This window comes from Haliotis rufescens, unplaced genomic scaffold (genome assembly GCF_023055435.1).
Source record: "Haliotis rufescens isolate VD_foot unplaced genomic scaffold, xgHalRufe1.0.p SCAF_14, whole genome shotgun sequence".
In the NCBI taxonomy this organism is placed as follows: Eukaryota; Metazoa; Mollusca; class Gastropoda; order Lepetellida; family Haliotidae; genus Haliotis; species Haliotis rufescens.
Window position 1 is genome coordinate 33,954,786 of NW_025963824.1, and position 118,426 is coordinate 34,073,211.

General features: G+C 42.2%; 4 protein-coding genes across 5 annotated transcripts in view; 3 read left to right on the plus strand and 1 right to left on the minus strand.

Annotated features, from left to right (window-relative positions):
• Positions 1-26,202: 26,202 nt before the first annotated feature.
• Positions 26,203-68,621, minus strand: LOC124122553. Of its 2 annotated transcripts, none has more exons than XM_048395317.1 (3): positions 68,525-68,621; positions 57,620-57,679; positions 26,203-27,998 (listed from the first exon to the last, which is right to left on the minus strand). In XM_048395317.1, the coding sequence occupies exons 2-3, from the start codon at positions 57,643-57,645 to the stop codon at positions 27,566-27,568; spliced, it is 459 nt and encodes a 152-aa protein (XP_048251274.1). In that variant the 5' UTR covers positions 57,646-57,679; positions 68,525-68,621; the 3' UTR covers positions 26,203-27,565. The 2 variants fall into 2 exon arrangements, with proteins under 2 accessions (XP_048251274.1, XP_048251275.1); XM_048395318.1 differs by having other exon boundaries at positions 68,521-68,599.
• Positions 68,622-68,812: 191 nt separating this feature from the next.
• Positions 68,813-73,008, plus strand: LOC125379234 (protein PRRC2C-like). The gene is made up of 2 exons (XM_048395482.1): positions 68,813-68,878; positions 69,502-73,008. Exons 1-2 carry the CDS (start codon positions 68,813-68,815, stop codon positions 73,006-73,008), a joined length of 3,573 nt encoding a protein of 1,190 aa, XP_048251439.1.
• A 2,130-nt stretch (positions 73,009-75,138) lies between these two features.
• Positions 75,139-97,492, plus strand: LOC124121952 (inversin-like). The gene is made up of 22 exons (XM_048395319.1): positions 75,139-76,175; positions 80,801-80,963; positions 81,229-81,254; positions 82,599-82,647; positions 83,261-83,295; positions 83,649-83,697; positions 83,844-83,878; positions 84,687-84,735; positions 84,944-84,981; positions 85,144-85,192; positions 85,883-85,917; positions 86,615-86,663; positions 86,881-86,915; positions 87,280-87,307; positions 87,635-87,669; positions 90,372-90,432; positions 90,628-90,662; positions 91,306-91,366; positions 91,771-91,796; positions 92,072-92,123; positions 93,872-93,955; positions 96,348-97,492. The coding sequence occupies exons 2-22, from the start codon at positions 80,813-80,815 to the stop codon at positions 97,346-97,348; spliced, it is 1,983 nt and encodes a 660-aa protein (XP_048251276.1). The 5' UTR covers positions 75,139-76,175; positions 80,801-80,812; the 3' UTR covers positions 97,349-97,492.
• Positions 97,493-114,946: 17,454 nt separating this feature from the next.
• The window catches only part of LOC124121961 (myosin-3-like), a 13,205-nt gene continuing 9,725 nt past the window's right edge, over positions 114,947-118,426 (plus strand). Inside the window, exon 1 of the mRNA XM_048395321.1 lies at positions 114,947-115,281. The gene's annotated coding sequence lies outside the window, so the exon portion shown is untranslated. The remainder of the gene's footprint in view (positions 115,282-118,426) is intronic.

Genomic DNA, 118,426 nt, shown 5'->3' on the forward strand with positions numbered 1-118,426 from the left:
GCTGTATGCATGGTACAATGGTATACTGTATCCCTGTACCGATGTATGCATGGTACAATGGCATACTGTATCCTTGTACCGCTGTATGCATGGTACAATGGTATACTGTATCCCTGTACCGCTGTTTGCATGGTACAATGGTATACTATATCCCTGTACCGCTGTATGCATGTTACAATGGTATACTGTATCCCTGTACCGATGTATGCATGGTACAATGGCATACTGTATCCTTGTACCGATGTATGCATGGTACAATGGTATACTGTATCACTGTACCGCTGTTTACATGGTACAATGGTATACTGTATCGCTGTACCGATGTATGCATGGTACAATAGTATACTGTAGCCCTCTACCGCTGTACGCATGGTACAATGGTATACTGTATCCTTGTACCGCTGTATGCATGGTACAATGGTATACTGTATACTTGTACCGCTGTATGCATGTTACAATGGTATACTGTATCCCTGTACCGCTGTATGCATGGTACAATGGTATACTGTATCCCTGTACCGCTGTATGGTGTACAATGGTATACTGTATCCCTGTACCGCTGTATACATGGTACAATGGTATACTGTAGCCCTGTACCGCTGTATGCATGGTACAATGGTATAATGTATCCTTGTACCGCTGTATGGTGTACAATGGTATACTGTATCCTTGTACCGCTGTATGCATGGTACAATGGTATACTGTATCCCTGTACCGATGTATGCATGGTCCAATGGCATACTGTATCCTTGTACCGCTGTATGCATGGTACAATGGTATACTGTATCCCTGTACCGCTGTTTGCATGGTACAATGGTATACTATATCCCTGTACCGATGTATGCATGGTACAATGGCATACTGTATCCTTGTACCGCTGTATGCATGGTACAATGGTATACTGTATCCCTGTACCGCTGTATGCATGGTACAATGGTATACTGTATCGCTGTAACGCTGTATACATGGTACAATGGTATACTGTATCCTTGTACCGCTGTATGCATGGTACAATGGTATACTGTATCCCTGTACCGCTGTATACATGGTACAATAGTATACTGTAGCCCTCTACCGCTGTATGCATGGTACAATGGTATACTGTATCCTTGTACCGCTGTATGCATGGTACAATGGTATACTGTATCCTTGTACCGCTTTATGCATGTTACCATGGTATACTGTATCCCTGTACCGCTGTATGCATGGTACAATGGTATACTGTATCCTTGTAACGCTGTATGGTGTACAATGGTATACTGTATCCCTGTACCGCTGTATACATGGTACAATGGTATACCGTATCCCTGTACCGCTGTATGCACGGTACAATGGTATACTGTATCCCTGTACCGATGTATGCATGGTACAATGGTATACTGTATCCCTGTACCGATGTTTGCATGGTACAATGGTATACTGTATCCTTGTACCGCTGTTTGCATGGTACAATGGTAAACTGTATTCTTGTACCGCTGTATGCATGTTACAATGGTATACTGTATCCCTGTACCGCTGTATGCATGGTACAATGGTATACTGTATCCTTGTACCGCTGTATGGTGTACAATGGTATACTGTATCCCTGTACCGCTGTATACATGGTACAATGGTATACTGTATCCCTGTACCGCTGTTTGCATGGTACACTGGTATACTGTATCCCTGTACCGATGTACCATGGTGTGGCGACATTGTCTGTGTGTTTCATGTTGTGGAGACATTGTCTGTATGTTTCATGTTGTGGTGACATTGTCTGTGTGTTTCATGGTGTGGTGACATTGTCTGTATGTTTCATGTTGTGGCAACATTGTCTGTGTGTTTCATGGTGTGGCGACATTGTCTGTGTGTTTCACAGTGTGGCGACATTGTCTGTATGTTTCATGTTGTGGCGACATTGTCTGTATGTTTCAAGGTGTGGCGACATTGTCTGTGTGTTTCAAGGTGTGGCGACATTGTCTGTGTGTTTCAAGGTGTGGCGACATTATCTGTGTGTTTCATGGTGTGGCGACATTGTCTGTGTGTTTCAAGGTGTGGCGACATTGTCTGTGTGTTTCATGGTGTGGCGACATTCTCTGTGTGTTTCATGATGTGGCGACATTGTCTGTGTGTTTCAAGGTGTGGCGACATTGTCTGTATGTTTCATGTTGTGGCAACATTGTCTGTATGTTTCAAGGTGTGGCGACATTGTCTGTGTGTTTCAAGGTGTGGCGACATTGTCTGTGTGTTTCATGGTGTGGCGACATTCTCTGTGTGTTTCATGATGTGGTGACTTTGTCTGTATGTTTCATGGTGTGGCGACATTGTCTGTATGTTTCAAGGTGTGGCGACATGGTCTGTGTGTTTCATGGTGTGGCGACATTCTCTGTATGTTTCATGATGTGGTGACTTTGTCTGTGTGTTTCATAGTGTGGCGACATTGTCTGTATGTTTCATGGTGTGGTGACATTGTCTGTGTGTTTCATGGTGTGGTGACATTATCTGTGTGTTTCATGGTGTGGCGACATTGTCTGTGTGTTTCATGGTGTTGTGACATTATCTGTATGTTTCATGGTGTGGCGGCATTGTCTGTATGTTTCATGGTGTGGCAACATTGTCTGTGTGTTTCATGGTGTGGTGACATTATCTGTGTGTTTCATGGTGTGGCAACATTGTCTGTGTGTTTCATGGTGTGGCAACATTGTCTGTATGTTTCATGGTGTGGTGACATTATCTGTGTGTTTCACAGTGTGGCAACATTGTCTGTGTGTTTCATGGTGTGGTGACATTATCTGTGTGTTTCATGGTGTGGCAACATTGTCTGTGTGTTTCATGGTGTGGTGACATTGTCTGTGTGTTTCATGGTGTGGCGACATTATCTGTGTGTTTCATGGTGTGGCAACATTGTCTGTGTGTTTCATAGTGTGGCGACATTGTCTGTATGTTTCATGGTGTGGCAACACTGTCTGTGTGTTTCATGGTGTGGCGACATTGTCTGTGTGTTTCAGGGTGTGGTGACATTGTCTGTGTGTTTCATGGTGTGGTGACATTATCTGTGTGTTTCATGGTGTGGTGACATTGTCTGTGTGTTTCATGGTGTGGTGACACTGTCTGTGTGTTTCATGGTGTGGCGACATCGTCTGTATGTTTTATGATGTGGCAACATTGTCTGTATGTTTCATGGTGTGGCGACATTGTCTGTGTGTTTCATGGTGTGGCGACATTGTCTGTGTGTTTCATAGTGTGGCGACGTCGTCTGTGTGTTTCATGAAGAGGCGACATTGACTGTGTGTTTCATAATGTGACGACATCGTTTGTGTGTTTCGGGAAGAGGCGACATTTTCTGTGTGTTTCATAATGTGGCGACATTGTCTGTGTGTTTCATTTCGTAGCGACATCGTCTGTATCTTTGATAATGCATCGACACTGTCTGTGTGTTTCATGATGTGACGACATTGTCTGTGCATTTCATGGTGTGGTGACATATTCTGAGTGTTTCATATTGTGGCAACATTGTCGGTGTGTTTCGTGATGTGGTGACATATTCTGATTGTTTCATATTGTAGCGACATTGTCTGTGTGTTTCATGTGTGTTTCATGATGTGGCGACATTGTCTGTGTGTTTCATGGTGTGGCGACATTGTCTGTGTGTTTCATGGTGTGGCGACATTGTCTGTGTGTTTCATGATGTGGTGACTTTGTCTGTATGTTTCATGGTGTGGCGGCATTGTCTGTGTGTTTCATGGTGTGCCGACATTGTCTGTGTGTTTCATGATGTGGCAACATTGTCTGTGTGTTTCATGTTGTGGCGACATTGTCTGTATGTTTCAAGGTGTGGCGAAATTGTCTGTGTGTTTCAAGGTGTGGCGACATTGTCTGTGTGTTTCATGATGTGGTGACTTTGTCTGTATGTTTCATGGTGTGGTGACATTGTCTGTATGTTTCATTCTGTGGCAACATTGTCTGTGTGTTTCATGGTGTGGCGACATTGTCTGTGTGTTTCATGGTGTGGCGACATTGTCTGTGTGTTTCATGATGTGGTGACATTGTCTGTGTGTTTCATGGTGTGGTGACATTATCTGCGTGTTTCATGTTGTGGCGACATTGTGTGTGTGTTTCATAGTGTGGCGACGTCGTCTGTGTGTTTCATGGTGTGGCGACATTGACTGTGTGTTTCATAATGTGACGACATCGTTTGTGTGTTTCGGGAAGAGGCGATATTTTCTGTGTGTTTCATAATGTGGCGACATTGTCTGTGTGTGTCATGATGTGGCGACATGGTCTGTGTGTTTCATTTCGTAGCGACATCGTCTGTATCTTTCATAATGCATCGACACTGTCTGTGTGTTTCATGATGTGACGACATTGTCTGTGCATTTCATGGTGTGGTGACATATTCTGAGTGTTTCATATTGTGGCAACATTGTCGGTGTGTTTCGTGATGTGGTGACATATTCTGATTGTTTCATATTGTAGCGACATTGTCTGTGTGTTTCATGTGTGTTTCATGATGTGGCGACATTGTCTGTGTGTTTCATGGTGTGGCGACATTGTCTGTATCTTTCATGGTGTTGTGACATTGTCTGTATGTTTCATGGTGTGGCGGCATTGTCTGTGTGTTTCATGGTGTGGCGACATTGTCTGTGTGTTTCATGATGTGGCAACATTGTCTGTGTGTTTCATGTTGTGGCGACATTGTCTGTATGTTTCAAGGTGTGGCGACATTGTCTGTGTGTTTCAAGGTGTGGCGACATTGTCTGTGTGTTTCATGGTGTGGCGACATTGTCTGTGTGTTTCATGATGTGGTGACTTTGTCTGTATGTTTCATGGTGTGGCGGCATTGTCTGTGTGTTTCATGGTGTGGCGACATTGTCTGTATGTTTCATGTTGTGGTGACATTGTCTGTATGTTTCATTGTGTGGCAACATTGTCTGTGTGTTTCATGGTGTGGCGACATTGTCTGTGTGTTTCATGGTGTGGCGACATTGTCTGTGTGTTTCATGATCTGGTGACATTGTCTGTGTGTTTCATGGTGTGGTGACATTATCTGCGTGTTTCATGGTGTGGTGACATTGTCTGTGTGTTTCATGGTGTGGTGACACTGTCTGTGTGTTTCATGGTGTGGCGACATCGTCTCTATGTTTTATGATGTGGTGACATTGTCTGTATGTTTCATGGTGTGGCGACATTGTCTGTGTGTTTCATGTTGTGGCGACATTGTGTGTGTGTTTCATAGTGTGGCGACGTCGTCTGTGTGTTTCATGGTGTGGCGACATTGACTGTGTGTTTCATAATGTGACGACATCGTTTGTGTGTTTCGGGAAGAGGCGATATTTTCTGTGTGTTTCATAATGTGGCGACATTGTCTGTGTGTGTCATGATGTGGCGACATGGTCTGTGTGTTTCATTTCGTAGCGACATCGTCTGTATCTTTGATAATGCATCGACACTGTCTGTGTGTTTCATGATGTGACGACATTGTCTGTGCATTTCATGGTGTGGTGACATATTCTGAGTGTTTATATTGTGGCAACATTGTCGGTGTGTTTCGTGATGTGGTGACATATTCTGATTGTTTCATATTGTAGCGACATTGTCTATGTGTTTCATGTGTGTTTTATGATGTGGCGACATTGTCTGTGTGTTTCATGGTGTGGCGACATTGTCTGTGTGTTTCATGGTGTGGCGACATTGTCTGTGTGTTTCATGATGTGGTGACTTTGTCTGTATGTTTCATGGTGTGGCGGCATTGTCTGTGTGTTTCATGGTGTGGTGACATTGTCTGTGTTTCATGATGTGGCGGCATTGTCTGTGTGTTTTATGATGGTAGGCGACATTGTTTGTGTGTTCATGGTGTGGCGGCATTGTCTGTGTGTTTCATGTTGTGGTGACATTATCTGTATGTTTCATGGTGTGGCAACATTGTCTGTGTGTTTCATGGTGTGGCGACATTGACTGTGTGTTTCATGTTGTGGCAACATTGTCTGTGTGTTTCATGGTGTGGCGACATTGTTTGTGTGTTTCATGGTGTGGCGGCATTGTCTGTGTGTTTCATGGTGTGGTGACATTGTCTGTGTTTCATGATGTGGCGGCATTGTCTGTGTGTTTTATGATGGTAGGCGACATTGTTTGTGTGTTGCATGGTGTGGCAACATTGTCTGTGTGTTTCATGATGTGGTGACTTTGTCTGTGTGTTTCATGGTGTGGCGGCATTGTCTGTATGTTTCAAGGTGTGGCGACATTATCTGTGTGTTTCATGGTGTGGTGACATTATCTGTGTGTTTCATGGTGTGGTGACTTTGTCTGTATGTTTCATGGTGTGGCGGCATTGTCTGTATGTTTCATGGTGTGGTGACATTATCTGTGTGTTTCATGGTGTGGTGACACTGTCTGTGTGTTTCATGGTGTGGCAACATTGTCTGTGTATTTCATGGTGTGGCAACATTGTCTGTGTGTTTCATTGTGTGGCGACATTGTCTGTGTGTTTCATTGTGTGGCAACATTGTCTGTGTGTTTCATGGTGTGGCGACATTGTCTGTGTGTTTCATGATGTGGTGACTTTGTCTGTATGTTTCATGGTGTGGCGGCATTGTCTGTGTGTTTCATGGTGTGGTGACAATGTCTGTGTTTCATGATGTGGCGGCATTGTCTGTGTGTTTTATGATGGTAGGCGACATTGTTTGTGTGTTCATGGTGTGGCGGCATTGTCTGTGTGTTTCATGTTGTGGTGACATTATCTGTGTGTTTCATGGTGTGGCGACATTGTCTGTGTGTTTCATGGTGTGGCAACATTGTCTGTGTGTTTCATGTTGTGGCGACATTGTCTGTGTGTTTCATGGTGTGGTGACATTGTCTGTGTGTTTCATGGTGTGGTGACACTGTCTGTGTGTTTCATGGTGTGGCGACATTGTCTGTGTGTTTCATGGTGTGGTGACACTGTCTGTGTGTTTCATGGTGTGGCGACATTGTCTGTATGTTTCATGGTGTGGTTACATTGTCTGTGTGTTTCATGGTGTGGCAACATTGTCTGTGTGTTTCATGGTGTGGTGACATTGTCTGTGTGTTTCATGGTGTGGCGACATTGTCTGTGTGTTTCATGGTGTGGTGACATTGTCTGTGTGTTTCATGGTGTGGCAACATTGTCTGTGTGTTTCATGGTGTGGTGACATTGTCTGTGTGTTTCATGTTGTGGTGACACTGTCTGTGTGTTTCATGGTGTGGCGACATTGTCTGTGTGTTTCATGGTGTGGTGACACTGTCTGTGTGTTTCATGGTGTGGCGACATTGTCTGTATGTTTCATGGTGTGGTTACATTGTCTGTGTGTTTCATGGTGTGGCAACATTGTCTGTGTGTTTCATGGTGTGGCAACATTGTCTGTGTGTTTCAAGGTGTGGTGACATTGTCTGTATGTTTCATGGTGTGGCAACTTTGTCTGTGTGTTTCATGGTGTTGTGACATTGTCTGTATGTTTTATGGTGTGGCAACATTGTCTGTGTGTTTCATGGTGTGGCGACATTGTCTGTGTGTTTCATGGTGTGGTGACATTGTCTGTGTGTTTCATGGTGTGGTGACATTGTCTGTGTGTTTCATGGTGTGGCGACATTGTCTGTGTGTTTCATGGTGTGGCAACATTGTCTGTGTGTTTCATGGTGTGGTGACATTGTCTGTGTGTTTCATGGTGTGGCAACATTGTCTGTGTGTTTCATGGTGTGGCGACATTGTCTGTGTGTTTCAAGGTGTGGTGACATTGTCTGTATGTTTCATGGTGTGGCAACATTGTCTGTGTGTTTCATGGTGTGGTGACATTGTCTGTGTGTTTCATGGTGTGGTGACATTGTCTGTGTGTTTCATGGTGTGGCAACATTGTCTGTGTGTTTCATGTTGTGGCAACATTGTCTGTGTGTTTCATGGTGTGGTGACATTGTCTGTGTGTTTCAAGGTGTGGTGACATTGTCTGAGTGTTTCATGGTGTGGTGACATTGTCTGTGTATTTCATGGTGTGGTGACATTATCTGTGTGTTTCATGGTGTGGCAACATTGTCTGTGTGTTTCATGGTGTGGCGACATTGTCTGTGTGTTTCAAGGTGTGGTGACATTGTCTGTGTGTTTCATGGTGTGGCAACATTGTCTGTGTGTTTCATGGTGTGGCAACATTGTCTGTGTGTTTCATGGTGTGGTGACATTGTCTGTGTGTTTCATGGTGTGGCAACATTGTCTGTGTGTTTCATGGTGTGGCGACATTGTCTGTGTGTTTCAAGGTGTGGTGACATTGTCTGTATGTTTCATGGTGTGGCAACATTGTCTGTGTGTTTCATGGTGTGGTGACATTGTCTGTGTGTTTCATGGTGTGGTGACATTGTCTGTGTGTTTCATGGTGTGGCAACATTGTCTGTGTGTTTCATGTTGTGGCAACATTGTGTGTGTGTTTCATGGTGTGGTGACATTGTCTGTATGTTTCATGGTGTGGTGACATTGTCTGTGTGTTTCATGGTGTGGTGACACTGTCTGTGTGTTTCATGTTGTGGTGACATTGTCTGTGTGTTTCAAGGTGTGGTGACATTGTCTGAGTGTTTCATGGTGTGGTGACATTGTCTGTGTATTTCATGGTGTGGTGACATTATCTGTGTGTTTCATGGTGTGGCAACATTGTCTGTGTGTTTCATGGTGTGGCGACATTGTCTGTGTGTTTCAAGGTGTGGTGACATTGTCTGTATGTTTCATGGTGTGGCAACATTGTCTGAGTGTTTCATGGTGTGGTGACATTGTCTGTGTGTTTCAAGGTGTGGTGACATTATCTGTGTGTTTCATGGTGTGGCAACATTGTCTGTGTGTTTAATGGTGTGGTGACATTGTCTGTGTGTTTCATGGTGTGGTGACATTATCTGTGTGTTTCATGGTGTGGCAACATTGTCTGTGTGTTTCATGGTGTGGTGACATTGTCTGTGTGTTTCATGGTGTGGTGACATTGTCTGTGTGTTTCATGGTGTGGCAACATTGTCTGTGTGTTTCATGGTGTGGTGACATTGTCTGTGTGTTTCATGGTGTGGTGACACTGTCTGTGTGTTTCATGGTGTGGTGACATTGTCTGTGTGTTTCATGGTGTGGTGACATTGTCTGTGTATTTCATGGTGTGGCGACATTGTCTGTGTGTTTCATAGTGTGGCGACATTGTGTGTGTGTTTCATAGTGTGGCGACGTCGTCTGTTTGTTACATGAAGAGGCGACATTGACTGTGTGTTTCATAATGTGACGACATAGTTTGTGTGTTTCGGGAAGAGGCGACATTTTCTGTGTGTTTCATAATGTGGCGACATTGTCTGTGTGTGTCATGATGTGGCGACATGGTCTGTGTGTTTCATTTCGTAGCGACATCGTCTGTATCTTTCATAATGCATCGACACTGTCTGTGTGTTTCATGATGTGACGACATTGTCTGTGCATTTCATGGTGTGGTGACATATTCTGAGTGTTTCATATTGTGGCAACATTGTCGGTGTGTTTTGTGATGTGGTGACATATTCTGATTGTTTCATATTGTAGCGACATTGTCTATGTGTTTCATGTGTGTTTCATGATGTGGCGACATTGTCTGTGTGTTTCATGGTGTGGCGACATTGTCTGTGTGTTTCATGGTGTGGCGCAATGTCTGTGTGTTTCATGGTGTGGTGACTTTGTCTGTATGTTTCATGGTGTGGCGGCATTGTCTGTGTGTTTCATGGTGTGGTGACATATTCTGATTGTTTCATATTGTAGCGACATTGTCTATGTGTTTCATGTGTGTTTCATGATGTGGCGACATTGTCTGTGTGTTTCATGGTAAGTCGACATTGTCTGTGTGTTTTATGATGTGGCAACATTGTCTATGTGTTTCATGTTGTAGCATTTGAGACGAGGGGTGAGAATTATGACACGGAGTGAGAATTGAGACACGGAGTGAGAACTGAGACACGGAGTGAGAACTGAGACACGGAGTGAGAACTGAGACAAGGAGTGAGAACTGAGACACGGAGTGAGAACTGAGACACGGAGTGAGAACTGAGACACGGAGTGAGAACTGAGACAAGGAGTGAGAACTGAGACACGGAGTGAGAACTGAGACACGGAGTGGGAACTGAGACAAGGAGTGAGACCTGAGACAAGGAGTGAGAACTGAGACACGGAGTGAGAACTGAGACACGGAGTGAGAACTGAGACAAGGAGTGAGAACTGAGACACGGAGTGAGAACTGAGACACGGAGTGAGAACTGAGACACGGAGTGAGAACTGAGACACGGATTGAGAACTGAGACACGGATTGAGAACTGAGACACGGAGTGAGAACTGAGAGACGGAGTGAGAACTGAGACAAGGAGTGAGAACTGAGACACGGAGTGAGAACTGAGACACAGAGTGAGAACTGAGACACGGAGTGAGAACTGAGACACGGAGTGAGAACTGAGACAAGGAGTGAGAACTGAGACAAGGAGTGAGAACTGAGACACGGAGTGAGAACTGAGACACGGAGTGAGAACTGAGACAAGGAGTGAGAACTGAGACACGGAGTGAGAACTGAGACACGGAGTGAGAACTGAGACACGGAGTGAGAACTGAGACACGGAGTGGGAACTGAGACAAGGAGTGAGAACTGAGACAAGGAGTGAGAACTGAGACACGGAGTGAGAACTGAGACACGGAGTGAGAACTGAGACACGGATTGAGAACTGAGACGGTATCCGAGATTCATGGGGAAGGGGGTTGGCACTCTCCTGAATCAACTCAAGGTCAAGGTGACTTGGATGAAGCTCCAGTGACGTTGTTGACACTCAGGGTGTGACGTAATTGTCGTGGTATTGTTCTCAACAATACAAAACAAGTCTATTCCCGGACTCGCCGCCGCCCATGGACAACACTACAAAACCTCTCCCCGGCTACAAATAACTTCTACCACGTTTCACAGCTAGACTTTCACAGATGCCGTGTGACTAGTTCAGTTATTACGAACCCAGTGTAACACGGAAATCGATATTTAGTTCTGCAGTTGCTTTTGTAATTTCATCAGTCGGCGATCATCGGTTGTGATAATTCGCGCGCTTATGCACGAACGTCCCTTCCAATTGTAGTGTATCAGTTAGATGAGGGAACGAGGACAGAATCGCCGCCGGCTCAGGTCAGCGCCAAGCCAGAATGATCGCCAAAAGTTTAAACCTGCAGAAAAAATTCTTTATTTCAAATTAAATAGTCGTCCACCTATAAGGGATAAAGGAGTTTGGGCATTTATCTCAATGAACTGGGTTTTATGCCGCTTTGACCAATACAACAGTCTGATGGCTGATCACGGCGGGGCACACATGGGTGTACCTGGACAGAAGGGGGCGGGTCTTGACCATGCTTTCACAAGTGGGGCCACCATTGTCTCGACTCGTGTAACATTGTATGCCGTACTAATGAACGCGATCTGGACACGTCGTTTTACCTTCGCGGCACAGAGTCGGGCTTCACTTAGATCAACATCCTGTATTTTCACTGTCGTGCAAGGTTACCTGTAGCTCAAACCGAACGCTCAGGTAGTTCATTCTACCGTCACTTAACAAAACGTGAACAGCAAATATATTATTTGTTCGTTTGTTTGTTGTTTACCCCCTGGATGCAGAGGTTTTCCGACGCACATTTTCCTAAGATCTGAAAAGAGAAGGTTGCGCGAGAATTGCGCTCATGCGGGACAGGATCTGCCTCCGGCAATAAAATTACGCAGATATGTAGTCTATTAGATTTCCTATCTGATGGTGTAAATTTAACTGCAAATATTAAATCGGTTTGAAAATAAGACTTGGCTAAGTGTTGTCCGATAATTTATTCTGCGTTGAAAAGCAGCAATTTTCTCCATTTTTTTATCGTACACCGGTAGAAGTACTGTGCGACGTTTTTTTTTAATTTAGCAGTTGTACGGAAAATTTGGGAGAACACAATACTGCCTTATATCTGAACGACATAAATATTTATCGAATGGAGTTATAAGCTCAGTATAACGTTTTACATTCAATACAAAAATGCTTTAAATGACGATAACTGATTTTCCTCTGTGGCGTCAAAAGGCGACAGAGAGGTTATATACATGTACAAAGAAAAGGGGCATAACTCCGATATATTAATATGTGTATATATTAATATGTATATCTCCTGATTTTCGTTCATGGTATGGAAAATGTCTATGTGTAAAACGGAATTTGATGCTTTTTCGACACAACATAAAATGACTGCCTTCACCAAATAAATAATGTCATGAATATGTAAACAATTAGATAGTTTACCGTATATCTTAATTGGACAAGACACGCACCTGTTTGGCATCAATTTTAAAACAGTTTAATATCTTGTGATCACAATAGTTAAGAAAGGGCGAACCCAGTGATTATATATTACAAAAGGAGAGGAATGATTCTTAAATTGTTTGTGACTAACGCGCACCTGGCGAGTCGTTAGGCGTCACCTTTCTGTATTTCAATAACGACATAAAAACAAGACAAGATAATTCTTCTGAAAATGTGTGTATGTATTTTAACAAATAATATTATCTATTTTGCTAGAGTAATATATTCAGTTACAGTTTTAAAATAATATGAAACGGCTGTTCATAACCTGTTTATATGAAGTTACAATATTGACTATTACACTCCAATGAAATACGTACATGTTGCAGGTACATGATCATTCGTCTTCTAACACTTGTCTGAAGGAAAACAATATCGTATGTGACACTATAAACTTATCAATTTCTAATGTAAACAATGTTAAAAAACAGGAGACAATAATAATTTGTGTATGATGTGGCACATGCGTTATTGATAAATATCCATAGTGAAATTAAATCTACATCATAATTGTAACTGTAAACATCAGGATACAATGAACGTGTGTATTTTCACTAAAGGACGTTCACCTCATAGAAATTACAATGTACAAAAATGTTGACGTATGACATTATGACAAAATATTACTACATTTTACAAAATGGCGTGTTCGCAGAGAACGGTACGCGGAATTTTACGAGGGGAATTTCGCTGATTCGGGGATCGTATATACACTCTTCAAAAAAAGAAACGCACAGGTAGATTTTTAGTAAATTTATTGAACCCAAAAAAGTCGATATATTTAATTTAAAATCATATATTCAAATATGAAATTTTGGAGCTCAATAGTCATTGTACAAAGGCAAGTTGTGGGGATGTCTGCGGCGTGTCCTGACGTTGACGTACACGTCGATCAAGTTCACCCAAGAGGTGATCGAATTGGTTGATATCTGGTGACGGCCAGGGCAAGACGTTGATGTTGGCATTATGAAGGTAGTCTACCGTGACACGAGCTGTGTGCGTTGGAGTGCTGTCCTGTTGAAACAGCTCGCTCTGGCGGTCAATGGTTGGAAGAAGGTGAGGTTGAAGAATTTGATTCATGATGCGATTTGCTGTCAAATGTCCCTGAACAACAACCAAGTCAGATCTCGTGGTGAAGGATATGACCCCCCACACCATGACACTACCGCCTCCGAAATTGTCGATTTCACGTACACAATGTAGGGCAAAATGCTAATTTCAACGACGATAAACACGTTGTCTTCCATCTCGCCGGTGAAGAAGAAATCACACTCGTCCCAAGTTTCTCAAATTCTAAGGCTGTATGGTATGGCACCAACGCAGCGTTCTGTTGCAAAGCAATATCCAGCCTCGCGAAGATGGTTCCTGACAGTTTGGTCCGATATCCTCCTCAAACCAGGGATGGGTCCGGCAGTCTCCGGAGCTGTGACATTGCGATTACGTGGGCGGAACAGTCGAAAGTAGCGATCTGGTTCAGGGGTGGTAACTCTTGGTCGGCCGGTTCTCGGACGGTCTGCAGTTGAATTGAACTGTGTGTATCGGTCCCAAAGTCGGCAAATGGAGCTGTGGTGGACGTTGAAGTGGCGTGCAACAGAAGACTGCGATTCTCCCTCTTTGGATACGTGCTTTGGCGACGTTCCGATCGGCAGCGCCGAGTCTCGGTATTTTCGAACTTGAAATATGTTGACAATTGAATGACAAATTATTGGCTAAGGCTTGCCTTTTTATAGCCACTACCACGAGCTACGAATGTCATAACTTGCACGTGCATATTGCTTTACTGTTTTCCTCCATGACATTTTTGAACAAGTGTGAAAACAATGCCATCTAAGACATTGCAAATCGACAATGGCTGCGTTTTGATGCACCGTTTGTCGAATATCAGGCCACTAACATTTTCCAATAACATATATCCAATTTATATACCGGATCTTTTGTGGAGTCAGGTTAAATGAACTACATACTACCTATGCGCTTCTATTTTAAGAGTCTATATAAATGTGACATGTACGTAATCAGAAACATTCTGACAATCTGTATCCTGTTATTTGTATTTTTCACTGAAACCAAGAGAAATAGTTTCGGTGTAGGTTCGAACACTTTAACAAGCAAACGACGCTCCTCATTGTAATTCGTTCATCCCTATATCATCCTTACTATCCAATATCAAATACGGCAGACAGGTCACTTCTGCGTTCGTTTTTTTGCGCATTTTCCGAAACATTCTGATAGATTCCAGGGTTATCGGCGACGTTTGGGGTTGATCCTTGGTGATTTCATCACAGACAGATACCCGTGATCACTTATATGCTAATTTTGAAATTCATTTCTCCGAATAAATATCCGATATTTAAACTTCAAAACATGCATGATGTAATTAACGCCGTGAATAGAGATTAAAAATATGCAAAAAAATGCAGCAAACATTGTCAGGGTTATCCTGTGCGTTTCCTTTAATGAAGAGTATGACTTTACACAGCAGCGTGATCATATCACCGAAGAACTTCGACGACACCACGTGGGGGATAAATACACCAATGGTAATAGTTTGTCACGGGTTAAGGTATTTTCTCAATGATAGTAATGTTTATCTAATTGTGCAGATTCGTCCTAAAGTGACGGGCTCCATACGACCGAGGCATGTTTATATTTAAGTCTCGGCTTCGATAAACACTGGCTTCTTATCTAATCACACTGGCAAGTAGTGTTGTGTAACTTCTCCATACAAAAACAACACTCAAGCTCTCCCTTTAATTTGCCTCCAATAAAAACATTAATGAAGCAGAGCTTGCGTTGACAGATTCGCTGTGAGAAGCTCTGTTGTGTCGGTTTGAGAATTAGATCGGGCATGTGACGTCACACTAAAAAATTATTTCATGCAAGATTTGAAAACACACATAACCGTCGAGTACTGTCCCTTTAAATAGGTTTACGAATCAATACACATATCCGTCGAGTACTGTCCCTTTAAATAGGTTCACGAATCAATACACATTACTGCAAGGTAATCACAATGTCAGAACACAAGAGAGCGGCAGTACAATGACAATGGGTGTACAATGACAATGGGTGTACAATGACAATTGAAGTACAATGACAATGGGTGTACAATGACAATGGATGTACAATGACAATGGGTGTACAATGACAATGGAAGTACAATGACAATGGGTATACAATGACAATGGATGTACAATGACAATGGGAGTACAATGACAATGGGAGTACAATGAGAATGGTACTACAATGACAATTGGAGTACAATGACAATTTGAATACAATAAAATGAGGGTTTAATGACAATGGTAGTACAATGACAATTGGAATACAGTGACAATTTGAGTACAATGACAATGACAGTACAATAACAATGGGAGTACAATGACAATGGGAGAACAATAACAATGGGAGTACAATGGCAATGGGAGTACAATGACAATTTGAATACAATAAAATGAGGGTTTAATGACAATGGTAGTACAATGACAATTGGAATACAATGACAATTGGAGTGCAATGACAATGAGAGTACAATAACAATGGGAGTACAATAACAATGGAAGTACAATAACAATGGGAGTACAATGACAATGGGAGTACAATAACAATGGGAGTATAATGACAATGGGCTTACAATGACAATGGGAGAACAATAACAATGGGAGTACAATGGCAATCGTAGTACAATGACAATTGGATTACAATGACAACTGGAATACAATGACAATGAGAGTACAATGACAATGGGAGTACAATGACAATGAGAGTAGAATGACAATGGGAATACAATTGCAATAGGGATACACTGACAATGGGAGTACAATGACAATAGGAGTACAATGATATTTGGAGTACAATGACAATGGGAGTACAATGACAATGGGAGTACAATGACAATAGGAAAACAATGACAATGGGAGTACAATGACAATGGGTGTACAATGACAATGGGCTTGCAATGACAAAGGAAGTACAATGACAATGTGAGTACAATGACAATGAGAGTACAATGACAATGGGTGTACAATGACAATAGGAGTACAATGACAATGGGCTTACAATGACAATGGGAGTACAATGACAATGAGAGACAAATGACAATGGGAGTACAATGACAATGGGTGTACAATGACAATGGGCTTGCAATGACAAAGGGAGTACAATGACAATGTGAGTACAATGACAATGAGAGTACAATGACAATGGGTGTACAATGACAATAGGAGTACAATGACAATGGGCTTACAATGACAATGGGAGTACAATGACAATGAGAGACAAATGACAATGGGAGTACAATGACAATGAGAAACAAATGACAATGGGAGTACAATGACAATGGGAGTACAATGACAATGACAGTGGTAATAGCAATAAAGTCAGAGATGATACTTCTCCCTTAGCAGCGCTAACCTTCCACAATAGGCCTAGGCTGGATATCCAGGGTGAAACCACTGGTCTTGATGTAATGTTAGATGAGAGAGTCATGTTCTTTCCCGTCTGTAGAGTCTGAATACCTTCTAGAAAGTTCCATATCATGTTGAATTAGTCTATAGTCGTTCTAAAAAAATTCCAGATCATATATACTTGAATCCAAAAGCATCAAAATAGTGTAACTTCCACACCACTGCTTACATTAGATATTAATACATTCCTGACAACTACTTATTATTGAAACAAAATGTTATGAACTTCAACTGAATCTTAACGGAAACGATGTAACAGAATTACAACATTGTTCAACAATACACGCCATTGCCAGTGCTACAGACACGTCAAAGTCATTCAGTCCGATGCCGGCTCCATTCTCGTCTCGTGTTGCCATGATGACAAATAATTACCCTTGGTGGTATTTTAACCCATGATGTCTTGTTGAAAGGGCAATATGGTAAATAAACACATTCACCGAACGCGACTCTATATCACATACACCATTAGACGCCATGTAATTATGTTCTCCCATAGGCAGGCCGGGAAGAGCGATCGTCGGAGGTAATATTTCAAATCAGTTGAAATGACGAACAAAGTTATATACTCCAGATAAATCATAAAAAGCTGTTTCGTCAGAACGTTGAGACGTTTCCTGGTTTTGTTTGTTATTTAACACTTAAAAATATTCCAGGTATATGACGGCGGTCAGTAAATGATGAAGGCTTGACAAGACAATCCAGTGATTGACATCATGAGCATCAATACGATGACATGCATCAACCAAGTCAGCGAGCCTGACCACCCGATCCCGTAAGCGGCCTGTTACGACAAGCATGGGTTGCTGAAGACCTATTCCACCCCGGATCTTCACGGGTAGACCTTTCCGGAGAAGACGCGAACCCAGATATAACTAATGTGACTTCAGCAGACAACCGCGAGGGTCGGGCCCCGGATGGCGTGTTGACAGCTATTGTAAATTAGGATTCACCCAGAAATGTCGCAGTGTCTGATTTCGACGGGACATTGTAATGAGTCGTTGTATATTGCTTTCATGTCTTTGTGTGTGAGACCGGTTCTGCAATCGTATGTCTTTCTCATTAACAATCATCACTCTGTACCATACACAACCGTATCACTATACTATACACAACCACATGTCTGTACTATACACAACCATCTGTCTGTACTATACACAACCACCTGTCTGTACTATACACAACCACCTGTCTGTACTTTACACAACCACCTGTCTGTACTATACACAACCACCTCTCTGTACTATACACAACCACCTCTCTGTACTATACACAACCACCTGTCTGTACTTTACACAACCACCTGTCTGTACTATACACAACCACCTCTCTGTACTACAGTGTATACACAACCACCTCTCTGTACTATACACAACCACCTGTCTGTACTATACACAACCACCTGTCTGTACTATACATAACCATCTCTCTGTACTATACACAACCATCTCTCTGTACTATACACAACCATCTCTCTGTACTATACTAAACTGGGCGGCAGAAGAAAGTATAGGTCGAGTTCCATGATCGATAAAAAAATAACAAGAAGAGGTTTTGTTGTGAATTATAATATAATCTAGGGAGGGGTGATTGATCAACCACAGTTTGAATGTAATTGTGCAATCACAGGTAATGTAAGCTCAAGGTAAACAATGGTGGGGTAAGAAATTTCATTTTCAAAAGTGTCACCAAACAATTGTCAGACACACTACAAGTTCATTGTCGACACAGTTGCCTTCATTTACGTGTTTAACCTCCAGCTGCCTCAATGCATGCTGTGATACGCCACCTCATCGATGACGTCAGTCTTCTGATGACGTGGACTGGAATCCGTTACCACTCGTCTCTCAGGCCCTGCTGCAATTCTTGTCTGTTGACGGGAGGCTGATGGCGTGCTCTAATCTGTCTGTCAAGATGGTCCCACAGATGTTCAATAGGATTCATATCGGGTGAGTGGGCAGGCCAGGGCAAAACGTCAACGTTCTGCTGGTTTAGAAAGTTCCGAGTCAGTCTTGCAGTATGGGGCCTGGCATTGTCGTGTTGAAACAATGTCCCCTGCTGTTGGTTTTGTAAGAACGGAAGCACAACTGGCTGCAACACTTGGTCTCTGTACTGCACAGCGTTCAGGTTTCCCTGTATAATCACCCAATTAGTCCCCCGCCGAATGGATGGACCTCTCGAATACACGCCGGAGCCAAACGTTCCCCTCTGCGTCGATAAACTCGTTCTCTGCCGTCATTTCGAAACAAGTTTAACCGACTTTCACCAGTAAACAGCACTCGACGCCAATTTCTCACTTGCCAGCGTCGAACCTGCCTCGCCCATCGCAGGCTCAGGCGTCGATGTTGAGCAGTCAGTACCATTCCTCGGAAAGGACGATATGCTCGGATTCCAGCAGCACGAAGTCGTCGTAGTACTGTACGTTGGCTAATGGGATGTCCCAACGCTGTTGCTGCCGTAGCCGTCGCCGTTACGAGTCTGTTTCGCAGGTGAATGAGCCGTATCTGACCGTCTTCCAGTGGTATTGTCACTCGGGGTCGTCCGGTTCTAGGCCTGTCCTGCGTCCTCCCTGTCTGCCTGCACCATTGAATCAGCCTGGCTACTGTCAATGGTGTACAACCAAACCTTCTGGCATTTTGGACCTGTGTTGCCCCCATTTCGGCCATACCGATGGCTCCCTCTCTCTGCTCCTGTGACATTCGTGGCATTTCTTTTGTGTGCTTGCATCACGTGTGGTTATACCCTGCAGACGAACGAATTTATACAGCTAACATGCGCGTGCAGTTTATGCCATAGGCGGGAAACCTGTTTCACCATTTTGTGTCACCGCACGAGCGACGTCAAATGTGGCGCGTTCGGGTGAGGTGTTTTTTTTGTACCTGTTCCTGGGCAGTCATATTCCCAAACCCCACTTTCCACCAGTTATCGCTGTTTTTAGGAAGATTACAAATTGCCAACCTATACTTTCTTTTGCCGCTTAGTTTATAAATCAATCATAAATCAAGTTTATATGATATTTACGTTCATTAATCTTACGACTCTGTCGCCCTGTTTGATTTACGACGCATTACGACGAATAGCGACCGTGACAGTTACATGTCCAGTGGTGGTATGGCAGAGGTTGTGGAAGCAAATACAACATTAAACACTCAGCTCCCAGGGCTTGGCAACTATCCACGAAACGTGATGTCAATGGAACATAGATATGTAAGAATTGACTTTAATGAATTAGTTTATTGAGGTATTTGCACACTGGGGTGGTGAAAAAATGGAGTGCACACTTTGTGTAAATCCGCAACAAAAGTTGAAGTCAATTCTTATGAATAAATTAGTCAACAATAATAACTTCACAGCTTTTTTAACCATTTAGTGGGCGTGGTCCAATTGTTTTAGGCTAATGGAAATGCAAACGTAAACAAAACTATTGCTTGGTCAGCCAATTAAATGCCACAGAATCTCTTGCAATTTATTTCCAAGTGCCCTTTGACATCATTATATATCTACACGAGTCGATAAATGTGTTAAAACTCTGAGGATTGCCGATCAGTTTTAAACTTTTATCGACGAGTGGTGATATATTTGATATCAAAAGTCACAAGGGTGAGATGCTATTTATCGTCAAACACCATTCTTCCAACTTTTTCAGTTTGTAGACAGTAAAAAGCAGTGTCTTAAGTGTCAAAAGTTCTGCTAACAGCAGCAGTAGCAGAGCCATTAGTGATGTCATTTGATTGTGACTTCATGGTAACCAATGACGTCACAATGGTCTGCAAAACAATGTGATGCAATTTCATAACAACAATGTAGACATCGCTTCATCTCCCCCATGCGATATCTCCTGTAAGAGCCAGTTTGGGATGATAAATAGTGTTTGACGTTCTAACATTATGTTTTAAGCAACACACATAGTTTTAAATCAGCTTCATACAGATGGTTGTGAGGTTTTAAAGCGTTCATCGTTTTTAGTATTTAGTAATTTATTTGCACATTCTCCGGGATGTTTACTGACGATGCTGTACATGTTTCACTACATTCAATGATGGGGAAACCAGTGATGTACATGCTGACGTCGATTAAAATAAACCTGTAATATATCAGAAATACTTACAAAGGTCACAAGTTATAAGTAACACAATAAGGGCCGTACACAAGTGATCTCGTGATATATGCTCATTTGAATTTGAAGGTTTTTGAGTTTTCAAACAATGACCATCTGTGACCATGTACACACAGTTATTTAACATGGCTTTGTATTCAAGAGTTCCATCGTTCCCTGCGAACATTGTGACAAGGCCACAATATGTGCGGCCTAGTTCACATTTTAGCGCCGTTACACCGCGGCCACACAGATAGCTGCATCACGGACATCACTTAGTCCGTGACTGTATTGATAAATGAAAATACATATTATTAACAATATTTTTGCATGGTCGATATTCAAGCGTATTTATCACAATGAAATAGAGATTTTGTTCGCTGATGATATTTCTGCAACACCTCATGTATGCTGAGTGTGCTAAATACAAATATGGTAAAAATATTGAAATTAGTAACTGGTTGGCAAATGCATTTCTCTTGAATACTTTGTCTGCACTTAGACTTCAATTGACTGGTAACCATTGTACTGTAATGAAAATTTGTTATTTTTTTATCTTATCTTATCAGAAAATGACTTGCAGGACTAGCGCCAGGATCGTTCAATGCGACGGTAAGATGGAGTCCAGCTGCAGGAAGCCCGTTAAACGAACTAAGCTTTTAAATCGCGGCTTGTACCGGCTCCAAGCCAGACGCAAGTAGGCGATGCGCATCGAGGGCAGGGAACCAGCTTAGTGACGTCATCGCATCAGTATGACGTCACTGCATCAGTATGACGTCACTGCATCAGTATGACGGTACAGCACTCGCATGACTTCTTCAATGGGAGCTATATTTATTTATTTTCTATTGTTTGTTCACGAGATAAATATACTGCGTTTTCAATGTAGAGCAGCGTTAAACGTTAGGTTTTAAATGTTACATTTAGCGCGGTTACATCTCTAGTTAACCTAGCTCTGCATTACATACACAGACTGTTTATCTCCATTCTACCGTAACTAAATAAAACGTGAACTCTTTGGTGGTAGCAAATGTATTGAATGAAGCGGAATGGGTTGAGTCCAGTGTTTTGAGTGGGTTGTCGATCAGAATTTATGGAATCACCCCACAACAGCTTCCTATGGCGCTGTGCATGCTCAATCAGTTTGTTTACATGGCAATACTTCACACAAACTTATGACAGACACTCAAAGCATGTTTGTTTGTTTTGTTTGTTTGTTGTTAACGCCGCACTCAGCAATATTCCAGCTATATGACGGCGGTCTGTAAATAATCGAGTCTGGACCAGACAAACCAGTGATTTACATCATGAGCATTGATCCACGCAATTGGGATCGATGACATGCATCAACCAAGTCAGCGAGCCTGACCACCCGATCCCGTTAGTCGCCTTTACCCCCTGGATGCCACAGGGACATATATGTCCCTCCTCTACAACCCCCACTTTGAAGTCGAATACAATTAAAAATACATCAGCCACACAAATACACATCACAGTTTTGACTAAGGTGGGAAATTTCCTGTTCTGTGATATCATCCACTAGCATTTTAGGCCAAGCAAAAGTACTGAAAATGACCTCTGAAAATTAGGTACAACGTAATTGTCGCCATGTTTTAGTCATTGCTAAATCACTACTCACGGCGTTGTTTACAGCATGTTTTGGAATCTAAATTTCGGATATACTCGGAGAAATGAATTTCAAAAGTAGAATATTAGTAATCAATCTGTATTTTATGAAATCACCAATGATCATTCCAAAACGTCTCCGATAACCCTACAATCGTTTCGAATGTTTTGGAAAATACGCAAACACGAACGCCGATGTGAACTTTCCGCCATATTGGCAAATTATTGGATAGTGTTTACAAAATCACGTTTCAGGTACACCGGTTATGAGGCGCCTGTAACATCACGTATGTTTCAAACTTAGCCGCGATACATACATTCTTGAATTCCTCATACATTTTAGAATCAAATAACCAATGGTCTTTGTCACCAATACAAAGTGCCTAGATGAAATCAAGCAAAATAAGTTAGGTGTGAAAACGAACGCTGTGCTCGAAAAACTGCACTTGTTTGAAATGTAAACAAAGCAAAATTCAGATTTTACACAGTGTAGCATTTTCTCCTATTTTGATCTATCCATTCGTCTATTCTTTCAAGATATTGGCTCAACATTTTCAGAATATGCATGGAAAGAGAATCGTAGGAAGAATTAGGGAATTTAAAATAGATACATTGCAATGATTTGATATTTTCAACAGAAATTGTCCTGTGTGACGCCATGACTGACGCAAAATCACGCACAACGACAACGGTATTTATCGAAATTTCTGACTATTTCCGTTGGTTTCAATAAAATATATAACAACAAATAACAGTACATAGATTGTCAGAATGTTTCTGATTACTTACATGTCACATTTATGTATATACGATCCCTGAATCAAAGAAAGTCCCCTCGTAAAATCCCGCCTACTGATGACAGTGAACACGCCATTTTGTAAAAGTCGGTCACAGGTAGTGATGTCATACGTTAACACTGTTGAACATATTAGGTAATTTCTTTGAGGTGAAGGTCCTTGAATGAGTGTGCACACGATCACTGTATCATGCTGTTTACAGTTTCAGTTATGATGTCGATTTTGCATATCTTTTATACATTTTTTCACACAAATAAGTTCACTTTGGATTTTTGTCAATGTTCAAGACGATATCATACGTAAATATAGGCCACAGCACGTATGAACGAACCTTTGATAATCTCCTGTTTGTTTGAACATTGTTTACATAGGAATTGATAAATTTATAGTGTCAAATACTATATTTCTTTCCTTTGGACAAGTGTTACAAGATGAAGTGTAAATGTAACTGCAGCATGTACGTATTTCTTGGGATGTGTAATAGTCACTATTATAAGTTCATATAACCAATATCCATGAATAGCTGTTTCATTTTATTTTATAACTAAAACTGAATACATTACTTTAACAAAATGGATAATATTTTTCGTTAAAATATATGCACACATCTCTGAAAGAATTGACTTGGTCTTGGAATTGTTTTTTTTATGTCGTTTGATACACAGAACAGTGATATCTAACGATTCGCCAGGTGCGCGTTAGTCACAAACAATTTACGAATTATTCCTCTCGTTTTGCATTATATATAATCAATTGGTTCATTCTTTTTTTCAATATTGTGATCACAGGAAATTAAACTGTTTACTTTATTTCTCGAAAGAATTGTACAAAGTATAAAAACAAAACCCATACCAGTACCCCCGTTGGTTCAACCTTATACGATTATCATGATAATTATATACCAATAGAGCTTGCTTCGCATCTTTTATTGTGTAATTCTGAGACAAGATGAAGAGAAATAATAACATAATAATGAACAAATATATGTCCAATATTGAAGATAATTTTGGTTGTTTTGAAATTTTCTTTTGGGTGTTTAATTACGTAAATTGACGCTAAACAGGTGCGTGCCTTGTTCAATTAAGATACACGATAAACTATCTAATTGTTTACATATTGAAGACATTATTTACTTGGTGAAAGCAGTCATTTTATGTTGTGTCGAAAAAGCGTCAAATTCCGTTTTACACATCGAGATCTTCCATACCATGAACGAAAATTAGGGGAGATATATATTAATCAAAATACCAGTGTCGTCTTTCTCCGACGTTATCAAAGACATAAAACCAGCCATGACGTCAAAAGGAATGGTGTTATTTTGGGGGTATTTCATTACATTTGATGATAAGGCTAGTGCTCCATTAATAATGGTGCAACATTAGTCAAATTACACTTACACAATCAGGAGAATGTTGGAATGTAAGGACTAAGTTATAGGTTAGATAGGGCCATCCATTTCTCTATTACCTCTTTTTTATGAAGTACGATTTCATCATTTCTTTTGGGGTTTTTTAATAACTAAACATATACACTTTCAATATCGATATTTGTGTTGGAATAGTTTGGTTCCTCTTGAACAAAACACCACGAAAACATATTGTCCTTACCCACAGCTAATTCTCACCAATTGACCTGAGTTACAATAAACTAGTGCTAAGTATAGCGGAGTTATGCCCCCTTTTCTTTGTATGTGTGTAATATCTCTGTCGCCTTGTGACGTCATAGAGAAAAATCAGTTTTCGTCATTTACGGCATGCTATTTTTGGCATTGAATGTATGTCGTTATACATACGCACATAACTCCATTTGATATGTAGTTATGATGTTCAGATATTAGGCAGTCTTTTGTTCGCTGACAGTTTCCGTAAAGCTCCTAAATAAATAAAAATTGTCGCACAGTACTTTTATCCGTGTACGATAAAAAGCGGAGACATTTACTGTTTATCAACGCAGAATAAATTCTCTGACAACACTTAGAAATGGCTTTTTATAAAACCGGTTTAATATTTGCAGTTAAATTTACACCATCAAATAGGGAATTTAATGTTCTCCATCTCTGCGTAATTTTATAGCCAGAGGTAGATCCAGTGCCGTGTGAGCGCAATTCTCGCACAACCTTCACTTTTCCGATCTTAGGAAAATGTGCGTCAGAAAAAAACCTCGGCATCCAGAGGGTTAACGACAAGCATAGTCGCCTTTTACGGCAAGCCTGGGTTGCTGAAGACCTATTCCACCCCGGAATCTTCACGGGTCCTCAAAGCATGTAGCACGGGAACTTCGTGACCTAACATACTAGCGTTTAAACGTCATGCTAATGATGTAACTTCATACATGTGCTGTGACGTCATGCTAGTGACGTAACGTCATACTTGTGCTGTGACGTCATGCTAGTGATGTAACGTCAAACTTCTGCTGTGACGTTATGCTAGTGATGTAACGTCATGCTTGTGTGCTGTGACTTCATACTAATGATATAACGTCAATTGTAAACCTATAGAAAGTGTGTTCTGTGTTGTGATTGGCTAATTTGGGTCACATGACCAAATGTCAAAGGGTGAAAATATGATTTGCATTCCCCGAAGGAAGCGAAAGCAAAGGGTGAGTAAGTACGGGGTGTTAAAAAGTGCGCATGTTTTTTTCTAAATAAAACAATTGGTTTACAATATCGATAAATACTATGTGTATGTCTATTTCCGGGATTTTATGGAGTATTTGCATCTTGGAAATTCATCTAGAGACCCGAAAGCGTTAGCTTGAGAGGCTCGAATGAAAATTAGTATTTATCTTCTAATTGTTTTTGTTTTTTATGGATCGCCCATCTCATACTTCAGGCGCTGTCTTACATACCGACACCGCCTCACAAACGAGTAAATAACAACAAAATCAGAAATAATATTACAGCTCTTTAATGAATAGCAATAGCATTCTTAGTTGTATGTACACGGAACGAATTCATATCTGAAATTAAAATTTACCAAGTCTGGTGATATATCGCTTCCTTTGATTACCGCGGTGAGATAATGGAGTCTGTAAGTAGGCGACACAGAATTCCTCCATTGTCGACAGACATCACCGAGCAATCTGACACTTCCACCTGATATAATTTAATTTAGCTGATGTGAGTTTGCACGACAAAGCCAGACGGCTAGCGTATCGGCGCCTCACTGTATCATCACACTTAATTTTAAAGATTTAAATACACGCCTGTTCAAGTGTCAACACAATCTGCGCCGCATGACAGCAATCAGAGTCCACCATTACAAAGCCCAATGTTTTGTTTTTCGTTTTTGGTTTTCAACAAAATCGAGGCGGTTATAGATCCTTTCCATAGTGTTATATACGTAAGTCCACATACCGTCAACACAGGTTCAATTTCATGATTGAATGTTGATAGTTACCCGCCGTGTCGTCTCGATAATGTTCGACATACATTAGGTTGGATTGACTGAGTATGGTTTTACGTCGTTATTAGTATAATCCAGCAATGTCACTGAAGGGGACTCCAGAAATGGGCTTCACACATTGTACCAATGTGGGGAATCGAACCCGGGTCTTCGGAGTGACGAGGGAACGCTTTAACCACGAGGCTACCCGACCGCCCCACTTTAGGTTGGAACAGTGTACGTACGCAGATAACTGTGTATCGCTTCAGGGCAGAGGTATTGCACTGATTGGTTTTTTTAATCTGAGACAACTGAGAACTCTGACCACATTATGTCACAGAAAGGGTTGCACTTTTCTCTTGGCAAACGGACCGATAATTAATTATTTATTTTTATCACCTTCATATTTTTTCCCTATTTTGCAGGGGAAAAACTTATGAAAGTATCACGTGTTTGACAAGGGTTTGAATAAGTGTTAGAATAGAATCTGATCACGTGTTTTACCTGTTTTCTCCAACAAAGAAATCCATTGAAAACCAGACATTTTTTATTCAAACCAGTAGCTTCCAGTAGGGTAACCATGTATATGTCAAGTATATGTACACCGTTAAGGCACTCTTTGGTGTTTCGCATTGCCTAAATTTCGCACCTTTCTGAATTCAAATGTCGATATTTTTGCACTAGCCCAAGCTCTAAATATAAGAATAAACATGATCTAAATACATCAACTGAAGGATCTCTGTTAACGCTGTCCCAATCTTCAATACCAAAAACGCCTGGAGGACAGCCTTATTTATTACAAAAGATACGAAACAACGGATTCAGAAAAAGGCGCAAATAAGGATACGAAACTACGGCACGGGGCTCAGACTACTGATACGGGGGTGGGGACGTGTTGCCGTCCCATACCATCAACTCCTCAGCGGGCTGGGGGGCGGAGGCCTGGGTCTGCATATGAGCCCGGGTATAGTTGGGAATATAATGGATTGTCTGCCCTTGTAAAGCCACGCCGGAAGACGGCGCTGCTCCATAATCACGTGCGTGTTTGACAGCGTCGTACTCGTGTAGGATCCTGAAGAACTCGCCGTCCTGGCTCTGCAGGAGGACAATGCCTGGCTCCAGTTCCATGGCGTACATCGTCTTGGTGTCGATCCGCTGGGACGCCGGACTCAGGCGCTGTTGTTCCTGGTCCTTTTTCCGTTTGCAGGAACAGTCCCACAACAGGTAGACGACGAAGGCGAATACTGCTGTGGCTACGAAGGCCGCGATCAGATGGCTGAGCGAGAACCCTCCAACCCTGTAGCTGCAGTAGAGACAAATATAGAATTATTACATGGGGAAATAGGGGCATAGAGTTATCCCCACTTAGACTGTGAGGCACAAGCTCCTTCCCAGCGCGTGACATCTTCGTTACACCCTCGGTAACATCGCTGCCACCGGTGTGGGAGCGGCCATTACAAGAATCTTGAAATTTGCCCTCTTACCCCAAATGTAGTAACGTTTATACTTTTGTTTATGTTTTTGGCAACGCAATCATATTTAATTTTGAAAAGGTTTACGAGTGACCATGTTTCTCAAGATTAATTTACTTTGTTGTTTGTATAATCAGATTGGTTCGAGATTGCAGACAAACGGAAAGTCAACCAACTTCTCCCTTACGTTCTTACTATAATTGACCAGAAAAAAAGGTAATTTAACAGCGGTATTCGGCGTCACGACAGTCGTCATTTGTTTGTAAACATAACTGCCATTCGGTTGCGAGTTCAACTCCAAGCATGGTTGGGGCTACCTATCACAGTGGGGAGTTTTGACTGGTGGCAGCGATAGTATAGAGAGCTCCGCGAACGGGCTATCGCTGTGGGGAGCTTGTGTGATTTCCATGGATCTGCGACTGTGTTGTTGAGTTATCTCCCCTTAGACTGTAGGACAACTTTGTTGTAGGTCAATAGAGACACATGTTTTAAATCGTCGACTGACATGAATTTTTTGATAGGTATGACTTAGAAGTTGACGGATGCCAAGTAGACACAATTTATGGATACCAACTTCGTTATATAAGGGTCTATACCCAACGTCGCCTTTATAGTAACTAATAGTTACTGTAAAGAGGACGTTTCGTCGATATAGACTCTTAAACCGTTATCAGCCTTACTTGATAATGTTGGAGGTAAACCAGAGACCCGCAATGTATGTGTGAGATTGTTCACCAGAGACACGAAATGAATGTGTGAGATTGTTCACCAGAAACCCCGAATGTATGTGTGAGATTGTTCACCAGAGACCCGCAATGTATGTGTGAGATTGTTCACCAGAGACACGAAATGTAGGTGTGACATTGTTCACCAGAAACCCGCAATGTATATATGAGATTGTTCATCAGAGGCCCGCATTGTATCTGTGAGATTCTTCACCAGCGACCCGCAATGTATGTGTGACATTGTTCACAAGAAACCCGCAATGTATGTGTGACATTGTTCACCAGAAACCCGCAATGTACGTGTGACATTGTTCACAAGAAACCCGCAATGTATGTGTGAAGTGGTTCACCAGAGACCCGCAATGTATCTGTGAGATTGTTCACCAGAGACCCGCAATGTATGTGTGAGATTGTTCAGCAGAGACCCGAAATGTGTGTGTGATATTGTTCACCAGAGACACGAAATAAATGTGTGAGATTGTTCACCAGAAACCCGCAATGTGTGTGTGATATTGTTCACCAGAGACACGAAATGAATGTGTGAGATTGTTCACCAGAAACCCCGAATGTATGTGTGAGATTGTTCACCAGAAACCCGCAATGTATGTGTGAAGTGGTTCACCAGAGACCCGCAATGTATGTGTGAGATTGTTCACCAGAGACCCGCAATGTATGTGTGAGATTGTACACCAGAGACCCGCAATGTATGTGTGAGATTGTTCACCAGAGACACAAAATGTATGTGTGAGATTGTTCACCAGAGACCTGCAATGTATGTGTGAGATTGTTCACCAGAGACCCGCAATGTATGTGTGAGATTGTTCACCAGAGACACAAAATGTATGTGTGAGATTGTTCACCAGAGACCTGCAATGTATGTGTGAGATTGTTCACCAGAAACCCCGAATGTATGTGTGAGATTGTTCACCAGAAACCCGCAATGTATGTGTGAAGTGGTTCACCAGAGACCCGCAATGTATGTGTGAGATTGTTCACCAGAAACCCGCAATGTATGTGTGAGATTGTTCACAAGAGGCCCGCATTGTATACGTGAGATTGTTCATCAGAGACCCGCAATATATGTGTGAGATTGTTCACAAGAGACACGTAATGTATGTGTGAAATTGTTCAACAGAAACCCGCAATGTATGTGTGAGATTGTTCACCAGAAACCCGCAATGTATGTGTGAGATTGTTCACCAGAGACCCGCAATGTATGTGTGAGATTGTTCACCAGAGACCTGCAATGTATGTGTGAGATTGTTCACCAGAGGCCCGCATTGTATGTGTGAGATTGTTCACCCGAGACCCGCAATGTATGTGTGAGATTCTTCAACAGAAACCCGCAATGTATGTGTGACATTGTTCACCAGAGACCCGAATTGTATCTGTGAGATTCTTCATCAGAGACCCGCATTGTATCTGTGAGATTCTTCATCAGAGACCCGCGATGTATGTGTGAGATTGTTCACCAGAGACCCGCAATGTATGTGTGAGATTGGTCCCCAGAGACCCGCAATGTATGTGTAAGATTGGTCCCCAGAAACCCGCAATGTATGTGTGAGATTGTTCACCAGAAACCGGCAATGTATGTGTCAGATTGTTCACCAGAGACCCTCATTGTATGTGTGAAGTGGTTCACCAGAGACCCGCAATGTATGTGTGAGATTGTTCACCAGAGACCTGCAATGTATGTGTGAGATTGTTCACCAGAGACCTGCAATGTATGTGTGAGATTGTTCACCAGAGACCCGCATTGTATACGTGAGATTGGTCCCCAGAAACCCGCAATGTATGTGTGAGATTGTTCACCAGAGACCCGCAATGTATGTGTGAAGTGGTTCACCAGAGACCCGCAATGTATGTGTGAGATTGTTCACCAGAGACCTGCAATGTATGTGTGAGATTGGTCCCCAGAAACCCGCAATGTATGTGTGAGATTGTTCACCAGAAACCCGCAATGTATGTGTGAGATTGTTCACCAGAGACCCTCATTGTATGTGTGAAGTGGTTCACCAGAAACCCGCAATGTATGTGTGAGATTGTTCACCAGAGACCTGCAATGTATGTGTGAGATTGTTCACCAGAGACCTGCAATGTATGTGTGAGATTGTTCACCAGAGACCTGCAATGTATGTGTGAGATTGTTCACCAGAGACCCGCAATGTATGTGTGAGATTGTTCACCAGAAACCCGCAATGTATGTGTGACATTGTTCACCAGAGACCCGAATTCTATCTGTGAGATTGTTCACCAGAGACCCGCATTGTATGTGTGAGATTGTTCACCAGAAACCCCGAATGTATGTGTGAGATTGTTCACCAGAAACCCGCAATGTATGTGTGAGTTTGTTCACCAGAGACCCGCAATATATGAGTGAGATTGTTCACAAGAGACACGTAATGTATGTGTGAAATTGTTCAACAGAAACCCCGAATGTATGTGTGAGATTGTTCACCAGAGACCCGCAATGTATGTGTGACATTGTTCACCAGAAACCCGCAATGTATGTGTGAGATTGTTCACCAGAAACCCGCAATGTATATATGAGATTGTTCATTAGAGACCCGCATTGTATCTGTGAGATTCTTCACCAGAGACCCGCAATGTATGTGTGAGATTGTTCACCAGAAACCCGCAATGTATGTGTGACATTGATCACAAGAAACCCGCAATGTATGTGTGAAGTGGTTCACCAGAGACCCGCAATGTATGTGTGAGTTTGTTCACCAGAGACCCGAAATGTATGTGTGAGATTGTTCACAAGAGACACGTAATGTATGTGTGAAATTGTTCACCAGAGACCCGCATTGTATGTGTGAGATTGTTCACCAGAGACCCGCATTGTATACGTGAGATACATCATCAGAGACCCGCGATGTATGTGTGAGATTGTTCACCAGAGACCCGCAATGTATGTGTGAGATTGTTCACCAGAGACCCGCGATGTATGTGTGAGATTGTTCACCAGAGACCCGCAATGTATGTGTGAGATTGTTCACCAGAGACCCGCAATGTATGTGTGAGATTGTTCAAAAGAGACCTGCAATGTATGTGTGAGATTGTTCACCAGAGACCCGCAATGTATGTGTGAGATTGTTCACCAGAGACCTGCAATGTATGTGTGAGATTGGTCCCCAGAAACCCGCAATGTATGTGTGAGATTGTTCACCAGAGACCCGCAATGTATGTTTGAAGTGGTTCACCAGAGACCCGCAATGTATGTGTGAAGTGGTTCACCCGAGACCCGCAATGTATGTATGAGATTCTTAACCAGAGACCCGCATTGTATACGTGAGATTGTTCACCAGAGACCTGCAATGTATGTGTGAGATTGTTCACCAGAGGCCCGCATTGTATGTGTGAGATTGTTCACCCGAGACCCGCAATGTATGTGTGAGATTCTTCAACAGAAACCCGCAATGTATGTGTGACATTGTTCACCAGAGACCCGAATTGTATCTGTGAGATTCTTCATCAGAGACCCGCATTGTATCTGTGAGATTCTTCATCAGAGACCCGCGATGTATGTGTGAGATTGTTCACCAGAGACCCGCAATGTATGTGTGAGATTGGTCCCCAGAGACCCGCAATGTATGTGTAAGATTGGTCCCCAGAAACCCGCAATGTATGTGTGAGATTGTTCACCAGAAACCGGCAATGTATGTGTCAGATTGTTCACCAGAGACCCTCATTGTATGTGTGAAGTGGTTCACCAGAGACCCGCAATGTATGTGTGAGATTGTTCACCAGAGACCTGCAATGTATGTGTGAGATTGTTCACCAGAGACCTGCAATGTATGTGTGAGATTGTTCACCAGAGACCCGCATTGTATACGTGAGATTGGTCCCCAGAAACCCGCAATGTATGTGTGAGATTGTTCACCAGAGACCCGCAATGTATGTGTGAAGTGGTTCACCAGAGACCCGCAATGTATGTGTGAGATTGTTCACCAGAGACCTGCAATGTATGTGTGAGATTGGTCCCCAGAAACCCGCAATGTATGTGTGAGATTGTTCACCAGAAACCCGCAATGTATGTGTGAGATTGTTCACCAGAGACCCTCATTGTATGTGTGAAGTGGTTCACCAGAAACCCGCAATGTATGTGTGAGATTGTTCACCAGAGACCTGCAATGTATGTGTGAGATTGTTCACCAGAGACCTGCAATGTATGTGTGAGATTGTTCACCAGAGACCTGCAATGTATGTGTGAGATTGTTCACCAGAGACCCGCAATGTATGTGTGAGATTGTTCACCAGAAACCCGCAATGTATGTGTGACATTGTTCACCAGAGACCCGAATTCTATCTGTGAGATTGTTCACCAGAGACCCGCATTGTATGTGTGAGATTGTTCACCAGAAACCCCGAATGTATGTGTGAGATTGTTCACCAGAAACCCGCAATGTATGTGTGAGTTTGTTCACCAGAGACCCGCAATATATGAGTGAGATTGTTCACAAGAGACACGTAATGTATGTGTGAAATTGTTCAACAGAAACCCCGAATGTATGTGTGAGATTGTTCACCAGAGACCCGCAATGTATGTGTGACATTGTTCACCAGAAACCCGCAATGTATGTGTGAGATTGTTCACCAGAAACCCGCAATGTATATATGAGATTGTTCATTAGAGACCCGCATTGTATCTGTGAGATTCTTCACCAGAGACCCGCAATGTATGTGTGAGATTGTTCACCAGAAACCCGCAATGTATGTGTGACATTGATCACAAGAAACCCGCAATGTATGTGTGAAGTGGTTCACCAGAGACCCGCAATGTATGTGTGAGTTTGTTCACCAGAGACCCGAAATGTATGTGTGAGATTGTTCACAAGAGACACGTAATGTATGTGTGAAATTGTTCACCAGAGACCCGCATTGTATGTGTGAGATTGTTCACCAGAGACCCGCATTGTATACGTGAGATACATCATCAGAGACCCGCGATGTATGTGTGAGATTGTTCACCAGAGACCCGCAATGTATGTGTGAGATTGTTCACCAGAGACCCGCGATGTATGTGTGAGATTGTTCACCAGAGACCCGCAATGTATGTGTGAGATTGTTCACCAGAGACCCGCAATGTATGTGTGAGATTGTTCAAAAGAGACCTGCAATGTATGTGTGAGATTGTTCACCAGAGACCCGCAATGTATGTGTGAGATTGTTCACCAGAGACCTGCAATGTATGTGTGAGATTGGTCCCCAGAAACCCGCAATGTATGTGTGAGATTGTTCACCAGAGACCCGCAATGTATGTTTGAAGTGGTTCACCAGAGACCCGCAATGTATGTGTGAAGTGGTTCACCCGAGACCCGCAATGTATGTATGAGATTCTTCACCAGAGACCCGCATTGTATACGTGAGATTGTTCACCAGAGACCCGCAATGTATGTGTGAGATTGTTCACCAGAAACCCGCAATGTATGTGTGACATTGTTCACCAGAGACCCGAATTGTATCTGTGAGATTCTTCATCAGAGACCCGCGATCTATGTGTGAGATTGTTCACCAGAGACCCGCATTGTATCTGTGAGATTGTTCACCAGAGACCCGCATTGTATCTGTGAGATTCTTCATCAGAGACCCGCGATGTATGTGTGAGATTGTTCACCAGAGACCCGCATTGTATACGTGAGATTGTAAATCAGAGACCCGCAATGTATGTGTGAGATTGTTCACCAGAGACCCGCATTGTATCTGTGAGATTCTTCATCAGAGAACCGCGATGTATGTGTGAGATTGTTCACCAGAGACCCGCATTGTATACGTGAGATTGTTAATCAGAGACCCGCGATGTATGTGTGAGATTGTTCACCAGAGACCCGCATTGTATACGTGAGATTGTTAATCAGAGACCCGCGATGTATGTGTGAGATTGTTCACCAGAGACCGCATTGTATACGTGAGATTGTTCACCAGAGACCCGCATTGTATACGTGAGATTGTTCACCAGAGACCCGCAATGTATGTGTGAGATTCTTCACCAGAGACCCGCAATGTATGTGTGAGATTGTTCACCAGAGACCCGCGATGTATGTGTGAGATTGTTCACCAGAGACCCGCAATGTATGTGTGAGATTGTTCCCCAGAAACCCGCAATGTATGTGTGAGATTGTTCACCAGAGACCCGCAATGTATGTGTGAGATTCTTCACCAGAGACCCGCATTGTATCTGTGAGATTCTTCATCAGAGACCCGCGATCTATGTGTGAGATAGTTCACCAGAAACCCGCAATGTATGTGTGAAGTGGTTCACCAGAGACCCGCAATGTATGTGTGAAGTGGTTCACCCGAGACCCGCAATGTATGTGTGAGATTCTTCACCAGAGACCCGCATTGTATACGTGAGATTGTTCACCAGAGACCCGCAATGTATGTGTGAGATTGTTCACCAGAGACCTGCAATGTATGTGTGAAGTGGTTCACCAGGGACCCGCAATGTATGTGTGAAGTGGTTCACCAGAGACCCGCAATGTATGTGTGAGATTGTTCACCAGAAACCCGCAATGTATGTGTGACATTGTTCACCAGAGACCCGAATTGTATCTGTGAGATTCTTCATCAGAGACCCGCATTGTATCTGTGAGATTGTTCATCAGAGACCCGCGATGTATGTGTGAGATTGTTCACCAGAGACCCGCATTGTATACGTGAGATTGTTAATCAGAGACCCGCAATGTATGTGTGAGATTGTTCACCAGAAACCCGCAATGTATGTGTGAGATTGGTCCCCAGAAACCCGCAATGTATGTGTGAGATTGTTCACCAGAGACCCTCATTGTATGTGTGAAGTGGTTCACCAGAGACCCGCAATGTATGTGTGAGATTGTTCACCAGAGACCTGCAATGTATGTGTGAGATTGTTCACCAGAGACCTGCAATGTATGTGTGAGATTGTTCACCAGAGACCCGCAATGTATGTGTGAGATTGTTCACCAGAAACCCGCAATGTATGTGTGACATTGTTCACCAGAAACCCGCAATGTATGTGTGAGATTGTTCACCAGAGACCCGCAATGTATGTGTGAGATTCTTCACCAGAGACCCGCATTGTATCTGTGAGATTCTTCATCAGAGACCCGCGATGTATGTGTGAGATTGTTCACCAGAAACCCGCATTGTATACGTGAGATTGTTCACCAGAGACCCGCATTGTATACGTGAGATTTTTCACCAGAGACCCGCAATGTATGTGTGAGATTCTTCACCAGAGACCCGCAATGTATGTGTGAGATTGTTCACCAGAGACCCGCAATGTATGTGTGAGATTCTTCACCAGAGACCCGCAATGTATGTGTGAGATTTTTCACCAGAGACCCGCAATGTATGTGTGAGATTCTTCACCAGAGACCCGCATTGTATGTGTGAGATTGTTCACCAGAGACCCGCAATGTATGTGTGAGATTGTTCCCCAGAAACCCGCAATGTATGTGTGAGATTGTTCACCAGAGACCCGCGATGTATGTGTGAGATTCTTCACCAGAGACCCGCATTGTATCTGTGAGATTCTTCATCAGAGACCCGCGATCTATGTGTGAGATTGTTCACCCGAGACCCGCAATGTATCTGTGAGATTCTTCACCAGAGACCCGCATTGTATACGTGAGATTGTTCACCAGAGACCCGCAATGTATGTGTGAGATTGTTCACCAGAGACCTGCAATGTATGTGTGAAGTGGTTCACCAGGGACCCGCAATGTATGTGTGAAGTGGTTCACCAGAGACCCGCAATGTATGTGTGAGATTGTTCACCAGAAACCCGCAATGTATGTGTGACATTGTTCACCAGAGACCCGAATTGTATCTGTGAGATTCTTCATCAGAGACCCGCATTGTATCTGTGAGATTGTTCATCAGAGACCCGCGATGTATGTGTGAGATTGTTCACCAGAGACCCGCATTGTATACGTGAGATTGTTAATCAGAGACCCGCAATGTATGTGTGAGATTGTTCACCAGAAACCCGCAATGTATGTGTGAGATTGGTCCCCAGAAACCCGCAATGTATGTGTGAGATTGTTCACCAGAGACCCTCATTGTATGTGTGAAGTGGTTCACCAGAGACCCGCAATGTATGTGTGACATTGTTCACCAGAGACCTGCAATGTATGTGTGAGATTGTTCACCAGAGACCTGCAATGTATGTGTGAGATTGTTCACCAGAGACCCGCAATGTATGTGTGAGATTGTTCACCAGAAACCCGCAATGTATGTGTGACATTGTTCACCAGAAACCCGCAATGTATGTGTGAGATTGTTCACCAGAGACCCGCAATGTATGTGTGAGATTCTTCACCAGAGACCCGCATTGTATCTGTGAGATTGTTCATCAGAGACCCGCGATGTATGTGTGAGATTGTTCACCAGAAACCCGCATTGTATACGTGAGATTGTTCACCAGAGACCCGCAATGTATGTGTGAGATTGATCACCAGAGACCCGCAATGTATGTGTGAGATTGTTCACCAGAGACCCTCATTGTATGTGTGAAGTGGTTCACCAGAGACCCGCAATGTATGTGTGAGATTGTTCACCAGAGACCTGCAATGTATGTGTGAGATTGTTCACCAGAGACCTGCAATGTATGTGTGAGATTGTTCACCAGAGACCCGCAATGTATGTATGAGATTGTTCACCAGAGACCTGCAATGTATGTGTGAGATTGTTCACCAGAGACACAAAATGTATGTGTGAAGTGGTTCACCAGAGACCCGCAATGTATGTGTGAGATTGTTCACCCGAGACCCGCATTGTATGTGTGAAGTGGTTCACCCGAGACCCGCATTGTATGTGTGAAGTGGTTCACCCGAGACCCGCAATGTATGTGTGAAGTGGTTCACCCGAGACCCGCATTGTATGTGTGAAGTGGTTCACGAGAGACCTGCAATGTATGTGTGAAGTGGTTCACCAGAGACCCGCATTGTATGTGTGAAGTGGTTCACCAGAGACCCGCATTGTATGTGTGAGATTGATCACCAGAGACCCGCAATGTATGTATGAGATTGTTCACCAGAGACCTGCAATGTATGTGTGAGATTGTTCACCAGAGACCCGCAATGTATGTGTGAGATTGATCACCAGAGACCCGCAATGTATGTATGAGATTGTTCACCAGAGACCTGCAATGTATGTGTGAGATTGTTCACCAGAGACCCGCAATGTATGTGTGAAGTGGTTCACCAGAGACCCGCAATGTATGTGTGAGATTGTTCAACAGAGACCCGCATTGTATGTGTGAAGTGGTTCACCCGAGACCCGCATTGTATGTGTGAAGTGGTTCACCCGAGACCTGCAATGTATGTGTGTAGTGGTTCACCAGAGACCCGCATTGTATGTGTGAAGTGGTTCACCCGAGACCTGCAATGTATGTGTGAAGTGGTTCACCAGAGACCCGCAATGTATGTGTGAAGTGGTTCACCAGAGACCTGCAATGTATGTGTGAAGTGGTTCACCAGAGACCCGCAATGTATGTGTGAAGTGGTTCACCAGAGACACGCATTGTATGTGTGAAGTGGTTCACCAGAGACCTGCAATGTATGTGTGAGATTGTTCACCAGAGACACAAAATGTATGTGTGAAGTGGTTCACCAGAGACCCGCAATGTATGTGTGAGATTGTTCACCCGAGACCCGCATTGTATGTGTGAAGTGGTTCACCCGAGACCCGCATTGTATGTGTGAAGTGGTTCACCCGAGACCCGCATTGTATGTGTGAAGTGGTTCACGAGAGACCTGCAATGTATGTGTGAAGTGGTTCACCAGAGACCCGCATTGTATGTGTGAAGTGGTTCACCAGAGACCCGCATTGTATGTGTGAGATTGATCACCAGAGACCCGCAATGTATGTATGAGATTGTTCACCAGAGACCTGCAATGTATGTGTGAGATTGTTCACCAGAGACCCGCAATGTATGTGTGAGATTGATCACCAGAGACCCGCAATGTATGTATGAGATTGTTCACCAGAGACCTGCAATGTATGTGTGAGATTGTTCACCAGAGACCTGCAATGTATGTGTGAAGTGGTTCACCAGAGACCCGCAATGTATGTGTGAGATTGTTCACCAGAGACCCGCATTGTATGTGTGAAGTGGTTCACCCGAGACCCGCATTGTATGTGTGAAGTGGTTCACCCGAGACCTGCAATGTATGTGTGAAGTGGTTCACCAGAGACCCGCATTGTATGTGTGAAGTGGTTCACCCGAGACCTGCAATGTATGTGTGAAGTGGTTCACCAGAGACCCGCAATGTATGTGTGAAGTGGTTCACCAGAGACCTGCAATGTATGTGTGAAGTGGTTCACCAGAGACCCGCAATGTATGTGTGAAGTGGTTCACCAGAGACACGCATTGTATGTGTGAAGTGGTTCACCAGAGACCCGCAATGTATGTGTGAAGTGGTTCACCAGAGACCCGCATTGTATGTGTGAAGTGGTTCACCAGAGACCTGCAATGTATGTGTGAGATTGTTCACCAGAGACCCGCAATGTATGTGTGAGATTGTTCACCAGAGACCCGCATTGTATGTGTGAAGTGGTTCACCCGAGACCCGCAGTGTATGTGTGAGATTGTTCACCAGAAACCCGCAATGTATGTATGAGATTGTTCACCAGAAACCCGCAATGTATGTGTGAGATTGTTCACCAGAGACCCGCCATGTATGTGTGAGATTCTTCATCAGAGACCCGCATTGTATCTGTAACATTCTTCATCAGAGACCCGCGATGTATGTGTGAGATTGTTCACCAGAGACCCGCATTGCATACGTGAGATTGTTCACCAGAGACCCGCGATGTATGTGTGAGATTGTTCACCAGAGACCCACAATGTATGTGTGAGATTGTTCACCAGAAACCCGCAATGTATGTATGAGATTGTTCACCAGAGACCTGCAATGTATGTGTGAGATTGTTCACCAGAGACCTGCAATGTATGTGTGAAGTGGTTCACCCGAGACCCGCAATGTATGTATGAGATTGTTCACCAGAGACCCGCAATGTATGTGTGAGATTGTTCACCAGAAACCCGCAATGTATGTGTGAAGTGGTTCACCCGAGGCCCGCAATGTATGTGTGAGATTGTTCACCAGAGACCCGCATTGTATGTGTGAGATTGTTCACCAGAGACCTGCAATGTATGTGTGAAGTGGTTCACCCGAAACCCGCATTGTATACGTGAGATTGTTCACCCGAGACCCGCATTGTATGTGTGAGATTGTTCACCACAGACCTGCAATGTATGTGTGAAGTGGTTCACCCGAGACCCGCATTGTATGTGTGAAGTGGTTCACCAGAGACCCGCAATGTATGTGTGAAGTGGTTCACCAGAGACCCGCAATGTATGTGTGAGATTGTTCACCAGAGACCCGCATTGTATGTGTGAAGAGGTTCACCAGAGACCCGCATTGTATGTGTGAAGTGGTTCACCAGAGACCCGCAATGTATGTGTGAAGTGGTTCACCAGAGACCCGCATTGTATGTGTGAAGTGGTTCACCCGAGACCCGCAATGTATGTGTGAAGTGGTTCACCCGAGACCCGCATTGTATGTGTGAAGTGGTTCACCAGAAACCCGCATTGTATGTGTGAAGTGGTTCACCCGAGACCCGCAATGTATGTGTGAAGTGGTTCACCCGAGACCCGCAATGTATGTGTGAAGTGGTTCACCAGAAACCCGCATTGTATGTGTGAAGTGGTTCACCAGAGACCCGCAGTGTATGTGTGAGATTGTTCACCAGAGACCCGCATTGCATGTGTGAGATTGTTCACCAGAGACCTGCAATGTATGTGTGAGTTTGTTCACCAGAGACCTGCAATGTATGTGTGAGATTGTTCACCAGAGACCTGCAATGTATGTGTGAGATTGTTCACCAGAGACCCGCAATGTATGTGTGAGATTGTTCACCAGAGACCCGCAGTGTATGTGTGAGAATGTTCACCAGAGACCCGCAATGTATGTTTGAGATTGTTCACCAGAGACCTGCAATGTATGTGTGAGATTGTTCACCAGAGACCCGCAATGTATGTGTGAGATTGTTCACCAGAGACCTGCAATGTATGTGTGAGATTGTTCACCAGAGACCCGCAATGTATGTGTGAGATTGTTCACCAGAGACCCGTATTGTATACGTGAGATTGTTCACCCGAGACCCGCAATGTATGTGTGAGATTGTTCACCAGAGACCCGCATTGTATGTGTGAGATTGTTCACCAGAGACCTGCAATGTGTGTGTGAGATTGTTCATCAGAGACCTGCAATGTATGTATGAGATTGTTCACCAGAGACCTGCAATGTATGTGTGAGATTGTTCACCAGAGACCCGCAATGTATGTATGAAATTGTTCACCAGAGACCTGCAATGTATGTGTGAGATTGTTCACCAGAGACCCGCAATGTATGTGTGAGATTGTTCACCAGAAACCCGCAATGTATGTGTGAGATTGTTCACCAGAGACCTGCAATGTATGTGTGAGATTGTTCACCAGAGACCTGCAATGTATGTGTGAGATTGTTCACCAGAGACCCGCAATGTATGTGTGAGATTGTTCACCAGAGACCCGCAATGTATGTGTGAGATTGTTCACCAGAGACCCGCAATGTATGTGTGAAGTGGTTCACCAGAGACCTGCAATGTATGTGTGAAGTGGTTCACCAGAGACCTGCAATGTATGTGTGAAGTGGTTCACCAGAGACCTGCAATGTATGTGTGAAGTGGTTCACCAGAGACCCGCATTGTATGTGTGAAGTGGTTCACCAGAGACCCGCAATGTATGTGTGAAGTGGTTCACCAGAGACACGCATTGTATGTGTGAAGTGGTTCACCAGAGACCTGCAATGTATGTGTGAGATTGTTCACCAGAGACCCGCAATGTATGTGTGAGATTGTTCACCAGAGACCCGCATTGTATGTGTGAAGTGGTTCACCAGATACCCGCAATGTATGTGTGAGATTGTTCACCAGAGACCCGCAATGTATGTGTGAGATTGTTCACCAGAGACCCGCATTGTATGTGTGAAGTGGTTCACCCGAGACCCGCAGTGTATGTGTGAGATTGTTCACCAGAAACCCGCAATGTATGTATGAGATTGTTCACCAGAAACCCGCAATGTATGTGTGAGATTGTTCACCAGAGACCCGCCATGTATGTGTGAGATTCTTCATCAGAGACCCGCATTGTATCTGTAAGATTCTTCATCAGAGACCCGCGATGTATGTGTGAGATTGTTCACCAGAGACCCGCATTGTATACGTGAGATTGTTCACCAGAGACCCGCGATGTATGTGTGAGATTGTTCACCAGAGACCCACAATGTATGTGTGAGATTGTTCACCAGAAACCCGCAATGTATGTGGGAGATTGTTCACCAGAGACCCGCATTGTATACGTGAGATTGTTCACCCGAGACCCGCATTGTATGTGTGAGATTGTTCACCACAGACCTGCAATGTATGTGTGAAGTGGTTCACCCGAGACCCGCATTGTATGTGTGAAGTGGTTCACCAGAGACCCGCAATGTATGTGTGAAGTGGTTCACCAGAGACCCGCAATGTATGTGTGAGATTGTTCACCAGAGACCCGCATTGTATGTGTGAAGTGGTTCACCAGAGACCCGCATTGTATGTGTGAAGTGGTTCACCAGAGACCCGCATTGTATGTGTGAAGTGGTTCACCCAGACCCGCAATGTATGTGTGAAGTGGTTCACCCGAGACCCGCAATGTATGTATGAGATTGTTCACCAGAGACCCGCAATGTATGTGTGAGATTGTTCACCAGAAACCCGCAATGTATGTGTGAAGTGGTTCACCCGAGGCCCGCAATGTATGTGTGAGATTGTTCACCAGAGACCCGCATTGTATGTGTGAGATTGTTCACCAGAGACCTGCAATGTATGTGTGAAGTGGTTCACCCGAAACCCGCATTGTATACGTGAGATTGTTCACCCGAGACCCGCATTGTATGTGTGAGATTGTTCACCACAGACCTGCAATGTATGTGTGAAGTGGTTCACCCGAGACCCGCATTGTATGTGTGAAGTGGTTCACCAGAGACCCGCAATGTATGTGTGAAGTGGTTCACCAGAGACCTGCAATGTATGTGTGAGATTGTTCACCAGAGACCCGCATTGTATGTGTGAAGTGGTTCACCAGAGACCCGCATTGTATGTGTGAAGTGGTTCACCAGAGACCCGCATTGTATGTGTGAAGTGGTTCACCAGAGACCCGCAATGTATGTGTGAAGTGGTTCACCAGAGACCCGCAATGTATGTGTGAAGTGGTTCACCCGAGACCCGCAATGTATGTGTGAAGTGGTTCACCCGAGACCCGCATTGTATGTGTGAAGTGGTTCACCAGAAACCCGCATTGTATGTGTGAAGTGGTTCACCAGAGACCCGCAATGTATGTGTGAAGTGGTTCACCCGAGACCCGCAATGTATGTGTGAAGTGGTTCACCAGAAACCCGCATTGTATGTGTGAAGTGGTTCACCCGAGACCCGCAGTGTATGTGTGAGATTGTTGACCAGAGACCCGCATTGCATGTGTGAGATTGTTCACCAGAGACCTGCAATGTATGTGTGAGTTTGTTCACCAGAGACCTGCAATGTATGTGTGAGATTGTTCACCAGAGACCTGCAATGTATGTGTGAGATTGTTCACCAGAGACCCGCAATGTATGTGTGAGATTGTTCACCCGAGACCCGCAGTGTATGTGTGAGATTGTTCACCAGAGACCCGCAATGTATGTTTGAGATTGTTCACCAGAGACCTGCAATGTATGTGTGAGATTGTTCACCAGAGACCCGCAATGTATGTGTGAGATTGTTCACCAGAGACCTGCAATGTATGTGTGAGATTGTTCACCAGAGACCCGCAATGTATGTGTGAGATTGTTCACCAGAGACCCGCATTGTATACGTGAGATTGTTCACCCGAGACCCGCAATGTATGTGTGAGATTGTTCACCAGAGACCTGCAATGTGTGTGTGAGATTGTTCATCAGAGACCTGCAATGTATGTATGAGATTGTTCACCAGAGACCTGCAATGTATGTGTGAGATTGTTCACCAGAGACCCGCAATGTATGTATGAAATTGTTCACCAGAGACCTGCAATGTATGTGTGAGATTGTTCACCAGAGACCCGCAATGTATGTGTGAGATTGTTCACCAGAAACCCGCAATGTATGTATGAGATTGTTCACCAGAGACCTGCAATGTATGTGTGAGATTGTTCACCAGAGACCTGCAATGTATGTGTGAGATTGTTCACCAGAGACCCGCAATGTATGTGTGAGATTGTTCACCAGAGACCCGCAATGTATGTGTGAGATTGTTCACCAGAGACCCGCAATATATGTGTGAAGTGGTTCACCAGAGACCTGCAATGTATGTGTGAAGTGGTTCACCAGAGACCTGCAATGTATGTGTGAGATTGTTCACCAGAGACCTGAAATGTATGTGTGAGATTGTTCACCAGAGACCCGCAATGTATGTGTGAGATTGTTCACCAGAGACCTGCAATGTATGTGTTAGATTGTTCACCAGAGACCCGCAATGTATGTGTGAGATTGTTCACCAGAGACCCGCAATGTATGTGTGAGATTGTTCACCCGAGACCCGCAATGTATGTGTGAAGTGGTTCACCCGAGACCCGCAATGTATGTGTGAGATTGTTCACCCGAGACCCGCAATGTATGTGTGAAGTGGTTCACCAGAGACCCGCAATGTATGTGTGAGATTGTTCACCCGAGACCCGCAATGTATGTGTGAGATTGTACACCCGAGACCCGCAATGTATGTGTGAAGTGGTTCACCAGAGACCCGCAATGTATGTGTGAGATTGTTCACCCGAGACCCGCAATGTATGTGTGAAGTGGTTCACCAGAGACCCGCAATGTATGTGTGAGATTGTTCACCCGAGACCCGCAATGTATGTGTGAGATTGTTCACCAGAGACCTGCAATGTATGTGTGAAGTGGTTCACCAGAGACCTGCAATGTATGTGTGAGATTGTTCACCAGAGACCTGAAATGTATGTGTGAGATTGTTCACCAGAGACCCGCAATGTATGTGTGAGATTGTTCACCAGAGACCTGCAATGTATGTGTTAGATTGTTCACCAGAGACCCGCAATGTATGTGTGAGATTGTTCACCAGAGACCCGCAATGTATGTCTGAGATTGTTCACCCGAGACCCGCAATGTATGTGTGAAGTGGTTCACCCGAGACCCGCAATGTATGTGTGAGATTGTTCACCCGAGACCCGCAATGTATGTGTGAAGTGGTTCACCAGAGACCCGCAATGTATGTGTGAGATTGTTCACCCGAGACCCGCAATGTATGTGTGAGATTGTACACCCGAGACCCGCAATGTATGTGTGAAGTGGTTCACCAGAGACCCGCAATGTATGTGTGAGATTGTTCACCCGAGACCCGCAATGTATGTGTGAAGTGGTTCACCAGAGACCCGCAATGTATGTGTGAGATTGTTCACCCGAGACCCGCAATGTATGTGTGAGATTGTTCACCAGAGACACGCAATGTATGTGTGAGATTGTTCACAGAGACCCGCAATGTATGTGTGAGATTGTTCACAAGAGACCCGCAATGTATGTTTGAGATTGTTCACCCGAGACCCGCAATGTATGTGTGAGATTGTTCACCCGAGACCCGCAATGTATGTGTGAGATTGTTCACCAGAGACCCGCAATGTATTTGTGAGATTGTTCACCAGAGACCTGCAATGTGTGTGTGAGATTGTTCACCAGAGACCTGCAATGTGTGTGTGAGATTGTTCACCAGAGACCCGCAATGTATGTGTGAGATTGTTCACCAGAGACCCGCAATGTATGTGTGAGATTGTTCACCAGAGACCTGCAATGTGTGTGTGAGATTGTTCACCAGAGACCTGTAATGTGTGTGTGAGATTGTTCACCAGAGACCTGCAATGTATGTGTGAGATTGTTCACCAGAGACCTGCAATGTATGTGTGAGATTGTTCACCAGAGACCCGCATTGTATGTGTGAGATTGTTCACCAGAGACCTGCAATGTATGTGTGAGATTGTTCACCAGAGACCTGCAATGTGTGTGTGAGATTGTTCACCAGAGACCCGAATGTATGTGTGAGATTGTTCACCAGAGACCTGCAATGTATGTGTGAGATTGTTCACCAGAGACCCGCAATGTATGGGGAAGGCGTTGAATCCATAAAGACTTACATGGCTGTCTGTCGGCAGTACTAGATGCTGCTGACGGGGAGTGTCGCCTCAGACACAGAAGTGTTGTGTTGTTTTGAACGGCATCTCGGTGTTGATATAGGAGCAAGGATATAAAGCGTTTACGTATAAACATAGAACTGTCAAGTCGTTTCGTGATCCGTTGACATTTTAAGATTTTCAGACTCAATTTATTAAACATGTATGTAATTTCAGTCACTTTCATTGCATTTGACGTCACAAGACCTCAACCCCTGGTGTCTCCCTGGTGAACTTTCTTATCTTCCGATGCTGCCATTATGTGGCGCTACATACCTTCACGCCTTCTTCTAACCGTCTCGCATCTACCTTCGCTCCCTATCTTCGACATTGTCACGGCTAAAGCCACGATGATACTGAGACCTACACATCCTACCATGTGCACTTCCAAGCCTGAATGTTCTGTCACACACAGGTACATGACTACAATTATTGTCACACACAGGAACGTGCCTACAATTATTGTCACACACAGGAACGTGCCTACAATTATTGTCACACACAGGAACGTGCCTACAATTATTATCACACACAGGAACGTGCCTACAATTATTGTCACACACAGGAACGTGCCTACAATTATTGTCACACACAGGCTCATGCCTACAATTATTGTCACACACAGAAACGTGCTTACAATTATTGTCACACACAGGAACATGCCTAAAATTATTGTCACACAGGAACGCGCCTACAATTATTTTCACACACAGGAACGTGCCTACAATTATTGTCACACACAAGTACGTGAAAACAATTAGTGTCACACACAAGTACATGAATACAATTATTGTCACACACAGGCTCATGCCTACAATTATTGTCACACACAGAAACGTGCTTACAATTATTGTCACACACAAGAACATGCCTAAAATTATTGTCACACAGGAACAAGCCTACAATTATTTTCACACACAGGAACGTGCCTACAATTATTGTCACACACAAGTACGTGAATACAATTAGTGTCACACACAAGTACATGAATACAATTATTGTCACACACAGGCACACGCCAACATATATTGTCACACACAGGAACGTGCCTACAATTATTGTCACACAAAGGAACGTGCCAACAATGATTGTCACACACAGACACATGCCAACAATTATTGTCACAAACAGTAACGTGCCTACAATTATTGTCACACACAAGTACATTAATACCTATCTATCATTATAGTTTCCTCTCAACAGGATACCTATATATCATTATAGTTTCCGGTTAACAAGATACCTATCTATCATTATAGTTTCCTCTCAACAGGATACCTATCTATCATTATAGTTTCCTCTCAACAGGATACCTATCTATCATTATAGCTCCCTGTCCACAAGATACCTATATATCATCATAGTTTCCTCTCAACAAGATACATATATATCATTATAGATTCAAGTCGACGGGATACCTATCTATCATCATAGTTTCCTCTCAACAAGATACATATATATCATTATAGATTCAAGTCGACGGGATACTATCTGTCGTCTTAGTTTCCGGTCCACAGGATACCTATCTATTATTATAGTTTCCTGTCCACAAGATACCTATCTATCATTATAGTTTCCCCTCCACAAGATACCTATCTATCATTATAGTTTCCGGTCCACAGGATACCTATCTATCATTATAGTTTCCGGTTAACAAGATACCTATCTATCATTATAGTTTCCGGTCCACAAGATACCTATCTATCATTATAGTTTCCGGTTAACAAGATACCTATCTATCATTATAGTTTCCTCTCAACAGGATACCTATCTATCATTATAGCTCCCTGTCCACAAGATACGTATCTATCATTATAGTTTCCTCTCAACAAGATACCTATCTATTATTATAGTTCCCTGTCCACAAGATACCTATATATCATCATAGTTTCCTCTCAACAAGATACATATATATCATTATAGATTCAAGTCGACGGGATACCTATCTATCATCATAGTTTCCTCTCAACAAGATACATATATATCATTATAGATTCAAGTCGACGGGATACTATCTGTCGTCTTAGTTTCCTGTCCACAAGATACCTATCTATCATCATAGTTTCCTCTCAACAAGATACATATATATCATTATAGATTCAAGTCGACGGGATACTATCTGTCGTCTTAGTTTCCTGTCCACAGGATACCTATCTATCATTATAGTTTCCTGTCCACAAGATACCTATCTATCATTATAGTTTCCGGTCCACAGGATACCTATCTATCATTATAGTTTCCGGTTAACAAGATACCTATCTATCATTATAGTTTCCGGTCCACAAGATACCTATCTATCATTATAGTTTCCGGTTAACAAGATACCTATCTATCATTATAGTTTCCGGTTAACAAGATACCCATCTATCATTATAGTTTCCGGTCCACAAGATACCTATCTATCATTATAGTTTCCTGTCCACAGGATACCTATCTATCATTATAGTTTCTTCTCCACAGGATACCTATCTATCATTATAGTTTCTTCTCCACAAGATACCTATCTATCATTATAGTTTCTTCTCCACAGGATACCTATCTATCATTATAGTTTCTTCTCCACAAGATACCTATCTATCATTATAGTTTCTTCTCCACAGGATACCTATCTATCATTATAGTTTCTTCTCCACAAGATACCTATCTATCATTATAGTTTCTTCTCCACAAGATACCTATCTATCATTATAGTTTCCCCTCCACAGGATACCTATCTATTATTATAGTTTCCGGTCCACAAGATACCTATCTATCATTATAGTTTCTTCTCCACAAGATACCTATCTATCATTATAGTTTCCTGTCCACAGGATACCTATCTATCATTATAGTTTCTTCTCCACAGGATACCTATCTATCATTATAGTTTCCTGTCCACAGGATACCTATCTATCATTATAGTTTCCTGTCCACAAGATACCTATCTATCATTATAGTTTCCCCTCCACAGGATACCTATCTATTATTATAGTTTCCGGTCCACAAGATACCTATCTATCATTATAGTTTCTTCTCCACAAGATACCTATCTATCATTATAGTTTCCTGTCCACAGGATACCTATCTATCATTATAGTTTCTTCTCCACAGGATACCTATCTATCATTATAGTTTCCTGTCCACAGGATACCTATCTATCATTATAGTTTCCTGTCCACAAGATACCTATCTATCATTATAGTTTCCTGTCCACAAGATACCTATCTATCATTATAGTGTCCTGTCCACAAGATACCTATCTATCATTATAGTTTCCTGTCCACAAGATACCTATCTATCATTATAGTTTCCGGTCCACAGGATACCTATCTATCATTATAGATTCCTGTCCACAAGATACGTATCTATCATTATAGTTTCCGGTTAACAAGATACCTATCTATCATTATAGTTTCCTGTCCACAAGATACCTATCTATCATTATAGTTTCCTGTCCACAAGATACCTATCTATCATTATAGTTTCCGGTTAACAAGATACATATCTATCATTATAGTTTCCGGTCCACAAGATACGTATCTATCATTATAGTTTCCTGTCCACAAGATACCTATCTATCATTATAGTTTCCTGTCCACAAGATACGTATCTATCATTATAGTTTCCTGTCCACAAGATACCTATCTATCATTATAGTTTCCTGTCCACAAGATACCTATCTATCATTATAGTTTCCTGTCCACAAGATACCTATCTATCATTATAGTTTCCGGTTAACAAGATACATATCTATCATTATAGTTTCCGGTCCACAAGATACGTATCTATCATTATAGTTTCCTGTCCACAAGATACCTATCTATCATTATAGTTTCCTGTCCACAAGATACGTATCTATCATTATAGTTTCTTCTCCACAGGATACCTATCTATCATTATAGTTTCCTGTCCACAAGATACCTATCTATCATTATAGTTTCCTGTCCACAAGATACCTATCTATCATTATAGTTTCCTGTCCACAAGATACCTATCTATCATTATAGTTTCTTCTCCACAAGATACCTATCTATCATTATAGTTTCCTGTCCACAAGATACATATCTATCATTATAGTTTCCTGTCCACAAGATACATATCTATCATTATAGTTTCCTGTCCACAAGATACCTATCTATCATTATAGTTTCCTGTCCACAAGATACCTATCTATCATTATAGTTTCCTGTCCACAAGATACCTATCTATCATTATAGTTTCCTGTCCACAAGATACCTATCTATCATTATAGTTTCCCCTCCACAGGATACCTATCTATCATTATAGTTTCTTCTCCACAAGATACATATCTATCATTATAGTTTCCTGTCCACAAGATACCTATCTATCATTATAGTTTCCTGTCCACAAGATACCTATCTATCATTATAGTTTCCTGTCCACAAGATACCTATCTATCATTATAGTTTCCTGTCCACAAGATACCTATCTATCATTATAGTTTCCTGTCCACAAGATACATATCTATCATTATAGTTTCCTGTCCACAAGATACCTATCTATCATTATAGTTTCCTGTCCACAAGATACCTATCTATCATTATAGTTTCCTGTCCACAAGATACCTATCTATCATTATAGTTTCCTGTCCACAAGATACCTATCTATCATTATAGTTTCCGGTCCACAGGATACCTATCTATCATTATAGTTTCCTGTCCACAAGATACCTATCTATCATTATAGTTTCCTGTCCACAAGATACCTATCTATCATTATAGTTTCCTGTCCACAGGATACCTATCTATCATTATAGTTTCTTCTCCACAAGATACCTATCTATCATTATAGTTTCCCCTCCACAAGATACCTATCTATCATTATAGTTTCCGGTCCACAAGATACCTATCTATCATTATAGTTTCCGGTCCACAAGATACCTATCTATCATTATAGTTTCCCCTCCACAAGATACCTATCTATCATTATAGTTTCTTCTCCACAGGATACGTATCTATCATTATAGTTTCCGGTCCACAAGATACATATCTATCATTATAGTTTCCGGTCCACAAGATACCTATCTATCATTATAGTTTCCTGTCCACAAGATACCTATCTATCATTATAGTTTCCCCTCCACAAGATACCTATCTATCATTATAGTTTCCGGTCCACAGGATACCTATCTATCATTATAGTTTCCGGTTAACAAGATACCTATCTATCATTATAGTTTCCCCTCCACAAGATACCTATCTATCATTATAGTTTACGGTCCACAGGATACCTATCTATCATTATAGTTTCCGGTTAACAAGATACCTATCTATCATTATAGTTTCCCCTCCACAAGATACCTATCTATCATTAAAGTTTCCTCTCAACAAGATACATATATATCATTATAGATTCAAGTCGACGGGATACTATCTGTCGTCTTAGTTTCCTGTCCACAGGATACCTATCTATCATTATAGTTTCCGGTCCACAAGATACCTATCTATCATTATAGTTTCCTCTCAACAAGATACCTATCTATCATTATAGTTTCCTGTCCACAAGATACCTATCTATCATTTTAGTTTCCTGTCCATAAGATACCTATCTATCATTATAGTTTCCGGTCCACAAGATACCTATCTATCATTATAGTTTCCTCTCAACAAGATACCTATCTATCATTATAGTTTCCGGTCCACAAGATACGTATCTATCATTATAGTTTCCTGTCCACAAGATACCTATCTATCATTATAGTTTCCGGTCCACAAGATACCTATCTATCATTATAGTTTCCCCTCCACAAGATACATATCTATCATTATAGTTTCCGGTCCACAGGATACCTATCTATCATTATAGTTTCCGGTCCACAAGATACCTATCTATCATTATAGTTTCCGGTCCACAGGATACCTATCTATCATTATAGTTTCCCCTCCACAAGATACGTATCTATCATTATAGTTTCCTGTCCACAGGATACCTATCTATCATTATAGTTTCCGGTCCACAGGATACCTATCTATCATTATAGTTTCCGGTCCACAAGATACCTATCTATCATTATAGTTTCCGGTCCACAGGATACCTATCTATCATTATAGTTTCCGGTTCACAAGATACCTATCTATCATTATAGTTTCCGGTCCACAGGATACCTATCTATCATTATAGTTTCCGGTCCACAGGATACCTATCTATCATTATAGTTTCCGGTCCACAGGATACCTATCTATCATTATAGTTTCCTGTCCACAAGATACGTATCTATCATTATAGTTCCCTGTCCACAAGATACCTATCTATCATTATAGTTTCCGGTCCACAGGATACCTATCTATCATTATAGTTTCCCCTCCACAAGATACCTATCTATCATTATAGTTTCTTCTCCACAGGATACGTATCTATCATTATAGTTTCTTCTCCACAGGATACGTATCTATCATTATAGTTTCCGCTCCACAGGATACCTATCTATTATTATAGTTCCCTGTCCACAAGATACCTATCTATCATTATAGTTTCCGGTCCACAGGATACCTATCTATCATTATAGTTTCCGGTTAACAAGATACCTATCTATCATTATAGTTTCCGGTTCACAAGATACCTATCTATCATTATAGTTTCCGGTCCACAGGATACCTATCTATCATTATAGTTTCCGGTCCACAAGATACCTATCTATCATTATAGTTTCCTCTCAACAAGATACGTATCTATCATTATAGTTTCTTCTCCACAGGATACGTATCTATCATTATAGTTCCCTGTCCACAAGATACCTATCTATCATTATAGTTTCCTCTCAACAAGATACGTATCTATCATTATAGTTTCTTCTCCACAGGATACGTATCTATCATTATAGTTCCCTGTCCACAAGATACCTATCTATCATTATAGTTTCCGGTCCACAAGATACCTATCTATCATTATAGTTTCCCCTCCACAAGATACCTATCTATCATTATAGTTTCTTCTCCACAGGATACGTATCTATCATTATAGTTTCTTCTCCACAGGATACGTATCTATCATTATAGTTTCCTCTCAACAAGATACGTATCTATCATTATAGTTTCTTCTCCACAGGATACGTATCTATCATTATAGTTCCCTGTCCACAAGATACCTATCTATCATTATAGTTTCCTCTCAACAAGATACGTATCTATCATTATAGTTTCTTCTCCACAGGATACGTATCTATCATTATAGTTCCCTGTCCACAAGATACCTATCTATCATTATAGTTTCCGGTCCACAAGATACCTATCTATCATTATAGTTTCCCCTCCACAAGATACCTATCTATCATTATAGTTTCTTCTCCACAGGATACGTATCTATCATTATAGTTTCTTCTCCACAGGATACGTATCTATCATTATAGTTTCCGCTCCACAGGATACCTATCTATCATTATAGTTTCCGGTCCACAAGATACCTATCTATCATTATAGTTTCCGGTCCACATGATACATTTATATCATTATAGATTCAAGTCGACAGGATACTATCTGTTGTCTTAGTGTCCTGTCCACAGGATACGTATCTATCATTGTAGTTTCCGGTCCACAAGATACCTATCTATCATTATAGTTTCCCCTCCACAGGATACCTATCTATCATTATAGTTTCCTGTCCACAAGATACCTATCTATCATTATAGTTTCCTGTCCACAGGATACCTATCTATCATTATAGTTTCCGGTCCACAGGATACCTATCTATTATTATAGTTTCCTGTCCACAAGATACCTATCTATCATTATAGTTTCCCCTCCACAGGATACCTATCTATCATTATAGTTTCCTGTCCACAAGATACCTATCTATCATTATAGTTTCCTGTCCACAGGATACCTATCTATCATTATAGTTTCCGGTCCACAGGATACCTATCTATCATTATAGTTTCCTGTCCACAGGATACCTATCTATCATTATAGTTTCCGGTCCACAGGATACCTATCTATTATTATAGTTTCCGGTCCACAAGATACCTATCTATCATTATAGTTTCCCCTCCACAGGATACCTATCTATCATTATAGTTTCCTGTCCACAAGATACCTATCTATCATTATAGTTTCCGGTCCACAGGATACCTATCTATCATTATAGTTTCCTGTCCACAAGATACATATCTATCATTATAGTTTCCTGTCCACAAGATACGTATCTATCATTATAGTTTCCGGTCCACAGGATACCTATCTATCATTATAGTTTCCTGTCCACAAGATACCTATCTATCATTATAGTTTCCGGTCCACAGGATACCTATCTATTATTATAGTTTCCGGTCCACAAGATACCTATCTATCATTATAGTTTCCCCTCCACAGGATACCTATCTATCATTATAGTTTCCTGTCCACAAGATACCTATCTATCATTATAGTTTCCGGTTAACAAGATACCTATCTATCATTATAGTTTCTTCTCCACAGGATACGTATCTATCATTATAGTTTCCGGTCCACAGGATACCTATCTATCATTATAGTTTCCTGTCCACAAGATACCTATCTATCATTATAGTTTCCCCTCCACAGGATACCTATCTATCATTATAGTTTCCTGTCCACAAGATACCTATCTATCATTATAGTTTCCGGTCCACAGGATACCTATCTATTATTATAGTTTCCGGTCCACAAGATACCTATCTATCATTATAGTTTCCCCTCCACAGGATACCTATCTATCATTATAGTTTCCTGTCCACAAGATACCTATCTATCATTATAGTTTCCGGTTAACAAGATACCTATCTATCATTATAGTTTCCTGTCCACAAGATACCTATCTATCATTATAGTTTCTTCTCCACAGGATACATATCTATCATTATAGTTTCCTGTCCACAAGATACATATCTATCATTATAGTTTCCTGTCCACAAGATACCTATCTATCATTATAGTTTCCGGTTCACAAGATACCTATCTATCATTATAGTTTCCTGTCCACAAGATACATATCTATCATTATAGTTTCCTGTCCACAAGATACCTATCTATCATTATAGTTTCCCCTCCACAAGATACATATCTATCATTATAGTTTCCTGTCCACAGGATACATATCTATCATTATAGTTTCCTGTCCACAAGATACATATCTATCATTATAGTTTCCTGTCCACAAGATACCTATCTATCATTATAGTTTCCTGTCCACAAGATACCTATCTATCATTATAGTTTCTTCTCCACAGGATACCTATCTATCATTATAGTTTCCTGTCCACAAGATACGTATCTATCATTATAGTTTCCTGTCCACAAGATACCTATCTATCATTATAGTTTCCTGTCCACAAGATACCTATCTATCATTATAGTTTCTTCTCCACAGGATACCTATCTATCATTATAGTTTCCTGTCCACAAGATACGTATCTATCATTATAGTTTCCTCTCAACAGGATACCTATCTATCATTATAGTTTCCTGTCCACAAGATACCTATCTATCATTATAGTTTCCTGTCCACAAGATACATATCTATCATTATAGTTTCCTGTCCACAAGATACCTATCTATCATTATAGTTTCCCCTCCACAAGATACATATCTATCATTATAGTTTCCTGTCCACAGGATACATATCTATCATTATAGTTTCCTGTCCACAAGATACATATCTATCATTATAGTTTCCTGTCCACAAGATACATATCTATCATTATAGTTTCCTGTCCACAAGATACCTATCTATCATTATAGTTTCCGGTTAACAAGATACCCATCTATCATTATAGTTTCCTCTCAACAGGATACCTATCTATCATTATAGTTTCCTGTCCACAAGATACCTATCTATCATTATAGTTTCCTGTCCACAAGATACCTATCTATCATTATAGTTTCCGGTTAACAAGATACCTATCTATCATTATAGTTTCCTGTCCACAAGATACCTATCTATCATTATAGTTTCCTGTCCACAAGATACCTATCTATCATTATAGTTTCCTGTCCACAAGATACCTATCTATCATTATAGTTTCCTCTCAACAAGATACATATCTATCATTATAGATTCCTGTCCACAAGATACGTATCTATCATTATAGTTTCTTCTCCACAGGATACGTATCTATCATTATAGTTTCCTGTCCACAAGATACCTATCTATCATTATAGTTTCCTGTCCACAAGATACCTATCTATCATTATAGTTTCCTGTCCACAAGATACCTATCTATCATTATAGTTTCCTGTCCACAAGATACATATCTATCATTATAGTTTCCGGTCCACAAGATACCTATCTATCATTATAGTTTCCTCTCAACAGGATACCTATCTATCATTATAGTTTCCTGTCCACAAGATACCTATCTATCATTATAGTTTCCTGTCCACAAGATACCTATCTATCATTATAGTTTCCTGTCCACAAGATACCTATCTATCATTATAGTTTCCTGTCCACAAGATACCTATCTATCATTATAGTTTCCTGTCCACAAGATACCTATCTATCATTATAGTTTCCTGTCCACAAGATACCTATCTATCATTATAGTTTCCTGTCCACAAGATACCTATCTATCATTATAGTTTCCTGTCCACAAGATACCTATCTATCATTATAGTTTCCGGTCCACAAGATACCTATCTATCATTATAGTTTCCTGTCCACAAGATACGTATCTATCATTATAGTTTCCTGTCCACAGGATACCTATCTATCATTATAGTTTCCTGTCCACAAGATACCTATCTATCATTATAGTTTCCTGTCCACAAGATACCTATCTATCATTATAGTTTCCTGTCCACAAGATACGTATCTATCATTATAGTTTCCTGTCCACAAGATACCTATCTATCATTATAGTTTCCCCTCCACAAGATACCTATCTATCATTATAGTTTCCTGTCCACAAGATACCTATCTATCATTATAGTTTCCTGTCCACAAGATACCTATCTATCATTATAGTTTCCTGTCCACAAGATACCTATCTATCATTATAGTTTCCCCTCCACAAGATACCTATCTATCATTATAGTTTCCTGTCCACAGGATACCTATCTATCATTATAGTTTCCTGTCCACAAGATACCTATCTATCATTATAGTTTCCTGTCCACAAGATACCTATCTATCATTATAGTTTCCTGTCCACAAGATACCTATCTATCATTATAGTTTCCTGTCCACAAGATACCTATCTATCATTATAGTTTCCGGTCCACAGGATACCTATCTATCATTATAGTTTCCTGTCCACAAGATACCTATCTATCATTATAGTTTCCTGTCCACAAGATACCTATCTATCATTATAGTTTCCTGTCCACAAGATACCTATCTATCATTATAGTTTCCTGTCCACAAGATACCTATCTATCATTATAGTTTCCGGTCCACAAGATACCTATCTATCATTATAGTTTCCTGTCCACAAGATACATATATTTATCATTATAGTTTCCTCTCCACAAGATACATATGTATGATTGTCGTCATCAGCTGGGGACTGTTTGCCTACCTGTCGTCATAGTCTCCTGGATCCATGACAACGTCTCAAGGATTCACTCTACGCACGTCACTGAAACAAGCAACAGAATCATCTAAGGTTGGAGTTTATTGGAGCCATCACAGCAGGCGCAGTACCTCAGAGTTCCAACAGTTGAACAATGCTCAGACCTGACTGCGATACTTTAACCATACAGAACCAGGACTGCGATAGTTTAACCATACAGAACCAGGACTGCGATAGTTTAACCATACTGCAGTATGACTGTAATAGTTAAACTATACTGAGATATAACTGCAATAGTTCAACCACACTGAGGTATGACTGCAATAGTTTAACCACACTGCAGTATGGCTATAATTGTTAAACCACACAGAGGTTTGACTGCAATAGTTAAACCATAATGCAGAATGACCGGGCAAAAGAAACGTATCACATTGTTCAGTAGCTCCATAAAACGAAACAAAGACAGGTGTTAACCATATGATGATTATGTAATGAACAGAATTATTTTTCGAGGTCCGTACAAAATTGCAATGCCATATCGATTGTGCACTTGCCATAAGGCCGAGCGAAAGAGACATGCGGTCAAAATAACAATTACATTAACACGAGTCAAACAGAGTACACTCAAAAGGCGCTCATAAAGTCAAATCATGCGACAAGACATGTCCTTAGTACCGTGTATGACCACCCCCTGCATCAATGCACGCCAAAATACGTCTCCTCGTGGCTGTCGTCAGTCACTTATCCTATAAAACCTGTTCAAGCTGCTGTCTGTTTGCCGGAGGAGGTACGCGGTGTCTTAGCTGTCGATAAAGATGATCCCAGTGATGCTTTATAGGATTCATGCTTTGCTTGCCAAGGCAATATGTTAACGTTAACGTTGTGCCGATATTGGCGGCGGCATGAGGTGCATTGTCCTGCTGCAAAAGAGAAACCCCTTGTCTGTGCACGTAAGAATGGCACTACAACAGGTCGCAAAACTTCATCTCTGTATCAGATTCCCACGGATGATGACACACCTTGTTGTCCATGGACCACAAATAACGCCCCATACCATGACGCCGCCTCCACCATAAGGGTGCACATCTTGGATGCAGTTATCAGCCAGTCGCTCTCCCCTACGTCGATAACCACGGACTCGGCCATCACTTCGGAACAAGGTAAAGCGACTTTCATCACCCTTTCCCAATCACGCCGCTCCCAACGATGTACAGTTCGTGCCCACTGTAATCTGCGTTGACGGTGTAGAGGGGTCAAGGCCATTCCACGGAAGGGGCGGTAGGCTCTGATACCAGCCATGCGGGGTCGTCGTAATGGGGTGTCCCCTTGCCGTCGAGGCCATGGACGTTGCCGTCACGTATCGGTTCTGCAGGTGGCTTCTCCGGATGTAGCGGTCATCACAGGGCGTTGAGACCCCTGGTCTTCCCGTGCTTGGACGGTCTTGTGTCTGGCCTGTTTGCTGATAACGGCTCAACAAGTTGCTGATACTGGTTTGACTGCAGTCAAAGGTTCTTGCAATGTGGCTTTGAGAGGCCACAATATCGGCCATACCAATAGCTCTGTCACGTTCCTCTTGTGTGAGTCTCGGCATCACCAGCACGTATGTAGAGTAAGCATCACTACGCAACACCAGCATGTGTGTAGAGTAAGCATCGCCAAGCCACACCAGCACGTGTGTAGAGTAAGCATCACCAAGGCACACCAGCACGTGTGTAGAGAAAGCATCACAACACCACACCAGCACGTGTGTAGAGTAAGCATCACCAAGGCACACCAGCACGTGTGTAGAGTAAGTATCACTACGCCACACCAGCACGTGTGTAGAGTAAGCATCACCAAGCCGCACCAGCACGTGTGTAGAGTACACCAGCACGTGTGTAGAGAAAGCATCACCAAGCCACACTAGCACGTGTATAGACTAAGCATCACAACGCCACAACAGCACGTGTGTAGAGTAAGCATCACCAAGCCGCATCAGCACGTGTGTAGAGAAAGCATCACCACGCTACACCAGCACGTGTATAGACTAAGCATCACAACGCCACAACAGCACGTGTGTAGAGTAAGCATCACCAAGCCGCATCAGCACGTGTGTAGAGAAAGCATCACCACGCTACACCAGCACGTGTGTAGAGAAAGCATCACCACGCCACACCAGCACGTGTGTAGAGTAAGCATCACCAAGCCGCATCAGCACGTGTGTAGAGTAAGCATCACCACGCCGCACCAGCACGTGTGTAGAGAAAGCATCACCACGCCACACCAGCACGTGTGTAGAGTAAGCATCACCACGCCACACCAGCACGTGTGTAGAGAAAGCATCACCACGCCACGCCAGCACGTGTGTACAGTAAGCATCACCAATCGACACCAGCACGTGTGTAGAGTAAGCATCACCAATCGACACCAGCACATGTGTAGAGCAAATATCACCAGCACGTGTGTCTGATATGTTCGGTAATCTGGTCAGACGTATCTGGGGATATGTCCGATAATCTGGTCAGACGTATGTAGGGATATGTCCGGTAATCTGGTCAGACGTATGTAGGGATATGTCCGGTAATCTGGTCAGACGTATGTGGGGATATGTCCGGTAATCTGGTCAGACGTATGTAGGGATATGTCCGGTAATCTGGTCAGACGTATGTAGGGATATGTCCGGTAATCTGGTCAGACGTATGTAGGGATATGTCCGGTAATCTGGTCAGACGTATGTGGGGATATGTCCGGTAATCTGGTCAGACGTATGTAGGGATATGTCCGGTAATCTGGTCAGACGTATGTAGGGATATGTCCGGTAATCTGGTCAGACGTATGTAGGGATATGTCCGGTAATCTGGTCAGACGTATGTAGGGATATGTCCGGTAATCTGGTCAGACGTATGTAGGGATATGTCCGGTAATCTGGTCAGACGTATGTGGGGATATGTCCGGTAATCTGGTCAGACGTATGTAGGGATATGTCCGGTAATCTGGTCAGACGTATGTGGGGATATGTCCGGTAATCTGGTCAGACGTATGTAGGGATATGTCCGGTAATCTGGTCAGACGTATGTAGGGATATGTCCGGTTATCTGGTCAGACGTATGTGGAGATATGTTCGGTAATCTGGTCAGACGTATGTGGAGATATGTCCGGTAATCTGGTCAGACGTATGTGGGGATATGTCCGGTAATCTGGTCAGACGTATGTGGGGATATGTCCGGTAATCTGGTCAGACGTATGTGGGGATATGTCCGGTAATCTGGTCAGACGTATGTGGGGATATGTCCGGTAATCTGGTCAGACGTATGTGGGGATATGTCCGGTAATCTGGTCAGACGTATGTGGGGATATGTCCGGTAATCTGGTCAGACGTATGTGGGGATGCGTCCCCTCTGACTGAGTATATTCATATCGTGCACGTTCATAATATCGTTATTTTATGTGTGCTTCGGTTGGTTTTGCGGATATTTTCTTTGCGAGAACAACTAAATGCTGTAGTCTATATATAGTATAGTCAAGGGCTATACAAGAGGATAAGAGATGGTTGGTGGGGGGAGGGGGGAGAGGGAGGGTGGCACCCGACATTGGCTTCAAACGCTGGGCAACCAAACCCAGGCCTGACGAGCGGGCCGCCGCTCTGCTTCTTCAGGAGAGAAGTTATAAATAGGTGAAGAAACATTCGGACTGATAATGGGGCGTGACGATATTTAAGATCACTCTCTTTCCACACAGTAGTAGCACAGTATATGGAATATTATTGATTACTCAGGTTTACAAACTTCGACAAATAGAAGATGTTGATCTGAGCTACATTATGTACTCGCCCACCTCACACACCCTCTCATCCCCTCACCCCCTAACAGACTTACACCACCCTCTCACACCCCCTCAAACACTCCACCACCCTCACACACCACTCCTCACCCCTCACCCCCTAACATACTTTCAACACCCTCTCACACCCCCTCAAACACTCCACCACCCTCACACACCCTCTCATCCCCTCACCCCTAACAGACTTACACCACCCTCTCACAACCCGCCAAACACTCCATCACCCTCACACCACCCTCTCACACACCCTCAAACACTCCTCGACCCTCACACCCCGACAGACTTACACCACCCTCACACCCCATCAAACACTCCACCACCCTCACACCACCCTCTCACCCCCCCCCCCCCCCCTCAAACACTCCACCACCCTCACACACCACTCCTCACCCCTCACACCCCAACACACTTGCACCACCCTCTCACACCCCCGAAACACTACACCACCCTCTCACAACCCCTCAAACACCCAACAGTCTTACACCACCCTCTCATACCCCAACAGACTTACACCACCCTCTCACAGCCCAACAGACTTACACCACCTTCTCACACACCCTTAAACATTCCGCCACCCTCACACACCCTCACACAAACCCAACACCCTCACTACAACCTAACACACCCTCGAACAACCCCCAACCCCTCACACAAACCCTTCACTACAACCTCGCAGACCCTCACACCACACCACACCCACTCACACCCCCTTACACGCCGACAGAAAAGGGCAGGGTTAACAGCAGAAAGCGATAGTCTGGACGGCAGAGGGTGGTAGGGTATCCTGTAAAGAGTGATAGTCTGGACGGCAGAGGGTGGTAGGGTATCCTGTAAAGAGTGATAGTCTGGACGGCAGAGGGTGGTAGGGTATCCTGTAAAGAGCGATAGTCTGGACGGCAGAGGGTGGTAGGGTGTCCTGTAAAGAGTGATAGTCTGGACGGCAGAGGGCGGTAGGGTATCCTGTAAAGAGCGATAGTCTGGACGGCAGAGGGTGGTAGGGTGTCCTGTAAAGAGTGATAGTCTGGACGGCAGAGGGTGGTAGGGTATCCTGTAAAGAGTGATAGTCTGGACGGCAGAGGGTGGTAGGGTATCCTGTAAAGAGCGATAGTCTGGACGGCAGAGTGTGGTAGGGTATCCTGTAAAGAGCGATAGTCTGGACGGCAGAGGGCGGTAGGGTATCCTGTAAAGAGTGATAGTCTGGACGGCAGAGGGTGGTAGGGTAACCTGTAAAGAGTGATAGTCTGGACGGCAGAGGGTGGTAGGGTAACCTGTAAAGAGCGATAGTCTGGACGGCAGAGGGTGGTAGGGTAACCTGTGAAGAGCGATAGTCTGGACGGCAGAGGGCGGTAGGGTATCCTGTAAAGAGTGATAGTCTGGACGGCAGAGGGCGGTAGGGTATCCTGTAAAGAGTGATAGTCTGGACGGCAGAGGGTGGTAGGGTATCCTGTAAAGAGTGATAGTCTGGACGGCAGAGGGTGGTAGGGTATCCTGTAAAGAGCGATAGTCTGGACGGCAGAGGGTGGTAGGGTATCCTGTAAAGAGCGATAGTCTGGACGGCAGAGGGTGGTAGGGTATCCTGTAAAGAGCGATAGTCTGGACGGCAGAAGGCGGTAGGGTATCCTGTAAAGAGTGATAGTCTGGACGGCAGAGGGTGGTAGGGTATCCTGTTAAGAGTGATAGTCTGGACGGCAGAGGGTGGTAGGGTATCCTGTAAAGAGCGATAGTCTGGACGGCAGAGGGTGGTAGGGTATCCTGTTAAGAGCGATAGTCTGGACGGCAGAGGGTGGTAGGGTATCCTGTAAAGAGTGATAGTCTGGACGGCAGAGGGCGGTAGGGTATCCTGTAAAGAGTGATAGTCTGGACGGCAGAGGGTGGTAGGGTGTCCTGTAAAGAGCGATAGTCTGGACGGCAGAGGGTGGTAGGGTGTCCTGTAAAGAGTGATAGTCTGGACGGCAGAGGGTGGTAGGGTGTCCTGTAAAGAGCGATAGTCTGGACGGCAGAGGGTGGTAGGGTATCCTGTAAAGAGTGATAGTCTGGACGGCAGAGGGTGGTAGGGTGTCCTGTAAAGAGCGATAGTCTGGACGGCAGAAGGCGGTAGGGTGTCCTGTAAAGAGTGATAGTCTGGACGGCAGAGTGTGGTAGGGTATCCTGTAAAGAGCGATAGTCTGGACGGCAGAGTGTGGTAGGGTATCCTGTAAAGAGCGATAGTCTGGACGGCAGAGTGTGGTAGGGTATCCTGTAAAGAGCGATAGTCTGGACGGCAGAGGGCGGTAGGGTATCCTGTAAAGAGTGATAGTCTGGACGGCAGAGGGTGGTAGGGTAACCTGTAAAGAGCGATAGTCTGGACGGCAGAGGGTGGTAGGGTAACCTGTAAAGAGCGATAGTCTGGACGGCAGAGGGTGGTAGGGTAACCTGTAAAGAGTGATAGTCTGGACGGCAGAGGGTGGTAGGGTAACCTGTAAAGAGCGATAGTCTGGACGGCAGAGGGTGGTAGGGTAACCTGTAAAGAGTGATAGTCTGGACGGCAGAGGGTGGTAGGGTATCCTGTAAAGAGTGATAGTCTGGACGGCAGAGTGTGGTAGGGTATCCTGTAAAGAGCGATAGTCTGGACGGCAGAGGGCGGTAGGGTATCCTGTAAAGAGTGATAGTCTGGACGGCAGAGGGTGGTAGGGTAACCTGTAAAGAGCGATAGTCTGGACGGCAGAAGGCGGTAGGGTATCCTGTAAAGAGTGATAGTCTGGACGGCAGAGGGTGGTAGGGTGTCCTGTAAAGAGCGATAGTCTGGACGGCAGAGGGTGGTAGGGTGTCCTGTAAAGAGCGATAGTCTGGACGGCAGAGGGCGGTAGGGTGTCCTGTAAAGAGTGATAGTCTGGACGGCAGAGGGTGGTAGGGTATCCTGTAAAGAGCGATAGTCTGGACGGCAGAAGGCGGTAGGGTGTCCTGTAAAGAGCGATAGTCTGGACGGCAGAGGGTGGTAGGGTATCCTGTAAAGAGCGATAGTCTGGACGGCAGAGGGTGGTAGGGTAACCTGTAAAGAGTGATAGTCTGGACGGCAGAGGGTGGTAGGGTATCCTGTAAAGAGCGATAGTCTGGACGGCAGAAGGCGGTAGGGTGTCCTGTAAAGAGCGATAGTCTGGACGGCAGAGGGTGGTAGGGTATCCTGTAAAGAGCGATAGTCTGGACGGCAGAGGGTGGTAGGGTAACCTGTAAAGAGTGATAGTCTGGACGGCAGAGGGTGGTAGGGTATCCTGTAAAGAGTGATAGTCTGGACGGCAGAGGGTGGTAGGGTATCCTGTAAAGAGTGATAGTCTGGACGGCAGAGGGTGGTAGGGTGTCCTGTAAAGAGTGATAGTCTGGACGGCAGAGGGTGGTAGGGTAACCTGTAAAGAGTGATAGTCTGGACGGCAGAGGGTGGTAGGGTATCCTGTAAAGAGCGATAGTCTGGACGGCAGAAGGCGGTAGGGTGTCCTGTAAAGAGCGATAGTCTGGACGGCAGAAGGCGGTAGGGTGTCCTGTAAAGAGCGATAGTCTGGACGGCAGAAGGCGGTAGGGTGTCCTGTAAAGAGCGATAGTCTGGACGGCAGAAGGCGGTAGGGTGTCCTGTAAAGAGCGATAGTCTGGACGGCAGAAGGCGGTAGGGTATCCTGTAAAGAGCGATAGTCTGGACGGCAGAAGGCGGTAGGGTGTCCTGTAAAGAGCGATAGTCTGGACGGCAGAAGGCGGTAGGGTATCCTGTAAAGAGCGATAGTCTGGACGGCAGAAGGCGGTAGGGTGTCCTGTAAAGAGCGATAGTCTGGACGGCAGAGGGCGGTAGGGTATCCTGTAAAGAGTGATAGTCTGGACGGCAGAGGGTGGTAGGGTATCCTGTAAAGAGCGATAGTCTGGACGGCAGAGGGTGGTAGGGTATCCTGTAAAGAGTGATAGTCTGGACGGCAGAGGGTGGTAGGGTATCCTGTAAAGAGCGATAGTCTGGACGGCAGAAGGCGGTAGGGTGTCCTGTAAAGAGCGATAGTCTGGACGGCAGAGGGTGGTAGGGTATCCTGTAAAGAGCGATAGTCTGGACGGCAGAGGGTGGTAGGGTAACCTGTAAAGAGTGATAGTCTGGACGGCAGAGGGTGGTAGGGTATCCTGTAAAGAGCGATAGTCTGGACGGCAGAAGGCGGTAGGGTGTCCTGTAAAGAGCGATAGTCTGGACGGCAGAGGGCGGTAGGGTATCCTGTAAAGAGTGATAGTCTGGACGGCAGAAGGCGGTAGGGTATCCTGTAAAGAGCGATAGTCTGGACGGCAGAGGGTGGTAGGGTATCCTGTAAAGAGTGATAGTCTGGACGGCAGAGGGTGGTAGGGTATCCTGTAAAGAGTGATAGTCTGGACGGCAGAAGGCGGTAGGGTATCCTGTAAAGAGCGATAGTCTGGACGGCAGAGGGCGGTAGGGTATCCTGTAAAGAGCGATAGTCTGGACGGCAGAGGGTGGTAGGGTGTCCTGTAAAGAGCGATAGTCTGGACGGCAGAAGGCGGTAGGGTGTCCTGTTAAGAGCGATAGTCTGGACGGCAGAGGGTGGTAGGGTGTCCTGTAAAGAGCGATAGTCTGGACGGCAGAGGGTGGTAGGGTGTCCTGTTAAGAGCGATAGTCTGGACGGCAGAAGGCGGTAGGGTGTCCTGTTAAGAGCGATAGTCTGGACGGCAGAGGGCGGTAGGGTATCCTGTAAAGAGCGATAGTCTGGACGGCAGAGGGTGGTAGGGTATCCTGTTAAGAGCGATAGTCTGGACGGCAGAAGGCGGTAGGGTGTCCTGTAAAGAGCGATAGTCTGGACGGCAGAGGGTGGTAGGGTATCCTGTAAAGAGTGATAGTCTGGACGGCAGAGGGTGGTAGGGTATCCTGTTAAGAGCGATAGTCTGGACGGCAGAAGGCGGTAGGGTATCCTGTAAAGAGTGATAGTCTGGACGGCAGAGGGTGGTAGGGTGTCCTGTAAAGAGCGATAGTCTGGACGGCAGAGGGTGGTAGGGTGTCCTGTAAAGAGTGATAGTCTGGACGGCAGAAGGCGGTAGGGTGTCCTGTAAAGAGCGATAGTCTGGACGGCAGAGGGCGGTAGGGTATCCTGTGAAGAGCGATAGTCTGGACGGCAGAGGGTGGTAGGGTATCCTGTGAAGAGCGATAGTCTGGACGGCAGAGTGTGGTAGGGTATCCTGTAAAGAGCGATAGTCTCGATGGCAGAGGGTGGTAGGGTATCCTGTAAAGAGTGATAGTCTGGACGGCAGAGGGTGGTAGGGTATCCTGTAAAGAGCGATAGTTTGGACGGCAGAAGGCGGTAGGGTATCCTGTAAAGAGCGGTAGTAACCGAGGATTGACGACTAATTGCATAATTGGCTGAGATGATGTGAGGCCCCTTCGACGCACGTGACCCCGGATCAGCTGGCGCGGCACAAACCTCGCCATTACCATTTCACTCACTCAGAGCTGTATTGATATTGACCGCGAGGCGACGACGCCAACAGATTGACGTGGGCGCTGCACACCTGAAGAACATTTCTCTATAAACGAAATAACAACAATAACAATAATAATAACAATAAGTCAAGACTCATGATGATGAAAACAAGGCATTCCACAGTTTTCTTTAACGAGACATAATCTCAATGGTTCTGTTCTGCTGGACGGTACAGAAATGAGTGTCAACCAAGCGAAGTACCATATCAAATCGGCCCAGACTCAGTTTTTCAAGGAGAGGCTATCTGAACGACCACTGCATCGAGTTTATGTGCAGTGAGTTGAGAGGGTAGGCAACCCTGCAGAGTCCTTCGCTTGGATGAAGTCGGCTGGCCTGAAAAGTGACACAGATTGCTTTCTGTTTGCTGCTCAGGACCAGTCACTTCCCACTCGAAACCGTCAATGTGTGATTTTGCATCAAAATTTTTATATGAAATGTAGATTATGTAATGAATTTAATGCGACAGTCCAACACATTGTCAGAGGATGCCCAGCTTTGGCACAAACACAGTATCTTAAGCGACATGATGGGGTGGCTCGATCATTTTATTCCCGTCTTCGCCATGCTTGTGGTTTTGACACAGGTCCACCCATGGTACGACCCGAAATATGTAGAGGGCGTCATGGAAAATGATCAATACAAAATTCTTTGGAATAGGCCCATTCACAGACTTAGGCGTATCCAGGCCAACAAACCTGATCTTGTCCTTTTTGATAAACCCAATGAAATCATTTATATCATTGAATTTTCTGTCCCCTTTGACCGTAATGTGATTGACAAGATTTAGGAAAAACATGGCAAATATGCGGACCTCGCTTTCAATGTCAAGCTTGCATCCAAAGTACTAAGTTGTCCGACTCCCCATTGTTCTCGGTGCCTTAGGTTTGGTACCTCCCATTCTGTTGACTGACATTGGGAGAGTACCCGTGTTTGCTACCGGGAATACAGCCCTTCTGACAATCTGGGTAATGCAGAAGGCTGCAGTGTTGGGGAGTCTCCACATTCTCCGAAAAGTTCTTGGTACGTTTGACTAGGCAGCGCTTTCTGAGAGAAGTCCCATTCGCTGTCTGGGCTGCGTGTAGAGGGGGCAAGGGCCCTGAGCTGATGATGAGCCTAACCAGCCTGACTGTGCCAGGATCACACAAACCCTCTTTGCTGCATTTTTTAAATTTTAATCTGTAAATAATAATAATAACAACAATAATCATAATAATAATGATGATGATGATGACGATGACGATGACGACGACGACAACAACAACAACAACATCATCATCATCATCATCATCATAATAATAACAATGGCTGGAGGACGTCCGTGCGTCAACCGAGGCGGCTCCTCTATATGCTTCAAGAATGAATGAATGAATGAATGAATGAATGAATGAATGAATGAATGACTGACTTAAACAGTAATAAGAACAGTTGCGTGCGCGAGTTATGGCTCATCTTCCGAATCAATATTTAACAGCAACTTGTGACGCAGTATGTTAACAATTCAGCCAAGCTTGACACTGAGGCCACAGTCATGTACGTCACAGCGAGATGATCATCAACAAGTTATAATTAAAGTAGAACAAGTACTCATTACAATAAACTTACTTACATATATCGGGGCGACGTTCATTATCACAGTTGCCAGTTGAATAGGACGTTGGGCGCATGCGCTGTGACGTGAACGATGTGGAACAGCTGTTGCAATTGATTTCAATAAGTTGCAGTATCCAGCTGCACGTGGCTTCATCCAGGTAGTGGCGTGACGGGGTCGATACGTCAACAGCAGCCCACTGTATGTGATGGGATGTCGTCGCATCGTATCAAAATGATGGCAGCCGACCAGACAAAGTAACACAGCCTCACCCATGCGCAGCAGGGGACAAAAGACCCAAGCATGATGGCTAACTTCCCTATGCGGTCTGACTTCCAGGAGAACAGTATCCATGGCCAGGCCCCTACCCCAGTACAGTAGGGACAAGGGGTGAGACCAAGATGCTGTCTGGGTCCAGAGCCTGCTGCTCCACAGGACACTAGTTGAACACTTGCAGGGAGTTGACCGACCCATTGTACCAAGTTCTCAATTGGAGTGAGTGAGTATGGTTTTACGCCGCTTTTAGCAATATTCCAGCAATATCACGGCGGGGGGCACCAGAAATGGGCTTCACACATTGTACCCATGTCGGGAATCGAACCCGGGTCTTTGGCGTGACGAGAGAACGCTTTGACCACTAGGCTACCCGATCGCCCCTCTCAATTGGATGAAAGAAGGGGCACGGGTGGCCCAGTCGTCTAAGGCGCCGTTATTGGCTGTGCGGAGTTGCGTCCCTTAGGCAGGCCAGAAATTGTGATTGTGGGTTCGAATACCCGATCATGTTTCTAGGTTTATCAGCACCATGCCCGTCCTCGTGGGTTTCACTGAAGTGGTAAACGACTGACACCTGTTTCACTTCGGGCTTTCCTCCAAAATTAAGCTGACACGCCGTGGTATAAATGGAATACTGTTAAAAGTGGCGTTAAACCCAACTCACTCACTCACTCCCTGGGTGAAAGAAGGGAACAGATGCTCAAAGTGTGCCTGTAACCAAGGACGGCAGACTGTCCACACAGGAAAGTGTGCCTGTATCCACGGACGCCAGACTGTCCACACAGGAAAGTGTGCCTGTATCCACGGACGCCAGACTGTCCACACAGGAAAGTGTGCCTGTATCCACGGACGCCAGACTGTCCACACAGGAAAGTGTGTCTGTATCCACGGACGCCAGACTGTCCACACAGGAAAGTGTGTCTGTATCCACGGACGGCAGACTGTCCACACAGGAAAGTGTGTCTGTATCCACGGACGCCAGACTGTCCACACAGGAAAGTGTGTCTGTATCCACGGACGCCAGACTGTCCACACAGGAAAGTGTGTCTGTATCCACGGACGGCAGACTGTCCACACAGGAAAGTGTGTCTGTATCCACGGACGCCAGACTGTCCACACAGGAAAGTGTGTCTGTATCCACGGACGCCAGACTGTCCACACAGGAAAGTGTGTCTGTATCCACGGACGGCAGACTGTCCACACAGGAAAGTGTGTCTGTATCCACGGACGGCAGACTGTCCACACAGGAAAGTGTGCCTGTATCCACGGACGCCAGACTGTCCACACAGGAAAGTGTGTCTGTATCCACGGACGGCAGACTGTCCACACAGGAAAGTGTGCCTGTATCCACGGACGCCAGACTGTCCACACAGGAAAGTGTGCCTGTATCCACGGACGCCAGACTGTCCACACAGGAAAGTGTGTCTGTATCCACGGACGCCAGACTGTCCACACAGGAAAGTGTGTCTGTATCCACGGACGCCAGACTGTCCACACAGGAAAGTGTGCCTGTATCCACGGACGGCAGACTGTCCACACAGGAAAGTGTGCCTGTATCCACGGACGCCAGACTGTCCACACAGGAAAGTGTGTCTGTATCCACGGACGACAGCCTGTCCACACAGGAAAGTGTGCCTGTATCCACGGACGCCAGACTGTCCACACAGGAAAGTGTGCCTGTATCCACGGACGCCAGACTGTCCACACAGGAAAGTGTGCCTGTATCCACGGACGCCAGACTGTCCACACAGGAAAGTGTGCCTGTATCCACGGACGGCAGACTGTCCACACAGGAAAGTGTGTCTGTATCCACGGACGCCAGACTGTCCACACAGGAAAGTGTGTCTGTATCCACGGACGCCAGCCTGTCCACACAGGAAAGTGTGCCTGTATCCACGGACGCCAGACTGTCCACACAGGAAAGTGTGCCTGTATCCACGGACGGCAGACTGTCCACACAGGAAAGTGTGCCTGTATCCACGGACGCCAGACTGTCCACACAGGAAAGTGTGCCTGTATCCACGGACGGCAGACTGTCCACACAGGAAAGTGTGTCTGTATCCACGGACGCCAGACTGTCCACACAGGGAAGTGTGCCTGTATCTACGGACGGCAGACTGTCCACACAGGAAAGTGTGCCTGTATCCACGGACGGCAGACTGTCCACACAGGAAAGTGTGTCTGTATCCACGGACGCCAGACTGTCCACACAGGAAAGTGTGTCTGTATCCACGGACGCCAGACTGTCCACACAGGAAAGTGTGTCTGTATCCACGGACGGCAGACTGTCCACACAGGAAAGTGTGTCTGTATCCACGGACGCCAGACTGTCCACACAGGAAAGTGTGTCTGTATCCACGGACGCCAGACTGTCCACACAGGAAAGTGTGTCTGTATCCACGGACGGCAGACTGTCCACACAGGAAAGTGTGTCTGTATCCACGGACGGCAGACTGTCCACACAGGAAAGTGTGCCTGTATCCACGGACGCCAGACTGTCCACACAGGAAAGTGTGTCTGTATCCACGGACGGCAGACTGTCCACACAGGAAAGTGTGCCTGTATCCACGGACGGCAGACTGTCCACACAGGAAAGTGTGCCTGTATCCACGGACGCCAGACTGTCCACACAGGAAAGTGTGTCTGTATCCACGGACGCCAGACTGTCCACACAGGAAAGTGTGTCTGTATCCACGGACGCCAGACTGTCCACACAGGAAAGTGTGCCTGTATCCACGGACGGCAGACTGTCCACACAGGAAAGTGTGCCTGTATCCACGGACGCCAGACTGTCCACACAGGAAAGTGTGTCTGTATCCACGGACGCCAGCCTGTCCACACAGGAAAGTGTGCCTGTATCCACGGACGCCAGACTGTCCACACAGGAAAGTGTGCCTGTATCCACGGACGCCAGACTGTCCACACAGGAAAGTGTGCCTGTATCCACGGACGCCAGACTGTCCACACAGGAAAGTGTGCCTGTATCCACGGACGGCAGACTGTCCACACAGGAAAGTGTGTCTGTATCCACGGACGCCAGACTGTCCACACAGGAAAGTGTGTCTGTATCCACGGACGCCAGCCTGTCCACACAGGAAAGTGTGCCTGTATCCACGGACGCCAGACTGTCCACACAGGAAAGTGTGCCTGTATCCACGGACGGCAGACTGTCCACACAGGAAAGTGTGCCTGTATCCACGGACGCCAGACTGTCCACACAGGAAAGTGTGCCTGTATCCACGGACGGCAGACTGTCCACACAGGAAAGTGTGTCTGTATCCACGGACGCCAGACTGTCCACACAGGAAAGTGTGCCTGTATCTACGGACGGCAGACTGTCCACACAGGAAAGTGTGCCTGTATCCACGGACGGCAGACTGTCCACACAGGAAAGTGTGCCTGTATCCACGGACGCCAGACTGTCCACACAGGAAAGTGTGCCTGTATCCACGGACGCCAGACTGCCCACACAGGAAAGTGTGCCTGTATCCACGGACGCCAGCCTGTCCACACAGGAAAGTGTGCCTGTATCCACGGACGCCAGACTGTCCACACAGGAAAGTGTGCCTGTATCCACGGACGCCAGACTGTCCACACAGGAAAGTGTGTCTGTATCCACGGACGCCAGACTGTCCACACAGGAAAGTGTGTCTGTATCCACGGACGCCAGACTGTCCACACAGGAAAGTGTGTCTGTATCCACGGACGCCAGACTGTCCACACAGGAAAGTGTGTCTGTATCCACGGACGGCAGACTGTCCACACAGGAAAGTGTGCCTGTATCCACGGACGGCAGACTGTCCACACAGGAAAGTGTGTCTGTATCCACGGACGCCAGACTGTCCACACAGGAAAGTGTGCCTGTATCCACGGACGGCAGACTGTCCACACAGGAAAGTGTGCCTGTATCCACGGACGGCAGACTGTCCACACAGGAAAGTGTGCCTGTATCCACGGACGGCAGACTGTCCACACAGGAAAGTGTGCCTGTATCCACGGACGGCAGACTGTCCACACAGGAAAGTGTGCCTGTATCCACGGACGCCAGACTGTCCACACAGGAAAGTGTGCCTGTAACCAAGGACGGCAGACTGTCCACACAGGAAAGTGTGCCTGTATCCACGGACGCCAGACTGTCCACACAGGAAAGTGTGTCTGTATCCACGGACGCCAGACTGTCCACACAGGAAAGTGTGCCTGTAACCAAGGACGGCAGACTGTCCACATAGGAAAGTGTGCCTGTATCCACGGACGCCAGACTGTCCACACAGGAAAGTGTGTCTGTATCCACGGACGCCAGACTGTCCACACAGGAAAGTGTGCCTGTATCCACGGACGCCAGACTGTCCACACAGGAAAGTGTGCCTGTATCCACGGACGGCAGACTGTCCACACAGGAAAGTGTGCCTGTATCCACGGACGCCAGACTGTCCACACAGGATCTCACAAATATATTGTGATACACATGTAATCTAATGTAATTTTTCTCAGCTGGTCGTCTGTTATTTCGGTCCTGACAAATATATAGTAATACACATGTAATCTAATGTAGTTATTCTCAGATGGTCCTCTGTTATTTCGGTCCTTACAAATATATAGTGATACACATGTAATCTACAACTACAACTTCCGTTTTACAATTGAGAGCGTCGTTTCGGTGTTGGTTCCAACACCGTCACGAGCTTGATAACGGTGGTATAACCTACACCGGAACGTCGCTCCTAATTGTAACCAAGAAGTTGTTCAGCCATAAACCGTATCCTAATGTAGTCCTCCAACTTCCGAATGCCTATCAAAGAAGGACAAGATGTGTTCGTTTCGGCTGTAATAAGCCACCGTAAAATCAATACACAATAAAATCGGTTTAGTACAAGACCAGAGATACATTATCCAGTTTCATTATTTAAAACTTACATTTATTACTTTCAGTTTCCATTCCTTTCAGCGTTAGTTTCTAAAAGCACAACTACATTTAACAGTAAACACATTGGGACTTTTCAAAGTTCGTAAAATCGAGTGGTGTCATGTCTTTGTATATGCACTGTATGATTCTAGGTAGAACTATAACAAGGTTTAAATGTTTGTTGAGAGAATACATGAATACTCTGCAGAATATTATGTCGATCATCCGCCATTAACAACCCAAACATTCCCTCAAGACTCTTATAAACAGTGCATTTTCTCTTGGGCTATCTTAATGATTATCCATTATGTTAACAAACCACGGTAGAGCATGTAACAAAATATGTTTATTAAATGTATCAGTTATCAATACACGTAGTCTTACACGTTCTATAATTTGTTTATAAAATTATGCAGGCATTAGGAATATATATAAGAGTGTGATATATGCATTTTTATGCTTGCCATCCTGTTAGTGCACAGACCCGTGAAGATTCCGGGGTAGAATAAGTCTGCAGCAACCCATGCTTGTAGTAGAAGGCGACTATGCTTGTCGTAAGAGGGGACTAACGGGATCGGGTGGTCAGGCTCGCTGACTTGGTTGATGCAAGTCACAGTATCCCAAATTGCGTGGATCGATGCTCATGATGTCAAACACTGGATTGTCTGGTCCAGACTCGATTATTTACAGACCGCCTCCGTGGTCTAGTGGTAGAGCGTCCGCCCGGAGAGCGGAAGGTCCGGAGTTCGCGACCGCGTCATACCAAAAGACGTTAAAAGATGGTACTCGGCATTATGGGGCTAAAAAATTTTAAACTGCGGCATGGTATCTTAGAGAGCTAGCACTATAAATCGGCATCAGTCCGGACTAGTACAAGCAGCCACACAAACACACACACGTGCATGCACGTCGCTATATAAGTGCAATAATCTTGGACGCGAGGTTAAACCCCATTTCACCTCACCTCGATTATTTACAGACCGATTTCATATAGTTGGGATATTGCTGAGTGCGGCATTAAACAAACTAAATGTTAGTCTACATGGTGACAGTATGCAAGCCTGGACTGGTTTGCTCGATAGGGGATATGCCATGTGCAGCTTACGGAAAGGAACGAGTGGTGTAGTGATCAACCAGGAAGCTGTGTGACAGTAGCGTGCAGTCGGAGGCCGTGGAACTGTCTTTATACACACCTCATTCACATCTTTCATCACACAGCAGTGTGTTGCTGTAGTGTGACAGTGTTTTGTGAGGTTGTAATCGCCTGTCTTAACTTCACCTGTCTTGTGAGGCGGCCTGTGTAGACTGTACCTGTGTGTGGGGGTGAAGTGGCCTGTGTAGACTGTACCTGTGTGTGGGGGTGAAGCGGCCTGTGTAGACTGTAGCTGTGTGTGGGGATGAAGTGGCCTGTGTAGACTGTACCTGTGTGTGGGGGTGAGGCGGCCTGTGTAGACTGTACCTGTGTGTGGGGGCGAAGTGGCCTGTGTAGACTGTACCTGTGTGTGGGGGTGAAGTGGCCTGTGTAGACTGTACCTGTGTGTGGGGGTGAAGTGGCCTGTGTAGACTGTACCTGTGTGTGGGGTCGAGGCGGCCTGTGTAGACTGTACCTGTGTGTGGGGGTGAGGCGGCCTGTGTAGACTGTACCTGTGTGTGGGGTCGAGGCGGCCTGTGTAGACTGTACCTGTGTGTGTGGGTGAAGTGGCCTGTGTAGACTGTACCTGTGTGTGGGGGTGAAGTGGCCTGTGTAGACTGTACCTGTGTGTGGGGTCGAGGCGGCCTGTGTAGACTGTACCTGTGTGTGGGGGTGAGGCGGCCTGTGTAGACTGGACCTGTGTGTGGGGTCGAGGCGGCCTGTGTAGACTGTACCTGTGTGTGTGGGTGAAGTGGCCTGTGTAGACTGTACCTGTGTGTGGGAGTGAAGTGGCCTGTGTAGACTGTACCTGTGTGTGGGGTCGAGGCGGCCTGTGTAGACTGTACCTGTGTGGGGGGTCGAGGCGGCCTGTGTAGACTGTACCTGTGTGTGGGGGTGAGGCGGCCTGTGTAGACTGTACCTGTGTGTGGGGTCGAGGCGGCCTGTGTAGACTGTACCTGTGTGTGTGGGTGAAGTGGCCTGTGTAGACTGTACCTGTGTGTGGGGGTGAGGCGGCCTGTGTAGACTGTACCTGTGTGTGGGGTCGAGGCGGCCTGTGTAGACTGTACCTGTGTGTGTGGGTGAAGTGGCCTGTGTAGACTGTACCTGTGTGTGGGGGTGAGGCGGCCTGTGTAGACTGTACCTGTGTGTGGGGTCGAGGCGGCCTGTGTAGACTGTACCTGTGTGTGTGGGTGAAGTGGCCTGTGTAGACTGTACCTGTGTGTGTGGGTGAAGTGGCCTGTGTAGACTGTACCTGTGTGTGGGGGTGAAGTGGCCTGTGTAGACTGTACCTGTGTGTGGGGGTGAAGTGGCCTGGACGACCCACCCGAATCTGGGACACTGGGAGGAGAAATCTGATACGGGTAAGTCCGTTACTACATTGTCATGTTGATTGCGTACTTCAAGCATAGTTCGCAGGATTATGGCTCGAAGTAAGATAGTACTATCCAATCTTTGTTTGACTGTTTCACAACATGTCATGTAAAGGTACTTAGTGAGCCATTGTATCATGTTGTTCTACTTTCGGGTTGATCTGACGCTCTGATGGCCTCAATCGCGAGAGAATCTCCCCTGGCAACGATCATGCACTGATCGGTATGCCTGGTGGTGGTATTCAGGACGTTATTGATCAGAGTTCAAAAACCCAGGTAGTTGAATGCAATAGCAGTATAGCAGAGACAGGTGTTACCTGCCTTGTGTAAGATAAGGTTTGTAATATCCAGTATCTCACAAGGCTGCGGTATAACAGTGACAGGGGTTCCCAAGCTAGCACACCTACATCGGGCACCATCGGCCAAGCGTCTGCGAATATCGGCGGCCCGAAGACGTTTTGCTCATCGGATCGACGTCGACCCGACGTCGGAAATAATTATCGGCCCAGCATCGGTCCGACTGTAACCGGAGTGGTTTGGGTGAACGAATCACTAAAAGCAGGTTGATTTGTTGATGACAGTTGTTTAATTCATTTGAATTAATAAACAGAGGCTCTGTGAAAAAAACTATGTGAGTTAAAATATGCACAATACCAACACATGCAAATAAAACATTACATTACAACTTATTAACAAATATTAGAATATTATATGATCAGTTTTATCTTATTTCTTTTTCTTATCTTAGAACATCCTAAAAATATCGGAATTCAAACTACCGTTTTTCCTCTATTATACGCAAAGGCGGTCTATTAATTTCGCGAGAGACGTTGAGACGGCATGTACTATAGACTTTGCTTGTATTAGAGACCCGGCGTGTAATAGAGGAAATACCTTATACACTATACATTATACATTATACATTATACATTATACCTTATACCTGATACTTCACACCTTATATCTCAGATCTTATACCTTATACCTTATACCTTATACATCATATCTTATACATCATACATTATACATTATACATTATACATTATACATTTTACATTATACAGTACACCTCATACCTATACCTAGTACCTTATACCTTATACCTCACACCTTATATATCATACCTTACACATTATACATTAATACATTATACATTATACATTATACATTATACCTCATACCTCATACCCCATACATAATACATTATACAGTCCAGTGTAGTAATTAATTGTTTTGCGAGTCCCTTTTTAAGATATTAAGAGGCTGTCGCCAAGGTGACCCAGTGTCGCCGTATATTTTTATAATTTGTGCGGAGATTTTGGCAAATATGATCAGAAATAATCCTAGAATAAAAGGAATTAAGACAGGAAAAATTGAACACTTGCTGTCTCAATTTGCAGATGACACATCATTAGGTTTGGATGGAACAGAAAAGGGCCTTTATGCTGTATCCAACACATTGCAGTTTTTTGCTAGATTTTCTGGACTTAAGGTTAATGCAGAGAAAACTAAACTAATTTGGATTGGTTCAAAAAAGAGATCAAGATATGAACTATATTAGGATTTGCATCTAGACTGGACTAATACAAAGTTTAAACTATTAGGAATAAACTTTGATGTTGATTAATAGAATATTGTGGAGGACAATTATAAAATTAAGCTTGAAAAAATTGAGAGAGAAATGAACCTATGGACGTTAAGAAATTTGACTCCAGAAGGTAGAAATATAGTCCTAAAAAGCCTCTTACTGTCAAAATTGAATCATGTTTTTTCCACCATACCCAACCCTCCAAGGGATGTGATTGATACGTTTCAGAAAAGATGTTTTAAATTTGTATGGAAGGGAAAAGACAAGTAATGCCTCAACCCCCTAGACATGGCGAAATTAACATGCCAATTATAAAGGATGTGGTTGCAGCACAAAAACTTTCATTGATTAGAAATAATATAGAATATGATGGAGTTGTAAATGCAGTCAAACAATTTTGTAAGGCAAAGGAATACAACAACTTTCATTGATCAGAAGATTATATTGTTATCACTCAAAATGGACTGAGTAAGTTGCTTGCTGTATTCCAAATAGAGAGAGATTATGGTTGGCAGATACCTCCTATGTTGATGCATTTATTGCTCCAAATACCTTGAATGTATTTTGGAAGGATGTTTCAGAAGCTTTGGCAACATATCTGTCCACAAAGAAAGTGAAAACTGGTCAAGATATTATGAGACAATCTATATGGTTTAATAATGGAATACAAATAGGAAGTAGTCCAATCTTTTATGAACATTGGTCAAGCAGAGGTGTAGCCTTCATTGGGGTTTTAGTGGATGACAAAGGTAAATTTTATGTATTTGATGCTTTTGTGCATATGTATGGAATCCAAACAAATTATATAGAATATCATGGAGTTGTAAATGCAGTCAAACAATTTTGTAAGGCAAAGGAATACAATATTTTCAATTCTATATCTCCTCGACCAACCATGCCACTCAACGTATCACATCTTCTAAACCAAAATATGGGTAGTAAAGAATTTTTCAAGATTTTATCAGCACAAGAGTTTGTTAAATTCCATGGCATTGAACAATGGGAAAGTATACTAAATAAGACATTTAGTGAAACAAATTGGCAAGAACATATATTGATGGCAAAAAGGTGCACTCAAAGTGAGGATAATAGATGGTTTCAGTTTAAGACTATTCACTACATTCTTACAACTAACAAATATTTATATAAAATTGGATATGTTGATTCTCCTATGTGTACTTTCTGTACAAATCAACCTGTAACTTTAATCCATATGTTGTATGATTGTGAACATGTAAGAAATATTTGGGAGAGACTGTATGTCTGGTTAAAATCTGTTGTGGAAGGAACCATTGATTTAAACAGAGAAAATGATTTATTTGGATTTCAAGGCAAACACAACAACCCACTGAATATTGTACTTTAATATCAAAACAAGTAATATACAGACAACGTAGGAAAGGATTAAGGCCACATTTTGAACACATACAGCATGAGATAAAACGTTATTACAATGCTACAAACGTAATGTCATTCACAAATTGTAATTGTGCAATCATTTTTAGTTTTTAGTCCTTTTTCCACACTTTGTTAAAAACTGAACAGTGATACACTGATACAGTACGTGGACTTCACAGGCAAGAATTTATTGTATGGAAAGATGTACATTTTTTTGGAAAACCATGTACAACAATTATATTGACAAGACATGTATATATAAATGTTGTACCTGCTGAGATGAATAAAAAAATCAATAAAAACATCATACATTATACATTATACATTATACATTACACCTCATACCTCTACCTAGTACCTTGTACTTTATACCTCACACCTTATATCTCATACCTTATACCTTATACTTATATATTATACATTATACCTCATACCTCATACCTCTACCTAGTAACTTATACCTTTATACCTTTATACCTTTATACCTCATACCTCATACCTCATACCTTATACCTAAAACCGTATACTTTTCACCTTATACCTAAAACTTCATATCGTATACCTCATATATATACCTCATATCTTATACCTTGTACTTTACACCTCATACATATACCCTGTACCTTATTCCACAAAGCAAATGTTTAATACCAGTATTTCATGGTTGGTCTTCAACATCATATGGAAATGTCTGAGTCGAGCAGCCAGTGGGTGTCTTATCCTCTTTGAACAGTGTGACTTCATTGCATTAGGCATTCAGACTAAATGCGGGTAAGATATATTGATCATCAACTTTCGGTGTAGGTTCTAACACCGTTGTCAAGCAAGTGATGTACGGATTATATTTGGCAAGCATTTACTGAAGTCTTTGAGGTTGGTTATAATTGTGATGAGTACATGCTAAGAAATGCATTCGACACAGTACCTCAATGAACAGACAAAATGGCGAGCTGAGTGTAGCATAGATTGGAGGAACGTCAATATCCCATATCCCCGAATGTTTGGCAAATCTAACATTGATACGTCTAGTTTGTGGGACGCCGCGAGCGTCATGTCAGAGCAACAATTATTGACCATGGTCAGTATAGGGTGGTGTGGGGCGGTATCACATTTGACAAGCAAGCGATATACTGACGAATTGGGAAGATGACAATGCAAAACCACACCGTACCCAGGTCGTCACCGACATTAGACTGTTCCGGAAAGTTACTGACTTGTCCCCAAAAGAGCATGTGTGGGATTTTCTGGAATGTACCCAAGAGACCCAACACCCACCATCGTGGCTCAGCTTGGGACAGCTCTTCAGGCAAAATGGTGAGCAATACCAAATGCAACCATACGCAACGACTTATATCCAAAGGATTTGTATGCTTAATGATATGTAAAAGATTTCATTATGGTGTCAGTCAGTGAATTCTCGGGTCCAAGTGTCTGGATTCCACTCGTCAGTTAGAACATTGCCGAGTTCCTGTACAGTTGCGGAAGGACAGCGCATCGTGAGAGGGTGATCAGAAACTCGTTCAACATGTGTTCGATAGGGTTGAGGTCTGATGGCCAGGCTGGTCTCCTGCTCTAGGAAGGCATCAACGACCCTGACCCGATGACATGACACACCTTTTTCCTTTTCTAGAATACCGTCACCATGAGTAAGCAGGATGATGACAACACTCCCCCTGAATCCGGTGCCCGGAATATTCACGTTGCACCAAAGATGGGACAAAACGCATCCGCCAAGGAGGTTTTCAATGTAGGAGTTGTGTATGGCGGAGTGAAACAAACTGTCAACCAACGAGGTAAATATATCTGTTAAATGTTTCCCATCGATTCTGCTTCTGAAGTCCCCGAGTTTCACCAGATGCAACTTTTGAATGGTAATTTCTTGCTGTCCTCCTGTACTTTGTTTAAATAGAGTAGTAACGAGATTGGCAGCATGTCACCTTGTTAAAATAGCACACATTAATAATGGGATAAATTGAATTAAACAGAACTGACAAAGGGCGTAACTGCTAAAACAATTGTAAGGGCAACTTTAAGTTTGATTGTAATTGTTGTTTACAGGTGATGATGAAAGACTACGAGATGATGTAAGTAGATGCATTTTCTCTTCCGAAAATAACACTTTCATACAAGGATGTGTTATTAATCACAATTATATCATAGATAATTTAAAACTCAGTATGTACATGTGTGTGCGTTGACTGCCAAACTACTTACTAGACGTATTGGGATGAGGATCTGATTGAGTGTCTATTGAACTCACCCCGGAGTCCTGCTACAAGTTTGAGCAAACCAGGACCGATGTTTAAACGCCCCGAGCCAATGAGATTACACAAGTAATCACACCACTAAAGGACCCGCATACGGTTAAACAAGGTGTAGTGTTCTCACTTCACAACCAACACACCCTTCTTAAACATGCGATCTTATTGGTGCATCACTCAGTCATCGCTGACTCATATTCTGAAGCTGTCCAAAACCGCGTCTGGTCTTCTGAAGCTGTGTTGGTCCAAAACCACGTCTCATCTTCTGTAGTTGTGTGGGTCCAAAACCACGTCTGATCTTCTGAAGCTGCATGGGTCCAAAACCGCGTCTGATCTTCTGAAGCTGTGTGTGGGTCCAAACCCACGTCTGATCTTCTGAAGCTGCGTGGGTCCAAAACTACGTCTGATCTTCTGAAGCTGTGTGGGTCCAAAACCACGTCTGATTTTCTGAAGATGCGTGGGTCCAAAACCACGTTTGATCTTCTGAAGATGCGTGGGTCTAAAACCACGTCTGATCTTCTGAAGATGCGTGGGTCCAAAACCACGTCTTATCTTCTGAAGCTGCGTGGGTCCAAAACCATGTCTGATCTTCTGAAGATGCGTGGGTCCAAAACCACGTCTGATCTTCTGAAGATGCGTGGGTCCAAAACCATGTCTCATCTTCTGAAGATGCGTGGGTCCAAAACCACGTCTGATCTTCTGAAGCTGTGAGTGGGTCCAAAACCGTGTCTCATATTATGAAGCTGTGTGGGTCCAAAACCACGTCTCATCTTCTGAAGCTGTTTATGGATCCATTATTATCGGTTGTAGGCTGTTCTCCTGATACGCAGATTTCAAATGATCTGAACATACGTTGTTCCCCACCATCATAGTTTTAGATTGGGAATTAAAGAGATCAACATCTCTAGTTGTAGTTACATAAGTGATAAAAACACCTTCACCTGCCACGATAGCATCACCTTGCTCACACAGTTCAACAAGAACATTACGTCTGGTAATCTTAAGAGTATGTCACACGCCAGCTGGACTTATCCCATTCACGCCTTGTAGGTCAGCGAGCCTGACCACCCGATCCCGTAAGTCGCCTTTTACGACAAGCATAGTCGCCTTTTACGACTTCCATTACGACAGAGTCCAGTGTCAATGCAATAACATTTGATGTTTTAGCTCCGGAATTTGCGCAGTAAGCTGACCGTCCGGGAGCGTGAAAAACGTGGTATGTATAAATTTAACCGTATCCCACATTTGAATACAATTTCAGCTTATGTTCTTATGTCTGAGCATTTTATGTATATCAACGATGACTGCCTTCAGAATGTGATATGTAGAAAAGTAATTTTGAATCCACAAAAACTGTCTAGTTTCTAATATTAATATTATTCCAACATTGTTATGATAATAATTATACATGATTATATAGTTGTCCAGTCACATTTAAATTTAGTTAGGCTGATATTGTTTTTCTAACATTTGCAGAACTACAAGCTTCCCTTTTGACACGCACTGTGTGTGTTACCATGTCTGTTCTGACTTGGCTTTACAAATTTACAAATGTTCATGAATGTAACAAAACAAATAAACCTCATTGCTTTTGACTCTTTTGTGTATTCGGATAACATTCTCAATAACATTATGAACCAAAGTAGGACCATTCCCAGACCAATCTTTTGTGCGATTATAAACGTCAAATTGTTATCAACATCAACAGTTATATTGCATTATATATTATTATATTGTTTCTTGAAGACTAAAGATAGTGACATCAGAGTATATGAACTATTAAACAAGTGTTAACCATTTAAACATGTGCATGTATATTCTATTGACAGAAAAACAATCAGTTGTTCAAGATCTGAAATCAAAGGTCAGTAAAGGTCACATTATGTATCTGCACACATGATAGAATATAGTTAAGGCTGTGTCAAGTTTATGAATATATTGGTAGGGGGGAAAGGAAGGGGACTGTGGGAGATTATTGCACCGTGTGCTTTTGATCGTGAGTGTTTAGTCTGTATAGATATACAGACAGTGCTACTTCTTTCACTATGCTTATTGTATTTAGTGACCTGAAAGAGTGTTATATTAATTATGTATTTTCTTATTGACATTACTCTGAAAACCCTGTCATCCAAGCAGACTGAAAGTGGTTGAAAGTATCATTGTTTTAATCTACTGGTAAATATATTCCCTCATACGAATTCATTTATTGAATTTCAGACGAATAATCTGGAAAAGGAGGTGCAACAGCTCAAACAACAAGCACGTGGTATGGATCCCTCTTTCTTATGAATATGGAAAAGGTTTTGTTGCTTATATTTCTTTATTATCAGAAAATGAAAATTGCAGTGGAAGCTTTTTGCATTAAAATATTGTTTAAAGGTACATGGCTTATGGAATTTATTGTACTTTCAGCTAAAGCCGGGGACACACAAAACATGGAGAAGAAGGTAATGTAAACTTTCACTGACAGGTATACAGTGCATAATGAATAGAAGATGTTTACACCTGTCTAAATATAATGTCAAATGTCACACATTTCTACACTGTTACTTAAATTTACTGTGCGGTTATGGTGCAAATTTATATGGAATCTGCAGTTTCATGCGACATTTCAGCTTACATTACTCTATGTACATCCCATTGTGAACAGAGCTCATGATAACATACGTAATGTGTTTGATGTTACAATTAAAATCCCACTGGGAAAGTCTTGTCATGATAATTAGTTATCTGTACAGAAGATCATTCAGTACTTCGGTGTCAGAATCTTAAAGACACAGAAGTTACATTATGATCAGAGCATAGTATGCACTAATTTGAATATTGGGCTTATCAATAAAAACATGCCTAACTACAAACAAAAAATAAGAAATTTAGTCAATTACGTCAGATCACGCGAGACAACATCATACTTTAGATCACAGGATAGATAGTGGATGATTTCAACGTATTTGCAAATATACAAATATTCCGAAATAGCATACTTTGTAGCCTGCATAATTCATCTTTTTACCAACATCAAATCCGGCGTCACTTCAACTGTTCTTGTGGTTTAGAGCTGAAAGTGTATATGTACCTTAGCATAGCTTACTTAAGCGTCCTACAATATGACAAAAATAACGTCCTACAATATGACAAAAATAACGTCCTACAATATGACAAAAATAACGTCCTACAATATGACAAAAATAACGTCCTACAATATGACAAAAATAACGTCCTACAATATGACAAAAATAGCTATTGTTTTTCTAGATAGGAAAGCTGATGGAAGATGTTAAAATCCACACAGACGAAATAGAAAGTGAGTAGCAAAGTTAATACTTCAATTACGTCAAATGGAACTAGCATTAGAATAATCATTATGCACGTGTAACCTTTACTAGTTCATCGTGTGATCTATTTTCTGTCTGTATACATTCACAATTAGCTTGATATAGCCACTTGATATACTCTCTCAAATGACATGCATTTTGGAAGATACCGATCTTACAACTTTTGATCATTTACAGATTTGGAGAACAACATTATTCCAGATTTAAAGAAACAGGTAACCAATGCTTTCAAACTTAAACAAAACTGGATTTTGAAATTATAAAAGTATCCAATTTCTTCATATACAGCATGCATGTTATGCCTTCTTGCAAAGGCACTGAAATGTGGATCATATACTTTTGTAAATGCTACAAAATAAACTGTGTCATGTTTACAGATACAAACAGTTGAAATCAGGCTTGTACTGCTTAGAGAAACTGTCGAAGGTGGGTTGAATTTCTACTGCACTGATCAGTGAATGATATGGCTTGTAGTGTCAGGTCAAACATCAGCAGTTAACAGTCCTGACACGAGCTGATGCAATATGAAATGTTATGTTCAGCTTAATGCCGGCATATCTTGGCTCAAAACGAACACATTCTCAGTGGGTAATCCTTCAACAAGTGGAAGGATATGAAGACGACTAGAGTTCTGATGACATAGAGCTTGGAGAGTGAGCAGTACAGGACACGACATTGCACTAAACATGTAGAGTCCTTTCTTTGCAACTGAGACATCAACACCTCCACCCCGTTTATGCAATGTTTAGGATAATCGGTGATTAACAGTCACGTCCACGGTTTATTTACATTGATCATTTCAATACTTTTTATCGCGGACTTCAATGAGCTGCCTTGATTTGAAAGCAATATGTGTATTTCACACAGATCTCGTGCAATCTTTGACATCAGTAAGTCTTTTCCATTTAACTTAGAATAAGACCCTGCTAAAAAGTAATAATTTATCAAGTATAGAGTTAGGTGCGCACACACACGCACACACACACACACACACATGCAGGCACGTATACACGCACACACTATCCACCATGTAGTCGAATCTTGTAAACTAACTGAGAAAGAGTTATAAATGTGTCGTTTTTTGTGAACCTTATGTCTAATATTTTTAATTTGCAGACACAACGAATGCCATCCCAGATCTCGAAAAAAGGGTATGCCGTATTTCAACAGCTGTGTATTGTTATTTGTGTGTGTGTGTGTGTGTGTGTGTGGGGGGGGGGGGGGGGGGGGGGGGTGCGGGGGGTTACAAATTGAAACAGAAACATTAACCCGGGCATCAGTAAGTACAGAACAAAATTGTGAAATCAGTAAATGAACAGACACGTTTAAAGAATAATAAACAAACTCTATTAAAACACACAGTTTTAGGTTTACAATCAACAAGGCAATACAATAGGACAGGTAAGTGGCAGAAGCAAGAAATAACAGGCACTAGAATTAATGTAGGTCCACTCAGAATTAATGTAGGTCCACTCAGAATTAATGTAGGTCCACTCACTAACTACGTCACTCTCGAGTGTCTGGAAACAGGCCTGTCACTGTTCTTGAACCCGGAAGCGGACAGGAATCCAATCCTCACTTGGTATATGATAATTGTAAATTGACCTTGTGTGTTGTCGATAAGATGATTCAATCTGAGTGTGGGTTCGAATCCCGGATGGGCCCCAAATCATAAAAGCTCTAGAAGTTCTACTTCCCTAAGAAAATGCTTATCCCACATGCAACATTTGAGACATTTCACCACTTTCTAAACTTGATTGTGCAATATAGGGTAATGTGTACGTACGTATTCAGGATTATCGACTTAGACAACATTGCCATTATGATGTTTCTTAGTTTCCATTGCAGATGGAGGGCCTGAAAATGGATCTGGAAAACTATGGCTTTGAGATAAAATGTAAGACATGTGTCAGTGGAACAAACATTTCATCTTACATTTCTAGCGTTTAAGGCTCTACAGACTGAGTGGGTAACACAATTGCAACTATGAGACATAAGTAATGTTAGCACAGCCACACAAGATAGTTTTTTGAGTTAATAAGATTCTTTATAAAAGGCAAAACATATTGCCTTATTTATATGTATTTGCTTAAAATAATTTAATTTTCTTACAGCTGAGAGGGAGAACGTTGCAGAGCTGTGCATATTGGTAAGATGTATTTTAACAAAATCTGGGTTATACAAATGATTTACAACTTAGCTAAGCTTTTGAGTTTCATCATCAGAGGTCTGCTTACGTCATTCAGTAAATTTTGTGGGATTCATACTGAAGGGCTTACTAATAAGGCCCATGACACTTTGCTATACCTTTACATATATTAGCTGGTCAGATTCGGTGACCTGATTGTCATCGTATCCCTACTACTTGTCTGTACTTGGATCATTGCTCGTGATATCAATCACTAAACAGTCTGGTCCAGACTCGATTGTTTACAGGCAGTTGTCACATGGCAGGAGTACCGCAGTTTAATTTTTTTTATGAACATTCATACTTCATTAATATTTATTCACAGATTCAACAGTTGAAAAAAGACATCTTAGGTATGTTTTATTTCCTTCAATGTGAATGTGAACAGTCCTTAAAGTAATCGAGTGTCAAATGATAAGACAACGCTGCTGGTTTGTAATTTCATAATTAATCGAAAGTAAATTAAGCGCTAATGTTGTAATCATACATTGTGCCAATACTATTCATATAATCTAAATATTAAAAAGCATGTATAGTATTCGAAATCATTGAAATCATTCAGAAGATTTTAAATAATGTTCAGTGTCAATGTTTCGCTCATGCATTCTATAAGTAAACTGTGTACAATGACCATATAACAACAAATTATTCACACGAAAATTCAAATCATCTTTTTTCAGATCAGAAGAAAGAACAGGAAACAATGGCTTCAAGGGCAAGTTCTTTTATAACTTCAAAGATCGATACAGTACTAATTGAACAACATACATTTTATTTCGAACTAATGGCATAAACGTTTTTTTGTAACCCAAGTATTCAAACTGATTCTTTCGAAACTTTTCTTTGTTAGTGAACAAACACATTCTGAATATCATCTACATAGATGATACTACTCACATACACATAGACGGAGAATAACGTTTAGACTGTGGGATTAAGGCACAAAGACGCTTCAATAATTTTCGCTCCGAATATGTCTGATGTCCTTCTATTTGTAACTGGCTCTATCTCTGGATGGATGTGGATGCTGCAATCAATCTCGTCTGGGAATTGGATGATTGTCTCGTGTGTCTCCTGCATATGATGTGAACAGACGTGCGACTGTTTCTCTTGTTTGACCTGCATCGCTCACCTGTAGGCGGCGGGGTAGTCAATCGTTTGAATTCGATGTACACGCGTACTCACTCACTCACACACTCACTCACACACGCATCGCATAAATGGTGGCCTCACATTGCTGTCCCTGATTGCATGTTCGAGGTTTCACAAGCATCTTTCTGAGGTATACTGTTAACTTGTGTCTGTTCTAGTAAAGGGGATCTGTGTATGTCTCTGTGCAGAATTGCATTCCCTAGGGGACAGACATCTATGAAAAAGGGTTCCTGTCCAAGAGTCGCCCTAATGTATCTGGTGTGTCACCACCATACCCGTACTCGTGGGTCTTACAGAAGTAGACCCGTGAAGATCCGGGGTAGAACAGGCCTTCAGCAACCCATGCTTGCCGTAAAAGGCGACTATGCCTGCCGTAAGAAACGACTAACCGGATCGGGTGGTCAGGCTCGCTGACTTGGTTGATCCATGTCTTAGTATCACTGTTGTGTGAATCGATGCTCAAGGTGTCAATCACTGGATTGCCTGGTCCAGACTCGATTATTTACAGACCGCCGTCATATAGCTGGAATATTGCTGAGTGTGGCGTTAAGAAACAAACAAACAAACAAACAAAACAAAGAAAATGACAAATATCTACGTTATGTCCTCCGACATACCTGAATAACTCGCTCTCATCTTTTAACATGTGGTTTCTGTGGTCATGCAGTCACCATCACCATCGACGTTTCTATAGTTCGTGCAAGTACATGTCTTGGTTTGTGTAATTTGTACAATAAATACATAGCTTCTATTACTGGTATTATTTCCGTTATTCTGTAAATACCATACCGGTGTTATTTTCTGTTTTGTGTGGATCAGCCCGTGTTAAGTTAGGACAGTATATGAACTTGCATTTAAGAACTATCTCATGTAACTACACCTTCTCCAGGCGGACGTGCAGTACATGGCCATGCACCTGACACTCAAATCATAGGAAAGGCCCACTTTTTTAGAAGAATGTATTCTGGATATAACATTGCCAGTACTGAACATGTTCCTCTTTCGTGTAGAAACCCCTGGATATCCCCTTGTGTACAACAACTGTATTGCCAAAGGTACATTTCAAACAATCCAATCCATGTTGTTCATACTCTCGCCATACAAGAGAGGCAGAGCATTTTTTCACGTGTTCACGCTATAAGATAACTATGTTCTGTATGAAATGTAGGGCGCTCGGGTAGCCCAGTGGTTAAAGTGTTCGCTCGTCACGCCGAAGACCCGGGTTCGATTCCCGACATGGGTTCAATGTGTGAAGCCCATTTAAGGTGCCCACCGCCGTGATATTGCTGGAATATTGCTAAAAGCGGCGCTGACTTGGTTGATCCATGTCTTAGTATCACTGTTGTGTGAATCGATGCTCAAGGTGTCAATCACTGGATTGCCTGGTCCAGACTCGATTATTTACAGACCGCCGTCATATAGCTGGAATATTGCTGAGTGTGGCGTTAAGAAACAAACAAACAAACAAACAAAACAAAGAAAATGACAAATATCTACGTTATGTCCTCCGACATACCTGAATAACTCGCTCTCATCTTTTAACATGTGGTTTCTGTGGTCATGCAGTCACCATCACCATCGACGTTTCTATAGTTCGTGCAAGTACATGTCTTGGTTTGTGTAATTTGTACAATAAATACATAGCTTCTATTACTGGTATTATTTCCGTTATTCTGTAAATACCATACCGGTGTTATTTTCTGTTTTGTGTGGATCAGCCCGTGTTAAGTTAGGACAGTATATGAACTTGCATTTAAGAACTATCTCATGTAACTACACCTTCTCCAGGCGGACGTGCAGTACATGGCCATGCACCTGACACTCAAATCATAGGAAAGGCCCACTTTTTTAGAAGAATGTATTCTGGATATAACATTGCCAGTACTGAACATGTTCCTCTTTCGTGTAGAAACCCCTGGATATCCCCTTGTGTACAACAACTGTATTGCCAAAGGTACATTTCAAACAATCCAATCCATGTTGTTCATACTCTCGCCATACAAGAGAGGCAGAGCATTTTTTCACGTGTTCACGCTATAAGATAACTATGTTCTGTATGAAATGTAGGGCGCTCGGGTAGCCCAGTGGTTAAAGTGTTCGCTCGTCACGCCGAAGACCCGGGTTCGATTCCCGACATGGGTTCAATGTGTGAAGCCCATTTAAGGTGCCCACCGCCGTGATATTGCTGGAATATTGCTAAAAGCGGCGTAAAAACAAACTCACACACTCATTCGCTGAATGATATATGAACAAAATTATTTTCAGATACAGAAAATTGAAACAGACGAACTGCATATCAAAGCAGAAATGGCAAAACAACTTGAAGGTATGCATGATACAATACATACATAGAATCAGGCAATTATACATGTAAAGTGGTTATACTACCTAAATGCCTGCAACCATCAAGCTTATTATTTTTCACTGAATGAAGTCTTATGAAACTCATGCTACACTGTCAAGATATTTTTCGAAGGTCGTTGACATGATACCATTTAAAAGATTTCATAACTATCTTCAGATGAACGGAGAGAAAAAGAAGAATTACAAAGAAAGGCAAGTACTGCTCGATTTACTTCACCAGGGACACTCGTGTATTAATCAGAGGACAGCAATCAGGTGGCAGAAATTATAGCTCTCCATCATTATGTCACTCATCATCTCTTGTCACGTGACGAGGTGACGCCATGTAGTTTAAACTTTTATGCAGCTTAGTGATTTTTTTTATTTATTAAATATATGGAATGAACTACACATGGATGATACAAATGAGTAGTTTCGAGATTATGGAAATTAAAGTTACGAAAAAGGCAAAAATGACCGCCAAGTGAAAACTAACGTCATAAAACGTCATTTATTAATGCATTGTTTCCATGCACGCTTATGCTCAGGTCGGTATGATATGCATGGATGCACTCATTTGAGGGAAGACTGACTTTTCCATTATGACACATCATTGTACTGCTCAGATGAAAATATCGAATATGTTAATTTTATGACACATCCCATATATAATTAAATGCATAACAGTTCCCTTAAGTTAATCCGGACGATGTCAATGGCTACAATAGAGTCCGGACTAGAGGCGTTACACTATATATGCTTTAAGTGTGATTGAGACAAAGTAGTGTGTCTGTTCCATTTACCAGCAACAAAAAACTCCTTGAGTGACACCTACTGTCTTCAATACTTGTTACAGGCACAAAAACAACACGAAGAGATGACGGAAATGAAAGCCAAACTGGAACAATTACTCAACGGTATGTAATATGTAATAATATTCGTACATTCATATAAATGCATGCATGCACGCACGCACGCACACTCACACACACTGCATACATACATACATACATACATACATACATACATACATACATACATACATACATACATACATACATACATACATTTTGATAAACACATGCAAGTTGGCCCTTTATCCATGGTTTCAAATATGCATGCCTCTCATGTATTCTTGGTAATGAACAAACGTCCAAAGTTACATAATCGTGCGTGCATAGTGTAGAAATTATAATCAGTGAAACTATAAAACAGTAAAGTTTAAACAAACAATTTCTTTAACATCAATGAACAATACACGACCGCAAATACACTTTCAATTCAGTGATACATATTGACAAACACAATTATGTTGTTTTAGATGAAAGGGAAGCAACAGCACGAAAGGTAAATACAACTTTAATTACTGCCTCGTTCTCTGGGAGAATATTCCTTGATTTCCCATCTGTTTCTGAGTTTGATATTCCTAAAAACTTCCTAAATTTTCTAAACTTTACAAACACGGAGAACAAGTGTCAGTCGCCATGGTGACAACGCCCAAGCATATTGTGTTTGTTCCCATTTTGTTGTCTTCGTCATAATCGTACGCTGAATTTTTTTATCAGTGTTGTGAATTTGTTGCTACAATGGCAATCCAGATAATTCCCCTTTCATTATTACAGATACAGGAACAGGCGAAACACATCCAAGACTTGATGGAACAGACACAGCAAGGTAGGTTTCTATAGTCCTATAGTCCTATAGTTCTCTTAGACACCATTATGTCCTGAGAATGCGAGACTGTTACATTTCACTGACAGCAAACGTTTCCGTGTATGGCGGCAGGTCTGTTTCCTCACACGACCAGTTCGGGGAGTATTTTCCACGCATCCCTTTGAACAATGTTCGCCATTCGGCCACGTGACCATCACACACATCACGTGACTGAATTTCGAAAAGATAAGTAAGTGTGACATTTTGCATGCGTCACCAGAGCCACGTAATTGAAAAATGTGTAGATGTATACGTAGCAATTGTATAGATACCCATTGTATCTGGGCGACAGCTATGGTGGAATACAATGTGCGTGTCGACTGTGGTAAAGGAATACTCAGACAATGGTGCTATAGTGACATTTCTTTCGCTTATAATACGTCACACGTCTGAATAAGAACGATAATCCAACTTACATCTAAGCATACCGACAAAAAAAACGTTAAAAAGATGCATGGTACTTGTTAATTGCCTCCTGTCAAACTATCTCAAAACGCATGGTAGGCGATGACAGTCAATTATTTTTAGACATCCATAAGTGCTATGGTCACTGACACACGAATGGTCAAACTCTTTGGTCAAGCTAAAATTATATGAGGTCAGTTTTTATAGAACGATCTCAACTGATATTGTGTCTAGACCAGTCATGGAAATAAAATCTGGGATACTCAAATACACTTTACAAATTTGAAACTGATGTGACTATTTTGTAAACCATATCCTTTTCTAATTTTCAAAGTGTTTTTTTACGTATTTAACTCCGCCAAGATCCCTTAACTCTGTTTAACCACCTTAAATATAAGGTTATATCGAATATAGGACAATATGTCTTTATAAACCCAAAATGAGTTTTTTTAATTTGTATAAAATGTCCTTTGTCTAACTAAAATAGATGTTAAAATTAATTTTTCCCACCAGAACTACACTGGTGGGCGCCATATCTTTCTGATAAAAATATAATTTAAATACACAGGAATAACATAGAACGGAATAAAAATCAGAAAACAATGTTTCGTATTTGACTTGTATGTACCATGTAGGTTTGCTATTGATATTCATATGCAGACATTTTGATGCAAAGAAATAACGAATCAACCATGTTATAACAATTTCACCCACAATTAATGAATTCAAACTAAAATACTAATAATTCCATCAATTAAAATGATGAATAGGTAGCTGATGTAAAACCCAGGGTTAGAAATAGGGCCTAGTCCTACAGTCAAAACTGCCATAATCAAGAGTTTTGCTACATGTTATCAGTATAAGGACCATTGGACTGAAACAGTTGCTAGGCATATAGGTCGGACAGGTGTTTGAAACTTCATTGGGTGTTCCAATATAAAATGCACATATTCTGTTCCAATATAATGCACATATTCTGTTCCAATATAATGCACATATTCTGTTCCAATATAATGCATAAATTTTTCTTTTTGTTTTAGATGAGATTTTACTTTGAGTGAAGTGACATATACTTAGATTCAAACTTTAGAAATTGGACTAAGGAAGTGTCTCTATAGACACGCGAGGCAGATGAACAACAATCTAAATCTAATTTAAGGGATTTATCTCCGTGTATTTTTACCTCTGCTATAACAAATGTGTTTTAATCTAATTCTTCAGTGAATATTTTAAAAAGGCAACACATTTGTGCAAACGCAAATGTCTGTGGCCAGTATTTCTGAACAGCATATTCTTTGTTTCAGCCTCAAGTCACTCGAGTAGAAATCCGGGACAGATCGAGGGGCTGTCACATATCCAACTGACGCAACAAGAGACTGATCTACACGGTAGGTGGAAGATCCCAGCAGGTGGTAGATACTATCACTGTCCAACTGTGTAACAAGAGACTGAACTACACGGTAGGTGGAAGATCCCAGCAGGTGGTAGATACTATCACTGTCCAACTGACGCAACAAGAGACTGAACTACACGGTAGGTGAAAGATCCCAGCAGGTGGTAGATACTATCACTGTCCAACTGTGTAATAAGAGACTGATCTACACGGTAGGTGGAAGATCCCAGCAGGTGGTAGATACTATCACTGTCCAACTGTTTAACAAGAGACTGATCTACACGGTAGGTGGAAGATCCCAGCAGGTGGTAGATACTATCACTGTCCAACTGTGTAATAAGAGACTGATCTACACGGTAGGTGGAAGATCCCAGCAGGTGCTAGATACTATCACTGTCCAACTGACGCAACAAGAGACTGATCTGCACGGTAGGTGGAAGATCCCAGCAGGTGGTAGATACTATCACTGTCCAACTGTGTAACAAGAGACTGATCTGCACGGTAGGTGGAAGATCCCAGCAGGTGGTAGATACTATCACTGTCCAACTGTGTAACAAGAGACTGAACTACACGGTAGGTGGAAGATCCCAGCAGGTGGTAGATACTATCACTGTCCAACTGTGTAACAAGAGACTGATCTACACGGTAGGTGGAAGATCTCAGCAGGTGGTAGATACTATCACTGTCCAACTGTGTAACAAGAGACTGATCTGCACGGTAGGTGGAAGATCCCAGCAGGTGGTAGATACTATCACTGTCCAACTGTGTAACAAGGGACTGAACTACACGGTAGGTGGAAGATCCCAGCAGGTGGTAGATACTATCACTGTCCAACTGTGTAACAAGAGACTGATCTACACGGTAGGTGGAAGATCCCAGCAGGTGGTAGATACTATCACTGTCCAACTGTGTAACAAGAGACTGATCTGCACGGTAGGTGGAAGATCCCAGCAGGTGGTAGATACTATCACTGTCCAACTGTGTAACAAGAGACTGATCTGCACGGTAGGTGGAAGATCCCAGCAGGTGGTAGATACTATCACTGTCCAACTGTGTAACAAGAGACTGAACTACACGGTAGGTGGAAGATCCCAGCAGGTGGTAGATACTATCACTGTCCAACTGTGTAACAAGAGACTGATCTACACGGTAGGTGGAAGATCTCAGCAGGTGGTAGATACTATCACTGTCCAACTGTGTAACAAGAGACTGATCTGCACGGTAGGTGGAAGATCCCAGCAGGTGGTAGATACTATCACTGTCCAACTGTGTAACAAGAGACTGATCTACACGGTAGGTGGAAGATCTCAGCAGGTGGTAGATACTATCACTGTCCAACTGTGTAACAAGAGACTGATCTACACGGTAGGTGGAAGATCTCAGCAGGTGGTAGATACTATCACTGTCCAACTGTGTAACAAGAGACTGATCTGCACGGTAGGTGGAAGATCCCAGCAGGTGGTAGATACTGTCACTGTCCAACTGTGTAACAAGAGACTGATCTACACGGTAGGTGGAAGATCCCAGCAGGTGGTAGATACTACCAACTGTGTCACAAGGGACTGAACTACACGGTAGGTTGAAGATCCCAGCAGGTGGTAGATACTATCACTGTCCAACTGTGTAACAAGAGACTGATCTACACGGTAGGTGGAAGATCTCAGCAGGTGGTAGATACTATCACTGTCCAACTGTGTAACACATATCACCCAGAGAGCCCACTCCACAACCCTTTTCAATCAACAGGTTGATAAATAGATCTACATTAAATCTATTATTATCTTCTTGATTTCAAACAAGTCAACAATTGCAGTCACAGTTCTACCATAAAACTCCATCCAACAAACGTGTATGGGCACGCGGCGTCGATGAATAGAAATCCCAATTTATAGAATGGCAATAACGTGTCTGCCGACAGTAATTATAATGTTTATGTGCTATATACAGTTTTCTGAACATCATATTCTATGTTTGAGCATCGAGTGACCCCGAGGTTTACTCCACAGCCTAGATCGAAAAAACAAGCAGGTGGTAGCTCACTCCTCAAACCTTCGTCAAAACAGCTTCTACAACTGACCGTCATATAGCTGGAGTATTCCTGAGTACAGCGTAAAACAACAAACAAGATGACATTAATCAACTCAGGTCACCAACCCATACACAGAATAATGTTACAACTACTGGATGTAACAAAGATTTTAAACATTGAATTCATAATCCTTGATTACATGAACCAGCTGTCGTTCTTCACCTTGATCGTTGTATTGTCAGCCATGTTGGAAGTGTTTGATGACGTGTCTTGTCACGTGTCAACAGGGTGAGGTGTGAACCATGTGGATGTATGACGAAGATGTCTGGATGTGTACAGTGTTTACTTTGTGTTACAGCGACTCCATCACCAGCAGACTGCGACCGCCTCCATGGCGCCAGCGGGGACGGGGACCTGGAGGAGGTGAAGCGGCTCCTGTCTCTGGGCGTCAACATCAACAGTAGAGGACAGTTCAGCAGGACACCGGTGATGTGGGCAGCAGTGGAGGGACACAGAGACGTGGTGGAGCTCCTGGAGAGTGAAGGGGCCGATGTGTCACTGGTGGACGAGGACGGTTACAACATCCTTCACTTCGCCTGTATTAGAGGACACTTAGAGACGGTGGAGTTTGTGCTGTCACTGAACGAGGTGGACATCAACAGAAGAGGAGAGGGGAGCAAGACACCGGTGATGAGGGCAGCAGAGTTGGGACACAGGGAGGTCGCGGGGCTCCTGGTGAGTAAAGGGGCTGATGTGTCACTGGTGGACGAGGACGGTTACAACACCCTTCACTTCGCCTGTCTGGGAGGACACTTGGAGACGGTGGAGTTTGTGCTGTCTCTGAACGTGGTGGACATCAACAGTAGAGGACTGAAGAGCAGGACACCGGTGATGTGGGCAGCAATGAAAGGAAACAGTGACGTGGTGAAGCTCCTAGTGAGTAAAGGAGCCGATGTGTCACTGGTTGACGTGGATGGTGGCAACATTCTTCACTTCGCCTGTCTGGGAGGACAGTTGGAGACGGTGGAGTTTGTGCTGTCTCTGAACGTGGTGGACATCAACAGTAGAGGACTGAGGAGCAGGACACCGGTGATGTGGGCAACAGAGCGGGGACACAGAGACGTGGTGGCGCTCCTGGCGAGTAAAGGAGCCGATGTGTCACTGGTGGACGTGGACGGTGGCAACATCCTTCACTTAGCTTGTATGAGAGGACACATGGAGATGATGGAGTTTGTGCTGTCTCTGAACGTGGTGGACATCGACGCCAGGAACAACTTGGGGGAGACAGCGGCCGACGAGGCGAGATCCGGGGGACATCCGCGATTGGTGGATCTGCTCGTGTCCCGCGGCGGTCATTGAGGTCAGTGTCGTGTTTGTGTAGACGGTGGAGAAGGACGCTGACAGAGACGTGGTGTGCCGTTCACGTCGTCGAGTGTAAATATGTCTTTATTTAGGTGAAACTGTTTGTTGTTTTTGGAGATAAATAAAACTTGTAAAAACTTTTTTCAGACATTTTGTCATTTGTTGGGTTTGGAACTTCTCATGATCAGGTAAGAAAATTGTTATCAGAGTGTAAATAGAGATGATGTGTGATTGGTGTGTAAACCCCGCACCCCGTTATGCATTTATGCATATCGTTTTATATTTTTGTGTTGATATTACGTCAAAAGTTGTCGTGAAAAGCACACACAAAAATCTTTGTTTACATCTTGCTGCACTCGGTGACCTCAGACCCAGCTGACGTGGCGCCAAATGTACAATGACAGTGACGTCACACTGTCGATGACGTCACGGCATTCCGGCTTAGGTCTAAACACTGAAGCTGCCGGTGTGACATTGAAAATGGACCCGCGTTGAAAGTTGAGTCAGTATTCAACGTTGAATACAAACCCGGTCTCACTTTTCAACAGACCAGGGTCAAATTTCAACAGTTGAAAAGTGACCCTGTCAGCTTACCAAGTCGTTAAATAGTGACCCGGGCCTCGCGTTGAAAAGTGACTCCGTTGAATTGTGACTTGTGGTTTATTCTGCTTACCAGAAGACTCTTTATAGCATGTCTAAATTGGTGCAAATACTTATGTTTGTTTGATTGGGTTTTATGTGGCTTTGGGTAGTATTTCAACCATAACGCCACGGTGGTTACAACGAGGCTCCAGTCTTCGGGCTGAACGAAAGTGACCCGGTGGGTGCATGTGTGTTAGAGCAAGTATGTGGGTGCTGGGTAGTATTATATATGTATGTATGTGTGTGTGAGAGAGAGACACCTACAATCTGGAAGCCGTAAATAGAAAGAGGCACACCGAAAGCGTTCTCAACCTAAAACGTCCCCAGCATAAAATGTTCATGGTGGTGTTAGGAATTGCTTTTAATTATTATATTTTCGAAGTGTTAACATGATGTCAAGTATATTTCAGTACAAGAATATATAAATGTTGTAATTTGAGGTCATTCTGATATAATTTTATTGATGCAAATATATATTGCGTTGGCACGCAAGTTGGTATATTTATATACAAACTTCAACCCTGCTATATTTCAAAATATAAAATCCCACTTCACAAACGAATAAACAATATTGTGAGAAGTTAGTATCAATAAGATTAGTTAAAAAACACTAACATTAAAAGCACCATTCGCATTCGATGCGTGGGAACGTTTTCGGTCGAACTCAAAAGAAACCATAAATCTAATGCATGACAAAGGTCTGAAAGGACAGACTGCAAGTGTTACCAGCTACCAAAAAGACGTGCCCACAACGTTGTAAGAACGTTACTTTGTTTAAGCAACGTGACATTGTCGTAATATTGTACAACGTATTAAACCAGCCAATAAGTCGAACGTCGCACAGACGTTGCATGGTTCCACAGGAACGTTCTCGTAACATTACTGGGAGTCTACATAGTAACCAAATAGTAACCTACGAATGCAACGTTGCCTGGACACCCTGTGTTAACTGGGTAATTAGCATCTCTGTTGGAAGGGTGGATCACATCATCATCAGGATTAGGAATAACAACGGTTTATGCAAGGCGGGTGAAGCAAATCAGAAATGCATAGTTTTGTAGTATAAACCCTAGAAGTTTCTGATCACATATGTTACATTGACCACTACCATCATTTGCAACGTGAAACAAAAGTGCAGACCGAGCGATGGCGGCACCAGACTCGCCAACAGCAAAATACCAAGTTTGGTTTCAAAAGATTAAACTTTTTTACTATTTCTGAAAAGGTCAAACACTCAAAAGATCACACAAAGGTAAGGATCAAAGACACATCTGCATACTATAAGCATTTCAAGATAAGAAAGCTGAAAACCTGACCAAAAGGGCAATGTTCTATTAAATCAGTGAACTGTTTCCGTATGACTGTGGCAATGAAGGCAACTCTTCGAAAAAACACAAAATCAAAGTGATTGAGCTCGTTTAAAAAATTAACAATGATGTTACACTTTACACAATTCCAATAAAATACTGTTTTAATTGTGGAAAGTGATAAGATATAACACTTACATGTATACACGTTTATTGGTAACTTTCATCAGTTTTGCTCTTCATTTTAACAACTTGGTTTTCACATATACATGTTGCAATACCCGACAAGCATGTCATACATAATTATAGGGCAGTTTTCAATTTTGTCCTGACTTATTCTGGTGTTAATGAGCGAAGTTTATTGGCTTGGGTGTTATATCCCGTTTTTCTGGTAATCCTATTATTACTTTATTTCTATCTAATGACACCCTGTTCTCTGGATCATGGCTCCGTGAATATCCATAACAATTAAGATGAACATTCAGTTCAAGTAAATGAATGAGAATGTTTTAACGCAACAATCAGTCAAAAACCAATGCTGCTAGGTTTGATTACACACTTCTACCAGGTCGAACATCGTTGATCCGCATTTTCTACCTTAAGAGAATCATAGTTCATATGCTATACCATCTGCGAATACCGTCCCACTCAAGGTGACCTTACTTGTTGCTAAATCTATCATCTATCCCCCTACTCTCACCCCCAAGCCCCCCCCCCCCCCCCAGCCCCATCCCACACGCACACACACGCACGCACACATACACGCATGCGTGCGCGCGCACACACACACACACACACACACACACACACACACACACACAAAAACACACACACACAAAAACACACAAAAAACGGACCTAAATAACCTGGACAGGAAATACTGCTGATAGCCTCTGGTCAACTCAGCCGCGCTACCGCAGAATGTTCGTCCAACTCTGTAGGGGGCGTTCTCAGAGTGGCTTCAAACGCGCTGAAATGTTTTCGCCTTGCATCCAAGATGGTGGACAAGTGAAATCGTATGAAATGTGGCTATTTTAGGTCGCGGTCTCCTCTTTGATTACCCAATAAAGTCAAGTCATAGTTACACGGTTGTGAAGAAGCTTACAACTTTATAACACTTATTCCTCTCATTCCAAGAGAGCTACTCGTGTTCACATAAAGTTGTAGTTATTATGTCACTGTTTTATTTCTTTAAAAATATATTACGTGTTCATCAATGACAATTAAGATGAACATTCAATTTCCGATACAAGTAAATGAATAAGTGTGTTTTACGCCACAATCAGTCAAAAACCAACGTTGTCCGGTCTGATGACACAAAATCTACCAGGTAGAACATTGTGTACACCCTAACCCCATTGAAGCCTCCACTGTGGGTATTCCTGGTGACGAATAGGCCCCATGTACCTAGGAATCTCATTAATATATTCATGCGCGGCATTCTCTGCCTCAAGAAGATCATATAGTTAACATGCTAATCCAACTCGAACTACCATTCAAGATGAATGTTTTATGTGAAATCCAACAGGCCGACATTCACACACACACGCACGCACGCACGCACGCACGCACACTATCATAATTATCATCATTATTTATGTTTCTTATCCTCAAGTGAAGTAGTTCTCCACACTATACATTCAGTGAAGACGCCCATGAACATATTAACTGTGTAACATACATTAATGGAAATTAGATGAACAGTCGAAGTTAGCAAATGATATTATTCGGTCGAACGTCTATCAGCCATCTATTCTATTCATGAAGAACATTTCACGTGGGACCAACAGAGGGAATTATGACTATCGACTTGCTAATTATTTTTTTATATTCATGCTGGCTCAAACGATCTATTGGTTTGGTTTATTGTTATGGTATCCACAAAGTAAGTAGGATCCGTTTTTTTCCTTTTTTGGTGAAATAAAACTGAATTATATTTGCTGTTCACATATCAAAGTTTGCCAAATTGTTACAAAATGTTTGCCCACAGCAAGGCTACGTATCCCCAACATATTGTGCTAGGCACAGTATAACTGGACTGAGGGAGGGCGGTATTCCTCCTTGTGGGTCACCTGCTTGGCAATATGGGACGGGGAAACTGCAGGGGGTGAGGGCAGTTAAGTTGATGGCACAGACACATAAGAGAGATCGTTTTACAAATATGAAACCTCACTCCACAAAGGAAGAGGCGAAAGCTGAAACTTGGTGAGGTTTACAGAACAAAGGCAGTTGTTTCTAGTTTCATACTGACTCTCGAGGATACATTTAATAAAACAATTAATGTGTGTGTGTATGTGTGTGTGTGTGTGTGCGTGCGTGCGTGCGTGCGTGCGTGCGTGCGTGCGTGCGTGCGTGCGTGCGTGTGTGTGTGTGTGTGTGTGTGTGTGTGTGGAAGAAGAAGAATTGTACAGCATAAAAATGGCTACGTAGTTCGGGTAGATATGTAGAATGCCCGACCTTTGAGTCACTACAGTTTCAGTCATTAAAATGCGTGAAACAGTATTTGAGTGAAAGAAAACACTATAAGTCAGTGAGACCTCAGTACAGGCACACCCAGTCCCCCAACCCAATGTCTGCATGTATCAATACTCATACCTGCCACATCCTCAACCACTTAACTTACTCACACGTTCATCTCACAACATGTTCGCCAACCCTCGTATCAAAACGCATGCACGCACGCACACACACATCACATTCTTCTTTCCCCACCATTATGTCTACGTCAGCCATCATGGATCCATGCGCATGCTTTCATACATAATCCATCCTCCCACCATTCCCCAACATCCATCGAACTGTAACTATATCCGCCCTCATGTATCGGTATTCGTGCTTACACACATACACCCTCCTACCATTCCCCTACATCCATCGCACTATAACTATGACTATAACCGCCTTCGTGCATCCGCACTTATGTTCACATTGCATTGCATATTCATCGAATTACACGTTTAAAATATCGTAAATATGTTACAACATGTACATATTAAATATCAGCAAACACAGATTATTATAACGCAATAGATTTCATCCGTCAAAACATCACAGAAAGAGGGGCAGCCTGGAATTTTACAATGGCATCAGAATGCACTAAGAAGGTCAACTGGTCAGGAGGTGAGAGTTGCGGAAGATTACGATAAACTTAACTTACAGATCTCCATTACGAATATCTAAAGTATGAATAAAGATCACAGCTTGCTATGGCGTGTACTGCATTCCTGCAGAATTAGCAAGGTCCTTAGCTCAAAATTTTATGTCAAAATGCTCATGTAGACAAAGACCCAAATGTATATAGGCATGACCATTTTATATTCTACGCAAATATCACCACATTTAAAAACAAAGCTAGATTTGAGGCTTTGAAGGGCATTAAGAACTGATACACATAAGGAATTATATTTATGGATGTCAACGGAGGAACACAGCGTTCGGAGTATATACTTACTCCTTCATCAGGTGAATATTATTAAATGCTATGAGGCAGAGAACATATATATGTACCTGTAAGAACAACAAAAGTAAAAAGATAGCAGGCCTTGAGGATAAGAAACATAAATAATGATGATAATTATGATAGTATTGCCATTATTATTCCTTCAGATTATTAAAAAAAAGTTATTATGTTTTCATAATAAACAGAGAGAAAGGGGTATGGAGATTGTGAGATTATTCTTAGCATCGGAAATGTTAACATAATTCTTAAAGATATTAGGTTTTGTTTGCTTGTTGTTTAATGCCGCACTCAGCAGCGTAAGGATAGTACAACATACATATATTTAGGTTCAGTTGTATTTTTAAATTTGTATCATTTTGCAAATGTCACAGAGACCTGATAAGGGATATAATAATGTATAGTCGCTATTCTTAAAAGTAAGAATATGTTAGATTTATCAACCAGAAATATTGCACACCAAAGGATAATCATATTTCATGACACTATTCTACGTCGAAGTCATCGATATTTGTGTATGTTATTGCTACATGATTGGTTATGACACGGATACGTCATGATAAAGCAATGAGAAATTGACATTTGATGATATAAGATAGCTACGCGATAAATCGCAAAGAACAAAGAAGGAAGCGATATTTATTTCACGATAAAACCTTGTTCTATCATGACGTCATTTATGGAGATTCGAACATGTACTCGCATGTACAGATAATCGACGAGAAAATTGTGAGAATATGCGGGAAAGACCAAACTCAAATCCTAAAATGGATTTATCTAGCATAGCCGCTGTCGGATTCTATTCAAGGAGTCATCATTATTTAAGTACGGATAAATATTTTTAAGCGTGTATTTTTTCCTAATTTAACACCCTCAAAGAGGCTGTAAGTAATGTTGATATCTCATATAGAAATAAACGAGTCGTGGTCGTTGTTTATCGTACAAGAAACAACTCTCACTCGTCGTTTGTTTCTTAATTACCTGACCATATACACTAACATTATATCTTTTCATGTTTATCAGTCAACAAAAGCGACATTAGCATTTCCATTATCATAAGAAACCCTTGCCAAAAGTAGCGCCAACTGCACGATTACGACAACATCAGGAGCATGTTTCATGATTCATCATAATAAATGATGACACTTGGTGCTCTCAAAAACGCGAGCTCATTCCTATCCACTAGTGGCACCCGCCACAAACACATGCAAAGGCAAGCCAATTGTTCACCCGAAAAGGCAGATAATTGCATCAGACATCATTTTGGTCATTGATACGTCAAACCTGGAAATGCCGTCTACACGTCAAACGCAAAGCCCAAGCCAGGACCCAAATCCTTCAAACCCGGCCAAAGTTCTGTTAATTACATACATTTCCCCCTAACCTTAAGTAATCTATACTAGTTCTGAAGTAAATCGTATTTACCCGTATGAATCGTCTTATGTTATTTATTGCCGATAAACAGAATATGCACACTTTCTGAAAGTACTGTGTGATAAGTCACGCACCAAACATATACTCTCGATATACATGTTGCTCTTACTTAAAAGACTATTGGGTTAACAAGATACGTATATTAAAGTGACATGCTTTCCTAATGTGCTATCATTCTAATTTGAAATAATGACATAAATAGTTACCCCTCATCTTTCAATATTTTTCAAGGTTGGGTTAATCACAAACATATTTGAAAATATACAACAGCTAGACTTACTTATCTTTATATTTAAAGGCATCAGGTTTGTCTGTCATACAGACCCCGAAACAAATATGTCCAACACAGCCCAATATTTGGCAAAATGAAGAAAGTCTCTTGGCTCCTTGTTATTATGTTTTATAACTATTGTTTAACAACTGTTTTTTATCTGTAAAATATGTTCATTTCAGAAATTAGATGTTATTCTAGCATCAGGTCTGTGGTACGTTCACTGCATCAGCATTACAGTAAAACGATATTTACATATATAAATACATACAGAGGAAATGCTTAGCATTTATCTTTTAAGGAAGAGTGCAGGACGACTTGCTTTATACATATATATGTGGACATATATCTATGGACATTTGGATGATATAGATATACCTCCTTAAAGATAGTGTTCGTAGATGACTGTAGAAAATGGAATAATTATTTGAGTAATCGGGTTAATACCACGTTTAGCAATATTCAGCCATATTGCGATATTGGTTTCCAACATACAAGACGGACCATGAAATTATGACTTGAATTTGGACCTTGCTTTCTGGTGTGATGTAACACTCCAGAATATCCGGTAGAAAAAAGAGCTTAAAACACGAATAAAAATCACGAGATGATGCTGATGTATACAACTGGACATATATTTGCGTAGTATTACTACGTTAATTCATCAGTATATATGTATTTTGCATAAAAGGATATTGTAGGAACGACGCTGACATGCGCATTTTACCTATTCACCAGTGCTGTAATATTTAATTCATTTCTTTTGACACATATCGACACGAGAAACTATATCTAAATTTAAAAGGAGCCCAAGTGGGATGGAAATTTCAGCCTGAACCTGTTGAACATCTAGGCTTGTTTCATTTTGGGCTATAGCATTGCCGTGTAAGGCCTGGCCGGAAGGGAACGTCTATTTGCACCCATCAGATACTAATCACAACTTCTCTCTCCAAACGAAAACAAAATACGAAAAATGTCGGAAGTGTATCCTTCTAATTTTCTATTTAGATACATGTTTTAACTTTAAAGTAATTATATGGATCTCATGTATTATTGGTATCTGTGATGCTGGTACCGTTTTGTCACCATTGTGTAGCTTTTGTGGAGTTATTATGAATATCAAATACATGTCTTGAAATATGGACTTGTGAAAGAACTCATCATTGAACCATATGCAGTCTGACCCATTTAATTGGCGTGTATGGACATATTATCCATCTACTTATACATACTTATTATGGGCATATACAGAATTTCATTGTACCTTATTATTAAAAAAAATACCCGTGAAGATCCGGGTTAGAATAGGCCTTCAACAACCCATGCGTGTACGAAGGCGACTAACATGATCGGGTGGTTAGGCTCGCTGACTTGGTTGATGCATGTCATCGTATCCCAGTTGCGTAGATCGGTGCTCGTGGTGATAATAACTGGATTGTCTGGTCCAGACTGGATTATTTACGAACCACCGTCATATAGCTGGTATATTGCTGAGTGCGGCGTTAAACAACAAAAAATGAAACAAAATCTATTATTAAACACCTTCCAACAATGAGAAATTAAACTTATATTTTCTATATATTCTGTTATATTTATAACATAATTTGATTCATAATTTAATTATTGCGTTGCTTTCTTCCCTGTCATTCAATGTACATGTTCAAACCCCTAAACTTTTAATATTTCATTTTTCACAAATGGCTACGTTAGTGAGTTGCCTAGATCTCTCGTTACCTACTCACACGAACAGATTAAAATAATTTGTTTTACTATCATATTTCTGTTTATCGTATTCATAATACGAAATTGATAATTCATTTATCACAGTATAGATCGTATTCGTTTATATCACTATCTGATGCTAAGGTTTTATTGCAGAAACTATAATTAATTCAAAATGTAGAAAGATACACAATTTGCCATTATTTGACTTTTAAACTGTACAAAGTATAATATAATGATCAGAATGCCTGTAACGGGTAGTATTAAAGAAAGACATATTTGTCGATAAGTCCCATTTTTCAGATATGCCCTTCAGTAGCATTATTGTATATCTCCAGAGAGAGGTTTACATTGTAGTTCTCCTTTTTTGTGGATAATTCAAAAAGCAACATAGAAAATATATATGCTACCATGACGAAAGAATACAGAGTAAAATAACTCGCAATTCTCCAAAAGAGATTTCAAATAACAACAACATATCTGATATAAAGAGAGGTGGTAATGATTTAATCTCTACATTGTGCCCTTGTTCGTGAGCCCTTGACTATTCAGCAAACAGCCCAAAACACTGATTAAGGCTGTCCCAGTTCTCCATGCGATACTGACGCCCGTTCGTCTCCCAGACCATAGAGAATAAATTTAAAAGGAATCCAGCTCAAATCTAGAACGATTTGGCAAGCCTAGATTGCCTCAATTCTATCCATGAAAGTAAGCATTAATAAAAAAAATATTGTTCTTTTCTGCTTCAGATTATATTTTGTACATACATATTTTTAACTAGGAAAATTGTACTGACACCGGCGCTGTCCCTATTGAAGCTATTTATAAGAATTTCGAATTGCCGTCCATTGTTCGATGTCAATACATCGATGACAAGTGAGGATATCATAAAGTAATCGTTGATGCCGCGCTACACTTTGATAAAAATTATAATCAAGTTGACTGGTGTGTACATTACTACAGTGAACATGTACATGATCCTGCTCTATTAATCAAATGCCGTAATGTCAAATACTAATATATTATTGTATGATGAATTTAACTGGATCAGTGGTAACATGTGATATTAATATTCCATCAATTTCTTTCCTGGTTGGTCCATCCATGTCTACAAAATGAAAATAATATATATAAAATGGAGCATAGAACAATTCCTAATTTCAGGCTAGAGCTGTGGAAATCTAGACTTTCCCAATCATTATAGACTTGAGACATTGTTTACATTATTCTCTTCGGTCAACGTCACAGCTCATACCATGCACTAACAAGACCAGTTTGCCCCCCGCCGGAGCACCTGGATTTTGGTTATATCACTTAACATGGCCAACTCTGCTCTTAAGTTAACAAAAACCTAATCAGCGAGGGGTCCTTTATCATCCCTATGTGACTGCTTATAAAAATATGATATCTCTTCCCAAAGACCTGGTTAATAATATATTTTCTGCTGAATATTCGAAACAGAGTGAGTGAGTTGGTACTACATATGTATACGGTTCTATTTTGAATGACTGCAGCGCTCCACTATGAAAACAAATTGTTTTAACGCCGCTCTCAGCAGTATTCCAGTGATATATGACGGCGGTCTGTTGTATATGAAATAAATGCAAATTGAATCTTGAATCTTGAAAGTTGTAACATTTCCGCAAATAGGTATCACATGCAGTATACAGTATATCAACTGCAATATACTGTATACATCATTCAGTATACAGTGTGTCGCGAGCTCTGCGCTGGGCTGGAGCACACATTTCCTACCCCTCTCCCTTCGGCAAACACCTCATGAGGTTTGCAACGAGGTCACAGGTCAGGCGTGCACTCGTCAGTTGTCTAATACGGTCAAGAGTAAGATCTTCCGGAAGACCGCTGCACTAGAGATATGTGGATTGTTGATGAGGTACTACGTGTTTGGAACTGGGAGTTGAACACTAAGCACTTTTAGAGAAGAGCTCACAATAAAACGTTATGGACTCGCAGACGGTCTTGTGTTTTCATTTCAAGACGTACATGTATCAGGTTGAACTTCTACGACAGATGTAACTTGGTTACCGCTTCCTAACTGTAACATTAACTGAACTTTACGCCTTTAATACACATTTGTGGGGCGACAATGCGACATATTTTGACCTTGAAAATGTCGCGTTACGGCATCGTCGCCCTTTTGTAAAATAAAGAAAAAGGATTATTTAAAGAGCGACAATGTGATCACGCGACAATGCGACAAATGGCCAATTGTCGCGCTTTTGTTAATTTTGACACGTTTTGCTTGTTTTTGTAAGGGCGTCAATGCGAGAAAGCATATTCATTTATCCAATTGATTTGAATAGAATATACTAGGGTCTGTGTATTTTTTAACGCCCCAAACCGTAATTTAAACACATATATTAACAGATCATATACACGCATGGTGCCTTGACTTACTACTAGCTTTAATAGGCCATCCCGGAATAAAATAGTTCCCCCCAAAGCGAGGAACATATGTTTTAGTATGATTACAAGAAATATATTCCAAACAATATCCTCATTAGATGAGAAGATCTTTTACAGAATTTCCTCAGTAAGTACAATATGTCAAAATGGCCGACACGATACACGTGTTAATTAACCTGTGGCTATTTCAAGCCTTTGTCATCACTGATCAATTGGCCGATCGTTGAAAGGTGATTGTAAAGATGCGTCAAATAGATTCTCAGGTAAATTCATAGATCGCTGTAGATTGTCACTACGATAGTTTGGATTTTTTTTCCGTTTTTTTTTCTCTGGGATGGGTTGTAGCGAGGGTATCCTTCAACGGGCATGCAACCAAGCTTCTGTATGAATTCGTACCAGGGAATTCCAAGGGTTTTCTCCAGGAATGTGGAAGTAGTCAGTGTTTACTCAATTTCAAGAATACAGTCACGTGAAGAACGTCATGTGACCGACCTGTCGTCAAAGCCGTATATCTTGTAACCTTCACATTAAAAAAATAGTTATTGTTATAACCAAATGAAACACAACCCATTATCCGTTAGGGGTAACTGTTCTTAGCCGAGGGATATGTTACCACAATAAACTTGGTAACATTGTTTGGTTTGACTTCTTGGCGCGTGTCTGAATTCCATTAACATGTTACATATCCTAAAACTGGCTTATCTGCAAATCTCACTGCACTGCGCGCGACAGATACTAGAGCAAGGCATGCCAGAAATACGAAACCTAAAGCTTCCGAAAGGAATCACGTGCGTCGGGGGACCAGCGCCATGTGATTGGCCGTTAACAGTTGTACAAGGCGGAGCAAAAAGCATCGTTTTTCCGTCCATTTTACGCTTGAAAAACTCGACCCTTTTCTGGACACTTTCTTGACGCTCGCCAATTAATCAATTTTAATGAAGTTTTAGTCGTTTTTCCGTCCAATGACCATATACGGAAAAAAACGACGTTTTCGTGTTTGCAGTGCATGCAAATACCTGATGCCCTCACTTTGGTCACACTCATTCATCGATTATTGTTTTAAAAGATAACATTGTATTCATATGAATCAAAACACATCTACTGAAAGCATGTCTGTCCTTTTATATTAAAACATTTGAGTCCATCATTACTTGTAGATTCACTGAAGGGAGTTTTTGTGAAAGAGATTATTCATACTCGGGAAAATAAATTTACTCAGGTAATTTAGAGTGTTATTTTGTAAATGTTTTACTGACATTTTTCTGGGCTGCCATGAACCAGAACAATGCTGCTGCTTGACAATTATGACGTCACAATGATGGTACAATGGATATGATGTCAACATATTGCTACAATCAAATGACATCATTTGTGATGATATCTCCAAGAAGGTATCGCCTGATCTCACACAAGTGATATCTACCGTGGGAGATATTTTTGGATGATATGACTTTTTACGCCTGCTTTGCCTAAAAAGGGACCTTTCGCCGTTTTCATAGTATGATTTTCCTTATATGGAGAATGACATCTCATTCATAAATAACGTGACTCAACCTTCAGCTCAGGCTAATCGTCTTTCACTGTAGAAAAGAAACACAATACAAAAGTATCAAGGTTCAATTTATTAAAATAATAAGTTGATACACTCCGCCGTTTCCCATCGTACTTCTTATGGGTGAAATGAGTGGTATTATGCTGTGTCTAATTCCCCGGGGAAAAAAAGAAAGATAAGGCGTAGTTGGATGTGTTTACAAATGTATACGCTATGTAGAACGGACTATATCAGCTACAGGTGGGTGGCTGGCCATGGTATAGGGTGCAGTCAAGCGTTTAACTTGTCGGACGGAGTCTAGTATAGTCCGTATCAGAAAAATTTAAGTCTGTTATAGAGTGATTTTTATGACATGAATTTGATTTGTTATATTTCTTGATTTGTAAAATGTTTTAAAAAGTGATGTTTTTTATTTTTTTTAATTTATTGATTCATTCAACTAACGAAGTTTTTATTATTTGGGAAACTTTAAGTTTTTGACCTGGTAGTACAAATGTATTTAGGATAAACATTTTAACACATGGTACACAAGAAAATAAACGCAATTATATTCTCAAGAGGCTAAAACAATTATACAGTGAATAGAAAGAGTTATTTTCAGAAAAGTTAAACATTTAACACAAAAGTACAGATGATTGAGTTGGGTTTTACATTGCTTTCAACAGCTCGGGTCATATGATGATGTGCCAAACTGGATGCGGGAGGAAAGTCTGCAACACCGATGCTGGTAGATGCTGTACAGAGTGAAACCCGCAGACTAGGGCATGTGTCTCTCGAACCAAGGGTGATGTTAGGATGTGGTCCTAACCGCGCACACTAACATAAGCACATTGTGGAACTGTTCTCCACGGTGTAAATGTTGCACTGTCCCCACCCGAGATTCTAACTCCAAACCTAGTGTTTCTGAGGCAAATGTTCTACCGACTGAGCTAACCAGGTCAAAGTATATAAGACAATAAATGCATGATTAATTAAACAAAAAACTATCTTAAGAGTCTAACATTCCATATTAGAATACTACTGATGTTCTCGCATTAAAATAATATCATTGATTCATATCCCATATCATTATGAATAAAATGTGTTTCGTCAACAGGTTTATTATTAATATTTACCTTAGAACTCAGTTGACATAAGGATAATATCTATTCAATTCCACCGTTGACAAAATGGCAATAGGTACACTGATGACGTCTGAACTTATCCAAAATGTGTCATGAACTAACACTGCTTAATAATGAAGATCACATTTACTTGATTACTCTAGATTGATAATTAAAAACACACTAATGACGAAAGTTTTTTTCCGATGAAATAAACGTGAGACATGATTTCTTTTCATTGAAAAAGGTTTACATGTGAAGGGATATCGTATAAGATTTCTTGATTTTACTCTACTCTTATGAAAATGATTCTTGGTACGGGTTAAACGAGCATTTTTCCATTGAAATATGAAACTGAACCGACATTTTGAACTCAAACATCTTTTAGAAAAAGAATAGAATTTAACAGTATTAAAACGTCTTATACCAGACTGGCATTTATTACAGTCTTCAACACACGGGTTTCGCGATATTTCTCCGAGCTGACCTCTTGGAGTCAAGACTGTTAACCCTTATTTTTTTTATTTGGTTGTCATGGCAACTGACTGTTAAAAGGAACTTATAATAGGTAACGCTAGAAGAGTTAAGAACTGGGCATGTGGTTTCTATGGAAATTCAACTCACACCCCTCTTTGCCACATGTGACAGTCATTACTACGTGAAATACATCAAAGGAATATGTCTAACAATGACATTTCTTTCCCCGTGATTCACATTTGAACCTCGTAGTAGCCACTTCCATATAGGGACCTGTTCCTGGACTTTTAAATCCTAGCATACATAGACCCCCTGAGGTGACGTAAGACAATCTGACGATCCTCTCCATGTGACGTCACACGTGGTCGACCTGACCGAGGGCGATCAGCGGTGGTACCCGTTTGCTGTAGACGCGTCTGTAAATCATAAACAGTCCGTCGACTACAACCCATCGTCCTTGCGACTTCATCTACGGACGTTTCCATGCCGATGGCACGTTAACGTTGCACATTTGAAAGGCGTGGCATGACAAATGGCCGTAAAGACTTTTGTTTTCTTGTGTTTTTCTTTTTTTGTTAATGACTGCTAACAAGTAAGGCTGAAAACACGTGCGGTATTATGGCCACGTGACCAGTTGCACGTGAAAAAACCTTTTGCCACTATAGTGCTGTGCACATGATTTTGATCGATTCACCTGCACAAAAGCGGGTGTTATCTGAAGACAATACGTGGCCATTACTGTTTAAATACACAATAAGGGCCCACAATGATAACTGGTCAAAATGCTAAAATTTTAGGATTGTGAAGTTTTTAATTGGGTTCAGTATAGTAAAACACTTGTAATCTAACGTAGTTTTTCCCAGCTGGTCCTCTGTTATTTCAGACCTAACAAATATATAGTAATACACATGTAACCTAATGTACTATTCTCAGCTGGTCCTCTGTTATTTCAGAACATACAAATACATAGTAATACACATGTAACCTAACGTAGTTATTCTCAGCTTGTCCTCTATTATGTCAGACCTTACAAATGTATAGTAATACACATGTAATCTAACGTAGTTATTCTCAGCTGGTCCTCTGTTATTTCAGACCTAACAAATATATAGTAATACATATGTAATCTAATGTAGTTATTCTCAGCTGGTCCTCTGTTATTTCAGACCTTACAAATGTATAGTAATACACATGTAATCTAACGTAGTTATTCTCAGCTGGTCCTCTGTTATTTCAGACCTTACAAATGTATAGTAATACACATGTAACTTAACGTAGTTATTCTCAGCTGGTCCTCTGTTATTTCAGACCTTACAAATGTATAGTAATACACATGTAACTTAACGTAGTTATTCTCAGCTGGTCCTCTGTTATTTCAGACCTTACAAATATATAGTAATACACATGTAATCAAACGTAGTTATTCTCAGCTGGTCATCTGTTATTTCAGACCCTACAAATATATAGTAATACACATGTAATCTAACGTAGTTATTCTCAGCTGGTCCTCTGTTATTTCAAACCTTACAAATATATAGAGGTTATCACGCGAGTGTGTTTGGGGTCGGTAAATATCCTGCATTAGGAATAAACATTGTATTTAGCGAGCCTTGGCGAGCTAAATACATAGTGTTTATTCCTAATTCCTCTTTATCATATAATGTCATTCTTTAATTCTGTGCTTCAAAATCGCTTTCGCTCTCTCACAAAAATTACGGAATCATTGCGAGTTTTCTGGAATACGCGCATTAATATTTATTACGTCACAGGGTAAGTGATGTGTCAGTCGGACAGTAACAGTAGCCAATATAGTTCCAACTGCATACGCAAAACAACAATTGTTTTTAATTGCCTTTCGCGGCAATAGATCGGTCTGTCCGCTAGAGTAACTGCCCTTTGTCAAAGGGAAGCTACTCTAACCCTAGTCTATGAGACGTCGCGGCCACGGTCAGACGTTGTTGACAGTCGGTCTGTCCTGTCATAACGTTAAGAAGTGTAGTCAGATGTACACACAGCGACAAAACGAAACAAGGTAACAATTCAAACATATTTCGCCCAAATCAAGCTATTTTAATTTGTGGAGAAGGTTTCAAGCCGCAGAGGTCTACAAGCACAGATATGGCTACTGATCCCGCTTGGCTAGCCCTCGTGCCCTCGCAAAATTGTTTCGGAATAGATATCTCCAAAGTTGTTAGGGCTGGGACAGGTAACTCGGGTACCCGGTTTGGGTGGGTGCTGAGTAGTACCCGGGTACCAACAGAACTACCTGGACCCGTGGTTAGTCATGTGATATATTGTTTAATGACACAAATTATCTGGAACTCTATGGTTACACTACAAGTCATTAATGTTCGCATTTCTTTCTGACTATGCACCCATTCCCATTGTTATACATTGTTATTCATTATTTAAAACATACATTTATTACTTTCAGTTTCCATTCCTTTCAGCGTTAGTTTCTGAAAGCACAGCTACATTTAACAGTAAACAGATTGGTAATTTTCAAAGTTCGGAAAAATGGAGTGGTGTTAAGTCTTTGTATATGCACTGTATGATTCTAGGTAGAACTATAACAAGGTTTAAATGTTTGTTGAGAGAATACATGAATAATCTGCAGAATATTATGTCGATCATCCGCCATTAACAACCCAAACATTTCCTCAAGACTCTTATAAACAGTGTATTTTCTCTTTGGCTATCTTAATGATTATCGATTATGTTAACAAACCACGGTACAGCATGTAACAAAACATGTTTATTAAATGTATCAGTTATCAATACACGTAGTCTTACACGTTCTATAATTTGTTTATAAAATGTATGCAGACATTAGGAATATATATAAGAGTGTGATATATGCATTTTTATGCTTGCCATCCTGTTAGTACAAAGACCCATGAAGATTCCGGGGTAAAATAGGTCTTTAGCAACCCATGCTTGTCGTAAGAGGCGACTAAATGGATCGGGTGGTCAGGCTCCTGACTTAACTGATGCAAGTCACAGTATCCCAATTGTGTGGATCGATGCTCATGATGTCAAACACTGGATTGTCTGGTCCAGACTCCATTATTTACAGACCGACGTCATATAGCTGGGATATTGCTGAGTGCGGCATTAAACAAACAAACAAAATGTTAGTCTACATGGTGACAGTATGCAAGCCTCGACTGGTTTGCTGGATAGGGGATATGCCGTGTGAAGCTTACGGAAAGGAACGAGTGGTGACGAATGTGTAGCGATCAACAGGGAAGCTGCGTGACAGAGTAGCGTGCAGTAGACGGCCGTGGAACACACCCCATTCACATCTTTCATCACACAGCAGTGTGTTGCTGTAGTGTGACAGTGTTTTGTGAGGTTGTAATCGCCTGTGAGGCGGCCTGTGTAGACTGTACCTGTGTGTGGGGGTGAAGTGGCCTGTGTAGACTGTACCTGTGTGTGGGGGTGAAGTGGCCTGTGTAGACTGTACCTGTGTGTGGGGGTGAAGAGGCCTGGACGACCCACCCGAATCTGGGACACTTTGAGGAGAAATCTGATACGGGTAAGTCCGTTACTACACTGTCATGTTGATTGCGTATTTCAAGCATAGTTCGCAGGATTATGGCTCGAAGTAAGATAGTACTATCCAGTCTGTGTTTGATTGTTTCACAACAAGTCATGTAGAGGTACTTAGTGAGCCATTGTATCATGTTGTTCTACTTTCGGGTTGATCTGACGCTCTGATGGCCTCAATCGCGAGAGAATCTCCCCTGGCAACGATCATGCACTGATCGGTATGCCTGGTGGTGGTATTCAGGACGTTACTGATCAGAGTTGAAAACCCAGGTAGTTGAATGCAATAGCAGTATAGCAGAGACAGGTGTTACCTGCCTTGTGTAAGATAAGGTTTGTAATATCCAGTATCTCACCAGGCGGCGGTATAACAGTGACAGTGGTTCCCAAGCTAGCACACCTACATCGGGCCAACATCGGCCAAGCGTCTGCGAATATCGGCGGCCCGAAGACGTTTTGCTCATCGGATCGACGTCGACCCGACGTCGGAAATAATTATCGGCCCAGCATCGGTCCGAATGTAACCGGAGTGGTTTGGGTGAACGAATCACTAAAAGCAGGTTGATTTGTTGATGACAGTTGTTTAATTCATTTGAATTAATAAACAGAGGCTCTGTGAAAAACTCTGTGAGTTAAAATATGCACAATACCAACACATGCAAATAAAACATTACATTACAACTTATTAACAAATATTAGAATATTATATGATCAGTTTTATCTTATTTCTTTTTCTTATCATAGAACATCATAAAAATATCGGAATTCAAACTACCGTATTTCCTCTCTTACACGCAAAGGCGGTCTATTAATTTCGCGAGAGACGTTGAGACGGCATGTATTAGAGACTTTGCTTGTATTAGAGACCCGGCGTGTAATAGAGGAAATACCTTATACACTATACTTTATACTATATACATTATACCTGATACTTCACACCTTATATCTCAGATCTTATTCCTTATGCATCATACCTTTTACATCATACATTATACATTATACATTATACATTATACATTATATAGTATCCCTCATACCTCTACCTAGTACCTTATACCTTATACCTCACACCTTATATCTCATACCTTATACCTTATACATCATACCTTATACATTATACATTATACATTATACCTCATACCTCATACCTCATACCTTATACATCATACATTATACAGTCCAGTGTAGTAGTTAATGGTTTTGCGAGTCCCTTTTTTAAGATATTAAGAGGCTGTCGCCAAGGTGACCCAGTGTCGCCATATATTTTTATTACTAAACTAAACTAAACTAAACTAATTTGGATTGGTTCAAAAAAGAGATCAAGATATAAACTATGTCAGGACTAATACAAAGTTTAAACTATTATGAATAAACTTTGATGTTGATTAAGAGAATATTGTGGAGGATAATTATAAAATTAAGCTTGAAAAAATTTAGAGAGAAATGAACCTATGGACGGTAAGAAATTTGACTCCAGTAGGTAGAAATATAGTCCTAAAAAGCCTCTTACTGTCAAAATTGAATCATGTTTTTTCCACCATACCCAACCCTCCAAGGGATGTGATTGATACGTTTCAGAAAAGATGTTTAAATTTGTATGGAAGGGAAAACGGATAAAGTGAAAAGACAAATAATGTCTCAACCCCCTAAACTTGGCGGAATTAACATGCCAATTATAAAGGATGTGGTTGCAGCACAAAAACTTTCATTGATCAGAAGATTTTATTGTTATCACTCAAAATGGACTGAGTTAGTTGCTTGCTGTATTCCAAATAGAGTAAGATTATGGTTGGCAGATGCCTCCTATGTTAATGCATTTATTGCTCCAAATACCATGAATTTATCTTGGAAGGATGTTTTAGAAGCTTGGGCAACATACCTGTCCACAAAGAAACTGAAAACTGGTCAAGATATAATGAGACAATCTATATGGTTTAATAATGGAATACAAATAGGAAATAGTCCAATCTTTTATGAACATTGGTCAAGCAGAGGTGTAGCCTTCATTGGGGATTTAGTGAATGACAAAGGTAAATTTTATGTATTTGATGCTTTTGTGCATATGTATGGAATCCAAACAAATTATATAGAATATCATGGAGTTGTAAATGCAGTCAAAAAATTTTGTAAGGCAAAGGAATACAATATTTTCAATTCTATATCTCCTCGACCAACCATGCCACTAGACGTATCACATCTTCTAAACCAAAATATGGGTAGTAAAGAATTTTTCAAGACTTTATCAGCACAAGAGTTTGTTAAATTCCATGGCATTGAAAAACGGGAAAGTATACTAAATAAGACATTTAGTGAAACAAATTGGCAAGAACATATATTGATGGCAAAAAGGTGCACTCAAAGTGAGGATATTAGATGGTTTCAGTTTAAGATTATTCACTACATTCTTACAACTAACAAATATTTATATAAAATTGGATATGTTGATTCTCCTATGTGTACTTTCTGTACAAATCAACCTGTAACTTTAATCCATATGTTGTATGATTGTGAACATGTAAGAAATATTTGGGAGAGACTGTATATCTGGTTAAAATCTGTTGTGGAAGGAACACTTGATTTAAACAGAGAAAATGTTTTATTTGGATTTCAAGGCAAACACAACAACCCACTGAATATTGTACTTTAATATCAAAACAAGTAATATACAGACAACGTAGGAAAGGATTAAGGCCATATTTTTAACACATACAGCATGAGATAAAACGTTATTACAATGCTACAAAGGTAATGTCATTCACAAATTGTAATTATGCAAACCTTTTTAGTTTTTAGTCTTCCTTCCACACTTTGTTTGAAAACTGAACAGTGATAAACTGATACAGTACGTGGACTTCACAGGCAAGAATGTATTGTATGGAAAGATGTACATTTTTTTTAAAACCATGTACCACAATTATATTGACAAGACATGTATATATAAATGCTGTACCTGCTGAGATGAATAAAAAAATCAATAAAAAAAACATACATTATACATTATACATAATACATTACACCTCATACCTCTACCTAGTACCTTGTACTTTATACCTCACACCTTATATCTCATACCTTATACATTATACATTATACATTATACATTATACCTCATACCTCATACCTCATACCTCATA

Coding starts and splice junctions, on each gene's coding strand:
- LOC124121952 (XM_048395319.1), top strand. CDS start 80,813: ATGAGTAAGCAGGATGATGACAACACTCCCCCTGAATCCGGTGCCCGG. Junction 87,670..90,371: donor AGGAAACAATGGCTTCAAGG/GCAAGTTCTTTT, acceptor AATTATTTTCAG/ATACAGAAAATTGAAACAGA. Junction 90,663..91,305: donor AAGAAGAATTACAAAGAAAG/GCAAGTACTGCT, acceptor TACTTGTTACAG/GCACAAAAACAACACGAAGA.
- LOC124122553 (XM_048395317.1), bottom strand. CDS start 57,645: ATGGATCCAGGAGACTATGACGACAG. Junction 27,999..57,619: donor CCAGGAGACTATGACGACAG/GTAGGCAAACAG, acceptor TCTCTACTGCAG/CTACAGGGTTGGAGGGTTCT.
- LOC125379234 (XM_048395482.1), top strand. CDS start 68,813: ATGGCTAACTTCCCTATGCGGTCTGACTTCCAGGAGAACAGTATCCAT. Junction 68,879..69,501: donor ATGGCCAGGCCCCTACCCCA/GTACAGTAGGGA, acceptor CCTGTAACCAAG/GACGGCAGACTGTCCACACA.